The sequence below is a fragment of the Phascolarctos cinereus genome, unplaced genomic scaffold (assembly GCF_003287225.1).
Source record: "Phascolarctos cinereus isolate Bilbo 61053 unplaced genomic scaffold, phaCin_HiC Scaffold_5;HRSCAF=322, whole genome shotgun sequence".
Lineage (NCBI taxonomy): Eukaryota > Metazoa > Chordata > Mammalia > Diprotodontia > Phascolarctidae > Phascolarctos > Phascolarctos cinereus.
Genome location: NW_027555958.1, coordinates 37,006,982 through 37,118,186, shown reverse-complemented (window position 1 = coordinate 37,118,186; position 111,205 = coordinate 37,006,982). Strand labels below are relative to the sequence as shown.

The 111,205-nt window shown below is 41.2% G+C and overlaps 1 protein-coding gene, 1 long non-coding RNA gene and 1 pseudogene across 6 annotated transcripts; 1 reads left to right on the top strand and 2 right to left on the bottom strand.

Annotated features, from left to right (window-relative positions):
- Positions 1 to 23,182: 23,182 nt before the first annotated feature.
- On the bottom strand, positions 23,183 to 34,155 carry LOC144457492 (uncharacterized; annotated as a pseudogene). Its single transcript, XR_013486829.1, has 6 exons — positions 31,574 to 34,155; positions 28,603 to 28,680; positions 28,486 to 28,518; positions 26,056 to 26,139; positions 25,171 to 25,262; positions 23,183 to 23,740 (listed from the first exon to the last, which is right to left on the bottom strand). The product of XR_013486829.1 is annotated as an uncharacterized LOC144457492 (transcript).
- A 157-nt stretch (positions 34,156 to 34,312) lies between these two features.
- On the bottom strand, positions 34,313 to 103,691 carry RHOT1 (ras homolog family member T1). Of its 4 annotated transcripts, XM_020963201.2 has the most exons (21): positions 103,537 to 103,691; positions 83,818 to 83,876; positions 82,041 to 82,122; positions 79,476 to 79,519; positions 79,051 to 79,104; positions 78,120 to 78,172; positions 69,096 to 69,204; positions 68,704 to 68,805; positions 63,721 to 63,819; positions 62,909 to 63,017; positions 61,667 to 61,787; positions 57,877 to 57,961; positions 57,369 to 57,514; positions 53,130 to 53,230; positions 52,644 to 52,774; positions 51,916 to 51,999; positions 49,488 to 49,607; positions 48,975 to 49,177; positions 46,162 to 46,284; positions 36,891 to 37,034; positions 34,313 to 35,422 (listed from the first exon to the last, which is right to left on the bottom strand). In XM_020963201.2, exons 1-21 carry the CDS (start codon positions 103,571 to 103,573, stop codon positions 35,305 to 35,307), a joined length of 2,124 nt encoding a protein of 707 aa, XP_020818860.1. In that variant the 5' UTR covers positions 103,574 to 103,691; the 3' UTR covers positions 34,313 to 35,304. The 4 variants fall into 4 exon arrangements, with proteins under 4 accessions (XP_020818860.1, XP_020818861.1, XP_020818862.1 ...); XM_020963202.2 differs by lacking the exon at positions 36,891 to 37,034; XM_020963203.2 differs by lacking the exons at positions 36,891 to 37,034; positions 46,162 to 46,284.
- LOC144457493 (uncharacterized) lies at positions 102,459 to 104,982 on the top strand. Its single transcript, XR_013486830.1, has 2 exons — positions 102,459 to 102,643; positions 103,685 to 104,982. It is a non-coding gene; the product is annotated as an uncharacterized LOC144457493 (long non-coding RNA).
- The last annotated feature ends 6,223 nt before the right edge of the window (positions 104,983 to 111,205 follow it).

The window sequence follows — 111,205 nt, the reverse complement described above, 5'->3', positions numbered from 1 at the left end:
TTTAAAATGTTATACAATAAAACACAGATAATGTTAATACGTGGCTTTCTAAGCCAATATACAGCCTGTAGGAATCCTTATGTACATTTTTTTTTTGGTTCGGTCATTTTGAGTTGTGTCTGACTCTCCATGACCCCATCTGGCATTCTTCTTCTTCTTTTTTTTTTTTTTTTGGCAAAGATACTGGAGTGGTTTGCCATTTCCTTCTCCAGCTCATTTGACAGATGAGGAAACTGAGGCCAAGGAGGTGAAGTGACTTGCCCAGGATCACACAGCTAGTAAGTGTCTGAGGTCACATTTGAACTCAGGTCCTCCTGACTCCAGACTCACCCGCCCTACGTAAAGTTTAGAAGCTCTCATTTCAATTGAAATTTGACACCATTGACATCACGGAATGAGTTCTTATCCCTAACCTTGTACCAAACTGACAGCAGCCTCACTTGTTTTCTGTTTCTGACCCTTTGTACAAGTCTCCTCATCGGTTCTTTCTTGTCTTGCCATGTCCCTCCTCACCCCACCCCCTCCCATTTCCCTCTCCACACCGGGAGGTCCAGTCCAATCTGGAAATGGTCAAGAACCCCTGAAGCTTCCTTTTGCCCTTTGGCAGCCTCAGGATGAAGACAGAAGTGAGTTTTGACTGAGATCCAAGCCGAATTCTTTTTCTTCCAGGAATCCCCCAGTTATGTTTGAAGTGTACATGTCAGAACGGCAGATGTAACTGGAGGAGCAGAAAACCACATGGATTCCAGCCACCCTTGGAAACCCCATGCAGTATTTTCCCATTATTATTGTCTAGGAGATCAAACAGAAAATGACTTCTATGTATGCCATCCTTCCTCCACCTCCTTTTCCTTTCTTCTCTTTCTTTCTTACCCCAGGGGTGAAAATTCTCTGAAGAACCTTTAATCATTAGTGAGAAGTATAAAGGTTTGTGCAAGGATTCAGATTTACAAAGAGAAGAGCCAATGGTCCAAAGTTGAGATCTGAAAGCCAAGGCCGAGGAAGCTCACACCGCCAGGCTCAGCCGGTTGTTATACATCTAAGACAACAGGAAAAGCTCTCCGGTTCATCCTGTGGATGGGCTGAGGTCCTTTCCTAAGGGCAGATTCCTCATTCCTAGTCTCCCTCCAGTGCTTGATCTCTCTCTCCTTGGGGTCTGGTGGGCTCCTGTACATTCCCCCTATAGGTCCTTGCACCTTGAGGCTCATAGGATTGGAAATATAGGGTCCAAAGGGATCTCAGAGGCCCCTGGTGCAGCCTATTTTACAGATGAGGAAGCCGAGGCCCAGGATGAAGCAACCTGCCCAAAGATAAAGGCAGTAAGGCAAAGACAGAAGCTCCCAGACGCTTACTGTGTGTGCAGCCCTGGGCAAGTCACTTTACCTCTTTCTGCCTCAACAGTAAAATGGAGATACTAATAGCACCCCCCAGGGTTATTGTAAGGATTAAATGAGATCATCTTTAGGTGTAAAACACTTAGCAGAGTGCCTGGCACATTTGTTGTTAAGTTATGTCAGTCATGTCTTAACTCTCCATGCCCCCATTTGGGGTTTCTTGGCAAAGATACTGAAGTTTGCCACAGCTTATGAGTACACGAGGCCAGATTTGAACTCAGGAAGATGAATCTTCCTGATTCTAAACCCAGTGCCTGGCACATAGTAGATACTTAATAATGCTCGCTTCCTTCCTTCTTATTTATAGTAAAGGTACAGGGAGTGTGGCAGCTAAGTGGCAAAGTGGATAGAGTGTGGGGCCTGAAATGAGCAAGACTAATCTTCCTGAGTTCAAATCCTGGCACTTAATAGCTATGTGACCCTGGGCAAGTCACTTAACCATATTTGCCTCAGTTTCCTCATCTGTAAATGGGCAGGAGAAGGAAATGGCAAACCACTCTAGTATCCTTGCCAAGAAAAGCCCAAATGGAGTCATGAGGAGTCAGACCCAGCTGAAAAAAGGACCCAACAACAATAGGGATTGTACCTGTGGTTTCCTTGATACAGGAAACTCCCAGGTGAGAAAAGTCCCTCCGCCACTGCTGCTTGGCCCCTCCTTAGAAATGCATAATCTCAGAGAGTTCCTAGGATGCTGAGAAGTTAAATGGAAGAGAAGACTAGACATCTGAGGCAGCCCTTGAGCCCAGGACTTCTTGACTCCAAGAATGGTTCTCAATCCATTATACCACACTGTCTCTCTTTAGAGCACAGTGTATTTTAAAGCACTTTTACTACATTGCCATGAAAAAGGCAACCACGGCCTGTCATGGATAGAGGAGTCAGGAAGGTCTGGGTTCAAATCCTGCCTCAGCCACATACTGACTTTGTGACCCCACGGGAGCCAATTAACTTCTCATTGCTGCAGGCAATTTTCTAAAACTAGGGAATGAAGAGAAGGGGCTCATTTGCAAGAGTAAGGGGTGGGGAGAGGAGCATTACTCACTGGGAAGTCCCCTAAACCAATAAAATCACGGGTTCTGACCACAAACCTACCAAAACTATGTTATGGGGTATAGCCATGATGAAAGTTCTAAACCATATTCCCCAAGTGAATAGGAATAAAACTCACCTGTAGAAAACACTTTACACATATTGCCCCATTTAATGTTCACAATAACCCCAGAAGGTAGGCAGGCACTGAAGGTTTTCTTATTCCCCATTTTGCAGATGAAGAAACTGAGGCCCAGAGGGGTTAAGTGACTCACCATGATCACACAGCCAATAAGTACTAGTGGTAGGATATGAACCCAGCTCTTCCCCACAGAGTTCAGCACTCCCTGCCACGTTGCCTTTGGTGATTCTGTCCGACTATAACATTGGAAGACTAAAACCAGATTTATCATCCCCAGCCTTCGACGGGGAGAGCCAGTTCTACGGAATAGTGATGGAATTCTTCTCTATGTTGATAAACACTGTGATATCTTTATCTTAAAGAACTTACTCATTCCTCATCTTCTCATCTCAGAGTTTTGTTTTGATTTTTCATTGTTGTTTTTTTTCTCCCAATCACCCTGTCTGGGAGACAAGACAAGCAAGTAAATGAGCTTCAGTTTTACAAACAGAAAAACTAAAGCCTATAGTTACACCCTCCCCCTTTTTTGCTTTTGCTTTTTGGTGAGGCGATGGGGTTAAGTGACTTGCCCAGGGTCACACAGCTAGTGTCAAGTGTCTGAGGTGGATTTGAACTCAGGTCCTCCTGACTCCAAGGCTGGAGCTTTATCCACAGTGACACCTAGCTGCCCCCCACTTCCCCCTTTTTAAATAACATAGAGATACATAGACAGAGCTTTTCACATAGCATCTCTAAATATTTTTTACATCAACATTCTCCTGGTGAGGTTATACGGATGTGAAGCACTTTAACATGATGACCTCAAAAGAGGTTCTGTGATGGACAAGAGTGCCAGTATTGGAATCAGGAGGACCTGGATTCAAATGCTGACTCAGACCCTTAAACTGCTCACCCCCTCAGTTTATACCTGTTATTTATGGGCAGACACAGACAAGAGTCTTGGGCAGCTAGCTGGTTCAGTGGATCAAGTGCTGGCCCTGTAGTTCAAATGTGACCTCAGACACTTACTAGCTGTGTGATCCTGGACAAGTCATTTCACCCTGTTTGCCTCAGTTTCCTCATGTAAAATGAACTGGAGAAGGAAATGGCAAACCACTCCAATATCTCTGCCAAGAAAACCCCAAATGGGATCAGGGAGAGTTGGATATGACTGAAAACAGCTGAACAATAATGATGCACGGTAGTCACACACGCATGGACAGGCACTGACGGATTTCAGTTTACTCTGCCAGAAGGAATAGCCACATTAATGAAATCTCGGATATGATGAACTCTGGAGGATGCCTGGGAATGAGCTGCAGGAGTGGGCTCCCCCAAGTTCTAAATCTATGATGCTTTGATCCATCTATTGAAAGCATTCTTTTACTTCAAAACCCAATCCAGGTGTCCCTTTCTCCCTGGGAACTTTCCTGTTACTCCCCCCACCCCCACTCCACCTAAAGATGAAAATGTTATTTATCTTCTCAAACTTCTCATTGCACTTCTTGGGGACCCTTCCCAGGTGTGTAACACATTCTCTCTTGTATGAAGGTTCTTAGCAAGGAGTCCATGAACCCTTAAGAAATCTGTAGATGGATTTTTGGGGAATCCTTAAATTTTTTTTCTTGGCTTGTTTATTTATTTTTTAGAGTTTAAATTAATTTTTTGGGTTAAATTTTAAGTTCTGAACTGTCACCCTCCCTCCCCACCCCAAAGTAGAAAAGGCCACTATTTCATACACACACACACACACACACACACACACACACACACTCACATATATCCTCCCTCCCCACCCCGCACTAGAGAAGGCCACCATTGACACACATATACATACACACATGTACATATATACACATACATACATACATGCACACATACATACATATGTGTATGTATGTATGTATGTGTGTGTGCATATATATATATATACATATATATATATATATATATATATATAAACCATACTCTGGTTTATCTGTCCTTTCTCTGGAGGTGGATAACATCTTCCTTCATAGGTTCTTTGCAGTTGATTTGAGTATTTATAATACTCAGAATAACTTCGTTATTCTTTGAACAATATTGCTGTTAGTGCATACACCATTCTCGTGGTTCTCTTCATTTCACTCTTCATTATTTCATGCAAGTCTTTCCATGTTTTTCTAAAATCGACCTGTTCATCATTTCTTACAGCACAGTAGTATTCCGGGATCCTTAAATTTAAAAAAAAATTGCTGATGACTATATTTCAGTGGAACTGGTTTTCTTTGTAATACTATGTATTTTGTTTTGAGCATTTCAAAACTTTATTCTGAGAAGAGGTTCATAGAAAGGTGGACCCTTGCCCTAGTATCATAGCTATCTGTGTACCTGCTGCTCTTTCTTCCCCTTAGGTGGTGAGTCCTGTGAGAGAAAAGCCCCTCTCCCTTATTTCTGTTTGCATTCCTAGCGCCTTGCATAGAATAAACACTTAATAACTGTCTATTGCACTGAATAGCATCTGCAGGCAATGCAGTAGAAGCAGCCCCCTCTGCATCTCCTGGTTGCAGCCAAGCAGTGAGGACGTCTCCTGCGTGCATTGTAAATACCATCTGTCATGCTGCCGGGCCAGACGTGGCCCTCCTTACCGGAAGGGAAGGGAAGCTGTCTGGGTTATTCATGCAGAAGACACCATAGTTAAGTGAAAGGAGAAGCTGAGAAGAAGTGAGGGTCAGACACCCGCCGCCCTGCGACCGGCACCACTATCATGGTGACTAGATGGGAGGACCTAGCCAGTCCAATACACTTGGGATGTAGAGCCAGCTCTCCGTTTTTCCAGGGGCCAGTGACGCGCCTTACGTGGTATTGCTTCTCCCTCCCGCTGGTGAACTCTGAGTCATTTTACTGCCAGCCAGCCCCTTCCACTCCGAGATGGACAGAGGTAGGTAGAAGAGAGCAATGGGGATTTTGGGTTCCACTCTATTGAAAACGCCCTGTACGGGAGAGGAGAGTGAAGCTAGTTCTCAGATCTAGAGTTGGAAGGGACCACAGAAGTCATCTAGCTCACTTTAGAGATGAGAAAACTTAGGGCAGCCAGGTGGCGCAGCGGGAAGTCAGGAGGACCTGAGTTCAAATGCGACCTCAGTCCAAACACTTGACACTTACTAGCTGAGTGACCTTGGGCAAGTCACTTAACCCCAATTGCCTAAGGGAAAAAAAAGAAAGAAAAAAAATAGAGAGGAGGAAGCAAAGGCACAGGGACTTGAACTTTTCATAGGAGGTCACACAAGAATTAAGTGGCAGGATTGGATTAGAACTTAGGTCTTGGGCATATTATGAGTTCAGCCCTCTTTCCTGATCCCGCCCCAGATGATAATGGTGATGATAATAATAAAAATAATAATTTTACATAGTATTTACTTAGCACCAGGCATCACACGAGGCACTTTACAATTACTATATTATTTGATCTTCACAATCACCCTGGGTAGTAGGTGCTGTTATTATCCCCATTTTACAGATGAGGAAATGGAGGTAAACAGGGTCACAGAGCTAGTAAGTGTCTGAGGTCAGATTTGAACTCAGGTTGTCCTGACTTCAGGCCCTGAATGCTATCTCTGTTAGATAATGATGAACTTAACATGTAATGCAGTGTATCACAGCCAATTAAATTATAAACATTTCCTTTCACTGTCCTTCTGCACTAAATGTCCTCCATGTCTGCAATGCATGCCCTCTTCATCTCAACCTCTTGGAATATTCCATTTCCTTCAAGATTCAGCTTATGGACAACTTTCAACAGGTAGCCTTTTCAAATCTCCCCTCTCCCTGCTACTAATGCCCTCTCCATCACCGTATACCTATTTTGCATCTGTCTATATATCCACATGGGAAATTAGATGGTGTAGTGGAGAGAATGCTGGCCCTGTAGTCAGAAGGACCTGAGTTCAAATTTGGCCTCAGACATTAACTGTGTGACCTTGGGCACGTCACTTAACCTTATTTGCCTCAGTTTCTTCATCTGTAAAATGAGCTGGAGAAGGAAACGGCCAACTACTCCAGTATCTTTGCCAAGAAAACCCACATGGGAACACAAAGAATTGGACACGACTAAAATGTCTGAACAACAAATATATCCACATAAGTACTGCATTTCTCTAAGTAGAGTATAAGCTTCTGAGGTCACCTTTGTTTCATCTTTGTTTTGGTATCTTCAGGGCATAGTGCCTAAGGTGCTCAACTAGGTACAAGAGACCATTCTCTGCCTCATTTCTTACCTAGCCTTAATCACTGAATGGGTGTTGCCTCAGTCAAACTGAGACCTGGGAAAGACCTTCACTTAAAAAGGCCCCGGTCTCCCACTGCATCTAGGGCTGTCTCCAGCCATCCTGATCTATATCTTGCCACTGGAGGAGAGAGGGAGGCTAGTGACTTTGCACAGCCTCCCTGACTTAAATCCAATTCCCATGCAAGTCATGGCATCACCTCCCTGAGGTCACGGTCCTCTTTGAGCACACAGGACGAATGACAACAAAAGCAGCCTCTTGCGCTTAATAAAGGCTTATTGATTGAGTTATTAAAGTTTGGGCTAGTCTGGGTGGGCAGTGAGGCAGGCAGGTCCAGAAAAGGGAAAGAAATGTATTTCATAGCTGAAAAATCTGCTTCCATTGAGGTCAGGAGGGGCTCCTTTTCTTGTCTTAGTGCCTGGCACGTAGTAAGCGCTGATAAATGCTTTAACCATTCATCCATTCATCTATCTGTCATCTATACTTCTATCTATTTATATGTCTGTCTATATTTCTATACATCTAGCCATCTATCTAGCCATCTGTCTATATTTCTATGTAGCTACCTATCCAACTGTCTGTCCATCTCTCTATATTCCTGTGTATTTATCTATCCATCTATACTTTTATGGATCTACCCATCTAGCTATCCATATTTCTATCTAGCCATGTGTCTATATTTCTATGTATCTATCCATTTATCTACCATCTATATTTCTTTCTATCTATATACGTGTCTAACCATCTGACTATTCATCTATCTGCATTTCTATGCGTTTATCTATCCAGCCATCTATCTATCTATCTATCTATCTGTATTTCTATGGACCTATCCGTCAATCTATACTTTTGTCTATCCATCTATCTATATTTCTACATATCTATTGATCCATCCATCTACCTACATTTCTACGTAACTATCTATCCATCCATCTGTCTATCTGTCTGTCTATCTATCTATCCTCTCTCTTCCTCATCTGCTATTTGAGTTGGATTGAATAAAACAGGGCTTGAAGAGGGGGGGAAGAGCTTTGGTGACTTGAAGCTGACCCCATGATGTCCTGGTCTCATTTAACACCAGGCAAGGTTAGAGGCAGAGCATGGGTGTGTGTGAAGGATGGCCACAGGAGGTTGACACCTGTCTCACTTTGCTGGACACCATCCCCGCATTGTGCACACGCCACATGATCTTGGGTACAGTTGCAGCCACTCAGCCTTTTGTGAGCCCCAAGGGAGCTGTCCACGTCCAATGAGCAGTGATGGGGTCAGTCGGCTGCTTCTCCGTGAAGGGCACTTTGCTATTGCAATCTATCTACCCCTTTTTTTCCAGGCTTCTCTCTAGCCCCAGTCACTGCAGCTCTGGTCTGCAGCTACATGCCCGTCTGGTCTGCTCTCTCTCCAAACTGCAGCATGAATGGCAGAGCATCAGGCTGCTCTGTGCAGGTTTGCAGGCTGGGCACTGGCAGCTTTCTCAGGTTCAGGGAAGTCCTGCAATGTTCCAACAATCTTTCTCTCTCTCCTTTTATCTTCCCAAGGAAAACAAAAAGCTATAAGACAGGAAAATGCTGAAAATTCTAATGAATCTGGCAAGCTTGCCAGATGTCTGACAATCCTCTAGCAATATTTAGGAAGGGGAAGACTGATAAAGTGAGATGAACTCTTATTTGAAAGTGGCTAGCTGGAGCTCAATCTTTATCCTCGAGTTTTTCATTGCAGGAGCCTTGAGGCCTGGCAGCTGTCTTAGGTCTGCATTGATGGGTGGGAGGAATATGTACATGCAGGCACACGCACACACACACACACACACACACACACACACACACACACACACACACAAAATCTGTCTCTCTAACCTTGGAGTTGAGGACTGCCTCATGCAGAAGACGATATTGAAGGGAGGTTGTCTTTGGTTTGATTCCTCTGAATGTTCATTAATTCTCCCCACCCCCAAGACATGTAAAAAAAAAATGAACTAATTGTTTACACCTTCCCACTCACCAGCACTCTCATTCCCAGATTTTTTTTTAAAATTGGACCTGTGATTTTCACTGTGCCTCATTGTCATGCCCACATTAAGTCAGTTCATTTTCACATTTGCTAAGAGGTTCTGATCTACTCTCTCCTGAATGTATCTTATAATAGTTTGAGTGGGTTATCCACAATTTGAATCTCTCCTAAGATCACAGATCACAGATTTAGAGCTGGAAGGCACCTCAGAGTCCATCAAGGCCAACACTTTCATTTTACAGATTTGGAAAATGAACCTAGAAGGGTACAGAGACCCCAAGATCACGCAGGTAGTGTCAGAGGAGGGATAAAACCAGTTCCCTTTCTCTAAGTTGCTGATACAAGGTTAAAATGGGAGGTAATTGGGACCAGGCCTAGAGGTGGAGGGTAGAATGTCAAGAGTATAGGCAAGCGTGTCTACATTTCAACATGTAAATAGCCCAACGTGAGTTGGAATATTAGTTCCACTAAACAGAGATTTTCGAAAGTTCATTGGATTTCTGTGGATGATGTTTTTATATTCCTTGTCCTCTCCGCACCACCCCCCATACACACAATGCAATAGCTATTTGGGGGTGGGCAAGGGAGAACAGGAACTGTGTCCCTCTCTTCTCACCATCAGAAGTGACTCATGTGCCATCCCTAATCCTGAACAAGTGTTACACAAATATGTGCCCCTGGCCATGACAGACACAGTGAAAGTGAGGGCAGGAGGAACAGCATTTGTTCATGGAAAGAGCCCTGGACTTGGGGGTCAAAAGCTCTGGGCTCAAGTCTCAGTCCTAATATGCATTTACTTGTGGTGGGGCTGTGGACAATAAACAATCAATTCCCAAACGTCCATGAAATGCTTATGATGTCCAAGGCCTTATACCACGCTTCCAGTTTGGACTTGTGATTTCTTCTGTGTTTGGAGCTTCCTCTGAGGAACTCCCTTGGCCTGTGTAGATCAGCACCTTCTTGGCACTTAGCTAATGAGTTCTCTAGGGCAGTAAGTGAAGTGATCTGTTCTGGGTCAATTAGCCATGTGTGAAGTGAAGTGAAGTGAAGAAAAACTTGAACCCTGATGATTCTGAGGCTAGCTCATTATCCGCTATATCATGGTGCCTGTTGGGGTGCTAGGGACACAAAGATAGAGAAACAAATAAACTATGCTGTCTCTATCCTCAAGGAGATGAATGTGACACAAGCTGCCCCCCAGGCCTGGAACACTCTCCCTCCTCTGCTCTGACTGCTGACCTCCCTGGCTTCCTTGAAGTCCCGACTAAAATCCCACCTTCTACAGGAAGTCTTCTCTAATCCCTCTTCATTTCAGTGCCTTCCTTCTGTTAATTATTTCCTGCTTATCCTGTATATAGCTTGCTTTGTATATATTTGCATGTTGTCTCCCCTGTTAGATTATAAGTTCCTTGAGGGCAGGAACTGACTGTTTTTTGGTCTCTTTTTGTATCCCTAATTCTTAGCACAGTGCCTGGTACATCATACATACATTAATAAATGTTTATTGATTAATATTTGTAAATATTGCTTATACATGTATTTATATTTATAAATATTATTTATATACACTATTTATGTAGTGCTTTACTATTACATTACTATCTACTATTACATCAGCTAACTGTTTTTTCTTAGTCTCCTTCAATGGCTTCCATCCACATCACACCCCCTAAAAGTGGATGTACCCCAAGGTTCTGTCCTGGGCCCTCTTGTCTTCCCTGTCTCTGCTTTCTCGGTAGCCTCATCAATGCCCAATGAGTTTAACCATCATTCCTATACAGATGTCTCGACAGATTAGATATTCAGCCTTGACCACATTATCAACTAACTGCTCCTTGGACATTTCCAACAGGATGTCCCAGAGACATCTTAAACTCAATCCGTCCAAAACTGACCTCGTGATCTCTCACCCTGAACCATCCCCTCTTCTAGACGTCTCCGTTTTAGTGAAGGCATCACCACCCTTCCAGCATCTCAGGGTTGTGGTCTCTGAATTATCCTGGATTCCTCACACTCCCTCAGCCCACATACCCAATCAGTTGCCACATCTCGTAATTTCTACCTTCATAACATTTTTTTGGATTATTGTCGCAACTGACGCCATCTCTCCACTCACACAGTTGCCATCTTAGTTTAGAACCTTACTGTGTCTCGCCTAACTGATCTCTCTGCCTCAGCTCTCTTCAGTCCTTCCTAAACAGTGTGACCAAAGCAGTTTTCCTTCTGCGTGGATCCGGCCACATGACTCTTCTACTCAGCCAGCTCCAGCAGCTCCCTATTGCCATGAGATAAATTTTAACATCTTTGCTTAGATTTTAAAGTTCTATACCGGCTGGCTCCAGCTTCTCTTTCCAGCCTCACTGGAGGTTCCTTCTCTCGCTCTGTGCAATCCAGCCTGCTCTCTGTTCCTCAGACAGCACACTCTATCTCCCTTTCCTCACACCTGGCATGCATTCTGTCTTTTGACCTCTGTCTCATAGAGTCCCTCTCTTCCTCTGAGATGAAGCTCAGGCACCATGTTCTCCATGCAACCTTTCCTGATTCCTCCCAACTTCTAATGCCTTTCCTCCCAAACCACCTGGCATTTATCTCCCCCATCAGACTGGAAGTTAATTGTGAGTAGGAATTGTTTCATTCTTTATACTTATATCCCCCCTGCCTAGCACATAGTAGCTGCTTAATAATACTTGTAGTTGACACATAGTAGGGGCTTAATACTTGTTGATTAGTTAATCTTCACAACAAGCCTGTGAGGCAAGGTATTGTAATGCCTATTTTACAAATAAGGAAACTAAGTCTCAGATTAAGTTACTTGCCCACAGTCACAAAGCAGTGACAGAATGCTCTCCTGCCTTCAAGGCCAGAAATCTTTCCACTATATCACAAGACTTCACCTTTTGGTACCTTAGTTTTCTCATCTGTAAAATGGGAATCATACCTGTATTCTCTCCCCTCACAAGGACAAGCCTTTTGCAAATTATCAAAGGACTATGTAAATTTGAGTTAACAGCAATACAAGGGCATCACTGTACTGCTAGAAAAACAACTTGAGGTGAAAGCTGTCCTGGTATGACAGTGAATTAGGACCGCCATCTTTGGAAAAGAAGGACAAGGTCATGTTACGAGTGGCATGCTGCTAGGCAGTTCTGGAGTGTTTCATCAATATTTGTTGACTGACTTAAAAACACAGATAAGTGGAGAGCTGCGACCCTTCTAGGAAGTCGAGTAAGGAATCTCACTCGTCACAAGCCTTTATAAGCTCTGATATGCCCCCATTCCCTCAAGTCCCCATATTTTAGTTTCACAAATCCAATAAAGATCTGCCTCCATAGATTGCATCAGCATCTAGCTGAAGTCAGCTTTCCTGGGCTGGTTCTGATTCAGTACTGAGGCTCCTCAAAGGAGGAGACAGAACATCTCAAATGCAAAGAAAAGGAAGAGCCAAAAAGTCATTGATAAACAGTCTGTGCCGACACCGCACCGCGGGGCGACCTGGTCTTCTTCAGATCAGTTCTATCTGCCATGACCCTTCAGCCATGCTGTGAAAACCACTGGCAAGTAACAACAATGAACAATAGCTAGCATTTACGTAGTGCCTAAAGGTTCGCAAAGTACTTCACAAATATTCTCTCATTTGATTCTCACACAAACCCTGGGAGGTGGTGCTATTATGATTCCCATTTTGCAGATGAGGAAACTGAGGCTGAGAGTGGTTAAATGATTTGCCCAGTCTCGTGCAGCTGGTGTCCGAGGAGGTAGGATTTGAACTCAGTTCTTCCAGCGCAAAGTGTGGTTAGCCTCTCTGGGTCATATTTTCCTCCCCTGCCAAACGAGGGGGTTGGACTCCATAGTTTTTGAGGTCCCTTAGGTCTCTGGGTTCATGAGGGCAGCAAGCTTTGCTGGCTGACCACTAGAAGTCATTAAGCTACAGTGCCCTCTGGTGGGGACAAACTATCCTACAGCCTCCTGGAGTAGACCGGTCTCCTAAAGGAGCAATGTGGCCAGTGATGGTCCAGCTTCTGACATACGGCCCTTAGACAGGACGGACTGACTGACTGATTGGGGCTACTGATGCTCCCTTCCCAACTGGCAAAAGTCCAGTCTTGCCTGCCCTGAATGTATCAGGGACTCGTCGCAGCCGTCACCGACTAGCTCATTGATTATGTTACAAGGTGAAAAGATTTTTTTTTTTAGGCAATTGGGGTTAAGTGACTTGCCCAGGGTCACACTAGTAAGTGTCTAAGGTCAAATTTGAACTCATGTTCTCCTGACTCCAGGGCTGGTGCTCTATCCAGTGCACCACCTGGCTGCCAGGGTTAAAGGATTTTTAAAAAAATGTTATTCTGAAATTAAACATCAAAAAAGTGTTTCCAAATATAAAGAATAGGAGAACAGAATTCTATGTGAACTCATGAATCTCTATTTCATATTGTTTGCTTGTAAAAAAATACACATTTTTAAAAGCATCTACAACACTTTCAAAACTATTCTACTTGCAGGATTATAGGACTTGGGGCTGAGCAGGACTTCAGAAACTGTCTAGTTCAACCTCTATCATATTGAAAATGAAAGTGAAGCTCAGAGAAGTAAAATTTAAACAGGTAATAAGTAGTAATAGTTGTTGTTCACTCATTTTTAGTCATGTCCACCTCTTCATGACCCCATTTGGGGCTTTCTTGGCAAAGATCCTGGAGTGGTTAGCCATTTCCTTCTCCAGTTCATTTTATAAATGAAGACACTGAAGCAAACAAGGTTAAGTGACTTGCCCAGAGTCACACAGCTAGTAAGTGTCTGAGGCTAGATTTGAACTCAGGTCCTCCAGGCCTGGTACTGTACCCATTTCACCACCTTGCTGCCCTAATAAGTAGGGACAGAATTTGAACCTAGGTCTTCTGAATCCAGAGCTCTCTCTACTATACCAGATTTGGAGGCAGAATAGAGAAGAAGGAATTAAACACTTACTAGGCACCTACCATGCTAAGCACTTTGCAAATATTATTTCAGTTGACCCTCACATAACTCTGGGAGGCAGGTGCTGTTATTATACCCTTTTACAAGTAGGGAAACTGAGGCAAGCAAAGGTTAAGTGACTTGCTCAGAGTCACACAGCTAGGAAGTATCTGAGGCCAGATATGAACTCAAGTTTTTCTGACTCCAGGGCTTTCACTCTATTCACTGACACCTACCATGACCACAGACCTTGAACTAGAAGAGACCCAAGAAGGTCCATGTTAGACAATCCTCTTATTTTACAGATGGGGAAACTGAGTCACAGGGGGTTAAGGAACATGTAGTAAACATTAAAGGAAGGTCTCAAACATAGGTCCTATGCCTTTCAGGGCTCAGGGCTCTTTCCAGGCAGAAGACATAGGTTCGAATCCCAGTTCCACTACTAGGAAAGTCACACATTCTTTCAATTAATCCTAAAGAGTCTGGATCCATATTCACCAATATATTTACAGCAGCACTTCTTGTGATAGCAAAGAACTGGAAATAAAGTAAGTGCCCATCGGCTGGGGATTGGCTAAACTAGTTGTGGTACGTGAACATCACAAGCTGCATGAGGACTTCAGAAAAACTTGAGAAGACTTCCATGAACTGATGCAAAGTGAAATAAAAGCATCAAGGAAACAACATAGACAATGACTAGAGCAATGGCAAGAACACTGGCCGCAAGGGATGGAAAGCCAAGGTAGGGTCACCAAATTACAAAGAACAAGCTTGGCCCCAAAGAAGAGCCGGGAGAAGTTATCTCCACTCACACCTTTTGTGTGTGCGTGTGTGTGTGGGGGGGGTCCATGGGCATGGGATGCTGAATATTTTCATTTTTTTCAAGACGTTGGTAAGTTTTACTGATTTTTTTCCCTCTTCTTCCTTTTTCTTTTAAAAATATTATTTGCTCTATGGAATAATTCTCTGGGAGGAAGAAGGGAGAATATAAATGTAGATGATATAAAACAAAGGTTATCAATAAAATATATTTTTGAAAAAAATGTAAATGGAAAGGCCAACAACCACAGTAATCAAAAATGAAGTTTGCAAACTTACAAACCAAACAAACAAACCAGAACCCCAGGCTTGACCTCAAAGAAGAGAATGGCCAAAGTCCTCTCCCTGAAACATATGACACATAGCTTTTTTTTTTTTAAATAATGTTCAGAGTTTTTTTTTTCCCCTTCTTCCTATTTTTTCAGTTTAAAAAAATTCTTTATCACAAGAGATGTCTCTTTGGGAGAGAGAAGAATACAGGAGGAAATCTAGGAAATGTGAAAGGAAAAGAAATGAATAAAAATCTATTTTTAAAAGATTTGATTTTGACTTTCCCTGGGGGAGCCTATAAAGTGAGATAATCACTTTAAAAGCCTAGTCTCTGTTCCCTCAATAGGAAGACAAGAGGCAACTACTGTAAACTCCTGCAGGGAAGGAAGCTGGGAAAGATCTATGTAGCTCTGTTTCTTCTTCATCTTAAAAATCCAACATACTTTTAACATGAAAGTCTGAGAAATAGGGTGAAAGGGTGTAAAGAACTGATTCTAGACTAGAAAGGTCTAGCACTCAGGCCTCCCAGCTCCTCTCCAGCCTGCGGGTTTTATTTTTCTGTAATGCCTAGGATTGTTTCCTTACACAGACAGGTGTATTGGCCCTCTGCGTGTCTATTTATCGGAATTGCAACGTTTAGTTAATTCTCCAATCTTTTCACTTTGTCCACAGAGACTTAAGGGCCAAAAGCTGGGGAATAATACCGCTTTAACAATGCCAAAACGACTCCGTCAGCTCCCTGCCTCACCTTGGATAACCTCTGAGAGCACCAACCGTTCTCTGCTTCCTCTGGGACATGCTCAGAAATAACCGTAGCAGCAGAGGAAGGAAGCTGACGACTCCAACATCCCAACATGACAAAGACCCAGAGCCGGGGCAGCAGATGAATTAAAAGGCTAGGTCTTGTCGACAACTTGTACTTACCCCCTCCTACTCCAGGAAGGTCCACCCAGCTACAGAAGCTCCCTGCTCACACAAACACAGCTGTATCAGCCGCCGGCCAGCTGCCAAACACTGCTGACAGATACACGGAACATCTCCTATCCCAGTTAAAAATAAGTCCCCGGCTCTCCCTGGGCCCTTGCAAGTAGTGTGTTCATTCTGCCACGGAGGAGTTTTCCAGGAATACTGCAAAATAGACCTCTGGAAGTACTTACATAAAGTCGGCCAGAGTGAATTCTATCTATCCTTTCCCTCCTGATAACGGTCACAGAGAAAGGATGGAAGAAGATTGCTTCATCAGTGCCTACTGTAATAGGTAAGGCACTGTGGGGAAATACACAATGAAAGATACCTACCTGTCCTGCCCTGCACATGGTACAATGGAAAGAGAATTGGGTCTGGATTCAAATGCTGCCCCTGCACTTAGTAGCTGCGTGACCTTGGGCAAATCATTTAACTTCTCTGTGACCCAGTAATTTGTAATAGAAGGGAGTCAAACTAGATGAGGGTTTCTTTTTTTTTTTTTGGCTAGGCAATGGGGTTAAGTGACTTGTCCAGGGTCACACAGCTAGTAAGTGTCAAGTATCTGAGGCCAGATTTGAACTCAGGTCCTTCTGACCTGGTGCTCTATCCACTGTGCCACTTAGCTGCCCTGATGAGGGGTTCTTAATCTGAGGTTTGCGAACTTTGTCTGCTTTGATAGCTGTATTATAATTGATTTCCTTTATGCATTGAAAAGCATTTATTCTGAGAAGGGAATCTATAGGTTTCACCAAACTACCAAAGGGGTCCATAAAAAAAGGCTAAGAACTCCTAGACCATATCTGTACAAAAATCTTTATACCAGCTTTTTTTGTGGCAGCAAAGAGCTGGAAACTGAGGGGATGTCCATCAACTGGAAAATGAATGAATGAATGAGTTGTGGTATATGATTGTGATAGAATATCATTATGCCATAAGAAATGACCAGGGATTGGTTTCAGAAAAAACCTAGGATGACTTGTATGAACTGATGCAAAGCGAAAGGAGCAGAACCAAGAGAATATTGTACACAGTAATAGCAATAGTATAAGGATGATCAACTGTGAAAGACTTAGCTACTTTGATCCATACAATGATTCACAATTCTAAAGGATTCATGATGGAAAATGGTATGCACCAACAAGTGCAGATTGAAGCATATTTTTTCCTTGTTTATTTTTCTTGTCTTGTTACCTGCAATGTGGCTAATTTTGGAATGTTTTGCATGACTTCCTATGTGTAATGGGTATTGTGTTTCTTGCCTTCTCAATGGGTGGAGGAAGCTGTTAGCTCACTTAGCTTCTTTGCTCATTTCTAAGTAAACCATCAAGTCATCGACCAATCAGGATAGTTGTAGTTCTCTCTTGGCCTATGCCTTTAATTTCTATCTCTTACTGCTATTTGCCAGCATTTCTAGAAGTAGGTCTAGGGTTCTGGCTGAAGATTTGGTGCAGATTCATTGGGCCTTGCCTCTTACATGGGCAGATCTCTCTGCTTCAGGGTGAGGTCCTGTGGGAGAACCAGCCCAGGTAGACTGAGAAAACTGTCCCCCCACTTTCTTGGCATTGGGAGTTCCTAGCAAGCAGATCAGGTCCCTTGAGATGAAGCCATTGCTATGAAAATAGGGGTTCTCTCTTTAATGGGATGAAATAACGGCCACAATTCTCAGAAGTCCAGAAAGGAGGCAAGGAAAGGAAATTAGCTCATAAACTTAAGATAGAATTATCACTACAATGGGCAAAACCTTTCCCTGACTAGCTTCCAGGAACGGAGGGAGCAGGGGAGTTGTGCAGAATTTGAGTCAGAGGTCTTTCCAGCCTGGAGAATCAGGTGATGCTGAGGTTGGCCAGTCCCCTCTTTGGGGAGGCTCTTCATTAATGCCGACCGGCAGGGGATTGGACTAGTGTCTTCCATCTGGAAAAACAAACTCAATACCATGATCAGAGAGAATCAGACATAAGGCAAGAAACAGTAGGGCTCCTAGAAGCTTCTGAATCTCTGTTCTGGCAGGTAGGATTCCAAGGGCTAGAGAGAGGCATCTTTTATACTTTTAGTCTCTAGTAGAACAGTCCAGAGTAGGAGAAAACTACCCCCCTTGGATTATATCTTGAGGACAGAGGCTCTGTCTACTTTGTAACATGTCCTCCTATTGCTCGATATATACTCTAAGACAACCTACAGATGCTCAAGGAATATTTTTTGACTGAGAACCCTCTCCTTGCTTTGCACACCCACGTAACCTCTAACCCTCTCACTACTCCAATCCTGGAACCCCAAGTATACATATACTAGCCCAGATTATTTTCAGCTGGCCTGTTGCTCCTCTAGGATCTTGGGACATCATAACTAGCAAAGGCTGCATCTGATAGAGCAGAAGTTATCTTTCCTTTTGACTAGCATGAGAGCAGTCATGAGCCCATACCCTCTCCAAGCCAACAAACTTTCGTGAAGTACCTACCACGTGCAAGACACTGTCCTAAGTACTGGAGAAAAATGTGGTAGCATTTACAAAGAGTTTTACATTCATTATCTCATTTGATCTTTGCAGCTCTCTAAGATGGAGAATTCATGTATTATCCCCAAGTTTAAGATAAGAAAACTGAGGCTCAGAGTAATTAAGTGACCAAGTCACATAGACAGTGAGTGTAGGAGACAGGATCTGAACCCAGGTTTCCAAGCCTGAGGAACTCATGGCCCTACCTGCTGCCTCCCCAGCTTGCAAAGACAGAAGGGCTGGAAAGGAGGAAAGGGGATATCCCACACATCAGTGCCACCCTGGCTATTCTGGGTAGATGCTATAATTGCACTATTTGGAATCTATCTTGACAGGGAAACAAAGAGGCAGCTAGGTGGCTTGGTGGATAAAGTGATGAGCCTGAAGTCAGGAAGACTCATCTTCCCGAGTACAAATGTGGCCTCAGACACATACTAGCCGTGTGACCCTGGGCAAGTCACTTAACTCTGTTTGCCTCAGTTTCCTCCTCTGTAAAATGAGCTGGAGAAGGAAATGGCAAACCACTCCAGCATGTCTGCCAAGGAAATCCCAAATAGGGTCATGAAGAGTCAGACACGACTGAAACCATGGAACAACAACGTGTGAGATGTTGTGCTAAGTGCTGAAAAGGACTGAACAACAGCAGAGGGAGAATGAATTTGTATGTAGGCGGTTGTTGATACTAAGAAGAAATGGGGCAGTCAAGTAACTGAGGTGATAATTGGCTGTAAAAGTTTTAACCCATGTTTTGAGGTGTAACCTACCCATAAGTAGTTAAAAAGAAAAAAAAAAGCCATAAACCAAGGCTGATGATTTCAACCATCAGAGGAAACAGGGAACAGAGAAAATGGGGCAGAGACATGCATTCCTTAACTGGACCAAACCAGCCTCTAACCCAGGGGTGAGTTACTTTCAGCCTCGAGGCCACATGTGGCCCTCTAGGTCCTCAAGTGCAGTCTTTTATGAAGTTCTGTGAAGTTTGGATTCAGTCAAAGGGCCCCACTTGAGGACCTAGAGGGCCACATGTGGCCTCGAGGCCGCAGGCTCCCCATCCCTGCTCTAACCTGTGGACCGCTGGAGCTCAACAGAGCAGGCTAGGGACAGGAGAGTCAGGAATCGAACACAAGTTTGATTTCAAAGTGAGAGAAACAGCTTACAAGCAAGGGGTGATGTAGACACATGTGCCAGGCCCCTGCCCCAAGTTGGGAGACCCGAGGCAGGGTGGGGATATCCCAATGCTTACACCAATGGTGGCACAGTGAGCTGTAGCCCTGACAGTGAGGGGGAACAGCAGCAGTGAGACAAGTTTGATTCACAGCAGGGCTTCATGACCAGAATTTGTCCAAACTCGTCCTGGTGTTGGTCAAAGCAATATGATAATTATGTGGGATTTTGCCAGAGGGTGAGATTATCCAGACAGTGAGCACAAAGGATCGCTGTTATGCCAAACTCAGTGGCACAGCCTGCTTAGCTCTGGAAAACAGGGTGTCTCCTAACATCTTGACACACTGAACATGCCACGTTAGTACTGCTGCTCTAGCCGAGTGGCTTACTTGTGCTCCAAGTGAAGGTGATCTCCTTCCTGGAGAAGGTGAAGACGTGCAAAAACACTCCTCTCCAGGTTATTGGGAAGAATGAAGTGTTCCTAAAGAACATGGAATTTTTTTCAGTGGAGAAAAGAGGGAGCCAAGATGCAGAAGGGGCGATGGAAAGACCCTTGTCAGGATGTTGGAAGAGCAGAAGAATGTTAAACAGAGGAGAAAAGGAAGAAAAAGGCCGCCTGAACAATTAGAGCTTAAAGACTGTATCTGAGGCTCTTCCTAAAAGGGAGGGAGCTGGATGTTTGAGGAAGAAGTCCTCCAGAGAAGGGTATAGTAGAACCTTGAAATTAACAGGTGAAAGGTCATCCAATAAGGGTCAGGGGGAGAGAAGAATAGTGGTGATGGTTGTTTCTCTGCTCTGGCTACTGAAGCAGCTAGTGGTCAGCCTGATGACAACAACAGAGAAGTCTACTGTCTTCCCAGGTTGCCTATCCAAGACATTACTGATAAGGCTCCCAAGACTTATCAGAACACATGAAAACTGTGCACTTTTTGTGACTCTTGGGTCTGTGGAAAACAAATGTTACTGGCAGCGGAAACCTAAGCAGCATTGCCAGTGCTTATGAAGTCTTGGGCAAGAAACTGAAGAACAAAGGAGCACAGGTTGCGTTTTTTTCTCATGGTCCATCAATCAAAAAGCATTTAAATATTATTGTGTGCCAGGCACTGTCATCCATTGAAGTAAGAAATATAGAGGAGAAAAAATTAAGCTGGTAAGTGAACAACTAGCTAAGAAACTGGTATCTGAAAATGAGATTTGAATTTTTTCAAAATAAAGAGACGGCAGATTTCCTGGCCGGAGATGGAACACCTAACAATGATGGGTTAAAGTTATTTGCTGGGTATTTTGCAAATCTAATCAAAAGGACTTTAAAGTTAAAAGATAAGAAGACCACTTATGTGTATCCTCCAAGTTCGATGCCATTGAGAGTAGCTATAAAAAAGGAAGAATAGCAACGGAGATGCCCACAGGTTTGTAGGAGACAAAATACAAAAAGAAGCCGTTAGTAAAACTCTAGTCCTCAAATGTCTATACACAAATGCCCAAAATTTAGACTACAAACAGGAAGATCTGGAGTTCCTAATGCAAGGAGGCAAATTTGATTTCATAGGCATCATGGAGAGTTGACGGCATGAAACTCGTGATTGGATCATGGCTCTGGATGAGGATTAAAATGTTTGAATAAAATGAAATAAGGTAGGTGAAATGGATGGGTGGGTGTACTGTATCTTAGGAAAATATCCTTGATGAAAACTTGCAAGAGCCTCACTATGGAAGCATGACATGTATGTGGGCAAAGGTCAAGAAAGGGAAAAACAGAAGTGATTTTTGTCACTGGAGTATATTACACACCACCTAGACAGAAAGAGGAAATAGATGAGGAGTTTGGGAAACTGTAACTTGGCACAAATCTGACACAGAGGCTTAGGGATGATGAGTGATTTCAGTTCTCTAGACATCTACTAGAATTTTCTTTCTGCCCAAAGCAAAGTAGCTAATGACTCCTTGACTTGGCTCTGTGATATTTTCATCCTTCAAAGGTGGAGGAACCAACGAGGGAAAATTCTATTCTGAACCTTTTTTTCATTAATAGGGAGGAACTTGTTGCTGGGATAGAAATGGCGAGTGCTTTGAAGGAAGGTGAACATTTACTTCCACAGTTTGAAATAAAGGTGGAAAATGGAGCAGAGTTTGACATGCACCTTAGGTTTGGGGAAAGCATTTTTCAGTGAGTTCAGAGGAAAGATAGATAGAATGGAATGAACTAAAATGCAAGTCAGCCCAAGAGTGAAGGGAGATGCTTATGAGATTCTGAAGACATAAAAGGGAATGATTCCAGTGAGGGGAAAATATGGGATTTTACCAAAGAGACCTATGTCAACAATCAAACCAGACTTTAAAAGAAATGTACAGAAGATGAAGTAAGTCCAGGTAATAGAAGATAATAACAAGAGCTTGTCATGGTACTCCATAAGCAGTGTCAGGAATGCTAAAATTCAGGATGAGCTGAGCCCAGTGAGGAAAGCTAAGAACAACAAAAAAGGTGTTGGCTTGTTAATTTATTTAGTAATCTTTGGAGAAAAAGGAGCATCAAAGAAGGGATAGGACCTTTGCTTGGAGGATATGGGTGGGATGATGATAGCTGACAAAAGAGAGAAAACAGAACTGTTGAATTTTTATTTCACTTTTAAATAAATTTTAAATAAAATTTTAAGCAAATTTTAAATAAAATTTTAATTTCATTTCTCTGCTAAGGAGAATGAACTTTGACCTGGAGATGATGGAATAAAGATGAATAATAGCAAGTTGATACCCAAGATAAATAAGGAATTAGTATAGGTAGCTAGCTTCTCTGGATGAATTCAAGTCATCTGGCCTCAACGAGTTACATTCTTGAGTCCTAGAAGAACTGGCAGACGTGACGGTTAGTAACATTTGAAAAATTATGGAAACCAAGAGACCACAAGACTAGAGAAAGGCAAATGTCTTGATTTTCAAAAAAGGGAAGAGAACGGACTGTAAACTATAGGCCAGTGAGCTTGACTTAAAATTCCTGAGAAAATTCTACAACAAGCCATTAAAAAATGGTTGGTGAGCTTCTAGAGAGAAATGATTACAAGGAACTAGCACGCCTTCTTCAACAACAGGTCATACCAGACTGACCCAAGTTCCTTTTCTGATGGGATTCCTCGACTAGTAGATGAAGGAAATGCTGTGGATGTAATTTACCTGGACTTCAGCAAAGTTCTTATAGAGAAGCTGGGGAGAGAAAGGTTAGATGAGAATACAATCAGATGGATTCAAAACTTGTTGGATGGTGGGATTCAGATAATTTTTCAATGTCAGCATGGCAGGAAGACTCTCATGGAGCACTCCAGCCATTTATGCTTGGTCCTGGGTTATTTGACATTTTTACTAGTTACTTGAGTAAAGAACTAGATGGTATACCCATCAAATGTATTGATGACACAAAATGCCTCTCATGCCAGGAAGAACTTCCTAACAATTAGAGGTTTCCATAAGGATTGCCTTGGGAGGTGGTGGGATGCCCCTCCTTGGAAGTCTTCAAACAGAGGCTGGGTGACCACTTACCCATATGTTAAAGTGAGAATTCCTTTTGCATACTGATTGGACTAGATAACCATTGAGCTCCCTTCCAACTCCCAAATTCTATGACTTTGCTTTTGTGTCTCCCCAGTCCTCTAGTTTGGGAATCTCAGAACCAATGGATTCTTCATTTTTTTTTAAACCATATTCTCCTTTATTTTTCAACAGAAAAGAAGTATATTGGAAGCCCTTCACTAGGTGAGAGTTTGAGGCTAATGCCACCTAAATGCCATTGGGGATTACAGGGCACAAGTCTAAAGCTAAGTATTCAATACTACATTTAATTAGGTCCTGACATCACACCAAGATGCCCAGGCTTTTCTCTCCACAAGTCGCCAGAAAGACTCATCGGAGGAGCACATTTGTACCCCCACCCCAAATCCTCTGCTGCTCTAAGCCTGATGATTCACTGCTAGAAATTTAAAATAAAAAATTACTCATATTCAGGATTTGTTGGAGAGGGCTGGGAGTTGAGTATTCCCTTCCACGGCCTCTTGTCACAGATACTTAAGCCGGGGAATACCTGAAGGACAGCTTATTTGGCACAGCATGGTAGGGTCCGATTCCCAACGTCTCTTCTGGGACTGAGCTATTCAAGGTCTTGGCTGGAGAGGGAAAGCTCTCCTTGGCAGATGACTGGCTTTTACTCAGTTCTTCCTGACCCAGTGCAGTCCCAGGTAAAGCTTCTCCAGATGGCCTTGGAAAGTCACTCCTACCAAAAACAGTGCCCCTTCCCAGTGAACCTCCTGCAGGTTAGCAGAGTCTATAGACTATGCCTACAAAGTCAAGGGAACTGAAGAATAAGCAGGAAGAGAGGGGCCCAAGAACCCCAAGTAGGAAGGATTAGTTTAGAAAAGGCATCAGAACCTGTCTTCCCCAGAGATAAGAGGAATAAACAAAGGGGTGGATAAAGATACAAAAAAATTTTTGAGGTAGAAAGGATGTAAGTAGAGGCAATCTGGGTCTGAGGGTCTCCTCATTAAAGTAGGAGTTGACTTCATCTTCTGCCTGGAAGGTTGGGAGATGGAGATTGGGAGCTTAAGAATGGAAAAATTTCTTACTAGTTGTGTGACCCTGGGCAAGTCACTTAACCCCAACTGCCTAAAAAAAAAAAAAAGGAAAAATTTTAGGACAGGCCTTGTGGGGGCTGCAATAGAGTCTATAAAAGCAAATAAAATGATTGCTGAATCAGAAAATGAAGTAAAAAAGCATCAGAGGGGCTGTCCAGGTGTGCCTTGTTATAAACCCACACATTTGCCTGTCACCACTCACATATGGCAGGTTATAGCAGCTTTCATTCTGTCTGAAATGAAAATCTACCCTGGGAGAGCCTTCTTTACTTTCATGCACAGTGATAAGCTCAGTCTCTACTCTGGTTGCACTTTTTTTGGGGGGGGGATGAAAAAAGCATTTATTCAACACTTAGGATGTGCCAGCCACTGACTGAGGTAAGGGCCGGATAATGTATAGATGCCTACATTCCTATGTGCCAAGCTCATGATAATTACTTCACCTGAGAAACAACCTGGGGATGGTGGGAGGAGGGGGAGTGTTCCCTGAGAAGCTCAAAGAAAACTTGTGATTGTTCGAGTCTTCCAGATCTTAAGCCCCAGAAACAAAGACTGCTCCTTCAAGGGGGTGGGGAAGTGACAAAACCGAAAGGTTCTGGATGAGAAAGAGGGGAAGTCAAACCTGTGACAAGGACTTCAAACTCTTTCAGGTTTACAAGGGACCTGTTTAAATAACTCTGGAGCATTAATCACCATTTTGGAACCTGTCCAGAGCACTAACAGGAGGATAAGCTAAACACAAGTCCAGAGAAGGGAGCACTGGGTTCACACATCTAGCCTGGAGCTCCATCCAAAGACCCTCCCATACCAGATATCCTGCTCCTTAGAGTGGTTACCATGGTGGTGCAAGCACAGATTCCAGACTCTCAGGCTAGGTCTTGGCAACCTTGAGTTAATGATGCTCCTTAGCCAATCTTCCTCCAAGGCCACTTGTTGGAATGCTTGGTGCAGCAAATGGAGAGGCCTGATGATAGAAAGCCTGATGGTTTCTGTCCTTCAAGTCTTGTGCCCTGTCCGCCACGCCACACTCCTGCTCTTCCAATTGAAATGTTATGACATCACATTACTTTATATTCTGTAGGCAGCCTGGCTGAGGTATGGCCCGATGAGCTGCATGGATTTCCATAAAGTTTCAATCCACATAGCACAGAGTTTGGGGGTCTCTGCAGCCTGCAAAAACAGTAAGCATGAGGAACATCTGGCTGGCTTCTAAATCTCAGTGAACTTGACCCCAAAGCAGGTTAAAAATCAGTCACTACATGATCTTGTCACTATTGGCTTCTCCAGCTCTCCCAGATGGCGCCAACATGGGATGAGGCTTAGAGGAACCCTAGGGGAGGGGTTAGAAAAAGCCTGTGGTGATCCACAGGGATGAGGAGTGGGCTTGGAAAGTGTTTTAGGATCGCTGCAATCTCAAGGATTCTCAATGGAAAGACCATTTTATTTCCTAAATTTTGCATTGAGTGGCCATTGTATGCCTGGAGATAGAAGTATTTGCAAAATACTTTTGTTATTAATAATTAAGCTATAAGAAGGTTTTACCATAAAGTTCCTGAAAAGGTTTTAAGAGTAATGGCCAAGAAGTGCTTAATACACATTTGTTTAACTTCAAGTACACAGGTTAGGCAGGAAACTAGGTGTGCAGGCTCTCTTTCTCTGCCATATTAGGTAGTGGACTGAACAGGTCAGGAAGCCCAGCCAGCTTCCACCTTTCTCTTAGGGGAGAGGAGCCTGAGTTCATCAGTGACAGCACAGCAGAGACCTTCATTCTCCTATATAAAGTGCAGTCTGTAGCTCCAGTCTCAATGTCTAGCTGTTCCCACCTGGCACCTACAGGCAGCTGCATGCCTTTTAAAAGGGACATTAGGAAAAGCTGCCTGAAGGAGGGCAGAATTTAAAACAAAACATCCCGATCCCCACGATCCCACAGATTAGACAGTTGCCTTCACAGAAGCCACCTTACCAGAATTTTCTTCTTCCCATTTTTCATTGTAATCTCAAAGAGGTAATCACCATTCAGTGTCCCAAATTCCCTCACAGCCTGCACCTAAGGAAAAGCTCACCTTATTCTGGGAATAATGACCAGTATACACAGTAACAATAAGTATTTTCACAATGCTTTTTTACTTTTCATAGGCTCATTAGAGCCTCTGATCATGGATGTAAAGTTAGACAGGATGTTCGAAGCCATCAAATACAACCCCCTCATTTTACAGATCAGGAGACTGAGGCACAGAGAGGTTAAGCAGTTTGCCCATGGTTATGAAGCTAGGAGGTGTAGGATGAGGACCCTGGTCTGCTTGGTCTCCCTGTCTAAGTCCTCCTCACCGAAGTCTATCCTCCACTCAGCTGTCAAATTAATCTTCCTAAAGCACAGATCTCACTATGTCATCCCCCACTTAATAAACTCCCAAGGCTCCCTATCACTTTCAGGATCAAATATGAAATTACATTTAACATTCAAAGCCCTTTGCAACCTGGCACCCTCCTACCTTTCCAGTCTTCCTACTCCTTACTCCCCTCATATACTCTACGATCCACTGACACTATTGCTATTTCTCGAACAAGAGACTCCATCTCTAGGCATTTTCACTTGCGGTACCCATCCTTGGAATACTCTCCCTCCATATCGCTACCTCAGGGCTTCCCTGGTTTTCTTCAAGTATCAGATAAAATCCGTCTTCTACAACAAGCCTTTCCTGATCCCCCTTAAAGCTAGCGCCTTTCCCTTGTTGAGATATATATCTATATCTATATAGATATACATACACACATACATATAAACATACACATATACACACATATGTGCATACATATTTCCAATCTGTCCTGTACATAGCTTTTTGTAAATAGTTCTCTGCATGTTGTGTGTCCCCCCCCCCCATTAGACTGTGAGCTCCTTGAGAGCAGGGACTGTCTTTTGCCCTTCTTTGTATCCCCAGTGTTTAGCACAATGCCGGGCACATAGTAGGTGCCCAATAAATGTGTATTGACTGGTTGACGTTAGGTCCAGTGCCCTATCCAGGCCATAGCACCATGCTATACTCCTGATTTTCTAGTTGGGTTTGCATGCTATTCTATTTTCATGGTATCTCACAACTTTATAGGTATGAAAACTGGGGCACAGAATGATTGGTCCAAGATCAGAAATAGCCACCAGCCAAGCTGGTACTGTTGACTTCTATCCCCTTACACTCAGGTCGACTCACTTTCTATAAAACCTCTTGGATATGCTTAGATTTAACAAGTGTTAAGAAAAATACATCTACCAGATAATGAAAAGAAACCTGGGACCTTCTTGCCAAATGCCATGGAGGCTCTGATTATGCTCTTGTTCTGTCAAACAGACTTCACCTCATGATCTTGCCTTTAACTTTTTGTTTTCTGAAGGCAGAATATATAGAGGTGTTAGAGCAGGACTGTGTTACTGCTTGTATCTGGTCATGCATCTAGAGAATGAAGTGATGAAACTTTTCTGTTCCATTTTAACTAGGTTTCCAACTGCATAGTGTCTTTGTTACCGTCACTGATGTCATTCAGTGATGTCCAACTTTTCATAACCCCATTTGGGGTTTTCTTGGCAGAGAAACTGGAGTGGTTTGCCATTTCCTTCTCCAGCTCATTTGACAGATGAGGAAACTGAGGCAAACAGGGTTAAGCGACTTGCCCAGGGTCACACAGCTAGTGTCTGAGGCCAGATTTGAACTCAGGAAGAGAAGTCTTCCTGACTCTAAGCCCACCACTGAGCCACCTGCATGGTGTTTTACGGGATGGCAATTCTAAAGAAACAAGTCCCTTAACTCATACTCAGGGTTTACTCCTAGCAAAAGGAGGGCTTAAATATGTGAATCCTAGAAGGCTGAGCCAATACCATTCCTCCTAGCCGCTAGTCAAGAGCCAGCTCAAATACCAGATGCTCCAAAGCTTCTTTGACTGTTTTCTGCCTGCAGTGATCACGTTTGTCTAGAAAATTTGATACAGATAGACAGATAGATAGATAATACAGATACTGATATACCAGATAAATATGTATATGTGTGTCAATATGTATTGTGTGTGTGTGTGTGTATAAACTATCTTCTCTCTGGAAAAAACTGTTTCTACTATTTATTCCACTTAATTGTATACTGTATATACTATCTTGTGATACCCATGCTCTTTTCCTCTCTCAGAGCTAGTAACTAGGGCCATTGCCATGTGAGTTACCACGAGGAATGGAAAGATAAACCTTCAGGATTCTCTTTGCCTTTCACTTGTGCTGTCTGCAGAAATGCCCATGTTTAAGATACCTACCCAGAATCTGCAGTATTCACGGGAAGGCCTCTCTTAGGTCAGTCCAGCCGATGTTCTGGGGGCGGCTGAATATCATTCTTATAAAACACCATTTACTTACTGCATGCATGTGGTATTGTCCTCGGAGGCAAGCCTAAAAACACACAGCACCATCTCAACCTTCTCTGATGAACAGGGCAGAAAGTGAATAGGGGGCAAACATAAAGCAAACACCTACTGCATCTCCACCCTTTTTCAGAAAGAAAGAGAAGGTAGTATTTTGAAGTTGGAACCAGTATTGTACCCACAAAAATTTCTAAAAGAGAAAAAGGTATTTTTAAAAATCATTATACTATACTTTTATTATTTAGCAATTTATCAACATACCACATTTTAATAGCAAGGACAGTTCTGGGATTTGTCCAATAATAATAAAGTTTACATGCAAACACATGTGTAAAGATTTTTATCCAAGATGTGGTTTTTCTTTTTTTCTTTTTCAAGATGTGGCTTTTTCAAGGGAACTAAGTGATGTATGACTAGAGAAACATTTCTTTATACAGTAATGGATCTATGATTTGAGATGGGCGTTCCATTCAAGTACAAACTCACACCTTTCAGGAAATGAGGTTATGGGACTGGGAGTATAGTTCTTCAACTTCACTGGCAATGTGGCTGGAAGCAAGGGTTCCTTCTTCACCTTTTTTGTGTGTCTTGGACCCCTTGGGCAGGCTGGTGAAACCCAAGGGCCTCTCCTCAGAATTGTGTTTTTAAATGCATAAAATAAAATGGAGAAGGTTACAAAGGGAAATCAATTATATTAAAACAGATTTATAAAAATATTAAAAGTTCAGGTTAAGAACCCCTGGTATAATGAAAAGAGCATTGATTGGGGTCACAGTGAGAGAGGCCTGGGTACTGATACTTATCAGCTCCATGACTATGGGCAAATAGCAACCTCTCTAGGTCTCAGGCTTCTCACTCATAAGGTTGAGGATGGATAATCCTTGCAGTTTTCTATCACACAGGGTGATTGGGAGCAAAGCATGCTGTAAACCATAAAGCACTAGATAATGATAATGATGACTTATATGTGGTATTGTCTGAATGAATCAGGAAAGCAAGCCGTCTTTGGCTGTTGAACCCAGAGCACTGCTCAACTTGCACAGGGCTACTTGTCGGTTGCTACTTCACCACCTCCAGATGGTGCCTCCATCATGTGCTACATATTACCAGAGCCAGGCACCATATCTGAAAAGGACAGCCAGAAGCCAAAGAGCTCTGAAAGCTTCAGAAGGCTTTTTGGGTATCGTCAAAATTCTCCTGCCGTATTCCTTCCCACGAAAATAAGGGCCAATTAATGTTCAGAAAGAAATATGTTCCTTTTCTCTCTCTCTCTCTTTTTTTTTTTACTGAAATATCTTCCTTTAACTTTTATTTGCATGGTAGCGTCACATTTACTCCATGCCCTAAGTTGTTGCTTCCATTTGGGGGGGGGGGCACGGAGAGACTTTTTTCTTTTGAGTTTAGGAACGATTGGTTCCTTTTCAGCAAGTACCATTTCAGTATGGCAAGGGGAACTCATGTATGGGTTGATTTGGCCATGAGCCCTTTAAGTATGCCTTCATATTTTGGGAGCCTTCTTCACCTGGATAAGCTCAACGAGCAGAGAATGCACATTCAGTCCCTTCAGGTCTACAGTTCTCTCTATTTTCAAGCACACAAAGCAAGCACCTGAACATTTTTGGGGCCAAGGATTCCATGTACACTCGGCCCCACTGCACCTCTGCCAACTCCACCATGCTCATCAATGGAAAGGAGTGCACTATACGTGCTCTTGGTGGTCTGGACAGTTCTACTGGAGTTCTTCAAGTGGACTCAGAGATCTGAACACCTTGACTTGCATGATTTTGTGGGATTCTCTGGAGCAAGAGATTGCCTCATGATTTTAAATGATTACCTAGGGCAACTCAAAGGATCTTTTAAAATTCTGAATTTTTTCTTTGCTTCCTCCTATTTATTTAAAATTTTAAAAAATTAATCTTTTGTTTTTATATTATTTTCATTTCCAACTATATCCCTCCTTTTCCCAGGGGCTCATCCCTTGTAACAAAGAAAAAGCAAGGAAAGAAGGAAGAATGAGCAGCTCTGCTAAACTAACCAGCATGTCCACAGGGTCTGATGGGCATAGTCAATATTCCACACTCAGAGTTCCCCACATTGACATCATGTGTCAGAACTTGCACTCAGGTCCTATTGACTTCCAAGCCAGGTCTCTATTGTCCCACACTGCCTCACTATGTTCCAATTTTTTGAAAATTGTAAAATCTGACTAAATACAAAATAACTTTAAAAAAAGGTAAAGTACTGACAGCAAATCAAATAATACACAGCTGAAGGTTGTTCCACCTCTTGAATCTGAGTTCCATATCCACATTTTAAAGCCAGCCTTCACATCGATCTGGCTAGGAAGCTGACTTCGGAGCAGTGAACGCTTCCTGTTAGAGACTAGTTTCCAAATTCCTAACATCTGAACAGACCTCAAGCTCACAAATGATGCTGGATCTACCCTAACAGCATGTGGACTTTATTCAACCACCAGGTTGTACACTTTGTGTTCCTCTATTTTTCTGATACTGTATTGAATGAAATCTTTGCAGTTGTTTTTTTTTTTCTTTTGAATTGGTCAAAGCTAGGACATATTGTATTCCTACATTCCAAATGCCTCATTTAATAAAGTTTTATACCCTTTTAAGGAGCCAGAACATGTTAGTGCTACACAAAGTTAAAGAACTTGTCCTTCCTTTCTATTAATTATTCAGTGAGCAGACAGGAAGACCTGAGTTCTACTACAGCTTCAGACACCTTTTAGCTATAGGACCCTGGGCAAATCACTTGACCTCAGCCTCAGTTTCCTCATCAGTAAAATTGGGTTAATAATAACATCTACCTCCCCGGGTTGTTGCAAGGATAAAAAAAATACATTTAAAAAAAGTATCACACTTTTCAAATGCTAGTTATCATCATCATCATCATCATCATCATCATCATCATTATTATATCATTAAATTGCTTTGGAGGGAAAACACATCATTAAGGTTGTTTGGCTAGGGGTTTGTTGAAGGCATCAAATATAAAAAATAAAAACAGAATTGAGAGCCACTGAAATGTTTGTTTGTTGAGGATTAATGAGTAATTAGCTAGACCACTTAACCATTTTTTCTTTTCTTCAGGAAACTTTCAAAAACCAAATCCTCCCCTTGAGCCACTACTTCCATGTCCTTTCCCCAGCGCAGGTTTTCCCCTTGGGACGTTTCCTCTTTTCCAGCTTTCCCTAGCTTTCTCCCCATAGGAGGAGCTAGGCACAGAACATTCCAAATTCATCTCACTTCCTCTCCCGAGGGTCTCAAAACAGAACCCAACCTGCACTGCCCCCCTCCCCCCAACCTCTTCTAACTTCAGGGAGCGCTTCTACTGCAACATTGGAAAGCATTTACAAATCAATCAGGACACTTTGCTCCTTCACTGTTTAGCCTCATGTCCACAGTTAACATGTAAGACAACATCCTGGACTTCAATAAGCGGCTCTCAAGATGTTACGTAAAAATACTGCTCAGGCTACGAGAATGCATGACACTGAAATTCCAAAGAGTCAACATGATAGATAGAAGTTTCTGTTCCTATGACTGCCTTCCAATATACTAATGGCTGCTTATAATAAAAGTAGTCTAAGAAATGCATGTAGAAAGTATAACCATTTGTCCTCCAACAAACACAGTCTCTTTTAAGTTTTGTTCTACTTTCTAGGTAGTACTATTTATTTTTATTTCTACCGGAGAGACTTCTTTTTTAATCACAATTTTCTATTTCCCAGGGGTCCCCCCCATTTGGTAATCTCTACTTCTTGTTATTACTACATTTAACCGATGTGCTTTTCTTTCTTCCACATTTCCCGCCACTTAAAAAATATTTGGTTGGGGGACAGGACAGGGCAGGGAGAAATCAATACAAATGCTGACCATTTTCCAACTCTGTAGAAGGGATATGCTTAGAGGTAGAGGTGGGAAAGAAGTTATTTTACCCCTTCCCCAGCTGCCTCTCACACCAATTCCTCTCCTGCCCCACTTCTAGAAACTTCCTAAGCTTCCCCAATGCAGTTCTAACCCCAAGAGGACATGCCAACAGTCTGCCCTAGGTAACCAGTCCTTCTCCACTCCCCCAGAGTTAAAAGTGCTTAAGTCCCAAATCAGAAACTTCAAAGAAGATTCTAAATATAAAATACCTCTCAATCAGTCATCAATTATTTCTTAATCTCTCACAAAAAACACTCAGAAAAGCAGCTTAGTCTAAATCGGTATTTCACTCTTAGCAGAGAGGAATGTGGAGTTAGAGCTTACCACAATGCCTGGCACACAGTACACATTTACTAAGTGATTTGAGTTCTACATTAGCTGTCAGGGACTCTGGATAACCATTCTTTAGTATACAGGAATAAGAATTTCAAAGCTCACCGAAGATGGCCACAGGTGCAGGCTGACCATGTTCTAGATGCGTATATAATACCCCCTCTGTCCCATTTTAGAGCGGCATAGGCAAGTCACAGCCTCTCCCAGAGTCTTATCATCTGTCAATAGGGATAACTGAACTACCTACCAGATGGGACAGTTGTGAGGAAGTTTTCTGTTTGGGGTTTTTGTGGGGGTTTTTGGCCAGCTTTAAAGCACTATGTTTTTTAATATATCAGGCAAAGAAATGGGGAAGCAAATAAGTAAATATGGTGCACACTCTATAAAAACTGATAACCAGCAATTGTGTGTGGCTACTGTACTCTCCAAGGACAGGTCAGCTCTCCAAACTGTTCCCTTAAAAGAGTAACAACAATCTGAGAAGGAGAAAGGTCCTTGTGGGGAAACAGCAAATCACAAATGACGTCTGAAAACCAGCTGTGACTCGCTATTCTCCCATATGCCACCAAAGGCAGCAACTCTGTCCTCGTTTTTGAATAAATGTCACCTTTTGTTTGAATGACAGACTTAAGAGATCTGGAAAGGCAGATAGATATGAGGCCGCATTCAAGTCTATGGAGAAACACTGATTGTCTCCTGGCTCTGTCATCCTCTCTTCCCAATCTTGAACCCTTTGGGAACCATCCCTAGCTTTGTCTTCCTGCATCTGGGCCTCAGATGAATTACTGCCATCACCCCTCCCCCTCCACTCTAACTCACATACTGCTGGACCGAGACAGAAGAAATCACACCACGGGGCTGGCTGACTTGCTATGCGGTCTCACAGGAGCCTCGCTCCAACCAGGCCCTCCTTTTATGCCTTTCCTGACTGGTTCCCTGTCCCACCTCCCACGGTGGCTGTTCCAGACCTTCCCCTCCCTCTTCAAACATGTCGTGGCTCCCCTGGCCACCACCCTCTCAGTGGAGGTCCCCTCCAGAGCTCCTTTGAATCTGACTTGTCTATATCTTGTGTAGATCCACACATGTACACATAATCTCTGCTATTAGAACGTAAAGTTCCTTGAGGACAGGGACTGCTTTTTGTCTTTGAATCGCCAGGGGTTAGCACAATGCACGGCACATAGTACGCACTTAATTGGGGCAGCTAAGCGGATAGAGTATTGGCCCTGGAGTCAGGAGGACCTGAGTTCAAATCTGACCTCAGTCCAAATAGCTGTGTGACCCTGGGCAAGTCACTTAACCCCGCTTGCCTCAGTTTCTTCAACTGCCAAATGAGCTGGAGAAGGAAAGGCAAACCCCAAACGAGGTCATGAAGAGTCTGACACAAGTGAAATGACTAAACAACAAAGTGCTTAATAAATGCTGGTTAACTGATTTCTGGGAGAGAAGACCCAACATAAAAAATGAAACACAGTACACATCAGTTATTTATTGAAATACTTCAAAAGATTGATGATGAAAAAAATAAGTTTATCAGGAGGGTTTGGATTCATTAGATTTATTCTTTCATTTAAAAAAGTTGCTGTCTACAGGGAGTTCTAACCAGGTAGAGAACACATCAGGAAGCATGCGGCTACTGTGATATTCTACAACAGAGCAAGAACTGTGCACTCCCTTGGCACCACAGACACAGCCAGGACACGATGATTTACAGTTTGGAGGAAATTAAAGAGTAATGGTCTTTTGAACTAGAAACATTCATAATGTATAAATTGGCTCCTCCCCCCATGTGATCTGAAAGGGTTTAAAAAATACAACATACTCAAAAATTAAGGAATACACAACAATTACACTGATTCTTTTGCTAAGTGACTTTGTGAAAGTTTTGCTCCACCCTCAAAGGGGAGCCTCACGTCCAGCTGTGCACGTCAGAGATTGTACCAAGCCTCGGTGGCTGGTGTGCCAGAGTAAAGCTGTCCTTGAAAGGAAACAAAACTCTATTGGAAAACCGATGCCTACCCTCCATGGAGAGATAGTTGTGAACTGTGCCTCATATAGCTTAGAGCCCCCTCCCACCCCACCCCCAAAGCATCATTTCAAATGAATGTGAAATAAATAAGTAATCCATGAGCAAGTACAATTGAGTTGAACTAAAACCTATGATAGTGAGTTCCAATTAAACACTAATATGATGCTATGTGGAAACATCTATGGACAGCATTTCCACAACTCAGTTTTCTCGGGAAGCCACATATCTTGCTGCCTGAATATGTACATTATTTACAGAACATTCCCTTTTGGCCTCTGCAGCATGGCCACCTTTCTGTGGCCAGTAAGTAGAGTTTTCTTTTGCTTATACTGGCCAATACTGCAGTCACTGCTATCTTTTAAAATACTCTTATGCAAGAATTACAAATATTAATAAAGTAACTCTGCATATATAAATATCTCAACATTTCTAGCAGAATTTAAAGCATTCAGAATGTACATAAAAGTATAGGTTTTTGGTAGGGCCGATATTGTACTTGTTTAAATCATCGCTGTTTCAACAATGCTTTATACATGGCAAACCCCAAAACTGCAAATACTGTAGCACCAAAACTTGCTCGAAGCCAAAACGTGGAGCTCTTGAGGTCGGCTTGCGTCACGTGCCTGCAGTCAGAAAACAGAAGCAATTTCAAAAACAGGATTTATCTGAGAACACAGTGTTACATCAAGAACTTTTAGGGAAGTATTAGGACACTTGTCAGGCTAATTCAAAACTGCTACGTTTACTGAAGCTTTTCATCATTACAACTGATAACAAAGTTCGGCCATTACTGTCTATGAGGAAAAGCGGTAGGAGCTTTGCAATTAGCTAACATTTTGGAATAGAGGAGGTTTAGGATTTTTCATTACTGCATTTTTGTCATGAAGAAAGACCAATAAGTAGGTAAAAAACCAACCCACTATTTTAAATTATCTGCTGGTTATCAAAAGTGAGAAATACAATCACGTTTTCACATCTTTGAAAGCGATTTTGCTCAATTCAAACAATGAGCAAAATCACCCTCCAGGAAACTCAAGATACACTAGGTAGCTTAGTGACAAGTGGCAATACTTTTCTAAGAGCAGTGATAAATCAAACTTTAGAAATCCTAGTCCCCTTTTAAAAATTTAAAGGAATCCTCCCCCACCAAAGGAAAAAAAAACCAGCACTAGTTTGCATCACATTAAAAACTTGTTAATAGAAAACCAGGTGTTAGTGAAACAGGCAGTGACAGCAGTACAACCCAAAAGATGCAATGTAACATGGTAGAATGAAAGTGGTTGGATGACATAAAAGAAGCCATGTTATGCATGACAAGAGTCGGACAGCCACTGACCCCAATCTCCCCCACTACCACAAACTAAGTTTGTGAACATGCTCAGTTAAAAACACTGCTGGCCATCCTCAAGAGCCTCAAGTATGACAGCTTACCACAAGGAAGATAAAGCTTTAAAGCCAAGGTGGGACCAAGGACTTTATTCAATCAAGTGTCACCAAAGTTTTAGTTAAGCAAATGCAACTGAGGTGATGTGGGAAACCTACGGATTAAAGGGTTTATGGGTATTGTCTAGGCTGGGTTATTTTTAGACCTACCTACATTGAAGAAACAGATTTTAGGTGAAAGTTAAATGTCTTCAAGAACGGGACACCGAGTGTATAAAACATGCAGAAGAGAGTTAATAGCCAAGGCATAAATTATACCAAATTATTTTGCCCCTTGACTAGCCACAGACTGCAGAATTACCTTAGTTCCTAAACATTTCACTGCATGTTGCAGCTAGAGTGATTCTGCATTCCATAAGCCCCAAGCCTCAGTATTCCATGCTTATCAGTACTGCCCAGCAGCACAGCACTCCAATGCTCTCCCTCACACATCAAAAGAAAAGTAAATCTCTCTTTTAAAATTATTCTTTATGTGTGTTTTGAAGAGTAAAATGATAACACAGGTGCATTCCATCTTACAAGTTAGTTCTTTTAACACACAATATCTTTTTCTTTTTTAATCACTTAAGGAACTAGATATCTGGGTTTCAGTTTTTCCAACTGGAAAACACCCAGCGGGGTCAAACCAGTGAGCATGGGAAATGTTACCTGGCTTCAAGAAAAAGTGGACCGTGAGATGACTCCATGAAGATGGAATCTTCTACGGAGCTGACAGCGTGCACCTGGTGAACAATACTGCCTTCGTCGTCTGCTAACAGCGTGGCACCCCACTCAGCTACCTGGGCTCTTAACCTTTTGCACACATGCACAGTTGTGGTTCATGGCACAGCTCAACACAGCAAGGGTCTTAAAATATACCTCTCAGTTACACACCCCATAATATAAATTTGGTTTCTGTGTTTTGTCTTATTCTTCCTACCTTTTTCAGACTTCAAACAAATTTATTCTATAATGGAGTTATCACATCCAATAAACATTTTGTTAAAAATAACCTTTAACACCTGAACAAGCAACTCTATGGCTCTTATACTCATTTCTATTCTCCTCACCGCTGTTTCTAATGATAAATATGAGACACATCGATTAACTCCTTGAAACCACTACCATCTGGCACTTTTTGGCAAATATGGGCACATCAAGTATCCGTTTATAACAAGGCTAACGGCCAGGTCCTGATTTATCTGGATCACCCAAACACCAAAGGGGTAAATCACCCAGAGTCTAACTCTTTTACCTTTACCTGCAGACTAATTAACCACTGTGTATGAAAACCAACACATATCCCCAACGAACATCTTAGAAACTACAAAAAACACACAAGTTTACATTGACTGATGTTTTCACGGCTAGTGAGAGTCTCTAAACTACTTTATTTTTTTTTGTTTTTTTGTTTTTAGCTAGGCAATGGGGTTAAGTGACTTGCCCAGGGTCACACAGCTAGTAAGTGTCATGTGTCTGAGGCCAGATTTGAACTCAGGTCCTCCTGAATCCAGGGCCAGTGCTCTTATCCACTGTGCCACCTAGCTGCCCCTCTAAACTACTTTAAGTCAACAGGGACATTATTTTAAATAGGAACACAGGCTACAGGTACGTTACAGAGCCTATCTTTGTAGTGGGCTCCGACAGCAGCCAAAGCAATAAGATTTCTCCACTCAGTATCAAGGGTGAGTTTCTTACCTTCTCTGCTTCAGAAACCCCCCTTTAGTCCCTATCTCCTTACTGGGATTAATCTCACATTTTACCAACATGGAGAACAGGTGTTTTTTGTTTGTTTTTATTTTTTTTAACTTTGGGGAAGGAGAGGAAAGACGGGCTTCCTATAATCATATGAAAAATACAGTCAAAAGGATTTGCCAACACAGAATGTCTAGTTCTGTAAAGATGTTTAATGTAGGCTCCTCTTTGTTGGAGTTATAACAGGGGACGGCTACTGAAGAAAATATCCATCCTGACTTGACAGCTCAGTTTTCATTAGCTTTGCAAAACAGTATTTATCTATTCCCCCCAGCACTCTATGTAATACAGATGCACATATCTATACAGGAGAAACATTAAATGCACACTGCTAGGGCCTGGCTCACACAAATATATTCCCTTAATGCCACTGGTTTACTGTAATACTTAAGGGAAGCAACCACTTACTCATAAAATACTCCAACATCTTCATCAGTGTTACAGACATTCTGGGATATAGAAACATACTTGGGAAAATAAATTATTCTTTTACTAAATGTACTTGAAAGCTGTACTAACTAGGCAGTATTTATAACAGAGAAGGCATTTATAAATCTGACAGCACATCTGTCATTACTCAGTTAAGTGACATCACATGAACAGAAACCAGAGGAATCTAATAGGTATTAGTCAAGGAGGTAGCAACATCTGATTCATGTTTGTTATTTCGGGAGATCTTTAGCCTAGGTACAAGTACTGGTTTCATAAAACTGCCCAAAGGCAAGCCAAAACCACACCTCAGTGATCCCAAAGCACAAATCTTTCATAGGGGCTCACACCAATTACCATTCTAGAAGACATGTCGATATCTTTTGACATGTCTTTGCTACCTCAACTACCATTCCAAGATCTCCTAATGTTGCTTGCCAGCATAAGATCATACAGTTCAGCAATTCTTAGTGGCAATATCTGATTAGAACATAAATAACGAATTAAGTATGATTAAATGCTTGAAGCAGCCTTTACTTAAGTGAATAGTGTTTATATAGGTGCCTAAAACACAGTGTATATTACCATGTAATTATATATGTGCAGGGTGAGCTCTAAGTCCCTGCAAAATGACAAATATTAGCAACAGTGAATATACGTTTCCACTTCCCTTGTTTTTTTTGCTTTATAAAACCAAATGTAAAGTTTTTTTTAAAATTTGAAAAATATGCTGAAATTTTATATTGGGCACACATCAATACATTTATTAGTAATCCCAAAAGGACTCGATCAGAATTCAATCTACCCTAGAATGTACAAATTGGGGGGAGAAGGGGAGAGTAACTAACCAGTGAAATAAAGTACTTTATTATATAGAAAGCACTTTCCTCAATTACTACGTCCATTTTACAGAGGAGAAAGCTGAGGTTAATTGAGATGTCTCCAGGTGATCTGGTAAAGCCAGGCTTCAGAAGCCTAGGCCATGTGACCCTTGAGTCAAGCACCTTTTCCAATACATCACATTAATTCTCTTGTTACATACACTTTGGCAGGGTGCCAAATTAGGGGTGAGGGGAGGTTAAAATGGGATCAAGAATAATTTATTTTCTTTAGCATCAAAGGCAGGCGACTTCACAACAGGAAGAATTCCCTAGATTACAATAAGCTTTCTGGGGCTTGTTTAACAAAATGACCTGTAAACTCAGTATTCAGGGGTCTTGGATGTGCTCCTACTAAAACCGGTCAGCATACTGAGAAGCAGGGTACGAGGGAGCGGGGCATGGTAGGAAGGAAGTCACTAATTCTGGAGTGGGTGGGGGCTTAGGTTCCAGTCCCACCTTTGACTCTCACCACCTGTGGGACTGTGGGCAAGTCACCCTGGTCCTCATTTCCTCATCTGCAGAATTCGGGGTTTCTGGACCAGCCAGCCTCTGAAGGCCCCTCCCCTCCAGATCCAGGATCTGAGGATGGGAAAGGGAAAGCGGAGGAAGACTAGGCCCAGGGCAAGGACCATTGCCAATGCTCTTGTGCCTCCTCCAATGATTCTTTCCCCTTCTCCTTCTCCTCTGCAATCTTACATCCCTTCCAACCACTCCACACACATGTGCATGCACACTCACACTCTAGCCTTGAAATTAACTTAGAAGAACAAAATAAATTACCACAGTGTTTCTACAAAGTCCGAGCTGACATGCACCTACAACCATAGCTACTACCACACTCTAGTCGTCATAACACTAGAGACACAGAATGAAAAAGCAATCCAGGCCTCCCCAAACTAAAGCGCAGGTGACTGTAAGTCACGTCCTGCTTGGTTTTGGGGTTTTTTTTAATGGGGAGGGCCTGGGGGTGTCAGGGCCCAGGACTTTGAATGTAGAGATTTCCTCCAGTGATACAGATTGTCAACTATCTGTATCTCAGATCCTCAGGGACTCAGATCCTTGGATTTAAGTGATTTGCTAGTTACGGGTCAGAGACAAGATGGGAATCCAGTTCTTCCTGACTCTAAGACTAGTTGGTCCCTACTCTGCTGCTGTACCTTGAATAACCAAGTGTTCTAGTCAAAAGAAAATTAGTCTCTCAGATTTTTAGAATGTCTTGCAAAGAAATGCTTTTTTTGAAATTACGTGGCTGTCAGTTTTCTGACTTCATTCTCCTTTATTCCTTCTTTGGCAAAGAGTATTTTGAATATTCATTTTTAATATAAAAGTTGATTCTATTCATTCAAACTCTAGGCCCCAGAGCCACGACAGAATGCATCATTTTGGTGACATGAAATGTTTCAATCTGGTTTTTTTCCCAAAATATTTTTAGAATTTACAATACAAATGCCCAACGTGGGTTACTAGCACCACATTCTATAAGCAAGCTGTTAACTGAGCATGCCTTAATACTGACACATTTTGCAAAAGGACAGAACTGTGGCCCCATGCCCAGGAATGCTTCCCTGGACATCAGCAGAATCAAGATTTGGAGAAGATGGAAATTATAGAAAAATGTTCTAATATCATCTAAGTACACCTAAACGGACAAAGAGCACCAGACAAGGCAAACCACAGCTTGCCTGATATTTTAACATACCAATAAATAGATACTTGTCAACTAACAACAAAATCTAAAAGATGCAAGCAGCAGCAATTTACTAGAGGAGACTTTAACAAGTTCCTGTGTAAAGTAGGTGAACACAGTGAGCAAACTTTTGCAAGGAACCACCCGCTTTCACGAGGAAAGCCTAACTGAATGTCAAATGTATAGTGAGTTCCTTGAATTGCAGTCAGGCACCACCATTTTGCTTTCAAACTAGAAAGAAAAGGACAAAATCCTTCCACACAACCAACCTATTTAATATGTGTAACATTTGAGGTTCCATATTATAACTATTTGTGTTTGTGTCTTATCTTACCAACTGAACAAACATTTATTAGGCACCTCAGAGATTCCATGAGATGCTTGGGGTACAACATTAAAAAAAGACTTTGCCTTAAGGAGCTCATGGTATACTGGAGGCAAGGAAAACGGCCATACTTTAAACATAAATAAGTATAATACAAGGTAGGAAATGATGGAAGCAAAAGTGATCTGTGAAAGAACTTTGCATCTCCCCCAGTGCTTGGCAAAGAAGTGGGCACTCAGTAACAAACATCTGAGTGAATGAATAAAGGCGATGTAACTTACAAATTTATAGGCGAGACAACAAAAAGCTTCCTTGGAAAACCATGTTTTTATTAGTGTGCTGCTCAAGGCATGGAGCAGGATGTCCTATTTCTAGGGAACCTCCATCACAGAATAACTCTAAAGGTTTGAAAATGGGAAGATCTCTTCTAAAAACGGTTGTGGATTGAAATGACAGGCTCTGAAGACAGAACTGACGGCCATTAGAGCTCACATCTGTACTGGTAACCAATTCTGTAAATTCCTGTAATCAAGTAAGTTTCTGATTTCAAAAATGTTGCTGGGAGTCCTAATGGGCACAAGAACCCTAACTCATGGATGGAAAGGTATAATCATCTTCTACTCAGATGTAAAATTTTACCAGAGTAAAATGCTGCTCTCATGGTACATACACGATTGAATGATTTGACTACACTAATGCAAATAATTAAAATGGAATGGAAGAAATGCAATTCTAAAACAAAAGTGGGAAACAAGCAAGCCACAAAATAAAGTCCCCAAGCAGAAGATTATTTGATAAATACGTGGCTAAAATAAACAGGAGAGCTTGACACAGAAATACACGTGGGACGTGTACAAAGAAAAGCTGTAAAAAGTGACCAAGCAGCAGAGGAGCGCCAATGAATGCCTACAAGAAGAAATTAAAATCACATAAAGCCCTACGTTAGATTAACGATTCTCATGCACAGCATGGGAGTGTATGAGTTTGGAAGGAGGACCACTAAAAAGGTCTTGGGTACGTCAAACAAATGGTATAATTTGCACTTTTATACTAATTTTGACTCCACATTAAAAAAAAAATCAAGAAATTTGGCAACTTTCTGCAAGAAGAATTAGATATAAAAATAAGCATAAAATGTACATAGAACGTATTTTTCATTTTTCCAACTAATATAGCTGTCATTATGGAACAGTTCAGGAAGACGCAGGGAGGAAATAAGCATTATTAAGCACTTACTGTATGCTAGGCACTGTGCTAAGCACTTTACAAATATTACTTCTTTTCAGCCTCACAATAACCTGATGAGGTAGATGCTGTTACTACTTTCACTTTACAGTTGGGGAACTGAGGCAGAGGTTAAGTGACTTGGGACGAAAAAGCTCTGAAGACAGGTTAACAATATAATTTATCATCATATAAAAAGAAACACCTGAACAGAGCAGGCAAGAGCAGAATCACCTTAGTGCAAGTACAATGGTTTGTACTTTGAAAAGGAGTTCAATAAACATCACTCTGTTTGTGTTTTCAGTTTTACATGCCGAATACAACATGTACGCAGCTAAACAGAATCAAGAGATTTAAAAAAAAAAAACAAAATGGTTAATAGTCAGCCTCTTATCCTAGGGAACAAAATCAGAAACACAAGAGGTCCCAATGCTGTTTAACAGATGAGGGGTTATCTTTCTGGATGAACTGTTAAGAAACCACGCCTGAAAGGGACTAGCTGGTAGGAGTCCAACGGATCATTTCTTTTCCCCTTCCTAAGCTGTCAACATTTAATTTTTCAGCTATTTTCACATCAGAGTTAAAAAATCCTGCTGTTACTGGCAGACATCAAGCTATTTCCAATTGACAAATGGATGTAGTTAAAGTACCTATGATTCTTCAGAGATCAGGGATGCAAAGTGATCCAGTGAATGGTTCCATAGCATTTCTTATGTACCCTACCTCCCTTGTGTTGCACATTAGGTCAAAAGTATTGGCCTAAAGTCACGGTGGCCACCAAAAGAACCCAGGTAAAAAAAGAATATAAATATAATATGTGATAAAGATAAAAAGATAATACACATTACACACCGCACTCCAAGATACCCTGTGAAACACCAATCGGTAATAAAAAGTCACTAGGTGGGGGCAGCTAGGTGGTGCACTGGTCCTGGAGTCAGGAGGACCTGAGTTCAAATCTGGCCTCAGACGCTTGACCCTGGGCAAGTCACTTAACCCCACTGCCTAGCAAAAACAAACAAAAAAAAAGAAAGAAAAAGTTGCTAGGGATGTCTAGAATGGATTATCAATGGAGAACAGTACTATGTAGTAAAAAGAGCACTCAACTTGAGAGTTAGAAGACTTGATTTCTAGTCCAACTCTGACCTAACTGGCGATGTGTCTTTGGTTAAGTCATAATAACCTCTGGGCCTCAGTTTCCTAATGTGTAAAATGAAGGGGCTGGGCATAGAGGACATAGCTCCTTTTCATTTCTAAAATTCTGTAAGTCTATGGGTTTGTGAGCAATAATTATTAGAAACCCATGTGGATTCACCTAAGAAAATATCATGCCAAATCAACCTCATTTCCTTTTTTATATAAAACCACAAGATTGGGAGATCTGTGGAATACCATGAATACACTGTAAATGATTTCAGCAAATAGATAATATGCTCCTGTGACATCCTTGCAGATAATGACGATGAAACCCTGATATAAGGAGATTCAGCTGCTGTCCAAAAGAGTACTGACAGGGTTCTCTTTCAATCTGCAGGACATTTCTTCCAGTGGAGTCTTACCAGGGGCAAGCTGGGATTTACAAATCCAACACTCTCAGCAGCAGTTTGGATGAAGACATAAAAAAAATTCTTACAAACTTTGCAAATGACAAAGCACTGGGAGGTAGAGCTAATAAAACAGACTACAGATTCAAAATAATTTCAACAGGCTAGAACGATGGGCCAAAACCAAGATGAATCTTAACAGAGATAAATATAAATTCCTGCATTTAGGTTAAAAAAAAATGATTGTATAAAATAGGCAGGGGAGCCTTGGTTTGGGAGTAGCTCACATTAAGATGATAAGTATGAGCCAACAGTGAGACGTAGCTTTTTAAAGAGCTAACATCATTAATAGAAATACAGTAGACAGATTAGAAAAAATATTAAACTGCATTGTGCGGGGGTCACACTACATCTGGAGAGTCGTGCTCAGTCCTAGGAGTCACATCTAAAGAGGAATGCTACCAAACCAGACAGTGGTCACAGGCAACTAGGACAGGGAGGATCTCATCTGAGGAATGGAAATGGGCTATTTAACCTACAGAAGAAAAGAATAAAGGGAGACATGATGAGCGTGCCAAAAAGTGAGACGATGTTTGTGCTTTTCTACAGGAAAGAGAGGACTAATGGGTGACGCTGCAGAAATGGAATAAGGAAAAAAATTTATTCCAACAAGGAGTTACTGGGTTATTCGGTGGCACGACTATTTTAAAAAGTTCCCATCATTAGATATGGCCAGGTGGAGGCCAAATGACCTTCTCTGTAGTATGCTGTATTAGCAATTCTTGTTCTAAATGAGAGCATGATTTGTAATGAGTCTATGAATATGGAGCCACTGGGTGGGAGAATTATTTATTTTGGCTGCTATTCTTTTATCAAATCAACAGAATGGTTTCTGTATGGCCAATGTTTGTAAAGGTGTCACAATAAAGTAATAAGATGGATTTTTAAATAAACTTAACTGAATTTTTACAATCCAATAATATTTCACCAGTCACTATAGTCTGAACCACTTCTGGATCTTCTCTTTTGGAATTGCCTTTAGAGCCAGTTTACAAGCTACACTAGAAATAAAGTGGTCATCATATCTCACTCTCTTTACTCAGTTTGACTGCAATTTTATTTACCAGACTTAATTCTGAACAACATCTGAATGCTTAAAAAAATAAATTAAATCTACCACCAAAAGACAAAGATTTGCCAGCATGAAGGATATTCTAAAAAAATGCCATGGGCTTGAAGAAGATTCCAAAAGAGGGTTTCCAGATACATTTCTGATCCCTGGCAATGCTGCTGAAGCAAATATAAGAACTTTGAGAATGACTGCACTGAAGGAGACAAGATTATTTGTAGGAATAAGTTCTGTTCTGTGAAACAATCCAGTGGTATTACTTTACAGTCACACCTCTCACATGCCAGGAGACAAGAACTTATAAAAACACAACTCTCAAAAAGTGGCCCTGCTGGCCCTGAAATCCCTTTCCCATATTCCTCTCGGCCCTTAATTCAGGTGACGTGAGATGCTATGTTGCTGAGGAGTCAAAGCCACTCAGTTAGCGTCAAGAATACAGGTTAAGAAGCTACAGTTTTCCTCACAACACACCCACTAGTTTAGACAAATCTAATATGCCATGAACATCTGTAAGGTCACTTGGATAACATTTTAATGTGTCTGAATAAACTCAGTACAATAAAATACCACCTACCACTGTGATCTTTGTATTCCAGGTGTCTTCGACTTTCCAACATTATTAAAATATGTCTACTTCAGTCTCTCTATTATCATTCAATATTAAAAAAAAAATAAAAACATCAGCCTCCTTAAAGCAAAACCCCAAATCTTCCTTACTCATTCCATCACAGCATCCCCAAATCCATCTCTTATCTTTAAGAAACTACGAAGAATGGTCACAAATCCTAAGTACAAACCACCATTCAGCACAATGAAAGTTTTAGTGCCAATTAGTTGCATTTTAAGACTAGTCTCCTGGCCCGTGGTGGCTACGTAGTGAAAAATCTGTATCAAAAAGAAAAGTATCTACTTTCTTTCTTTGGTACTTTAATAGAATGCCCGGCAGGCAGTAAATAAAGCGAGGACCTGGTAAGAACTGCCGTGAAGAGTTTGTTCTTTACAGATTGCAGCAAGTCTGAGTTGAGGAAGCTCTGACAGATGCAGAATGTGCACCTGTTGCAGGCGCACAGACAGCGTAACCGGGCATGGCTGCGAAAACACACAGAAGGACACAGTTGAGTTCTTACTCACCCATGAGGCACCGCGGGGCCGTGCCAATTGTTTGCAGTTGTTGTTGTTTTAAAGAGACTAAAGCATCAGCAACACTTACGGAGGAAAGGGGCAGCGAAGGGTGGACTAAAGCTGTGCAGAGTGGGAAGCTCCCTGAGGCGACCAGATGGCCACAACACCCATGTATAAGACCTAAGGGCACGGGTCAAAACTTGCGCTTTTGAAAAAAAAATTATGATTGCAGGATTTTTAGTGTCTGCACAGCGTTAGATGGCACCCTCATCAGAATTCAAAAAAAAAAAAAACAATCCGCCAACAGGATGAAGTTTTGTTTGCATTTAAAATAATCTCCACTCCCCCTCCCCTAGCACACACACACATGCTTGAAAACCAGGAAGGAGTAAGTGCTGCTGGTGAATAAAAGACAACAAAAGACAAGTCTATTCACTTTCGGAGAGGCAGGAATCCCACCCCCACCCTCAATTTACCCATCACTTTGGGTTCCAAAGGAACCCAAAGTGTTTCCTCATCTCCCTGGAGCCTCTCCACTGAAACGCAGGAGCTGCTGGGCCTGGCAGGCAGCGCCTGGGACTCTAGCTATGGAATGAGGGGGCAACACTGACCCCACATGGAATCAGGACGGGCACGAATTTAGCGGCTTTTCGAGTGGAGGGGAATAATTTGGAAGAGCCGCAGGGCACGACTCACTGTACCTCAACCCATACGACCAAGGGCCAAAGCTGCTCTTTAATGATGGCCAGCTGGTCAAGCCCAGTCAACATGTGATACCTGGACAGGTCCCCCCACATCCTTCCTCTAGAGGCCTGAGGGGCAGGGCCTTCAGAAGAGGGGCCACTAGGGAATCAATCAACTACCCCTCTAGCAACCTCTAAGCATGGCCAGAGGCTTCTCAGCTGGACATGGCTGCACTGGTGAGAACTGAGGAGGGTCATGGCAGATGGTGGTGGGATGGTTAGGGAAGATTAGCAGTATCCCATGGAGAAAAAAAATTTTAGTTAAGTTTCAATAAGAACCAAAACATTCCTTTTAAAAACATGACTTGTGAGGATGAGATCATCACTGATACTAAAGCCATTACCAGCTGTCATACTGGAATCCATCTGTTATTTTATAAATTGAATCTAAGTCTTTAACATACATAAAGCTCTATCTATCAAGAACGGCAGGATGCAAAGTATGCCTAGCAACAGCAAGAGGCTTCAGGAGAAGGAGCTTCAGATTAACCATAGAACAAGTTTCAATGTATGTACATTTTTCAAATATGCGTGTGTATACATATGCATACATGTATACTGTGAGATGCATTTTAAAATGCAAATCTACATAAAAAGATATATATAAAAACATGTTAAAAGCATACATTATAAAAAAGACACCAGACACCAAGCAATAAGCTTTACCAAGCAGTGCGTTTCTACGTGATTATGGAATATTAAAAAGAATTATAAGAAAAGACATTTGGCAATCCTGAAAGAAAACATCAGCAAAATCCCTGGGAAACTATAAGGAAAAAAATAACTTACAAAGTAGTTTTTTTTTAGAAAAGACCCAGAGTTTTCCTCAAATTCTCTATTCTATTAATGTTGTTAATGTCTTAGTGGCATCTGTCTCTATAATGATCCTCTCTGCATATACGTTTTAAAGCAATAATATCATATAAATTGTACAAATACAAGGAATTACTAGTCTTATAGTACTAGGAATGATTTCTCATCCCATTAGAAAGTACTTAGAATTTTAAGGGCTTTGTTTTTTTTTTAAGGCATCAGTGGAACGGCAGAAGAGTCAACTATTTGACTTTTAAAATCCGTAATATGCTAACGTTCCAAAATTATTCTTTTGCTGGGAAGAAGATAAACCAATCTGGCTTACAGCAATGTCTGATTATTACTCTTAATCATACTGTATTTTTTCATAAGAAAATGTCAAGATCTATATGATGAATAAGATGTGTATAATAGTGAATTTTTCACTTTAAACTCCTAAGAAACGCACTGCCCGAAATATGAGACTTTTGTTGCAAAACAAAATGTATCTCTCTCTCTCAGAGAGCACTATCAGAATATGCCTCAGTCATGCATTTTAAGACAGTCAACTTAACATGACCAGCTCTGTGCACGTGTATACATACACATATGTGCCAGTATACTGTAAATGTACACAAAATTGTGGCTCATAGCCATGAACGGAGAGCATTTATCCAGCTCAGATTCCCTTCACACTAGGTTGTGCAGTTTATACAACTGAACTTTCTTTTGCCTTACTCTCCCTCATCTCCAATGACAATTAACTACCAGCAGGAGAGAAAGTTCATATGAAAAACGCCAATTCTCACACACTGGATAAAAACCAAAGAAACAAATTCTTTTTTGGTTTGTGTGATGATCTCTCAAAGGCACCATTATATATGGCAGTAGGCTTTGTTTTTAAAACAAGGGCTGCTTTTTTATGGATTATTCAATCTCCGAGAAATAAAATACCTTCCAAATAAAACTGTATTCTCTTTGATTTGTACTTTTCTCACTGACAGGTCTCTTTCTGTTGCTAAATCACTTCGATGTGGCAGCGTTCCACCCTCATGACTGACCGTGGCATGCAATGCCCCTGTGACCCGTGCAGCCTGCAAATACAAGACAGCAAGTACTTACGGATACATGGCCATTGTTGTCAACTTAACAAAGATATCCTTACTCGGTACATCAGCAGTATTGCAAGTGAAGGCTTGTGGTGGAGGCATTTTGTGTTTCCTGCAGAAGTCACTGGGTGAAATGCTATATTCTTGTCGAACTTCATGTAGGTCTGACTTTGCAGCTACAATTAAGCAGGGTATTCTACTGTCCATGAAGTGTTGCTATGCAAAGAAAAAAAGGAAAAACCCTTCAAAATCATGGCTCCATGAAAATTCAAGAGCATCAGTCTATGAAAGGTGAACTGTTTCAGTTCTAAATTGGGAAGGCATCATTATTTTCAAAAGGATTAACAGAAAGAATCACAACTCAAAGGCTTGGGTTGTTTAGATCACTCAGACTATAAACAGGATCTGAACAGTCCTTCTTTAATCTAGGAAATGAAACTAATCTATGCTGATGCTCTAGGCTTGCTAAAGATTTGTTAATTCCATATAGGCATGAATTTGATAACAGAACACAACAGATACAAACCTTAAAAATCCTGGCACAATATTCAAAGGACTTGGGATTACTGACATCATACACCAGGCATACAGCATCACATATGATCTCCGCCTCGGTTAAGAATTCAGATTCAGAGATATCATGCAACTTGAAAGGAAAGATAACGATCAATGTAAATACCAGGAAATAGATAATGGCTCATTGTACACTAAAAGTTATGCTTCTACATTAAGAGGCAGCTGGGGGCGCTATAGTGCACAGAGCCCTGGGCCTGGAGTCGGAAAGACCTGAGTTCCAATGTATTCTAAGGCATTCACTAGTTGTGTGACTTCGAGCAAGTCACAGCCTCGATCTGTCTGCTGCATGTTTCTTCATCTGAAAAATGGAGATAATCAAGCATGTACCTTCCTGGGCTGTTGTCAGGATCAAATAAGATAACATTTGTAAAATGCTTTGCAAAACTTGAAGTGGGTTGTGTGTGTGTGTGTGTGTGTGTGTGTGTGTGTGTGTGTGTGTGTGTGTGTGTGTGAATAATCATCACTATCATCTGCTCTTTGGTCTCTGTTTTGAGAAAGATGCACGGACTAAAGTGTCATGTTCACCATTTCCCTGGATGTTTTCAAAAAGAGGAAGGGGGGGTAAGTGTCCATCCTGCACAGAACGGCCGAGCTGATCCCAATCAGGAAGAACGCCTGTGAAGAAGGCTGGCTGTCCTTTCATTTCCACTCTATACAGGCTCCAAAGAAATCACTGGAAGAAGGATGACCCAAGCTGAGCTGTACAAGAGACTTGACCATCCATTACTGCCTTTTCTCTCCTCTCTTCCTTCATGTTAGGCTTCGAAGTTCCTGGAACCACTTCTGTGCATGGGGCGGCATTACTAGCCACGCATGACTCAAGCAATTTGGAAAAAGGTTATCATTTGGAAAATGGTCATCAAACTTCAGTAGGATCTAAACACTACTCTATGCTAATAAGAGAGGGTCACAGGGCAAAGAGGAATCCAAAAAAAAAAAAGAAACATAAATCCTCACTAGGAGGACTACAGATATATTTAAACTCAATGTGGTCATTTTATTAGCAGACTATAAAAAGTTCAACTGTTGATGGCAGACCCTTAGATACCCAGAAGGCCCTTTTGGGCCCTCCTCTTCTTCTGTCACTGAATTCGTCTTACACAAATTTAATTAAATTATTTCTCTAATGGGATTCTAGATTAGGCTTTGATAACTGTACTATTCATTTCTTGTTCACATAGTGATGAAATAATAGCTCTTTCAAAGTAGCAAAGGGGTTGGTTGGTTTGTTTTATCTGGACATGTGAATCACTCTATGAAGGTCTTGGGACAGAAATTCCCTTCCCTGATGCAGATCAGCAGTTCCTCCAAAGTTAGGGGAGCATCACGGGCGGGTGATTACGGAGGCGCTGAGGAGTCAATGACTTGCTCAAATTCACCCAGGGCGTGCACTCATGTCACAAGTAAGGTCTGAGGATCTATTCTGCACAAACGACCAACGAGCATTGATTTAGCCCCTTTTGTGAAAAATGTCTCTTGTCCTGGTCCCCCTGACCACCAATTCCCCTTCTAGGTAGCATTTTAAGTAGTCAGTATAAAGTAAAAAGGGTAGAAAGTAAGAGGGCAAAGGGGGAGCTAGCAGTCACTTACAGAGGGTCCTATAATTGAAGGGGGCATAACAGTTACTTGCAAATTATCTCATAAACTAGAGGAGCAGAGGAGCCACTGGAAACCGTCCCACAGATTAACTAAGGCCACATCCTAAGACTACGTGCCGAGTGAGGGGAAGCCAGCCAGGCCTCACTGCCAGGGCCCTCGGTCCTGCCGCCTGCCCGTGGCATTCTGGACATGTGCAGTTAAGACCAGCAGAACATCAGTAAATATTATGCTAATGAACCAACCCTAAGATGTGGCTAATAACTTTGAGATGATATGGATATCTTAGTGAACTAACCCTAAGGTAGCCACAGTAAAAGTTTGTCCACTCCCTACTACCCAAATGCTATAAAAATGACACCCCAGACTCCTATCCCCTCTACTCCTCCATCTGTTAACTGGTCTGTGCTGCCCAAGTATGCCCCAACCCTGATCGAAGATTACGTAAATGACTCTGTGCCTCTCCCTCTCCTCATCCTCTTGCCACACTACCTGCCTCCCTCTACCACTCCCCCACATCCCTAGGACACTCTCTGCCTTATTAAAGGCCCAGTGTGACTCAAGTATTACTCCCCACTTGCTGCCATTGTGGTCTTTCCTGGTGAACATCCAAGGAAATGGGTGTGCCTGCTCCCACAGGGATCCCTTACAGTCCCACTCCCTTAATCACAATTAAGAATTCCATAAATTAACTGGCAACTCACTCCTGCTTTGTGCCCGGCCTTGCACAAATGGAAATAAATTCAAGTCTTTATGGGCAAAATGGACACAAAATTTCTTACCAACAAGTATTTCTCTTGTCCATATACATAAACAGTATTAATTGCGTAATAAGATTTATGTTCATCACGAATGTGCTTTTGCCTCTGAAAGTGGAAGAGAAATCTTTTATTATTTACAATACGAAATCATGCCACTAAATTTCCACTAATAAAGTACAGTTTTACAAATAAAAGAGCTTTTCTTTTCTGCACTATTTGCCACTTAGCAAATATGAAAACTGTGTTGGTTTATATTGTTTAGTTATCAGCATCTAAGGGGCAAAAGACTTTTTTCTACGCATGCTGATGGCTCAAAATGTTCTACATAAATAAAGCAATAGTTGAAAATGAGGCAAAATCAATTACTGAAAATGCCAATTCCAGAGCCACCTTCTAGAAGCTGAAAGGCCACAGTCTTGGGAGTCCTTTCATTATAAAACATTTAGAAGATGAAAGATTCAGTGGGGGTGGGCACATTTCCAGCTGCTCACCACAGGTGGGACCTTAGGATAAGAAACCAGGAAGACAAATGCTGGGAACGATTAGGGCAGGGACAAAACTTGGTTCAGTACTTTTCAAATGGTTCAACTCTAGAAGGACTACTAATGCTTTACACTATATTTTGCTCCTGATACACATGTCACTGAGTTTTATTAAATCCCCATCTACCAAATACAACAGTTTGAAAGGGATCTACAAAGACACAAGCATACATCATTTTGTTAAACTTCTGAAAGCTGAAAACTCACCATTAAGTTTCTTCCAAGTAGAGCCTGAAGAACTCCACTCTTGCCACAACCTTTCATCCCAATAACGTTACATCTAAACACATTTCTTTGAGTCTGCTTCTTTTGAAGATCTATCTTTTTATCTCTTGTTACTAAACAAACAAATAAAAACACACATGAGGGACCATTTTTCAGCCTCTATTTTGCCTTAGGGAAAACAGGAAGTTGTGTGGTCACTCATCTGCTTTAAGGGACAATCTGCACTTAAAATAAAGGCCTTATAAAAACAATACCTTATAAGACAAAGAATAAGCAAACCCCACAGACCCGAATAAGAATCAAAGAAAACAACTTTAATCCTCTTCTGCCCTCTGTATTACAAAGAAATTATCATAAAATAGGAAAAAATAGTAGAGCTAAGGTGTGGGAAGAACAATGAAGACCAATTTATTTTAATTCCTTAGTATTTATAAATTAGACATAATAAAAAAAAATTCATATAATCACCCGTGATGGCAGAAGCTTGAGACTCCTGTTCAGTCAATATTGAGTAGCCTAGATAGCCCAAATACTCCAGGCACCGCTGTACATCTAAATAGGTTGTAAGCCTAATGAAAGAGAAGATTAAAGAAATAGTGAAGAGCTTCAAAAGGAACATCTGTAGACACAGAACTCTAACAGCTCAAGAATGGAATCATCCCTTCCAGACACAGAAGGGTCACATGCTTTCTCTTTCTGCTGAAGCTCTTCTCGGAACTACCTTGGTGCTGGGAGCACTGGCCTGGAGGCAGGAAACCCCAATATCTCAAAGACCCCAGCTCCACCACTTCCTAGGTAGGACCTGATTTGGGGCATTTCACACAACTTCTTTGTGTCTTACGGATAATCAATTCTGATATTGTTGTGAAAACCAAAATGCTCAGCATAAGTGTTTTTTTTTTCCAGCTGTATAGCACCACAGCATATGTAAGCTACTGTTGGGAGTTAATGTTATTCTTATTCAACTCCTTGATAAGGAAACTTCTTTGTTAACGGTGATCAGCCCTTGTCTGAGAGGGTAAGTGACTTTTCTAGGATCATATTGATATGTCAGAGGAAAGACTTGAACCCAGGTCATCCTGGCTTAAAGGCTAGCTCTCTGACCATTATACATACAAAGGGTTCTTCACCATTTTTTGCGAGTCATGGATCCTTTACCAGAATGGTGAAGCCTACGGCCCCCTTCTCAGAAGAACGGTTTGTTGCCTACGTTCATAACTGAAGGAAATGCTAAATTTCAATTAGAGGATAGTGACACTACAGGGGTCATTTTAAGCCCAGGTTAAGAACCGATACACCATGCCATGTAGCCTCACTTCCAAACAGTCTTGTAAAAAGGTGTTTTCTAGTTTGGAAAAGAGAATAAAGTAAATAGCTGTCCAATGAGCTCTTGCTGAAAATAAAATAACCCCAATAAGAAAAAGCAGGCCAAGTGGAGCACAGCTATCAGAGTAATTAGATTTGAAGCTGGAAAAGACCTTAGAGCTAAGCCAGCCCCTCTAGCCCAAACCCCTAACTTTGCAGGTGAAGAAGCTGAAGAGCCAAGAGGCTAAACGACCTGTCAGGTCAGAGAACCAGTAAGTGCCTGAGGCAGGCTCTACAGCCAGGCCCTCCTGACGCCAAGCCAATATCTCTCCACCCTCATGTCTCTCTATGTGGCAGAGAGAGCCTTCATGAAGTAGCCACAAAGCCTAATTTCTTTCTCCGTGGAAAACATCATCCAGGGAACGTGTCTGTCAAGTCACACATGTATTTCCCATAGACACGGGGCAGCCGAACATTCGATCACGATCATTAGCCACTCAGTGGGGTGGAGAGTGGGGCAGCTAGGTGCTGCAGTGGATGGAGTGCTGAGCCTGGAGTCAGGAAGACTCATCTTCCTGAACTCAAATCTGGCCTTAGATACTCACTAGCAGTACGGCCCTGGGTAAGTCACTTAACTTCTGCTTCCCTAAATTCACTGGAGAAGGAAATGGCGAACCACTCCAGCATCTCTGCCAAGAAAACCCCAAAAGAGCTCACAAAGAATCATAACTGAAAAATGACTAAACTGGGGTGGAGAGGAAGGAGCTCAGGATTTAAGGGTCAGAAGACCTGGGTCTGAGTGCATGGTTTATTACCACCTGTATAATTTTGGGCAAGCCTCAGTTTATCTATTCTTCCTTTTTTTTGGGGGGGGGCAGGTGGGGGGTTGAGACCTGTAATTTCACTGATGCAAGCCCCTTCCTCACAGGAAGCTCCCTATGCCAATGAACAGCAGCATCTGTTGCTTGGGAGCAACCAGAAGTTACAGACAAGTATGTGTCAGAGGCAGGCCTTGAAGCCAGGCCTTTCTCCTGACTCTGAGACTGGCTCTTTATCTAGCTATCCTTTTACTCATCTGTAGAATAAGAAAAAACTGGCTAGTTTCTCTTAAGGTTGTGGTAGAAGATCACAGACTTAGAAACGGAAGGGACCCCAGAGGCCAATGAGTCTAGCCTCCCTCTCATTTCACAGATGAGCAAACTGATCAAACTGTGACAATTCTGCTTTATGAGCAGAGGGTGCTGCCACTAAAGAACCAAGCAACAGCAATGCATCAGCACATAAGTTCACCAAATACCCCAAGACAAGCCTGCAGAAACTTCAGTGCAGGAGAGCGCGACTTGCTTGTATTAGAAGAATAAAGTCTCTAGAACATCGGAGAATGCAAGACCAGGGGCCTCCGAGCGTCCCAGGGATAACAACACATCTACCAAAGTAACAAGAGGGCATGTACTTATTTTCTTTCAATAATGGAAGGCACACACAGAGTGAGAAGAGATCGGGTTTTCAAAGCCCACCTCAGACACCCTGGGCAAGTCAGTCAACCTCTGAGGTTGAGTTTCTTCATCTGTAAAACGGCGGTGCCAAATCTTACATTACCTGCCTCATAGAGATGTTATGAGGATCAGATAAGACGATGTTTATAAAGTGTTCTGTAACCTCTCAGTGCTAAATACATACCAACAATTACTACTACTACACCTAAAACAGAATCTCCCCTTATGGACAACATATGAAAAATCCATAAAAGGCACTGGAGTTTCTGCTTTCAAATGACACTCGCCTCAGTTTAACATGGAGATCCAAAGCTACCGCACAGCTCAGTTTATAAATTCTTCTGAAGGAACATTTCTCCATAAAAACAGCATCATTTTCATCCCTGCATCACTCACTCCCGTTCACGTCCCTCAAACTGGCCATGCGGTTAATTCTCCGCACCCCCCTGCACAGGGTGGCTCCAGACCCTCCGGACTCTCCCTTCTCACCTGGGACTATTAGAACCCCAGGCTTCCTCCAGCTTAGCTCCAGTGTCACCTCCTCCCGGAGGTCTTACCTGATCCCTCCCGGGGGCCAGTGCTGACCCTTGAAATGACCTTTCATTTACTTTGTGGACATCATATGTACACATCATCTCCCTCAAGAGTTGGGACTGTTTCATTTTTGTCTCTTTATCCCCAAAGCCTAGCACAACACTTGGCACACAGTAAGCACTCAAAGGTAGACTGAATTATCCTCTAGAGCTGATTAGGTTTAGCTGATCTGATTAAATTACCCTAGGATCACAGATTTAGGGCTGGGAGACAGCTGAGAGGTAACTATCAGTTCATTACCTGGCCCAGCATCAGTTACTAACCCAGTCAACAATAAACCCTCTGCGCCCCCTAGTGGTCTCAATGTTGAAGTGAAGTGAATCTTACCTGTCTTGATAGTTAAAAACCTGGTATGTACAAAGAAAGCTTGAGGCAACTGGTGACTTGGTGCATAGAGCACCAGGCCTTGAGTCAGGAAGAGTGGAGTTCAAAATCTAGCCTCAGACACTTGCTAGCTGTGTGCCCTGGGCAAGTCACTTAACTTTTTTTTTTTTTGGCTAGGCAATGGGGTTAAGTGACTTGCTCAGGGTCTCACAGCTAGTAAGTGTTGGGTGTCTGAGGCCGGATTTGAACTCAGGTCCTCCTGAATCCAGGGCCAGTGCTCTATCCCCTGCACTACCTAGCTGCCCCTCACTTAATTTCTGATTGCCTGACAGAAGGATCCATTGAGGAAGGAAATCACAAACCACTCCAGTATCCTTGCCAAACTCGAGTAAACAAAAACAAAAACGTATAAAGAAAGCTCACACATATCTTCTCTTGACCAAAAGCATTACAGTTCTGACCAGATATATCTTCAATCTAGATTTTAAATGTGTTTATATGCAAATTTTTTATTTTTTCATGAAAACATTTTAAATAATATTTTAACGTTCCTGACAGTTGTCAGTCCCAAGTTAGAAAGATTTATGTATAACACATAACATCTAAAGATCCACCTTCATGTAGAAGAGGGAAAAGCATTTAACAAATTCTCCTTATCTTCCTACTCTTATGACCAGTTGTGTCTTTGCTCGATCTAGTTTCACGGCATAAAAAAAAAATCTGAAACTCTCACACCCTTGAGAACAGAAATATAAACCAAGGCAGAAGAATTATTGAAACCCTTCTGTCTGGTGGGCACTGCAGGCAGTACACAACACTTACACAAGGGAGGATGTATTAGCAAGACGGTGAATTCCATATATCACCAACGCAATGCTCTTGTACTGCAGAAGAACTACAAAACGTTCCACGATATTAATCCTATAAAAACATCACTTGAAACTACATGTCATTCTATAATCAAGACAAGTGAATCTTATATACTCACGTCCACTGTGAAAGAAATCCCTGATAGGTGATCCATCCTCTTTCATTTGTACAAACTGTGTTGTTTACATCAGGCCCCCAAGGCATATAAGGGAAGACTTTGAATAAATCTTTAAGCTCATCAGGTGATAAAGCACAGTCTCTATCCTGAAAATACATAAAAATGAAGGTAGTGGTTCTCTAAGAGATTAATTCTCCAAGATAAGAGCTTCCTACTTCTATATCCAAAGTCAAATTAATGAATCTAAATTTTACATGTACTTGAGAAAATCTAAAAAAAAAATCTATTAGTTATTTTCTAATGTAACTCTAAGCTGAAAAAGTATTTTGCATTTTTATAAAAGTTCAGAAAATAATGAACAGGAAAATCATTTCAATTGTTCAACGTGAAGAGTTTAATCAGTTTCTGGTCTTATGTGAATTTACTAATCACAGTTAAAAAAATCAATGAAAGCCAATCATATAGCTAGATTTACCATAAAACATCAAAATCAGAGTTAAAAGCTTACCAAATCATGCTTGTCAAAAATGCTTTGGAGAAATAAATATGCATGATGATTTAATTCAGTGGTGCAGTCAGGAGGTATTTTTAGTCTATAGACCAAAAAGAAAAAATCAAATAAAAACTGGGTATCTAGATGTAAATTTTAGCCAAGAAATGAATATAAAAGTATTAGAAGTAATTTTATGTAAAGTATCTTGTTTTTTTTTTCTTTTTAGGCAAATGGGGTTAAGTGACTTGCACAGGGTCACACAGCTAGTAAATGTCAAGTGTTTGGTCTGAGGCTGGATTTGAACTCAGGTCCTCCTGACTTCAGAGCCAGTGCTCTATCCACTGTGCCACCTAGCTGCCTCTTAAGTTTTTTTTAGCAAGTGTACTTCTCAAAATAAATTCTCCCTGTGGTAGTGAACATCCTTAGGATCAATGATAATGATATTCATAAGCAAAAGGGAAAGTGGCATGTAAATATTTCATAAGTAAATGGCAGATCCTCTAAGGAGAATTTATAGAAAAAGAGGGATGAGAATCACACAGGATGAAAACATGGAGATCTGCATTGGTGAAAGGAGCACCCACTTTGACGAAACCCCAGACACAGAATAGAGACGCTTGCCTGCCAGTAATGATGAAAACTCCTTCTCTAAAGTACTGTGCACTCACTGCACTTAACTATTTCTAATGTACATAAAGTCACAAGATATAAATGGAGGGTTTCCATATATTAATTCTGGTACGGAACAATGATGTGGATGTAAAATCTATCACTTCTAGGGAGTATGGTTGCCAGACTGGCAAGGCTTACTCCCAGAAAAACTGTGGGGGATAGAAATATGAACAATGCCTCTGGGGGACAGGATGCTCTTTTAGAGAAAGAGAGCATAAACTATATGGAAATAGGGAGAAGGGAGGACAATTAATGCAGGTTAGTCAGTTGCAAAGGCCTACAAGAGTATCCTAACAGACTAGTCTACCAGATCAGTCAAGAAAGACCTGAAAGTGGGAAGCATATTCTACAATACTTTGTCCAAATGAAAATGGGCCTAGAGATGAAAAATATGTGAATGATTCCTTGATGGAATCCAGGGAAGCCAATGGGTTGGGTTTCTAGTGACTCAGAAAGAACTCTGCTTCCTCAGTGCATCATGGAATCTAAGAAAATCTTTGACATTAAACTGGAAACATTAATATCAGAAAGTCACACAAGGAAAGACAGAGAGGCCCCAGATCTACTGTCTGGGAATGAGACACATGATGATCGTGTTAACCTCTGTCAAACTAAGTAATGAATGCCGGCGTGTAATAATCTATTTCTTAACCTTTCTTGTGTCATTGAACCCCCTCTGGCAGTCTGGTAAAGGCTATATAGGTCCCTATGCAGAGTCATATTTTGCAGAATTTTTTTTTCCACAACTGAAGGAAATGCTAAATTTTAGTTAGAGGTTAGTGCAAATAAAGATGTCATTTTTTTCCCATCCACATTTTTACTTCCTTTCTACGTACAATTTTCTACACACAACCTAGTTTTTGTCCTCTCAAATGATTGAATGCATATGTGTTTAAATGAAGAGGGCCTTGCTTAGAGGGGACTTGATTGCAGGCGTAAAAGAAGAAAATGGTGGCTCCAAGGGAAAAATGTGAAAGCAGTTTTTACTACTTCACCAGCCTGAGGGCTAGTGATGGAAAAAAGTTACCATTTGGATAGAAAGGCTCAGGAAGCTTCTGTATGGTATGTGGTCAGCATCGGGCCCATTTCTGTCCCAGAAGTTTTCTAAACAGCTGATCCTTTCAGTAAGAATGTACACAGTATCTATACTACCTTAAACATTTAATATGCTTTATATTAGCCTTGAAGGGAGTGACTTTGTGTACATTAGAAAACAGTTAGGGGTCTGCAGCCAATAATCATTAATTTTATCTTACTAGCTGAAGAATCTTTCATACACTGCATTATTTATAAATCAAATATGTGTCCAACAACTGAAAAAATGGCTGCACAACTGATGGTATACAAATGTAATGGGATATTACTGAGACATAAGGAACGATGACTATGAAGAAATCAGAAAACAATGGAAAGCTTACATGCAGCAATAGAGAGTGAAGAAAGCGGGGCTGAGAGGAGAAAAACAATCCAAAACACAACTAGAAATAAAGTCAACACTGAGAATCACTAAAACTTGTCAAATACAAGTAAACATTGGAATCATACTATCAAAATTAAATGATATATCCCACATTTTGGGTAGCAACTGATAAACTGTTTTTTCAGGGAATACATTTTGTGCATATGTGGTAGGGTGGTAGGTTTGTCAGGGAGTGTTTCTTACATAGAAACAAACCATATATCAACAAAATGTCCTTTTAAAACTTGAGAATCTTGCTGATGACAATTAGGCACATAGACATATCCTACTGTATGTCACTAACTGGTTCTGCAAAAACATGACATCAGGAAAATCTACATCACAGAAGACAGTAACATAGAAACAAAGATATCAATGAGCAAGTTGCCAAATGATATTACTGAAGGATTTTTATGACTTTTCCAATGGGCTTTGTTATAATATTTGTGTGTACCTATGTAATACATGCCTGATGTTATGGAATATTAACTGGGAAAATGTTGAGTGGACTGCGTATCTCTACCTAGGTGAGCTTTCCCCTTGCAGATGGTGGGAACCTCCACATGAAGGGCCTGAGAATCCTGACCAGGAGAATTCCCACAAGAGGAAGCTGTTCCTCATCATCGTGATCTACCTTCTTGTGTTTTTAGAGCTCTAGCCTGAGAAGGGAAACAGCCTGGATCCCTTTCTGCAGCGGTAACCTGAGAAGAAGAGGAGGGAAAAGTAAAACTCTTCTTTGGGAAAGTGAGGAAGCTTAGTGGCTAAGACTCATACTAGTATGCTATATATAACTTAGGGAGGTACACAAGAAAAGAACACTTATCAACTCCTATTTCTAATCTTACCCAAGACAAATTTGTTCACCATATTCAAAAGAATTCCATTACTCAGGTAGCCATATCTGAACAAATAAGTATAATCTCCTCAAAAACTTATAATGCACAGGGAAAATAATGTTCTGTGCACACCACATCCCTCCCCATCCCTTGCAAAAAAAATTCCATATTCAGATCATTAGGGAGATCTGTGATCTCACCGACATAGCTACTCCCTCTATTGGTATACATCAAAATCCACTTGTACCAGGGGCAGCTAGGTGGTGCAGTGAATAGAGTACCAGCCCTGGAATCAGGAGGACCTGAGTTCAACTCCAGTCTCAGACCAGACATTTGACACTTACTAGTTGTGTGACCCTGGGCAAGTCACTTAAACCCCCCCCCAAAAAAAAATCCACTTGTACCTTGCTCTGTGTGATTTTCATTTAGCATATTTCCATAAATCCTCTACAGAAAATCCATCCTCTAGTTCTTTTATCATCTCCTTCAGAACATCAATGTAGTACTCAGACTCCCTACCTACTGGCTCTCTTTCCTGATCAGTGACTTCATTCCTCCACCCTCACTCCTAGCCCACCCTTGCCTTCCTGCCCACTTCCTTCCTCCTATGGTCATCTGCACGTCTTTGAGGATGTTTTTATGCCACTGTGTTAGCCCTGGCAATCCACGAAGAACAAGAAATTTAAGCCAAGTGTTTAGCTGCAGAGTTTGTTAGCAGATAGAAAATGAAACAATTTCATGATGGGCTCTGCAGGTAACAGTTGACAATTATGCTTAAAGGAAGTTTTTAAAAAAATCTTTGAAGAATGAATGAAAGCAGAAATCCAGAGATACATACAAAGGGAATAAATATTCAGGTGTAAGCTCCAGATCATCATCGTAACCAAATCTACGAAGCACTGTCCAAGTAGTTTCATGTCTCCCTCTCTGGATAAAAAGTGTATGTAGAAAAAGGAAGCCTGAAAGAAAGCAAATTGGTATGTAAACCTTCTGGGTAAAAGGTTTCCAAATGTCATTATATGCCATTGTTACTAAATGATTAACTAACTGTGGTGCTGTGCTATCTAGTGAAACAAGACTGGTTCAAAATGGCAGCCAACTTTGCCCGAGAAGTCCCTCATTTAAGACTCTTAGATAGATGAGACAGATGCAGCCAAACGGAAAGCTGGATAAAAAAAGAGCTAATCACCCAACAGCCATACCTATGACCAATAATACTTTTTAAAAACAAATTATTTTCCAAACTGTACTTGTAGTCCAAATACAGTTCAGGCTAGAGTTTTAAAAGACAGCTGATTTTAGAATGTTCTTCATGCATATACTCTATTCTAAAAGGGAAAACAACGGATGAAAAGACCCAAAACTGCATCAGAGAGGACAAATCTAAACTGAATTCCAGAATCCATGACATTCACAAAAGTGATAGGAAAGGGGGAAAAATGGTTTCATGCATCTTCTTCTCTCATCTTCCTAAAATGGAAAATTCTGGGTTTCACTTTTAGGTGCCTCATTTCTACTGCATCTCTCTAATGTACGCTGCTCTGAAATACAGGGAACATTCTGTACTTGGTAAGTATGACTGGCCGACACAAAGTCTTCACTAAAAATAATCTCCATTTACAGGATGCTTCTGAAGGAAGCTCCTGGAACACTGGTCTTCCTCTGGTCTTTCTCAGGGGGACCCGAGAAGCCCTGAGAAGCTGTGCCACAATCAGACAACTACCTGAGACAACATACGAACACTGGGGGTGGGTGTGACATGTAAATATCTGCACCAAAGGGGACTGCCCCCAACAGATTTTGTCCTGCTTCTGCCAAGAGGCTAGCTGTTATCAGATGTCCTAATCTTTTCTATTGTTGCCTGAAGACCTCTAATCCTTCCCACCAAGACACCACTCCCTACACCCACCCAACAGGCTTGCCTCTGTAGGAACTCTGGCTGCCAGAAACAGATTTCAAATGTTTTAATAAATACTGATATCTCTATGAGTGACAAAAGGAACGCTACAGGGACCTTTTGCTTCTATCAAATTTAGCAAATATTAAACTCAAGAGAAAAAAAAAAACAACACCCACCCACCTTTTAGGGTCAGTCCACTGTCAGCCACTCCATCACTTAGATTTTTCCTGACTACGTTCTTAACATCTTCCAGTGCTTGAGGAGCTAATGGAGTGTTAAAACAAATTCTCTAACAAACAACATAAAATAATGAGAAGCAATCAGCATGAAATCAGACAATAACCATACAATATTAATCTACGAAGCACTCTAAAATCAACACAGAAATGTTACAATCAGAGCAAGCAAACTAAAAAATTAGGGTGGCCCAGTGACCCAGAGGAGCCAGGGATTTTCAGTGACCCAGGACTGTATCATTTAGGCGCCCGCTCACACCAGCACCAGCTCAGGAAGGCAAATATTCCAAGCCACAACAGGCACAAAGGCACCACACGTCTCAAAGAGAAATGATGGGAGAGAGGAGGGTGAAGGAAACCAAACAGAAAAGGGTCCCTGGCCAACATCTCACGAATACAGCACCCGAGAGGAAAGAAACTCCACCTCCTGCGCCACTACAGCCTTCTGCAAACGCAAGGCTCTTTGTGTGGCTCTGTGTGCGAACCCTGAAGAATCATTCAGAGCCCTATGTTTCGTCCCACCTCAATCCCCTCACTGTACACAAGGTCATGACACTTGTCCTCCAAGTGAGGCTTCAGTAAACGGCACCCCGTGGGGGAAGGCTGAGACAGCTCTGTGTTAGAGAAGCCTCTCTCCCAAGGAGCAGAAACTTACACCTGTGGTGTATATCAGTGCAATCAAATGCCAGGAAGTGTTTAATTTACCAAAGAAGAGACAGAGCCCTCTGAGAACTAAGCATACAGGCCGCTCTCTACCTGAAAGAAGTTGAGCTCAGCATCATTGAGTGTGCCATCGTTGTCCTGGTCGGATATCTTGAAGATCCGTGTCAGAGCTTTTATACAAGCTGGCTTCATCTACAAAGGAAAACAGAAAAATGAAGGTTGTTTTTTATCTGTCAGTTTATGATGGAGGTTTCCCAATTGATTTTCTTTTCTTTTTTTAAAAAATATTTCTTTAATATTTAATTTTTTCCTCAATTACACGTAAAAGCAACTTTTAAAATTTATTTTTAAAAATTTTGAGTTCCAAATTCTCTCCTTCCCTCTCTTCCCCTTTTATTGCAAAGGTAAGCCCTTTGATATAGGTATACATGGAGAGTCATGTAAAACATATTTCTATATTAGTCATCCAAATGATTTTCTTGACTACATGGGTATTCTCCCTGCCATTTCAGATATTCACTTATTTTTCATATTATTACCCTATCAAAGTAAAACATAACACCAAATGAAACCGAGTGACAAGTTAATACCCATTAGACATTGAGATGCCACGGATCCTTTTTGTCTGAGTCAACATTTGGAAGAGGAGTCTCTTTATTTTTCCCTTCTGGCCCCCAGTTTTTAAACTACCCAGGATTCAAGGGCATGAAAGGGAAGATCTCTGGCTTCTCTGGGGAATATGAATTCTCTAGACTTCTCACACATTATTTGGGGGCTTTCTTCAACAGGCTTATGAAAAGTCTGACTGTTAGACCTACAGACCAAAGAAAAAGGTTTTATGTAATCATCAGTTCTGATAATAAAAATTCAGTTCTAATGATAAGGCCTGTAGGAAAAAATATGCCTGCTCAAAAGTTGTTGGTAAAACCTTGTTGCTCAAGTGTGAACCACTTCCACGGTCATTGTTAGCTATGCTGAGGTAAGAACTGATTGTTTTTCATGATTCTGTAACATTCTCTAAAAGCTTTAAAAGGCATTTCTGTAATTTTTGTGTGGGTGAATCTGGAACAGTGAAAAGGGTGAAAAAACGAAGGAGAAGAAGAAAAAAAGGTAAGTGTGCCAAACCTGAAGTCAGTGGACCAGAATGCAAATCCTGTCTCTGCTATTTACTGCCTATTTGACTTTGAGCAACTCATTCATCTTGGCATAATTCCTGGCATACGGATAAGACCTAATAAATGCTTGTTGACTGGTTCTCTAGGCCTCAGTTTCTTCATCTGTAAAATAAGGAGGTTGAACTAGATGATCTCAAAGGTCCCTTTCAGGTCTAAATTTGTTGACACTGAAAAGACACAGAAGAGCTAGTATCATTTTGGGATAGAAAGAGAGCTGATGGTGGAATCAATAAGATCTGGGTTCATGTTCTGCCACTCACATTTTTTTTTTGGCCACTCACATTTTTAACTAGCTTTCTGATCAGGAAGAACATCATAAGATTAAGTCACAGAAAAATTGCCATGTGCTTTAGTGGAAGGAGTTTCCATTCAGGAACTCCTAGGCCAATGAAATCACATGACCAGCAGCCTTAAAGAAACATCTACAGATTTCTCTTTTATTTATATCTATATCTATATCTATATCTATATAGATATATAGACATACAACTATATCTATATATATAGATATACATCTATATCTATATAAGTATAGATATAGTTATATATCTAATTATATAGATATACATCTATATCTATATAAGTATAGATATAGTTATATATCTAATTCAATTTAGATTCAAGAATAAAATGAATGCATATATATATATGTGTGTATATATATATGTATATATATACATATATATATATACACACACACACACACACACATATATATATATATATATATATATATATATATATATATATGTAACAAAGAACTTTGAGAAACATTTTTTAGGGAGCAGAGAGAGGGGAAGGAAGAGCATGATGAAAGGTGACCTATTTGGACTCTGGATATAGGATGAGCAAAGTGAAAGAAAGGAGTCAGATGGCAGCCTTGGGGGGTGCCTCTGCTAAGGCGGCTATCCTCAGAAGGAATGTGGGGGAGTTGAGGATGTTTCTAATGGATCACTTGAGCAGAGTTCTGATGATGCTACCCTATTAGGTAACTGAAATAAAAAAGAGCCTCCAGAAAGAGGTGAGAAAGAATTCTAAACACAGGCTGCCTCTTAAAAAAAAATAGTGGTGTCCAGAGGAAAGTTCAATGAATTAGGAAAGGGGATTTGAGAATAAGAAAAGAAAGGAAAAAACAACAAGAAAAGACTCTTGTGACAGAATCTACAACAATTTCCTTTTGTGAGTGGGCATTTGGGCACAATAAAACAAGCACAATCTGTTAAAACAGTGCTTCAGGAATATATGAGACAGGTAAGAAATAATAAGACACTGGCTCTATCAAAGTAATCTTCACATTCAGAAACAACATGAAGACAAGCATAAGACGGTCTGTCTCTTTGTTCCTTTACAGTCTACATGACAGCATAAGTCTATGTTCAAAGTCTTCAAGAGTGCTCCTGGTGTTTCTCAAAAATATCAGTTGCTATGATAAGACACAGCTGTGCCTAAAATCAGTCTTTCATTCTGTGCATGTGGTGTCTTCCCCCAGTAGTAAAAAGCTATTAAAAGATATTGCCAAATATGGAAAAAATAATCAATTACACATTTCTCAGTAAAAGTTAAAAAAAATCAGTGACTGCTCCCAACCCATTAACTGAATGTGATATGTAAATACTAGCTCCCCTTTTTAATATACTATAATTGAACCTTCTAAAGATATTGACTTGAAGCCATTTTAGGAATATAGGATTTAGAGAAATAGAGAAACTGAGCTCATAGTCCAAATCATTCATCTGAGAAGGAAGAAACTGTGGTCTCGGAGACATTGTATCAGGCCAAATGACCACCCTCAGTGTAGCAGAGATAGGACACGAGTTTGTGTCCTTTGACTCCAAATCCAGCTGTCTTTCCAGGACACAATGACTAATCACCTAAATTAGTCAGATTTTCACTAACTTGAACATTTCTCTCTAGCAAAAAAGTTCACGTTTTAAATGATAAAAAGGGTTCCATTTGTTACATTGTGCCTAGAAATGTTCATAGATCTGAATTTTTAATTACGAATATAGCCTTTTGGATGACTGTGTTGAAAGAACTTTTAATCTCCTTTTTAAAAACCTTAAGTTCTGTCTAAAATATCCAGTAAATGTTTGGACTTTTAAATGGAAGATTTGTAAAAAAAAAAAAAAGCAGTCTCTAAATATTTCAGGTTGTTGGAGAGTTAGCTACATAACAGGATGGTTAGGTTATATCTTGCTAGACGTTCCCACAAATAGCAAAGGCTTTATTTACTACCTTTTTTTACATGAGAGGAAGCTACTTAAGAGGGCACAGAGAAGAGTCACTAAGAGACAGTGATGGAATACAGAAAAAAGGATCAATAAAACCTAAAATCAATTTTAAGAATAATTAAAAAGAGAGCAAACAGTTGGCAAATAAAAGGTCAAAGTAGCTATTTCACATCACTATTAATGGAGAAAGAAATCAAAAAGGACTATCTGTACTATCTCTTCTTTGGTAATCTTTCTTTTCAAAGAAAAAGGACTGGCAAAGCAACTAGAAAGGCACACTGAGGCCAGCCAAAGAAGTAGATCAGTATGGTGCACAAGGCAGAGAAGAGCTGCTGCTGCTCATCCTTCATGTGAAGAGGACCAATGACACCATGGGGTGACGTCTTGACTCATACATGAACTGGACTGAAGTAGGCAGCATTACACGGTCATCAGCTTCACTCTCTCTTCCAGAGTCTTTGAAGTCCAGTGGCTGGACAAAAGTCGAGGCAACTGGCATGGCCCGGGATGCAGTGGCTGACCTTGGCATCTCTGACGTCTGACCAAGCTCTCGGTCTCCACAGCATTTGCTCCAGCCGCCTTCAAGGGCGTTGAAACAAACTGTTCTTATCTGCCCACTGCCCTGGGGAAGTCTTCACACGCTTGGGGTAGACAGCCCTTTAACTCACTGACAGGTTTGAGGCCTGTTGGTTACCCTCAACCTGGTCTAGCCCATCTGCCAAGACCCTTAATCAGGGTGTAGCCTCTTTGCATGCTACAGCTTCTTAGAGTCAAGCAACAGGTGGACAAGCAGCCCCTCACACCAGTTCTCCTAAAAACCCCATATACCCCAAGGCAGGGAAAATTAAGGAGTCACCAGAAGGGCCAGTACAAAAGCTTAAGCCACATTCAATATTTTTACTATAGTTCTTGGTAATACTGATTAATACTAGGTTGCTTAAGAGTATTATTTTTCATTTTAGATGAAAAACAAAAAAAGAAAATGAACATAAAAGTCCTTCTAAGTGATCTACACCTAAAGCTTTCTGGCCTGATCACTAGCGTATATATGCCCGGCAACCAAACACCTCCAAACACTCAGTGGATGGACAAGAACTCAAACCGCAGGTGTGGTTCTTCTGAGGATCTAACACTTCTTGAGGGTGAAACTAAAAACTGGATCTTGGAAATAAGTAAATGTGACATAGGGCCCTTAAACAGCACACAGGTCTCAGCAGCATGATCAAATCTATATTCAACCCAAGAAACCACGCAAACGGCATTTAAAAATCACTTGTGTTTTTAGTTATCAACTATAAGAGAGCATCTAATTCTATTATGTTTTAAACAAGTCAAATCCTACTCAAAATGGACAAAGTCAATTAGTTTACAGTCTGGAAATGCTGTTTCATCAAAATAAGACCACCAACTAAGACCGGTATTTCATTTGTTGTATGATATTTTTATTCTATAGGTACTTACGCAAAACATACTTGAATTAAAATAGTTTAAGTACTTACACTATCTAAGCAGAAAAGTTTCTGGAAACTTCAGCCATTAAATAAAAATTTAACAGCATTTCAGAACTTTAACTTTTAAATTCCAGAGAAAACTTCTTAAAGACCACAGTAAAAATTACCACTTGTACTTTCTCCCCGCTTCCACAAAAAGATACAGGAAAATTAAAGTACCTCTTTTTCTTCTGGACAGTATAGGGGCCCTGTAGGATGTAGAACAGCTTTCTGTGCGTAATAGAAGAGCTCTGATATGTTCTTCAAGTTTTTCGCTGAACACTGAAAGACAGTTTAAATATTTACACTTCAATAAATATGATTAACAAATTAAACCCCATTCAGTATGTGGTAACAGAAAGCAGAGTTTCCTTGGAGAAAACAGTTTATTTTGTAAATATTCAAAGACAAAAATCAGAAAGGTGAAACAGAGCTCAGAACCCAGTGGCAAGGCCCTCACTCTTCCCAAATGACTTTGTTGCCAATCTTTATGTCCAGCCCCACGAAACAGTGGGCACTACTGAGACCCTGCTGACCAGTAGGGCAGCACACATGCATGCACACCTACCTACCTCCACACAGGTCTCTATTTCTGTGTACTGGTTCATGATGGGAAGAATGGTTTCCATACTGCTATATTCCACTAGATCTGATTTGTTCCCAACCAATATCAAAGGCAGCCTAGAACATATAAGACATAGTTAGAGGTAGTAAAGAACTTGTTCCCTTTTAATTCACTTCACAATCTATTCTAGCTGGAAAAGATTTCCCCCTAGCTAGGACCTTCCCCTTCAGTCCAGTCAGTATGACATTCTATCTACCTCCTCCACCCAATACCCTTCCCACTGGTTCCCACCTCTGATGTTCTCTTTAGTTACAACAGACCATTCTCACTGCTCACTGCCTGCGCACATTTTCCCCATCCTTCAAGCTGTCCAGTCCTTGCCTCCCTGCGTGGAAGTCTTGCCTGACAAAATATGGAAGGGAACAGGTCAAAACTGGGGAGGAGTGGGGCCTATGACCTCAGCTAAAGCAGGGAAATAGGTACCCTGTTACTGGGCTCACAGTTTGCAAGCACCATAATTCTAGAAAAGTGGAGCCCAGAGTCTAAGGAATCATAATACCAGTAAGGGGAGCACTAGCAAGCAGGAGTGGTTAACCTCAGAAACCAGAGCAAAGGTTGCAACCTGCCTTATTTTATACTGGCTACTGGCTATGCTGGCCCCAAGCCCACAGATCTTAACTATAGCCAGAAAGAGGCCATGCAACTATTTAGCAAACTCAGCCTCTAATACAAGGCCAGAAGGTCCAATATCACCAAGATGTTCTCATATTATTTTACCTCCCAACAGGGGTATCTTGACCCTTGTCTTTATTCTGTAATAGATTTTTTACTCATATATTTTGTTGTTACATTACCTAATACGCCATATATATTTTCCCCTTCCCATAACCAGAGAGCCATCCTTTATAACAAATCATTTTAAAAAAAGAAAAGTAAAAAAATGGAGAAATAAATTCAGCGAAACTGATCAACACTTTGAAAACAATCTGACATTCATATGCAATGTTCCACACCCTGGACCCCCTCATCTCTGCAAAGAAGTGGGGTAAGTAGTGTCTTCTATTGCTCTTCTTTGGGGTCAAGTTTGCTCTTAAGAATTTCTCAGCATTATCTTTCGACCCTTTTGTGGTGACTCTTTCCATTTACATGTTGTAGTCATTGTGTATATTCTTCCCTTTCCTTAAAGCCTCAGCTTAGGTATGCTAGAAAGCTGGACTTTTCTCAGGTGCCAAATCTACATCTCCATATAAAAGATGTGGAGCTGATTCCCCATCTGCTCTGATTTGTAGAGTGGTTATTCTACTTGACCTGATGTCATCACTGGAAGAGAAACAGCAGGTCAGCCTGGCTTTGGGAAGCAGGCCATTGTATGGAGCTAAAAAACTAGAGATTACAAGAGTTTTGGCAACAGAAGGCAGTTGCTGCTGGAAAAGCTCTCTCTTCTTCCTGCCAATCCTGCTACAACAGAAGGGCATGGTTTTGACACACACACAGGAAGGTACTTGTAATATGTGAAGGAAGTCAGTGTTTTGGGAAATCTCGGTCTACACTTGTGAAGATCTTCTGGGACTGCTAAGGGCCTGACTCTGGTAAATAAGGTTTCCAGGGACCATGTCTTTGCCTGTATTCCTTACAGAAAAATGGTCTCCAGAGGTTTCCTCTAATCAGTCTGTCTGTTCAGTGCCGCTTTAGAAGCAGTCAGTATAGGACAGAAGGGTGCTAATGTCCACCAAGAGGAAGTCACCAACGTAAAAAATGTCTACATGCTTGCCTGGGAGATGGCAGAGGATGAGATGGATAGATAGTGTTATGGAAGCTACATACATACACCTGGACAGACTTTGGGAGGCAGTGCATGATAGAGGGGCCTGGTATGCTATGGTTCATGGGGTCACAAAGTCAGACATGACTGAACAACAACAGCTTGGCTGTCTTGTACCTGTGTGAGGGACAATCATACCCTAGGGCAGGAATTATAGCACAGGACACAAGTTCTCGACATTTAGCCAAGGAAATCTTGAAGACTTAGCCTGGCTATTTAGCCAGGTAATTGTTCAGGTAGGGTTTGAGGAGGAAGACAGAACACTGAAGGAATTTTGAGTGTATGAAGCAACAAGCCTGAAGGCATCATGGAAAATCTTTTTAACGGTAAAAAAGGTTTTCTGGTAGTTAAATTTTAGAGAGGGGCAATCAGTCCAGAAGTGCTCAAACATCTGGAAAACCTCGTCCACCCCTCCCTGCAAAGGAGTAATCCTGCGTGGTGGTGACCATCTTCTTGGCCTCTCAGTCTACCAAGGATTATGCACAGGTGTCCATCTCAAATGAGGATAAAAACCATAACTGCGGTAGAAGGAACTGTTCTAGATCAAAGCAGAAAGCCGGACTTGGAGCCACGAAGACCTGGGTTCAAATGTGACCTCAAACACTTACTAGTTATGTGATCCATAAGTCCTTTAATCTCTCCGGGCATCAGTTTTTTCAACTGTAAAAAGAGGGAGCTGGACTCAACCTCCAAGATCCCTCCCAGCTACAAATCTATAATCCTGATACTATCACCTCCTGAGAAATTGCCTGGACATTTGATTCACACTTTCAGTTCTAGCATTAGCCAACAGATGACAGTGAGTAGCTAAATAAAACCTATGAAAGCCTAACAGAGCCAAGAGAGTGTTTCAAAAAAGAGATGAACTGTAATCCCTAAAGAGGGTCTCACAAAGTCTGCTGAAAAAGAAACATCATCTAATTGGAGTTGTAACTCCTGTTGAGGCTGTGGTACGGGGTAGGAATGAAGTGCTCCATGCTGATTAATAACCTGACCACCAACAGAATAAGTCTGCCTACATGACGGGGGAAGATCAATGACAAATTTCAGAGACAGGTTCTTCCAAAGCCTCCAGGGAGATTGCCAATGGTTATAGCAATCTCTAAGAGTACTTGTTATTAATCAATCAACAAGTGTTTCTATGCCAGGCAGGATGTCAAAGGATATTACAGGATGGAGGGCCAAGTGATCTGGCACAAAACCTTCAAGATCTTCCATGAACCCAAATTCCCAGTTGTGACACTATCATGGTAGACCTAAATGGTTTAGAGTTTAAGGGACATGAGGGAAACAGACATCCTTTCTTTGATGTAAATGGTAACCCCTGGAAAAGTTAGAAGTTGACCTGTTCCATCCCTGAAGACCCATCAGCAATAAAACAGAAGACAGACCCTGTTTTAAGGTTTGTACAAAAAGGTAAACACCAAAAGAATAAGATGCCAGGACGGGTATGGGTGTTGGGTCCTTAGGGATGGTCCTCCCTGCTCTGAGATATGGCGTTCACCTTGTCATTTTGAATGCTTGACTGGCAGGTCACCATAAAATTAAATCAAGCAAAAACACAAGCCTACCTGACCAGGTAGGGTTTGCAGTGTATCACAGCACAGAGGTATTCCAGGTTTCAAATGGTCCACGACAGGTATTATGTGCCTAACAGAAGAGGCACAGCATGGTGTAACGGAAAGAACAAGGAACTTGGAATCCTAAGACCTGGGTACAAATTCTGGTTCTAGTACCATCTGAATGACTATATCTCTCTGAACTTCAGCTTTTTAATTGTAAAACGGGAATAAAAATACTGGTACCATTTGCATCACAAGGTCATTTGCTTAACAGAAGTACTGTATAAATCTTAAAATGTTATGTAAATGTAAATTTAAGACTATGATTCCTATTAACAGGTGCCTCAAATCTTCAAGGGCACTCCTAATAATAGCACTAACAATTGCTGATATTTATACAACACTTTAAGGTTCCTATCTCATGGCAGTTCCTTCTCCATGGCAGTCAACTGGTATAAGTGGTCAAAGGAGAGAACCCCTGGGAAGGATGTGTTTTACGTTAGGAATAGTGCTGAGGGCTGGACTGGAGGCATGTACCTCCAAGACAACTGAGTGTGATGGTTAGAGTGAATCAAGAGAGAAGTGAATGCCACCTGGAGTTGGATGAAGACAGTCCAAATGGCTGCAGTCTACTAAAAATAGACAACTTTCTTCAATAAATAAGGACACTTCAATTATGGGGAAAATTGCTCATAAAGCACCAGCAAGAGTTGTCAAAGCAACCTGCATAATTTCATTTTTGTTCTGCCCAATTTCTACCTCCAATACTACCTAGCATACTCCCAAGCACATTGTTAACAATGCTTTAAAAAGATGTCTAGTAACAGTATAACTAAAAACTATACAAATGTGAGACAAAATAAAAAACACTCTATTTTCAAAATGTTTATCTTTGGTCTAAAAAACGATTTTCTACTTTTCTTCCTAATCACTGAGACTACTACAGGGACTGAAAGCCAAAGGTGCCAGGAGCAGGCATCTTATTTCAACAGAGTGAGGACCACGTCAAACTGTGAGCCTTTTTTTTAAAAAATAGACAAATTAGGATCCTTCGGGGACATGGTAGAGAGAATTCTTACTTAGATATGTCTAGACTAGAAGGCCTTCAAACTCTGAGATTCTGGGATTCTCTTGTGGAGGAAGCAAACAGCCTTTACAGCTTTTCCTAAAGACAAGTCCCTGGGTCCTTTTATTCTAGTGTTGATGGAGACACACACATACACACACACACACACACACACACACACACACACTCTCCAAGCTGAAGGCCAATATGGCAGTCATACAAGCCATGTAGCAGAAAACGCACAAGCTTCCTTTCTTCTAACACATCCTATAAGTTTCTGCACTTAGGCATTGGGACGTATATTTCTAAACGAAAGGGCACACTGGAGAGAACGTAAAGAGAAGACAGGCTATAGGGGGGTCCCCTCAGCAAGTGATTGCTAGTATAAGGGGAAAGGAAAGTCACCAAAGAAAATAAGTTGCTGGAAGGGATTCTAGGCTCCTATGAAAAGGACAGAGGAGATAAGGAATGTAAAGCTAGGAAGCTTTTAGCAAAATGCTAAGCTGGAATCTGACTTCAGAGTGGGGCTCGTTTATGGTGCCCAGCGGATATACAAGTTAGAAGAAGGATCATTTCGGGGCTGGCAAGCCTAGGGATAAGGAGGAGGGCAAGGGGAGGGTGTCTCCACTGCCTTTTTCTTCAGTGTCAAAGAGGAAGGCCTCAGGATTTCCTCAGCCCTCATAAAAATGAGCAACTCAATCACGATTGGGGGGGGGAGGGGTGTGTGTGTGTGTGTGTGTGTGTGTGTGTGTTCATTCTCTTTCCCCCCTTCCCTCTCTCTCTCTCTCTCTCTCCCCTCTTCCCCTCTTCCCCAAACCCTTTTGTCACAGGGAAAGTAAAATAAGACAAATCAGGGGCCTAGAGCTATATGAGGCAAGATTCCAATGTCCTGCCTGACTAAAGGAAAAACAAAGGTTCTCACTTAGTCTCCAAAGAGTGTTTCCAAGATCCCTCTATTTCCATTTACTCTATTAGTCCTCCCACTGCATCCAGATCAGAGATGCCTCCAAGGGAACTGATCTTTATGGGTATGCTCCAGCCATCACCCAAGGTCAATATACATACAGTTGACAATAAAGGCCTGTAACTTCAGTGATATAACTGTTTAGATAAAGTCATTTTTCATGGCTTAGCTGAATCCCTTGTGCAAAAGCTTAGTCCCTTCAGCTTACAGGTTGTTTAACCACTGGTGCTACAGAAGGAGAACTCCAAGTGCCCTGGGGCTACAGAATGCTTCCTTCAATACAAGATCTGTAGGAGCTCCCTGGGTGGGCAGACTATGCCTCCCTCTCAAAGGTGCAAAAGAGAAAAGTCCACTTAATCTGGAGGAATCCTATTCAAAGCAGCTCTGTACAAAGGTTTAGGATAAGGCCCATCTAACTTCAGATGGTTAGGGAAGTTGGCAGGTTGGGAAAAGCAAGAAGACATTACACAATGAATCTACTGAAATGGTCCAAACCCTTTCGATAATGGGACAGCCAAGCAAACAAGCCTGAGGTTTGGAGCACAGAAGCAAGCAGCTGGCATGCCAGCAGAACACGTATCTGACTCCACAGTATAATACATTCTCATAAGAGTGCACACTAGTTAAGCAGGCTCATGGTCTCCTGGTCAGGGCCTACAGAAAGGGTTCTAGGATACTTCATAATAAGATGCAGGCAGCAATGAGAGTGCTGACCAGAAGAATACTGAATCAGGAGTCTGTCTAGCTACGCAGCACGGGATTAGTAGGAACCAAAAGCCTTAGGAAACAAAGGGTCAAACTGGAGGAAGTCATCTCAACCAGGAAGAAGCAAGCAGGTAGTTACCACTGGTCCAACCAGGATCCAGCCCGGAAGTCAGTGAGGGAGTAGGGGTTGGCCTCTGGTTCCAGGGTACAGGACACCTTCTCTGCTTTGTTTTATGTGCTTCCCTGGACCTCCAGGGAAGGACTGTAGCTATAAACAGGTCACAACTGTTGTCAAATGCTGCTTCTAACTGGAGAAAAGACAAGGTGCTACAATAACGAGAAGTCCTTATGAGTGCCCGCATCCTTTCCCAGCTCCCAGGGGACTCATTACCATTTTATTATAAACTGTCTTGGTGATTCTACTCACCATGCCTGTAATATTCCAGAATAAGACGCTTCTCCCTGGCTGTCTTATAGGAGCCATCTCCCTCTTTCAGAACATAAGCTCTCTAAGGACTTTTGTCTTTTGGTCCCCAGCACAAAGCCTGGAGCGTAGGAAGCACTTAATAAGTGCTTTTTCAGTCACTCGTTCACTTAATCAGTTTAATCAATCAACAAGCATTTACTAAACCAGTAGTTCTTAACCTAGTATCCAAATACCCCCACGGGAATCTGCGAATATGGTTGTTTTTTTTGGGGGGGGGAGTTTAAACTTGGATAAGAACAATATTTTGATAACTGTGTCTCAATATAATCGGTTTTCTTTGTAGCCTTATGTACTTTATTTTGTGCACCCACCTGACTTTATTCTGAGAAGGGGTCCATAGGCTTTACTAGACTGCCCAAGGGTCAATGAAGAACCCCAGTATATCATTTCTACTATGTGCCAAGCACTGTGCTAAGTTACCACGAATACAAAAACGTTCTCAATGGGGAAGATAATACCTGCACGTATACATAAGTTCACACATAATACACACAAGATGATTACAAGGTAATTTTGGAAGGGGTGTACTAGAAAATGGGGAGACTGGGAAACACTTCCCACTGAAGGTGTTATTTGAGCTGGGGGCTTAAAAAACCAGTAACAGAGAAGCAGCTAGTTAGTGCAGTGGATAGAGCTCTGGCCTTGGAGCCAGGAAGACCTGAGTTCAAATATGGCCTCAGACACTTGACACTTACTAGCTGTGTGACCCTGGGAAAGTCACTTCACCCCAACAGCCTCACCAAAAAGCAAAAAAACAAAACAAAAAAACCAACAACCAATAACAGAGATTCCAAGAGGCACAGTTAAGAAGGAAGTGCCTTCTAAACACAGGAAACAACCAGTGCAAGGCACGGAGATGGGAGATGAAGTCTCCTTTGTGAAGAACAGTTAGTAAGCCACTGCGGCTGGACCACGGAGTGCAAAGAGGGGATTAATGTAAAAGAAGACCAGAAAGGATGGAAGCGGCCATACTGTGCAGAGATTTAAAGCCCAAGCAGAGTGTGTATTTGATTCTAAGAGGTAACAGGAAGTCACAGGAGTAGGATCCTGGGGGATAGAGGGGAAATTGATAGGATTAGACCTGAACTTTAGGAAAATCCCTGCAGCAGCTGTGTGGAGAATGCTTCGGAGTAGAGAGAAGCTTGAGATAGGAAATCAACACAGGATACTATTACAAGACTCTAGATGGAAGATGATAAGGATCTGAATTAGGGCAGTGGCTGTGTGAGTAAAGAGAAACTGAGGAGATACAAAAGATGTTGTGGAATACAAACAGGAATAACAAGATTTGGTAACTACTTGGAAATTCGAAATGTCCAACAGGTAGTTAATAATGATGGAATGGAGTTCAGAAGAGAAATGTGGGTTAGATATGTGGATCTAGAAGTCATTAGCATAGGAATAGCAACTGAACCTATGCTCACCAAAAGGAACATCAGAAGAGAATACAGAATGAAAGGAGGGCCCAGGACAGAGCTTGGGGTAGACACATAATTAGTGGGAATAACACAGATGACGTTTCTTTGTTTCAAGTTCAAATGCTTTGCTCTTCCAACTACAGCACAAACTCCTTGTGGAGCTATACTTCTAATTTTTACAGCCCTAATAATCAACCCACAAATCAAATATGTAACGAGCACTTGCTACATGCTAGGTGTGTGGAAGGGGTGCCACAAATGCTTGCTGAATGATTTACGTGAGCATCAATCCTTGAAAAGATTTAAAAGGCTCAGAAAGTACTATTTTGGCCCATCCAAATAGCCCTGCCATGAAAAGTTATTTTATTGAGTCAATTTTAAGCTAAAACCCAAGATATTTTCACCTAAGGTGGTGATTTCACTAGTGTAGGGAACTACTGGTATAGAAAGTTCTTCCATCAATGCTAATCAAAGTAGCTGCCAGTGGCCTTCATGGAGAGGTTAAGTGACTTGTCTGTGACTGCACAGCTGGCATGTACCAGACACAGGACTCACACTCGGGTCTCCCTCAGCCACCTACAAGCCCTTTTGTCTCTATGAATGCATAATTAGCATCCTGCTTGGGCAAAAAACTGGGTACAAATCTTCATATTCCTTTACCCCCCCGACCCCACAACAAAGACAGGCTGACTCCCACATGAAATCTTTCATGACCAGAAGCCCTGATTCAGGGACATTCAGTGACCGTGCAGCAAAGCACTCTTTGTCCACAGCGCACAGGCGCGCATGCGCGCACACACACACACACACACACACGGTCACACAGCACTTGCGCTGAAGCCACTGTGTCTGCACTGACCATGCACCAGTCAGGCGGCTTGTGGCATAAGCTGCGTGGCAGAGGCCCCAAGCTGGGCTGGGACATGACTCTGCCTCAGATTTCTGCATGTGAGGGTGCTAATCACTAGCAGTCAATCACGCCTGCCTGGTTTCCTTTTGACAATTACCTGCTGTCTTTGTCTGTTCGCTCATTGATAAGAGGAATCCACCGGCTTGTTACCTAAAACAGAAGTTTCAATTATTCAGGATGATGAAATATGACGAGGACAATTACGATGACCAGAACTCGTATTGCTATCCTGCTCGAAGGTCTGCAAAGCGCTTTCCATAGATAATGGTGCAAGCACCTGATCAGAGAAGAAGGGGGGCATCTCTGCAGCTTCATAAATGCCATTTCAGTAAAGATATAAATGATATACAATAATAACAGCTAACATTTATATAGGGCTTTAAAGTTTGCAAAGTACTTGATATCTATCATTTCATTTAATATACTTAATTTTCACAACAATCTTTGCAATGTAGATGTTTTAATTAATCCCATTTTACAGATAAGAAAACTAAGGCAAAGAGTGGTTAAGTAACTTGCTCAGAGTCACGTAATTGTATCTGAGACAGGATTCAAACTCAAGACTTTCCTGATTCCAAGTCCAAGACCTTTCCTCACTGTGACACCTATATTCTTCGTCTAAATTATGGGGTGGAAAAGCACACAACAGGACAGGTGGCAGCATATACATTTGAACTCTGAGAGGGCCATTAGTGGTGAAATGTACACTAGCCAGGTAAGAGTGTCATAGAAACACTGAAATAAGCAAGTAGTTCCGTGGACTCTAAACCTCCGAAAACATGATTCCTGTCTAGAAATTATATTAAACAATGCGGTGTAATCTGCCAGTAATAATACACATACTAAAGCATTCTGGCTCCTTTCCCTCAATTTTCCTTTATGCTAGTCAAAGGATCAATGGAATAGAAGGGGTAAATTCCATCAATGAGGCCTCTAACATTGTAATTTAGGGTTTGTGAATGAAAGTACTACTTAAATCAAATCCAGGCCACAGCACAATGTCCACCAAAAACTTCATACACACATACCTTATCAATAGAATGCTTGTTGTTAACAGCATAGACTATGCAGATAACATTTGCCTAGGAGAAAAATGAATACATTAGTAATCTCCTTTAAATTAAAACAAAACGTAAACAGCAATAATTCTATACCCTAATGCAACGGGGCTAATGGAGAAAAGAATAAAAAAACCAGATTCAAAAAGTGGTAGAAACCTTAGGTACATACTGATCTGAGGGGATGATGAAGTTCTTAAAGGCTCAGTTAAATACAGATTTCTAATTGTCCCATATTAAAGTCAGCTATTACAACGGAGTACTGGGGGGGAAAGCCAGGGAACAGAAAACCAAGATGAGAAAGACAGGCCCACTGACCCAAGTCATTACTTACCCTCCCCACAAACACACACACAGATACCAACATGACTGTGTCTGACCGCATCCCGACTTACCTGGGAGATCTCATGATGAAGCTGTTCATCACTTTGTTCTGCTTCTACAAGTGACAGAGATGTTAACTTCCATGGAAAAAAATGAATGATGAATAATTTATTCTTTTTCATTAGCACTACTGAGTATACCAAACTGCATGATCCCAATTCAGGGGTGGGGAACCTGCAGCCTCAAGGCCACACGTGTGTGGCCTTCTAGGTCCTTGTGTGCGGCCTTTTGACTATGTCCAAGTTTCACAGAACAAATTCTTTTATTAAGGGGATTTGTTCTGTGAAGTTTGGATTCAAAGGGCCACATCTGAAGACCTAGAGGGCCACATGTGGCCTCAAGGCCACAGGTTCCCCACCCTTGTCCCAGTTCATTATTACATGGCATTAGGTTAGGAAACAAACAATAGGACAAGGAAGGGCAGAGGAAGCCAGGGCAGTGAATTCGCTCAGACAGATGGGTTAGCAAATATTATTAAACAGAGGGATAATATGTCAAATTCAAGGGAGGCAGCAAAGGTAGGAAGGGGCAAGTAGATGCTATAGCTTTAAATAAACAAGTGGTCCAAAGTACAAGAAATAATTGAGGAAAGCAAGAGCAGGTAGATACTATGGGGCTAAATGACCATGAAATCCAGAGCCCAGAAAAGACAGGCCACAGAGGTCAGGAAGCCAGGGTAAGAAACAAGCAGTCTGGAGCCAGATGAAGGGGACTCGTCAGGAGGCAAGGTCAAAGAACCTGAACAAAAAAAAGGTCAGGATCTAAAACCTAAGTCTAAACTACAGGCACAGGGAACCAGAAGTAAGAATGGAGCCTCACAGTGACCCAAAGGTTCTAAGCAACAAGGTATCCCCTCTTATGTCCTCCCTGGGGTCACAACGGATGTCCAAAACCACTTGTTGGAGATGCTTCCTGGAGGCTGCAATCTGTGACCTCTGAAGTCCATACCAACTCTGGATTCTAGGAGTGTAGGCAGATGGAGCCTGCAAGTGGTGGTAAATAAGTAAAACTACATTCTTCATACTTGGATATGGGACGGTCATAGGTCAAACTACTGTCCCACTGGACAGTAAAAAGACTAAGAAAAAGCCACTGGGCTACAAAAGAGTGTTTCCTCTGCCCAATACCAGTACTACAAAAGGGCTCCACTATATTTTAAATATTCTCCTCAACACTATTCCCTTTTTCTCCCTAATCTGGACCTTTGATTTCATCAGTGTGGTAAATTCCTGGTCTAGAAACTCCCTCCACTGATGCAGATTGGGCATTTATCTACACCTCAGTCTTAGTGAGGTGCCTGAGACACAGAAAGAATAAAGTTACTTGGCCATGGTCACCCAGGTAGCAGGTCTTCAACTCAGAGCTTCTCAGCTCCCCAGGGCAGCCCTCTATCCAAGCCACCCTGCCTCTTAATTTTTACATACTGAGTTAATCATATGTTGAACGTTAAATTAGTGCCACAGACCACTAGAAGAGCTACAAGATCCTTAGAGTGACAAGAGACCTTAGAGACCACAGGCCTGTCCTTTCATTTTATATCCTTTCCAGAAGACCAGAGAAGGAATGAGTATAACTCTAGAATTCCAAATACTAAGATAATGGATTTTAGAGTTGGAATGGACCTTTGAATATATCTAGTCCAAACTTTTCATATTAAAGAGAAAGAAACCCAAGCCCAGGTGGGTTAACTTGCCCAAGATCACACAGAGAGTAAGAAGTAGACCCAAGATTTAAACCCAGCTATCCTACTCCAAATCCAGTTGTTCATTCCCCATAAACATAAAGAAGTCAAAATAACCTTAATTAACTTTATCTTTAGGATACTGGCTGCTGTTCACACAGAAAAACTGATCACATCAACCACCTCTTTGGGACTGTTAAAGGCCAACTGATTTCAAAGTTCTGGACTCAAGATTAGGGAATATTTTCCTCTACTGTCAATCCACTCAAATCCTTATCACTTCTCTACTGGAAGAGGGAAAAAATGAGCCCCAGAGACATAAAGCTGCCACATAAAATAAAGATGTTAATAAGAATTTAGGTAAATGAGTTTAAGAAATTTTAACCATGGTATTGGTATTCCTAATACAGTCACAGGAATGGTTCTGAAGCATGGAAACCAGCACAAAGGCAAGTGGCAAAATGACTAAAAGGGAGCAGTGATATACACAAAATTTCAAAATTTCAGGTAAAAATGCAAACATGTGATTTTAAGTTGGTGCAAATGCCATAATATCAATTGGGAAGCAGGTTAGTAAAGTAACGAATTCTGAACCAAGGCTCAAATTTGGTCCTTTTCCTAATCCGTGGCATTCATCGTATACAATACCAGAAAGCGTGACAAACTTCGGGACTTTATTTTGTAAACACTCTAAGGAGCAAAGTCTTAATCTGAATTTCAACTCAGCACTTATTTATTGTCCTTCAAGCTGACAAATGGAGGAGATCAAAGGAGCATCTGTTTCTAAAAGGAAGGGAGCCTGCACAGGGCCTACAACAGCACTCCCTTAATTAGTCGCTCAGTTAGTAGTATACAGAAAACCACCACAAAGTTTTACTGACAGTACATCCATTACCTGAGTAATCAACTATGTGCGTTGGAACTCTCTCAGGTGTAACATCAGCTGGAATGGTGATTTCTTCTGCCCGTGGAGGGACCTCAGTTTGCAAACAAACATTGAAAAAGAAAACATTCAGAGAAAAAGAATCAAAGTCTGTTCATAAGTGCTGGGATCTGTTAGCCCATTTTACAGGTATGCTAATAGGCAACATCACAGCTGCATTTTCAAAGAACCACTGAATTAGAGCTAAAGGGACTCTGGCACCATCAATGCCAAGTCCCTCTTTTTACAGATGAAGAAACAAGCTGGGAAAAGTAAGAGACTTGCCCAGGGTCAATTCTTATTTTTAGGTTTTACCAGAGATGGCAAATCTACCTAAGACGCACTTATCAAAATGTGTTTTTTATAAAGATTATTTTTATTTATGATATGTATATATAATAAGAATACTTCTTATGATGCTACATTTGAATATGGACTAATATGAGAACAGCAAAGAATTAGCATTTTCAAAGCTCTTTATTTTATTATACATATAAAGGGTTGTGCTGATGTAAGGAATCCCCAAAATGAACTGTAGATAGGCCTATACTCTCTCAAACCACATTATCTGCACAAAGACTCAGTATGTTTATGTGCTCAAGAGTAAGTCCATCAATTCAGCTTAAAAATACGTAAGCCTTTGATTTTTTACTTTCAAATGATAAATGCCCTCATATATCACTTTCAATTACTAAAATCCCAGATGTGAACACAGTCTCACTAGGTTCAATTATCTCAAAAGACATTCACATACTACATATGACTATCAGTGTGACTGCTTCTGAGGGAAACATGAAAATGTGGCTCATGACTAAACAATCACACCTCATGTGACTTGGTATTACAAAAAGCAACAAAGTAAAACTCAAACTTTAAAGTAAAGTGCACATGTTACAGCAAGCGTAGCAGGGGCTGAGGCTGAAATGTGTGCTGACTTCTAGGGGGCTTGCAGGGGAAACAAAAAGAGACTGCATGCAGAACCACCCTCCCAGCCAGCTTCCCCTACCTCCCCAAACCACACAAAGGTTTGGCTAGAGGTACTAGAGACAAGAGACTAAATTTAAACAACTACACATGATTGCCCTCTTCACATGACGTGGAGGCAACCCTGGATTTTCAAAAGAAACACTCAGGTCTACCAATGGGTTGTATTGTGTGTCTATCATGAAAGGACCAACACAAAGTTGGGTGAGGCACACCACCAACAGCTGGCTAACAAATGATGAAATTTTTGACTGCAGCAATTCATGAAAGCCATCTACTAAGATGTGGAGAGGTTGAGATCTACGTCAATAAAAGGAGTATCCCTAATGATTACATCATAGACTTTTTAGAAAAAAAAATACACAAATCATTACTAACACCATTACCTCCTACATTTGTTTTGATACTTAAAATGTTCTAACATTTCTACAGACGTTATTTTATCTGATCCTTACAATAACCCATCAGATAGGCAAGACAGGTATTAATATACTCATCTGACAAATGGAAACACTGAGGCTGAGAGGATGTTAAGTGGTCTACTCAAAACTTTACATCCAGTTAACAAGGAGTAGACTAAAAGTTACAATACTTCAAATATAACCATCTATGAGTTAACATCACCCTTTAAAAAATCATACAGCTCAAAATAAACCCAAGCCGAAAAAAATTCAATATATTCATTTCATCTCAACTTAGACAAAAGCTGAGCAATGTTTAATCTCTGCGGAAATACAATATTAAAGGAAAAATCAGGATGCTTTACCTCTTCTGGGAATTCTTCACTAACCAGAGACATGATCAGTGATGTCTTCCCAACTCTGGCTGTGAAAAGAAAAAAATCCTTACGTGAATAGAGCACTTAAGCGCTACATGGAAATAACACTTTCAGAGAGAGAGAGAGGTCTATTAATTCTACAGAATTCTACAGAACTCACTCTAAGATTCTCGAAATTCTTCTATTTACCACAACCTCCTCCCCTTCTACCTCTCCTCTTCCCTTATTCCCCCCATGCCTGTTCTTTACCCTCTTCGTGATCTATGGTCCTTTAATTTCTCCATATACTTCTAGTCTATATTTACCCTGCCCTGATACTAACTTCCCTTCCTACCTCAACTTGACCACCTCTTGCCTTCTTGACTCTGCTGGCAGAGCAAAGTTGCTCCATCGAGGCAAAGAGACCAGGTTATCTAGTCTGCTACATCCACTTCCTCTGCTCCAATTCTAGAGCCACTAAACATTTTGGGAGGAAATAAATCATACTGACCGGGTCCACAAACTTACTGATATAAACTGGCTCTTCTAACATATGACCACGCTAATATTTCTTAATTATATTACATTACCTGAAAATGTTCTTCCAAATCTCCTCAAACTCAAACTCTCCTTCTGCTCCCCTTATCCTTGGCAGACAGACAGTCTCACTCCATACAATCTCAAGTCTCTGCCCCATTCCCCTAGCGCTTTCAATGTCCTCATCTGGCCTTAGGTCTTTCCCTTCATTCACTTTCCTTCTTACCATCAGTCCTTTTAGCTATACTTACATCACCTTATTACCTCTGGTGTGGGTTCAAATACTAGCTCTGTCTCTTTGACAAGACACTGCATATCTGTGGGCCTCAGTTTCCTTCTCTGTAAAATGAGGGGTTGGACTAGATGATTTCTAAAGTAACCAGTCTCCTTGCTTCAAGTCTCTTCCCATTCCAATCCACCTTCTACTCAGCTATCCAAGTGATTTTGCTGAAGTGCAGGCCTAACCACATCTCCCCCTAAACAATAAACTCCAGTGACTCCCTATTTCCTCCAGAATCAAATAGAAAATCCTCTGTTTGCCACTTGTAGACCTTCCCTACCTACCCTTCTAGTCTTCTTACACCTACTTCTCTCCACAGGTATATACAATCCAGCTACACTGGGCAACCTGCTATGTCACAAATGACACTCCTGACTGTTCATTTGTACTGGCTGTCCTCAGGTCCGGAATCCTCTCTCTTCTCACCTCCTTTACCTCTACAATCCTTGAAGACTCCAAGATTCAGCTCAAATTTCACCTTCTGCAAGAGGCTTTTCCAGCCCCTGCCTGGTAGCCAGGGGCTTCCATTTTATATTAGAACATGACTGACTGACCTTATGATTGCATCTGTGTCTTCTCCACTACTCTGCTCCATTAAATACTTCATTTAGCACATGCCTCTTCATTGCTCCTTTCTAGTGGCTCATTCTTTTCCACCTACTCAAGTCCCCCTTTTCTTTGAAAAACAAAACAAAAACACCTTTCCCTTGACTTCACTATCCTGGCAATTATTATCCGCTCTTCACTTACTGCCTCACTTCTAGAAAATGACGCATACTGGCTTCCTCCACTTGCTGTCTCCAACTCCTCACCATCCCTTTACTACTGACTTCCTTAACATGGAATTCAATGGCTTCATCTTCCTTAACTTCTCTTCAGCATTAGACACTGTACTACTTAGTCCCCTCCTTCTCTCCCCTCCCTTGACCTCTATGCCCCAGCACCCTCAGGGCTCAGCAACTTGAACCTCTCTTTCTGTCCCTTTGGCTGGCCCCTCTTCCTCCTTCTTGCTCCATACAACCCCCAAGGTTCTATCCTTAGCCCCCCTTTTTTTTCACTCTATAGTCTCTCTCTATGATTTCATTTTCTCATGGCTTCAACTGTTAAATAGTTCCATCTCTGCCTCCAACCTCTCATCTGAGCTTCAGTCCCAGTACTCCTCACTACCTGCTACAACAACATCCCTCTGGCACATCCAAAACTAAACTCCTCTGCTTCCCCCCAAAATCTGCCCTCCTCTCAGTCATCCAGGCTAATAATTTCACAATGGTGTCTGATGTTCCATAGGATCAAAGAACTAGGGCTGGAAAGTGAGTTAGGAGGCATTTATCTAATCTACTCCCTCATTTTACAGAAAAGGGAACTGGGGCCCAGAGAGGTTAAATGAATTGTGCAGCTTGTAAATCAGGAGTTGAATGCTTTTCTTGGTACTCAGTGGCCTCCCAGTCTCAGCTCACCTGATCTCTAGAATTAGTCCTCTATAATCCATCCCCACAGTCACCACCGTCCTCCTTAAGGCCTTTATCTCTTCTCACTTCAACTATTTTAATAGCTTCCTATTCAATCTTACTATTTCCAGGAAAAGAAAAGCTCTATAAATCATCTATCACACTGCTCAGCAGATTACTACTCTGATCATGTCACTCTCTATTCAAAATCCTTCAGTGACTCCCTACTGCCTTCCAAACAAAGTATCACCTCCTGACCCTGGCATTCAAGGCCTTCTATTCTCATCCTAGTACAGTTTTCCGGCCTTAACAGGTATCACTCCCATTCATGTATACTGCATTTCAACCAAACTGGATTATTCTGCATCCTCATTCTTTACCTGTTGCCTCTACCATCTTGTTCACTATGGACTCCTTTTCAATTTCTATCTGTGGAGGTCCCTCCCTTCCTTCAAGGGCCAACAGAGATTCCACTCTCTCCATGAAGTCTTTCTAATTACACTTCCAACCTCCATGTGAAAGTGATCTCTCCCTCCTCAAATTTCTCACTGCCCTTTGCCCAGACTTTTCTGTTGCACTTCTCAGAGTATCCTTTGTATCCTAGTTATTTGCATGCCTGTTTTTCTCTTCCCTGACTATAAAGCTTCTTGAAAACACAGCCTAGTCACATCCACCTATTTTTACTCCAGTCCCTTAAACATAGGATGCAAGGAAGAAAAAAAGAATCAAAATTACCACGGTAATCTACAGCACACTTTTAAGACTTAAGAGTAACTGGGCATTTTTTTTAAAATTAGAGGACAAGGGAAGAGTTGGGAGTTCAATTTAATTCAACATTTATTAAGCACCTAAGTTTGCAGAGCACTGTGTTAGGCTTTAAGATAGATAAGAAAGAGATCAGGTACACAGGTACCAGGAAGTATGCTAAGTACAACGTTTACAAATAACTAGAGTAGTGCAAATGTTATCTGATGAATAAAGGATCACTTCTGACTAGTATAATTAATCAGGGAAAGCTTCATGGAAGAAGAGAACTCCTAATTTGAAAAAAAAAATCTCAATAATTTTCAAAACTCCTTATTCTGGAAATTAAAAAATTAAAAAATCTGACTCCTACAAGTCAGAACCTTATTTTAAAATTTATGCTACTACACCCTTAGTTTTCTGATTACATAACTGCTATAGCTAAATATGAGATTCATTATGAAAGTACTTTATACAGAAGAGCTGAGGAATGTAGCAATGAGCATACTCAGTTTTCTCTGTATGACCATGAGCAGTACCCCACCATTAGAATGTAAGCCCTTTGAAGGCAAAGGCTGTTTCATTTTTGTCACTGCATGCCCAGTACAGGGCCATTCAGAGAGAAGATGCTCAATGTCTGTTGGCTGAACCAATGTTACTACAACTCAAGATCTGTAATTTCACTCGGGGGAACTTCCTCCACTGGGGCAGATCTCTACCTGGTTAGTAACTTTACTCTTAAACCTCCTAGGACCCTTTGTGAGGAAGCAAAGAACTAGAAACAAAGCAAATATCCATCTCCTAGAGAATGGTTAAACAACCAGGGAACTAAAATAGAATGGAATGGCAAAACAGATTTCAGAGGAGAATGGGAAGACTTCTATGACATAATGCAAAGAGAAGTAAGCAAAACCAGGAAAACAATAATACAGAACACATTGACAACAATGTAAATGGAATTTAAAAAAAAAAAGGAAATTGAATGCTGGATGATTTTAATGACTAAACTTGGTCCCAGAGGAGAGAAAATTCACCTTCATCTCTTCCTAAGAGGCAGAAGACCACGGGTGAGCATGTACTGTTAGGCACAAATTGATTAAGGTTGGGTTTAATGAATTGTTATTTTTTCCCCTTCTTTTAAAATATTTATTACAAGTGACAGTTTTCAAGGTAATAGGAAAGGATAGCTATCTGGAAATAAAGGTGATGTCAAAATAAGATTTTTACAAGTTGCTGGGGTCCACTTCGTAGAGGTGGGAGGTCCAAAGCTGTTGTACATGTTGCACAACTTTTTCAGATTTAAAATTATAATGATGTAAAAACAAACGATATCAATAAAAACTTACTTCTAAAAAAAAGTTATTGGGATATTACAAGGTTGAAATTTGCCCATGGTCACATAGCTAATATTTGTCAGAGGGAGTGTTTGATCTCGGGCTTCCCTGACTCATTCTCTTTTTCTCTCATCTGGGTAAGTGACTGGAAAGGATTTTTCAGTTTCCACACAGGGATTTGCCGCGCAATAATCAGGAGCCAGGAACTTCCATCAATGGATCAGCTGCAGCCCTAAGTTCCATTTCCTCTGGCCACAGCTCCCCTGCAACTCAAGAGAAGACCTCTTAGGAGTGCTTTGAAGAGCCTGAAGCCCTAATATTTGGGGGAAAAAAATTCAATACATCTCAATAGTTGCTAATTAATGAAGAGATAATAACTATTTCAAATAATAAATGATAACAATCTGATATCTACTGCCTAACTAAACAAAAGGGTTTGATAAAAAAAAAAAAAAGAACCAAGACCCTGTAACTGTCTTTTTCTCCCCATCTTCCCTCCCTTCCTCTTCTCATCCTTCTCCTGTTTGGGTCATCGCTCACCGGGTACCTTTTGGTACTCACAGCACTTGAGATGCTGTGCAATCAGACCACTCACTCAAAAACAAAGTGCCTATGGGATGCAGACAGTGCCAAAGGCAGGCTGGGGAAAGTGAGAAACAGCATGTAGATTTCCCTCTCCATCTTCCCCCGCCACTGGTCACCATCTCCACTTTGCTAAAACCACCCAGTGTGGTAGCCCTGAGTTTAGACTGCTGCTATAGAGCACTTCATCTGATCTAGTAACTGTTGCTGCTGTGAATGACCCACATCTTTCTCTTTAGCGTGAGTTCTGTATGCACTACCCAAATTGGGAGTTTCACTCACTGGCTCAGGAAGTGCCCGTGGGGCACTACTGGTCTAATTATAATTCTAGGGACAAAAAAAGGGTGGCGGTTTGTATGAAGACTACTTTATATGAACTAAGACCATAGAGTTCACACTAGGCACAGTAACCAATAATATAATGGACTGTTTATTAAGGTTGACACTTTTACCTCCCTCTTCCTTTATACCTCTTACTATGAGCAGTGGACAGAATGTTGGGCCTAAAGTAATTTTCTTGAGTTCAAATCTGGCCTTTGACACTAACTAGTTGTGTGACCCTGGGTAAGTCACTTAACTCTGTTTGCCTTAGTTTCCTTATCTGTAAAATGACCTGGAGAAGGAAATGGCAAACCACTCCAGTATCTTTGCCGAGAAAACTCCAAATGGAGTCATAGTCAAACACTAATGAAACTACCAAACAACAATTTTCAAATGAGTGCCATATAGAACTGAAGTATATTATTATTATTTGTTGCACTTATTGAAAATTTATCTCAGATTCTTAATTTTTAAAAAAAGATTAAATGATCATTTTACATTTCTTTAAAACAACTAAAGTAATTAAGTTGGACTTTACTTAGAAAACATTATATAGAAGGCTACATATATCAGAGGACCTCAAAATTATTTTATTGATTTTTTTCTGTAGATCAGTATTCTTCAATTATCTTGAACATACAAACAGTCCTGGTTTTTTTGTGTACATTATTTCACTTGACCCTCACAAGTGCCCTGCGAGGAACATATTATAAGTATTTTTAGCACCATTTTAGAGATAAGAACTTACTACTTCTTGCCTTGACTGATCACTGGAATATGCTCCATCTGCATACCTGGAATCCAATAACCCACCTACGCAGTGATGCTATCTCTTGGGTTCTGTGCTCCCATTTGTACTTGTGGAACTAATGTACCCCTGTCCTCACACTAAATGACTTTCTGGTCATAATTACTTCAAGTCCAGATCCATGGTAACTATCAAACTCCAGGTCCCAATTTACCACATCTTGCCAAAACTCAAACCCAAGAACACGCATGTTTATGAACTCTGAAATTCCTTTATAACACCATAATCTGTTGTCATTGCACCTATCCCTCCTCCTTGCAACTCTAAAGCCTGCTCTTCATCCTCACTGAGACCTCCAATTCCTCAGTTATCTTCCAGCCTATCAATCCTGCTATCTCTTCCCTTCCCCATCTCAACTCTTCACTGTTCTCTTCTCTGGAGTCCCTTGACTGTCTTGCCCTACCAAACCCCAGCCTTGGATTATTCTCATCATCCAGTGCCTTCTCTCCCGTAATCTAAACTGAGTCATCACTAAAATAAGACAATCCTTTTTATACCTCCTTAATCAATTCGCTATCCCACTCCTCATAAGTTTTCAATCTCTCTTTAAACTCCCACAGCTTCTCTTCCCCCCATCTTCTCCACTGAGAACCCTGCCTCACATTTCAATGAAAAAATTGATGCCATTTGCCCAGAGCTCCTTCAACACTCCTCATCTCAGCATCACTCAGATGTATTCTGCTACTATTTCCTCCTTCACCTCTTTTTCACAAGAAGAGGTGGCCCTTCTTGCCAAGTAAAACCCCACTACATGCTCAAGAGATCCCACTGGATCCCATCTTCTCCAGCAGACTGCCCCCTATTAGCCTACTCTCTCAATACTCTTCAATCTCTGCTTCCTACTGTTTCCTTAATGCCTACAAACATACTCACATCTCTCCCACCTTCAAAAAACCATCCCTTGATTACTGCATCCTGGCTAGTTATTATTTTATATCATCTCTCCTCCCACCCATGCGGGAATAACTCCCTGAGAAGGTCATCTACAATCAGCCTCCACTTCCTTTCCTCTCACTCTCTTAATTCTCTGTAGTCTGGCTTTTAGCCTAATCATTCAACCAAAACCGCTCTCTCCAAAGTTACCAATGAACTGTCTCAATCCTCATCCTTCTTGACCTCTCTGCAGTATCGATACTATCGATCACCTGCTACTCTTTGATACTCTATTCTTTCTAGGTTTTCAGGACACTTTCCTGGTGCTCCTTCCACCTACTGGACCACTCCTCAGTCTCCTTTGCTGGATCTTCATCCACGTCACATCCCCCAAATGTGGGTGTCCCCCAAAATTCTGTCTTGGACTCTCTTCTCTATTTATACTACTTTCTTTAGTGATCTCATCAGCTCTTGTGGATTTAATTATCTTATCTATAAAGATGATTCCCAGATCTATTCGACAATCCTACATCTCCAAATGCCTAATGGACACTGCAAACTGGATGTTCTGCAGACATCTTAAATTCAAAGGTCAAAAATTGAACCTGTATCTTTCCCACCCAAACCCTCCATTTCCTAACTTTCCTGTTACTGTCAACCTCAACTACTCACTCACACCCCACCATATCCAACCAGTTGTCGAGGCCAATACAATTACAAAGGCTACCTTTGTAATCTCTCTCCTATATGTCCCCTTCTCTCCTCCAACACTGCCGCCACCCTGCTACAGGCACTCATCGCTTTACGCCTAAACTACTGCAATATTGTACTAGTTGGTCTCCCTCCTTCAAGTCTCTCCCTACTCTAGTCCATCCTCCACTCAGCTGTCAAACTGATTTCCCAAAGTCATTAGGTCTATCACTTTCCTTACTGAATAAACTCTAGTAGCTCCCTATTACTTCTAGATAAAATATAAAATCCTGTTTAGCTTTCAAAGCTCTTCATTAATCTAGCCCCTTCCTACCTTTCCGGTGTTCTTACACCCTACTCCTCTCTGTGGAATCTTTGATTCAATGACACAGGCCTTCTTGATGGTACTTGAATAAGACAATCTATCTGACCTGTAATACGCCTGAAATTCTCTCATTTCTACCTCCTGGTTTCCTTCAAGTCTCAGTTAAAGTCTCACCTTTTTCAAGTTTTTTCTAATCTTCCATAACCTTAGCCTCTTCCCTCTGAGATGATCTCCAATTTATTCTGTATACATTCTGTCTGTACACACTTGTTTGCATGTTGTCTCCCCCAATAGACTTTGAGTGTCTGAAGAACAGGAACTGTTGATTTTTCTTCCCATCTCTACCATTTAGCACAGTGCCCAGTACACAGTAAGCACTTTGAGAACTGTGCCATGTTGTCAGATTTACTGCCCTCGCAGCTTTTCCTGGGTCAGCTCATTCCTGCCTGTCTCTATGGCCTCTTTATTCTCTTCTACGCTTTTACTGCAGCACACACGGCAGGGAGCACAACAAAGACCTCAGAGATCCATTCTACCGTAGGATCGTGGTTCTAGAGCTGGGGGGTCCAGAAAAGTCATCCAGTTTACCTCCTCACTTTGCCGATGAGAAAACAGAAGCCCAAAGAAGTTAAATTACTTGCCCAAGGTCACAGAGGCTTCAAACCCCAGATCCTGTAAATCCAAATGCAGCACTTTTCTCACTGTGCCTCATCATACCCCACTGCCTCCCAAGATGACTTCGGACAAGCCACAGTCTCCCTAGGTCTTGGCGTCTTAAGTCTTAAAACAGAGGTGAACAAAGCTGCCATTGAGGGCTCAGAGGGAACCACTGAATGTTAATTCTATGATTCACACCCCTGTGGTACTGAGATGACCCGCAGTAATGCTGGGAATACCAACTCTATATGAACTCATAAAAACTCATGTTTGATCAAAAATTGTAACAAGTCCGCCATGCACACTTCTAGCATTTCTTCAGGGCTGCCAACTTTTACTGGAACCAATTGGCAAATGGCTTCACTGTGTCCCTGAATGTGATGGAAGTATCACTGAGTCACAAGCAATTCAGAGAGAGAAACAAGGGAAAACTTATGAACAGTGAAATAAGCAGAGGCAAGAAAACTATATGCAAACTGACAAAAATGGTAAAGGAAAAAAACAAACAAAAAAACAGCTGGATGCCGTATAATGATAATGAATAAGCTTGGTCCCAGAGAAGACCTAAGAAAATGCATTTGTTTTTCCTCTTTGCAGAGATGGAGAACTATGGGCATGGAATACTGATTACACCATCAGATAGAATTGACATGTTGGAAGATTTTGCTGAACTGTTTTTTTCTTTTAAAAAAAGTGCTAAAAGGGACGACTCACTGGGCAAATGAGGGGGACAATATATTTTGAAATAAAGGTGATGTAAAAACTAAATCAAAATGTATTTTAAAAACTGCCATCACAGTCTTACTTTAAAAGGGCATTTGATTCTAATAAGCTCCAGAGGCCCAAAGCCTTCAGCCAACTCAATCTGCCCTTCACTTCAGCACCAGAACCAGGATACTCTAATACCACACAGTCCATTTATGATAAAGGATCATACCTCCAGATGAAGCATCAAGGTTTACTTATTTCAGTTTCAGCGATCCCAGAATTTGCTCCATCTGAGCAACTGATGGAATTTACAAAAGCTTTTGGAGTACCTACAAATTATTTATTAAGTGTAATGCATAAGAAAAAATACTGCCATCTTTTAAAAATGCAAAATTCACATACCACTTAAAAGTCATCAATAATATGAACCATTTTATCAAATTAGATGGTCTCAGAAACTAACAATATTGCCAATAGATCCTTCCACCAAAATGAAACCAGTATGCTAATTAGCTATGAGATCCCCAAATTAATCCCAAATTATCTTGAGATGTCTTTAGAGCATTTTTATAGGAGAATTTCCAGACTATCTATATTACACTTGGTCCTAGGCAGCTAGTAGCAGGATGAAGCAGGTTTTAAGACCTGTAATACTGCTGAGTCCTAATTAGTGAGAATAATGAATTCCTAAAGTGGTCACATATATTTGAATTCTCAATATTCGAAGACATAATCATGTAAAATATGGAAATTAGTTCAATCCCAATGGAAATATGTAGCACAAATTCAAATAATGCAACCACTTCAAGAGAATTCATTACTTACACTAATCAAGACCTGGCTCTATAGTCATACCAGTAAGATCTGATGTTTATTGATGGTCTGAATAGCAAAAAGTCACAACCAAGAGGTCAGTTAGCATACGGAAAAGTACCTGAATATAAGTCCAGGTGGGTATACAGAGCATTGTCAGAAAAGTCCACACAAGCATGAAAGGCCACTGTAGCAGGCTTCCAAATAAGCAACCAGACCAGATCCAAATCAAGAGAGATGAGAAAAGGACAGAAGGATCAAAACGAGTAGTATTAGCGAATGGTTTTGTAACCACTTATCCCAGGGAATTATAGGTTGACCAAAGGCAACTGGGGAGAGGTAAAGGACCAGTTACTCTTAATGATAGTAGCAGCAGTAGGGTTATGTCAAAAAATTTTTAATGTACCTTTCTTCCTTCATAGGTTGTCGATAACCCACTTTAGAACCCTCAATTTTTGTGATAAGCCTGGCGGAAGGTTTATTTTTATAAAAACATGGATCTGCTACACAGGCTCATGAGAAATAAACTTCTGCTCTATAATCTCCTAATCAAAACAGAGCAATTAATAATCACTTATCCATGCACTGTGCTAAGCACTGGGGAGATGAGAATCAAAATGAAAACAATCCCTGCTATCCAGGGACCTATGGTTTAGGGTGGGCACTAGCAGTTGGGGAAATCAGAAAAGGCTTCATGCAGAAGGTGTTCAGTCTCTAAGTCACAGGTAAGGAGAAAGTGAATTCTGAACATGGAGGATTACCACTGCAAAGGCATGAGACTTCTGAGGAATGGTAAGCTTAGCTGGATCATTGGGAAGAAAGAATGGAGAAATAATATGTAACAGGGTTGGAAAAGTAGGTCAAGGCCAAGTTGTGAGTTATTTTAAAAGCAAAAAAGAGGATTTTCTATTTTATCTTAAAAGCTAAAGAGAGGAACTGGAGTTTATTGAGTCAGGGAGCTACATACTCAGACCTGTACTTCAGGAAAATCACTTTGGCAGCTCTGAACTAAGGTAGGTGCTCTGTAACTTGTGAGAAAGGGACAGATGTGAGAAACACTGTAGAAGCAGAAATGGAAAAATCTGGTACGTGAATGGATAGGTGAGAAAGAGTGAGTATGTCTGAATTTTCTTGGAATCAAGGATCTATCAAAGCTTAAACATTACACTTAGCACCTAAATCTTTATAGCTTACATTTCTGGTCATTTTGAATGGCGTCAAAAAGACTTAATCACTATTGTTAGTTTCTTTACAATGTGTACAGATACTTGCATGTTAAGCTTATATATTTGCATTAAAAATGTATTAATCTTATTTTCACCTCTTATATTTTTAAAGTTGTACTTGAAGTTTGACATAGTTGATGTTTTAAACAGTGAAACAAAGAGATAGCTACAGAAAGAGGTCTAGTTATATTGTAAAATTATATATAATACAACATGATTTTAAACAGCGATTTTAGCGTTCAATATACTACAATATATTAACATTTCAAATGATCTACTCTTTGAGATAACCAATAAGGTTTTGAAAATCCAAGAATATGAATCTTTTTTATACAACAGTTTGAGAAGTTTCCTTTAAAAATTTTTTTAAAACAAGACTACAGTGAAGACAGGCGACAGCTGTAATAAACTCTCTTTGGCAGGGTAATTTTTTTTTTAAAGCTATTCATAAGGGATGGTTTACTGGGAGGGGGAGCAGGAAAGATGTTCAGTCCCCATTTGGGGTTTTCTTGGCAAAGATACAGAAATAGTTTGCCATTTCCTTCTCTAGCTCAATTTGATGAGGAAACTGAGGCAAACAGGGTGAAGTGACTTGCCCAGGTCACACAACTAGTAAGTATCTGATGCCAAATTTGAACTCAGGAAGATGAGTCTGCCTGACTCCGGGTGCATCACTTTATCCACCGAGCTACTTAGCAGTCCCAGGGGGAAGGACATTTGGATACATTCTGGCCATGTAAAAACAATTTTTTTTTCAAGGAAGCTATTCATGTTACAAAATGTTTAGTAGTCTATAACATGGTTTAAAAAAAAACAACAACTATGATTCAAAATGTGGTTTTTCTTCTGCCTTTATTACCTTTGTAGCTATGAATGGTATAAGATAGGCTTAAAATCAAACATGCTACTTTATAGCTAACTTCAATTCTCTAAACCAGGCTCCTCAAAGTCCCCAAAACCCTTTCCTTTTCTTTTCTACATGTATATGAGTCTGGATTTTCGTCATACATTTCAACCAAAACAATATATCACAAGAGACTGAATGCAGAAACAGATAAGAGAATCCAGCTGTTTTCTATTAAGCAAAACAGTAACAAGATCTGCAAAAATATGTAAAACAACACCATTCTCACCAATCTTTTTTTGTTTTGGAAAATAAGGTTATTTTTCATTTTAAAATGTTATTTATATTAATATGTAACATATTTAGTTATTTTAAATAAATGAATAAATATTTTAAATGTCAGTTTTAATTAAAATACAGTAAATACTGATATAACCAATACAAACAAAAGTTCTTTGAGGTCCTCAATAATTTTTAGGAGTATAAAGGGGTCCCTAATAATTAAGAGTGTAAAGGGGTCCTAAGAGCAAATAGTTTAAGAACCAATGACGTACATGAATGAATAACTTCCACCTGAAGTTAAGAAAAATAAACTCTTTAGGCCTATAAGAAAATTCTTTTAATCTACTTAATATCTGAAATGTCTCTTAACAATGTCTCTTAATGTCTGAAATGTGCAAATCCTGAATATGTACAATTGTTTGTGAAAACGAAGATTATTCATGTGAAGGAAAAAATCCCGAGTCCTTCCTTCCACATTTACTTTATTAACTTTTTGTTTAACACGGATCAGTTATCCAGAAAGCCTTCTCCATTCCAAAAGAATGCTGTTCTTAGGCTCAACACCGTGAAGCCAGAAGCCTTTCTTGCAGAGGTAAGAATACAGAATCTGGAGAATTCGCTCACACGGATTTTAGAGCCTCCTCAATCTCTGAATAACTGAAGTAGAAACAAGCTTTCTTACTAGGGTTCCCTTGACGAAGGGAATTGCCCTTTCTACCCCAGGTCTCTTCTTACTCATCAAGAGTCAAATGACTGCCTCAGAAATCTGGAAGTGGCCTATGAAACCAAAAAGCGAGGCCGAAGTTACTTCCAAGGACAGGGAAAAGGACCTTAAGATCCAGTCCAATGAAACATGTCATGGCTCAGTTTGAGAGACTTGCCTCTAAGTGGGTCACCCTCGAGAAGCATAATTTATCATTAAAGGACAAATTATGGAAGACTTATTCAGGCTATATTTACTGTTTTCATCAAAACTTCTAAACACCCAGCCCTGAGTAGCAATAAAATTCTTGACATCCATGAAACAAGAACAGATTTCTTGGCCCAGTCGTCACCTTGACTCTAAAGCCACACTGGCTATTTCTCTTGATAAAAAGTAGCTCTTGTTTTAACTTGGTCTCTCTGGGATGTCCTGCTCTTCATGCTTATCTACATCTTTCATTTTAAGTTTCTGCTAGGTGCTCAACCATTTACTTAGTATTACCCCCTAAAAAAGACTACCAGTTTTCCTTTACTAAAAAAAAAGTTTTGGGTAAGTACCTTCACATTGTACCATAACAAATCCTACAGTTAACTTTGTAGACATTGCTTTATCTTTCAGGGAAACTTTGAGAATAACTTCTGTTCTAGAAGCAAGGGGTCCTTTCCTCCCAAATCAGATCACTACTTAGATTCCTAACTTTTTTTTTTGGTGGGGGGGGGAACCAGATGGGGAAGAAGAGACAGGCAATGTTGATACTTGCACTTGGAAGAAGACTGAGACAATCCCTCAGGAAGAGAGGCTATTTCCCAGTAGGACCACAACCAATATGGTTTAAGGATTAAATGGCACACTAATGAAGAGCCAATGAAAGAACTACAAAGGCCTGACAGCCCACCTAGCAAAACCGCCCACAGCCAGCCAGTACCTGGAGCCCTCTGTCCCTCACCCTCCTCTGAAAACCTGCTTTAAACTAAGTACTTGGGGCTTCCAAGACAGAATTTGACCCCTTTCTCCTATGACAGCACTTTCTGACAGTCAAATCATGAAATATCCTAGGAAGAAACTTTTTCACTTGACTGGCTAGCTAGACTGTAAGAAAAGCACATCTATCACAGGCATGCAAAGATTAACCCCATGAGATGCTAGAAATCACAAGTTATCACATTTTGATGACTGAAGGGAACACTTTGAAAAGCTGAGAGAATGCTCTTCTCTTCCCCTGCAGCAATGAACCTAAAGGCAATTTAAACCACAGGAGAAAAAAAAAAAAGCAGCCACATTCCATTAAGTGAAAAAGACATATCCACCTTCTTGATGACATCTGACCAGCAACTGAATAGAACAATATTTTTTAAAGCATGATTGTTATTTACACTTACTGTAGTTAAGTGGTTTAAATTCAAAAGGTTTCAGGACTCTAAACTTTCATTCACAGCAAGGATATCTGTTAGAGATTATTTTAGCAAATCTAGTTAAATGCAAATTCTAGTCAATTTATAAGGAAATATAATACTTGAATATCTGGCTTTTACTTTCATTTTAATAAATTTTGGTACATTTTTAAATGAAGCTAATAATGGTCTCCTTTCATACAATTAAAATTTCTGTATAATACTGATATAAAGTTTCCAAATTTCTCAGCAAATTAATGACTATTAATGATTTTTTGTTAATGATTTTTTAAATTAATTTATTTTGATTTATCAACAATCACTTCCATATGCTTTTGAGTTGAAAATTTTTCTCCCCCTTCCTCCCCCCCACCCTCCCCAAGACAGTGCACAATCTGACATAGGCTTTACATTTACATACCCATTAAACATATTTTCACATTAGTGAAGTTGTAAGTAAAAATTAAAACCAATAGGAGGAACCATCAGAAAGATGAAACAAAACTCAACAGAAAGGTAAAAATAAGTGATAGCGATTCGACTTCCATAGTTCTTTCTTTGGGTGTGGACAGCATTTTCCATCCCGAGGCCTCTGGAGATGTCTTACTTAGATCCTCGTAATGCTTAGAAGGGTTCAGTTTAACAATCTTAGAATGACTATTAATGATTAACAACAATGTTAATACCATTCTTATCTCTTCAGTTTTGCAAGGAATGCACTCTATAAAAGGGTTTGAGGGGGGCTTTGTTGGAAAGTGTCCACTGTCTCAAAGTAAAATGTATCAATGGATGGCAGCCTGCTTTTATCTTTTTGAAGCTGTCTTATTTTATGAAATCCCACTTCCCACCCTCAAACTCTTCAAACAACAGAGACATAAAAAGTCACTTAATATTGGACTCTGGACAGGTCAAGAATTGACTAGTATAAAATGCCTTTCATTTCCAGAGGTTAACAAGAGTTCATCCACAACTAGGCTGAAACCATTCATTGGCAGTCTTGTAGCCTCTGAACAAAACTAGTTCTGGAAGTTCAACAAAAACAGGTTGACAGTAATAAAATATTTCCCTTAAAACAGTATGGAGAACCAACTACTACTCTCTGCATCCCCCTCAAAGGACACTTCTAAAAAATACAGACCTTAACAGTTTCTAAGAATTAGTAAAGATCTCAGAGTGGTTTTGTTTCCCCCAACCATCAGTTTTTTGGGGTCTATCAATAATAATAACAACAATACCAACTAGCATTTATAGAACACCTAAAGATTTGCAATAGCATTTTTCAAGTATTACCTCATCATTTCCTCACAACCACCCTGGGAAACAGTTGCTGTTATTATCCCCATTTTACAGTTGAGAAAACCGAGACAGATAGCAGTGACAGGGTCGCAGTTAGTAAGCATCTCAAGGCTGGATCTGAACTCGGTGCTAGCACTCTATGCACTGTGCCATTATGCGCTATTATATGGCGTGTCTAATTTTCTCTTTACCTAGCACTGTCTAAAAGTCCTGAAGAGAATCTGGATGCTAGACGCCTTCCTGCTGAAGTCCCTGTTCTTTAAATAGCTATGCCAGCAGCTGAGGGAATCAGCCTCTTTGATCCTCAGTTTCCTCACCTGTAAACCGAACACCCTCAGAGTCATGCAAGTTCCAAACCCTGGGCCCATCCCCAAGTGTTCTCTGTTGTCTTCTATAAGTTCAGTAGACTTTATCTCCACATGTCTAGCAGCTGTACCTTGAGTCTGACCCCATATCTTCTCGCCTCCCATAATCCATATTCCACATAGCTGTCATAGCCTTCTTAAGGTACAGATATAACCGTGTTACTCAAAGTCTGAAAACGTTCAGTGGTTTCCAACTGCCCTGAGGATAAGAAATAAACCCTTCACGCTGGAGTTTAAAGGCCTCCACAGACTCCAGCTTGCCTTCCCTGTGTTCTATCACAATACCCTCCTTTACGCACTTGACATTCCTACCCAACTGGACCACTAGTTAGTCCCCCAGCTTCAGATTCCTTCTCCTGCCTCTGAAGTGGAATAAGTCGCTTCTGGAGCCCATGCCCTCCAGGGTCCTCCAGTGTTTCAGATTCCTTCAGACTACCTTCTTCCAAGGCTCAACTCAGCATCACTTGCTTAGTGAAGGCTTCCAAATCCCCCTCCCTCTGGCAGTGGCTGCTCTCTCCTTCCCCAAATTACCTTGCATTTACTTATCTTTGTACACACTGGACCCCAAACCCCTGCCCCTAGGAGCAGTAAGCCCCTCAAAGGTAGGGACTGCTTCCTTTCTGTCTTATACATAAAGACACTTAATAAACACTTGTCAAACTGAACTGAAATGTAGGCGTCAGCATTTCTCAAATCAATTTATCCATGGAACATTTTGAGGCGTTAAATATATTGACAGAATCTATAAATACAGGTCCAGGGAGTCTGTAGCTATCCAATACCAAACAGAAAAGGGGTACAGGGACATCGTGGAATAAAGTAGAAGAAATAAAGGCTACTTTCATACCTAAAATTCTGGCACCCACGTATCTCTGATACCTGATTATTATAGTTAATATTTTAAAAGGAAGATACCTTGAGGATAGAAATTCCATGGAAACACTAGTTATATGACACAATGTCAGAAGCTACTTAGTAAACTGAACACAATGTCAGATGCCCGAGGCAACTTGATTACTAAGGTCTCTTCTGGCTTTAAAATTGCTATGATTCTCAATGTAGTTTCTGGTATGATTTTGAATAACTGATTAAACTGACATCTCAACTAGGAAGTATTTGCTTTCAGTATTAAAAATCTGAAAGATCTTTCAACAAAACCCAATTAAATTTCTTTAAAATGTCATGGGGTACTTCAGGAGTTACTCAAGCCACTCTTTTATAAGGAGCCACTCACTCCTCAAAAATAATACAGTCCTGTTTTCCTTCAGGCTTTTCTTCAAGCTTTCTGCATTTAAAAAAATGCCTAAAAAGCACTGTAAAAAAAATCACACCTCAAACATCATACAAATTACATTGTATATATTTTTACATTTATATATTTAAAACTTTCCCAAAGCACTTTCAAATTTATCATACTGATGACTACTGTTTTCAAAATATCACTAATATCAGTCAGCAAACAAAACCAAAGCAAAAACAGCAGCAATTTTTGAAAAATAATCACTGTAAATGCCTAAGATGAGTTGAAAGAATTATAAATAGGGCTTTACAGGCCATCTATTATTTCTCATGGTCACCACACCTCTCAATACTCTAGCAAGGATTTAATACATGATAGCAGCTCCTTGAACTTTTGAACAAAGTCCATGCAAAATAGAAAGGCTGAAGCATAATCATAAATAAAGATTAAAATCTACATCAGCAAGCAAAAACAAACCAAAAAGTAAATTTTGAGTCTGGATAAACTGATTTATAAATTTCTAATTCTGAAGCAATACTCTGGGGACAAATAAGACCTCTATGGAGGAATGTAAAAATGTTTTAAGCTTCGATCTCTATAAATTCTATCACAATAACCTGGAGTTGCTATTCTCCAATAAGACACAGTTCAGTTGCTAATGAACACTACCTAATTGTGACTTCCAACGGGATGGATTTAAAAACAAACACCATCCCTCCTGCCCACTTTCTTCTTAATATATTCGTGTTAATTTAACTTGCACAGTAACCCCAAGAAGTCAGTGCTCCTCTTCTTCTACGCTTGCCCTCAAAGGCAGTTTCCCAAAGCAAAATCTAAAAAACCCTCTAGGGGTCCTTCAAGTGTTTCTGTTTGATGAGTGAAAATGTCAGTATAAAAGTGGCAAGGGGTGGAGGGTGGTGGGGGATATCTGAAAGGGCTTTATTTCCTTAACAAAAGAGCCTATTAGATATTATTTGTTACTAAAGTTATGGCTTGAAGAAAATCCTAAAGTTCTAGAGAGATTTTAAAAAGTAAATATCAATTACAACTTGAGGTCTTTTGTTGAAAAATTCTGATACCTTACAAAAATTCTCTACAGTTTACTTTTAGTACATAAGGAAAATGGGAAAGACTTTTGCAGTAACCCCCAAATAGCAATCTGACCTTGCCGTCCAGGTATCCGTCCGTCCGTCCCTCCCTACCTCCCTCCCGCAGCAAGTTTACTGGGCAGCCACCCCTGTCGTTACTCTGCCTAAGACACGGAAGTGTCTACGGAAGAGATGGAAAGCTGAGAGGAGAGACTGAAGGGTCCGAGAAGGAAAGGAGGGTGCAGGAAAGGGGTGAGGAACTGGAGAAGAGGTTCAAGAGGTAAGGGCTGGGGGGAAGGGGGGAGGAAAGAGAAGTGAGGAGGGGGAGGGGATAAAAGTTGGGGGAAGGGACCAGGGGAAGGAGTCTGTAAGCCGGGTGAGGAGGGCAGCCCCCAGAGTAGGGATGGGAGAAGGGGGTGAGAGGCAGGCGGCACTCAGAAGTCGAGCGAACCGAGCCTCAGGAGGCTGGGGGAACTTGAGGGCCAGTAGAGGACCCCTGGAGAGTCCGGTGATGACGGCTTTGGGGACCCTTGGAAGCCTGGAACGACTTGGGGGACCATTTCAGGGGGATTGAAGAGTCTGGGAGAACAATAAAGGGGGGGCCTGGGAGGCTGGGGAATCTTGGAGGCCAGTGAGAGGGGGGCCCCTAAGGACCAGTGATGGGAGAGGACTTGAAAGGGGGGGGGCTTGGGGACTGGGGGGGCTTAGAGAGCTGAACTTGAGGGCCAGTGCAGGGAGGGCTTAAGGAGCGAAAGGAGACTGGAAGGAGGGGGCGGTAGGTGGGAGGTTTTGGAAGAATGGGGGGCCTTGAGGACCAATGACTTGACATAGAAAGTGGGGTCTGGAGACCGCCAAAGGAGGGAGTCCGTGGGTGCTGGGTGGGGCCTAGCAGGCAAGTGGTGGGGGCTGGGGAGCTCGGGGGACTTGCAGGGGAAGGGTCTGGAGGCAGTGAGGATTTTGAGGACCCCAGCGGAGGAGGGGTCCTGATATAGTGGGGACGAGCAGGGGGCTCTTGAGATAGTGGGGGGCCTTAGGGGCCAGCAGAGGACCCTGGGATGACGGGGGGCCTTAGGGACTAGCAGAGGGGGTCTCGAGGGAGGGGGAGCCCAGGAGGGGTCCCTGCGTCTCGGGGGCCTCGCGGCAGGGGAGCAGGCGGGTGGGCCCCGGACTCACGCTCTCCCACGAGCAGGATCCGCACGTCCTTCTTCATGGCGGCGGCGGGTCGGGGCGGCCCGGCCCGGCCCGGCCCTCCCGGAGCTGAGCCGGCGGCTGCGCTCGTTCGTCCCGGACCCCACCCTCGCCGCTCCCTCCGCTCCTCTAGGCTCGGCTCGGCCGGCTCGGCTGTCCCCTGCGGCCCCGCCCCACTGCTGCCGCCGCCGCCGCCTCAGGCCGGCTCCTCGGCCCCTCGGCTCCTCGGCTGGGCCCGGGCCGCGCAGGCTCCTTCTTCCCCCGGGCGGCTGCGGACGGCGCGCGGCGAGGGACAAACGAGCTCGGAAAGCGAACGCTCCGCCTTCCCCTGCCCTCCCCGCTGAGAAGAGAATGCAGCGCTCTGGGAATGGAGCTGGTGCCATCAGGAGAACTGAGACTCCTGGCGCCTCGGACTGCCCCCCTCCCGCGGCTCAGGAGGATCCTCAGCCCTCTCTGCTAGTCCTGGAAGAGGAGTCCCGACCCCTCCCTGCTCCTCCGGATTCCCACGATCTCTTTTGCGTGCACTCACTCTGGAACCCCTTTTGAGCCCCCTATTTGCTTACACACATGTTCGGGGATCCCCAGTCAGATAGAGAAAGAGAGAGACAGACAGATAAAATTAAAAAATCCTCCCTTGATTTGCACTCAATTAGTATTTGTTGAATCGAACCCAATTCCCACAGATCAAACAAGACAACGTTTGTAAGGCACTTTGCAAACTTTAAAGCGCCCTGTGGACTTCAGCTGTTCTTATTACTATCTTTATCAGCGAATGCAGGGCGTCGTGGTGGATAGAGAGCCAGGAAGGAAGGCTGCTAACTCCCGGTTCTGACACTTCACCCGCCAGGGTTCCAGGCGACCCTGGAAGTATGTAAATTGCAGAGCGGTGTCCTTTCACTCTAGAGTTCTCCGAACCAAAGACATTACAGGTCCGCTCCTTATCTCCACGGCAACTATTCCATGTCTCTCCTCCCCCACGCAGCTAAACTTCATTGAAAACCTGGCTCCACTCAGCGCCCTCCTATCTCAACAACCTGAAATCTGGCCCCACTTACACACAAAACAAAAGTCGCCAATGACCAACTTTAATGGTTTAGATGTTGTTCCAGTCCTCGTCCTCCCTCATCTCAATCACTGTTGACCAACCCTTCCTTCCTAGGAAATAATCTCTCTTCTTTTGACTTCTTTACCTTTCTGACCACTCCTCTCTCTCGGGTTTTCTTCCCAGTCCCTTAAAGTGGTTGCTCCCCAACATTCTGACCTTGACCTTTTTTCCCCTCTGTACATTTTCTGCACTCCCACAGCTTCCACGAAATCTTTGTATAGATGACTCATAAGCCTCTCTCTCTGCCTCTTTGACCGCTCTTTCATATTCACGACCTACATCTCTGACTGCCTATAGTAAATTTCTACCTGACTCTTCAAACTTAACACAGGCTGCAGTGAATTTTTTTTTAATCTGAATTACTAGAGATAGTTCTTTGAGTGGGGTTAGGAAAGGCACCGTAGCAGGGATATACTAGGAAATAAAAGTAATGTTAAAAAAAAAGAGGGGGAATAAATTTTAATGAAATAAAATAAGAGGGAGCTGCGGGGTGATACTGTGAAAAGAGCAGTAAATTCAGAATTAGAAAGAGCTGGGTTCAAATCCTGCCTGTATGATTTGGGGCAGACGATTTAGGCTCTCTGAGCTTCAGTTTCCCCACCCGTAAAATGAGAGAATTGGACTATATGTACTGTATGGAATCTTAATTGCCCCTCTTGAGAGATGATCCAATAAGCTTATCATCTTTCTTCCCAAATAGGCTCCTCCTCCTGACTGCCTTATTTCTGTCAATGACACCTTTGCCCAGCCTCGCATGTTGAAAGCATTGTTATTCTCTCTGGTTCTTGCCTCCCTCTATTATATCTAATCGGTTACCGAGGGCTCTTTACCCTATTCGTCTTCCTTCCTCTTCTAATCCTAGTACTGCCGGCTGCCCTAGCACATGCCTTCCTTACACCTGCTCGATCTATTTCTTCAGTTCTTCCCACCTCCACTCTCTCCTCTGCCAATCCTCACTTTCTATTAGCTGCCAGAATAATCTTTCATAATCTTGTCATTACTGTAGCTCAAAAATAGTGACTTGCTATTGCCTACCTAGGGAAGGTCAAATTCCTTTGCCTGGGACTTAAGACCCTCCTCCGTATAATGCCTAACCTATGGGAGGCAGCACAAGGTACAGTGGAAAGAGCAGTGACTTCAGAGTCAGAGAATCTGGGTTCAAATTCTACCCCTGAAACATACTATAATAGGATCACCAGCAAAATACTTTAATAATAATAGCTAATATTGATAAGGGCAGTTAGGTGACACAGTGGATAAAATACCAGGTCCCCAGGCAGGAAGACCTGAGTACAAATTCGACCTCAGACACTTGATAGTTCTGTGACTCTGGACAGGTCATTTCACCCTGATTGCCTCAGTTTCCTCATCTGTAAAACTGTAAAATAAGCTGGAGAAGGCAACGGCAAGTCACTCCAGTATCTTTGCCAAGAAAAGTCCAAATGGGGACAAGTCAAAAATGACTGAACAATAACAAAATATTGATATAGTGCCCAGTGTGTACCAGACACTGGGCTAAGTGATTTATAAACATTTCATCTTTACAAATATTATCTCACATCCTATTTAACTTCCTTTGGTTTCAGTTTTCTCATTTATAAATTGAAGAGAAGGGAAGGTTGTTTGAGGACACTTCCAGCCCTAGATCCTACCCTTCAAAACCTCAGTTCACATTATTCCCTTCACTCTCCAATCTGGACAAACTGTTATCTCAAACATACACTATGTCCAGTGCTTTCCCATATCAGTGCCTTAGTTCATTCTGTACCTGATATATCCTCTCTTCACCTCTTTGTTTGTTAAATTCCTACCCACCAGTTAAAGCCCAACTCAATGCCACCTCCTCCACAAAACATTTTTTAAATTTTCCACTAATTTTTTTATTCTAAACTTAACAAAAATCAAATTTAATTAGCATTTTCATGTACATATGTGTGTTCATTGTATAATCGAAGGAGAGAATTGCACGTGAAATTGGAAATTTCTATTACATAGAATTTGTTTGGGTTTTTTTTTTATCTTAAATATGTAATGCAGCCAGGTCCCAATTAGTGTGAATAGTGAACCCTGTTAAGTGAATCATGGGTATTGAAATTCATACTATTCAAAATTAGAATTATGTAAAATATGGTTCTATTGGTTCTAGACCAATGGAAATATGGAGTACAAATTTGAATAATGTGAACATTTTAGGTAATTCATAGTTCTCACAAATTAGAAACTGGCTGTAAATTCAATATGTATCTTTCAAAGCTGCCTCAATTATTTGTGACTCCTGGTTTTCTGTCCTCTTCTCATTTGGTGGGAATAGAGAGAAAATCCTATCCCTAAACCCTCTCCTCCTAGCCCACCCCCAACTGAAAGCAAAAACAAAATCCTGCATAAAAACAAACAAACAAACAAAAACCATGTGTAACCAAAAATAAAATAAAATAAAAATACATTGACCACATCCAAAAATGTCTGTATTCTGTATCTTGAGTCCATCACCTATCATATGACTCATCATCAGTCCTTTGGAATCAAGGGTTGGTCATTGAGGTGATCAAAGTCCTTAAGTTTTTCAAGGCTTATGATCTTTACAATATTGTTATTACATAAATGGTTCTCCTGGTTCTGTTCACTTCACTTTGCATCAATTCATACAAGTCTTCTCTGGATTCTCTGAAATTATCCCTTTTATCATTTCTTATAGCACAATAGTAATATTCCATTGCATTCATCTACTCTAATTTGTTTAGTTATTCCCCAATTGATGAGTACCCTCTTCCTTTTCAGTTCTTCTCCACTACAGAAAAAGAGGTGCTAAAATACCATCCCTTTTGGGTATAGGCCTATTTAGGATTACGGCTGCTTCAAAGTGTATAGATGGTTTAGTGTATACACTTTTGGGACACAGTTTCAAATTGCTTTCCAGAATGTCTGAACCAATTCATAGCTCTATCTACCATGTATTAATATCCCTGTATAATTAATTAACTATTAATTAATAATTATCTACCGTGTATTAATGTACCTGTTTTCCTGAAGACTTTCAAACATTCTTCATTTTCCTTTTTTGTCATTTTTGCCAAAATAATGACTATGAGATAGAACTTCAGAGTTCCTTTAATTTGCATATCTCTAATTATTAGTTGCATGAAATATTTTTAATATGGTTGTTGATAGCTTAGATTCCTACCTTTAAAAATTTCCTATTGATATTCCTGGACCATTTAGCTATTAGGGGAATGACTCTTATTCTTACAAATTTGAATCAGTTCCCTATTTATCTTAGAAATAAGAACTTTATCAAAGAAACTTGCTGCAAAGATTTTTCCCCTAATTAATTTTCGAATCTTAACTGCATTGGATTTCTTTCCCTTAAAACCTTTTTAAATTTTATATAATCAAAGTTGTTCATTTTATCTTCTATAATCTCCTCTCTCCCTTGTTTGACCATGAATTCTTCCCTTATGTGAGTAATAATTCATTTGTACCCCTACTCTATTTCAACTTGTATCAATCAATCTGATATTATTCCACAGGGATAGTGATTGTAAGTTCTGTATATTAGGTCCCAGAGCTATGAACTGCAAATTGTAAGATCATTTGCATAATCATAGCAAGCTAGCTAGAGGCCCTCCACCCTTGTTTTTCCTTGTCATGGTGAATCAAATCCAGTGTGGCAGAGGTGACTCAATTACATGGAAAGTCCCCCAATTTATTTTTGTGCCTCCAGACCATTCTCTCTTGTCCAAAAGGAGCAGATGACCGTCTGATAACCACTTAGTCAGTGGAGATCCCCCATGCTTTGCCCAATCCATGATCCTACTAATACATTGTTTTGCTTATTTTAGGCTATACAACATGTATTAACCAACTCTGCATTTGGTGTAGCTGTTTTTGAATGTCTAGATACTTCTCCCTATAAAAACAGGGCCCTGGAAGGAGGGGGCATCTCAGATCATGAGGAAGATCTGAGGTCCACTTCACTAGAGGGGCCCATGGCTCAGATCTCTACCTTAGTCTCTTTGTAGGTTGGACAATTTTAAACCCCCTCACTTATCCATATATCTGAGAGGTTATTTCTTCCTTGCTCCATTAATTTGCTCATGATATGACTTTTTAATCTCTAAGTCATGTATCATTTAGCGTTTAGCTTAGTATATGCTGTGAAATGCCTATCTAAACCTAATTTCTGCCAGATCTCTATCCTGTATTCCCAACCATTATTGTTGAATGGTGAGTGAGTCCTTGTTCAACAGCTGGGTTTATTGACCACTATATTTATGTTCATTTGTTTCTATATGTTGTGTACTTAATTTGTTACACTGACTAATCTCTATTTTTTAACCAGTACTAATACTTTTGACGATTATTTCTTTGAAGCATAGTTTGAAGTCTACTAGTCTCGTTTCTTTACCATGTTTTATCATTATTTCCTTTGAGATTCTTGATCTTTTGTTCTTCCAGATTAATTTTGATATTTTTTCTGACCTTATAAAGCAATCTTTAGGTTATGTGATTGGTATGGTGTGAAATAAGTAAATTAACTTACAATTAACATTGCAATTTTTATTATATTGACTCAATCTACCTATGAGCCATGAAATCCTTAATGATCACCCCCTAACCTCCTAGTGATTAATTAATGGATTGTTGAATTGATTTGAATTGGCTGTCAGGTGATTAATAAATTGAATGGGTTTTCCCCCCATCATTGTTTTAACTTTGTTTTCTCTTATCACGATTTTACCTATTTGTGGTAAATTCGTAGTCTCTAGGTACTTCAGTTTTCTTCTCTGTAAAATGAGTATGAATGGGCACGAATACCAAGCTCCCTTTCTTCTAAGAAATCTCTTCATTTCCTACCTGGCTACACTCTTTTGGACTTCTCCATCATATCCTCATTCCCCACACCTTCTTCCTGCTCCCCCTTTAGACTGTAAGTTCCTTGAGGGTAGTGACCATCTTTCTTTTTCTGCATTTGTATTTGAATCTCCAGCCTGGCATATAGTAGGCACTTAATAAATATTTATTGATTAACTGAAATACAAAAAGGGATTCAAAGAGCTCTTTGTCCTGGTGCCAAATAGGTGCTTAATTAATGTTTATCAGTTGAATCCCCTCTGAACTTAGCTAGGTTTGTCTTTGGACTTCAGGCAAATAGTCTATCACCTGAAAGTATTCTGCTTGGTAGATCTGCAGATTACACAGCTTTGAAGGACTCGGGCGCACCTTCACACCAACCATATGGGAGGAAGACTTCAGTGGGTTATCATGAATACATGTTTATTCCACGGAGAGGGATGGGCATGGAATCAAGTACTCTCACTTCTAGATTAAGTTTGTTACTTTTTTCTGGCCTTATAAAGTAATCTTTAGGTCATGTGATAGGTGTTGGTACATGATGGTAAGGAGAGACCAGGTAGAGATATATAGTCTATCTCCTTTGGGAGGTGACCAAAGAATGTGGTGGCAGTGGCGCTGATGGGAGAAAGAGGAATTTTAACCCTCATAAATTACCTGGGTGGTGAAGCACTCAAGAACACACACACACACACACACACACACACACACACACACACACACACACACGCACACACACACACACGCGCGCGCGCACACACACACACACACACACACACACAGAGCTTTTCCTTAGCTACTGAGAGTAGTAATAAGTTTCAAGGGACCTTAATGATCACTTAATCCAATCAAGTGAGAAATCTTCCCTCAGATGAAACTATCCTCTCCAAAGTTACCAATAATCTTTTAATTGGCAAATCTGATGATATTTTTTCTTAGTTCTCATGTTCAATCAACTCCATGGCTTCATGTTACCCTGGGATAAAACATCAACTTTTCTGTTTGACTTTTCAAGTCTTTATAACGTGACCCCAACCCATCTTTCCAGCTTCATTGTATATTATTCTCCCTCCCATGCTCTGCCAATCAGCCAGACTTGCCTAGCATAGCGTCTGGCACTTAGTCGGTGTTAAATAAATGCTTATTGATTCCTTCATGTCCAAAATGAGTCCTTCCCCCCTCCCCCACCACCACCCCTTTGGAGAGGAAATGTGTGATCCTGTGCCAGGAAAGATGCTCTGTGGATTGGTTCTAGCTCAAGTATTTGATTGGAAAAGCACCTTACGCTATTCCCTGCTCATAGTAAGTGAGCACAGGTCGTTGATAGTTTAATAATTATTCTTGGGAGATAGCATAGTGTAATAGATAGAGTCTTGGACTTAGAATCATAAGCTCCTGCCTGTGAGGCTTGCTACCTGTGTGGAGAAGCAGCAAGCACTGGCTCTGGAGTCAATCAATACACATTTATTAAGTACCTACTGTATGCCAGGGGAAAGTTAAATCCCCATTCTGAAGCTTATTCCCCATGGATCTGTGAACAAGACATTAGTCTCCTTGGGCAGTTTCAATGAAACAGTTGGGTAAAGTGACCTCTGAGGTGCCTTCAAGATCTAGAGTTATAATCCTATGGCCTTGGCCAAATCACTTAATCTCCCCAGTCCTCATTTTCCTCATTTTTGAAATGGGAAGGGAAGGGGT

What these genes read in the sequence shown, in the direction of transcription:
- RHOT1 (XM_020963201.2), bottom strand. Translation starts at nt 103,573, where the DNA reads ATGAAGAAGGACGTGCGGATCCTGCTCGTGGGAGAGC. An exon ending in TTCACGGCAGTTCTTACCAG is followed by an intron (nt 37,035 to 46,161) that starts GTCCTCGCTTTA and finishes TGTGTGCAAAAG; the next exon opens with GTTAAGAGCCCAGGTAGCTG. An exon ending in CCACTTTTTCTTGAAGCCAG is followed by an intron (nt 35,423 to 36,890) that starts GTAACATTTCCC and finishes TTCTGACTGCAG; the next exon opens with GCACGTGACGCAAGCCGACC.